The sequence below is a fragment of the Nelumbo lutea genome, chromosome 1 (genome assembly GCF_056320005.1).
Source record: "Nelumbo lutea isolate HS-2025 chromosome 1, American lotus-T2T, whole genome shotgun sequence".
In the NCBI taxonomy this organism is placed as follows: domain Eukaryota; kingdom Viridiplantae; phylum Streptophyta; class Magnoliopsida; order Proteales; family Nelumbonaceae; genus Nelumbo; species Nelumbo lutea.
In genome coordinates, this window is record NC_142684.1 from 173,209,869 (window position 1) to 173,347,227 (window position 137,359).

The 137,359-nt window shown below is 41.4% G+C and overlaps 6 protein-coding genes across 16 annotated transcripts; 4 read left to right on the forward strand and 2 right to left on the reverse strand.

Moving 5' to 3' along the window:
- The first annotated feature begins 12,733 nt into the window (after window positions 1-12,733).
- LOC148879254 (protein NDL2-like) lies at window positions 12,734-37,957 on the forward strand. The gene is made up of 11 exons (XM_088960727.1): window positions 12,734-13,192; window positions 13,321-13,420; window positions 13,567-13,664; window positions 13,776-13,864; window positions 16,671-16,731; window positions 17,197-17,283; window positions 17,783-17,860; window positions 17,943-17,999; window positions 27,823-27,878; window positions 28,806-28,941; window positions 37,342-37,957. Exons 1-11 carry the CDS (start codon window positions 13,133-13,135, stop codon window positions 37,576-37,578), a joined length of 1,059 nt encoding a protein of 352 aa, XP_088816853.1. The 5' UTR covers window positions 12,734-13,132; the 3' UTR covers window positions 37,579-37,957.
- A 2,398-nt stretch (window positions 37,958-40,355) lies between these two features.
- HSP70T-2 (heat-shock protein 70T-2) lies at window positions 40,356-45,777 on the reverse strand. 11 transcript variants are annotated; one of them, XM_088960729.1, is made up of 5 exons: window positions 45,230-45,777; window positions 45,071-45,122; window positions 44,712-44,802; window positions 43,227-43,329; window positions 40,356-42,360 (listed from the first exon to the last, which is right to left on the reverse strand). In XM_088960729.1, the coding sequence occupies exon 5, from the start codon at window positions 42,356-42,358 to the stop codon at window positions 40,631-40,633; it is 1,728 nt and encodes a 575-aa protein (XP_088816855.1). In that variant the 5' UTR covers window positions 42,359-42,360; window positions 43,227-43,329; window positions 44,712-44,802; window positions 45,071-45,122; window positions 45,230-45,777; the 3' UTR covers window positions 40,356-40,630. The 11 variants fall into 11 exon arrangements, with proteins under 11 accessions (XP_088816855.1, XP_088816861.1, XP_088816863.1 ...); XM_088960735.1 differs by having other exon boundaries at window positions 43,227-43,326; window positions 45,230-45,744; XM_088960737.1 differs by lacking the exon at window positions 43,227-43,329 and having other exon boundaries at window positions 45,230-45,731.
- Window positions 45,778-53,604: 7,827 nt separating this feature from the next.
- LOC148879256 (homospermidine oxidase-like) lies at window positions 53,605-68,203 on the forward strand. The gene is made up of 5 exons (XM_088960740.1): window positions 53,605-54,630; window positions 66,504-66,888; window positions 66,971-67,084; window positions 67,179-67,717; window positions 67,821-68,203. Exons 1-5 carry the CDS (start codon window positions 53,831-53,833, stop codon window positions 68,026-68,028), a joined length of 2,046 nt encoding a protein of 681 aa, XP_088816866.1. The 5' UTR covers window positions 53,605-53,830; the 3' UTR covers window positions 68,029-68,203.
- Window positions 68,204-107,885: 39,682 nt separating this feature from the next.
- On the forward strand, window positions 107,886-112,370 carry LOC148879257 (spindle pole body-associated protein). The gene is made up of 3 exons (XM_088960741.1): window positions 107,886-108,624; window positions 109,614-109,755; window positions 112,130-112,370. The coding sequence occupies exons 1-3, from the start codon at window positions 108,341-108,343 to the stop codon at window positions 112,211-112,213; spliced, it is 510 nt and encodes a 169-aa protein (XP_088816867.1). The 5' UTR covers window positions 107,886-108,340; the 3' UTR covers window positions 112,214-112,370.
- A 5,042-nt stretch (window positions 112,371-117,412) lies between these two features.
- LOC148879258 (Haloacid dehalogenase-like hydrolase (HAD) superfamily protein) lies at window positions 117,413-119,972 on the forward strand. The gene is made up of 8 exons (XM_088960742.1): window positions 117,413-117,675; window positions 117,769-117,834; window positions 117,961-118,058; window positions 118,174-118,211; window positions 118,360-118,447; window positions 118,590-118,799; window positions 118,897-118,962; window positions 119,634-119,972. The coding sequence occupies exons 1-8, from the start codon at window positions 117,615-117,617 to the stop codon at window positions 119,805-119,807; spliced, it is 801 nt and encodes a 266-aa protein (XP_088816868.1). The 5' UTR covers window positions 117,413-117,614; the 3' UTR covers window positions 119,808-119,972.
- Window positions 119,973-130,950: 10,978 nt separating this feature from the next.
- LOC148879259 (photosystem I reaction center subunit II, chloroplastic-like) lies at window positions 130,951-132,680 on the reverse strand. The gene is made up of 2 exons (XM_088960746.1): window positions 131,855-132,680; window positions 130,951-131,352 (listed from the first exon to the last, which is right to left on the reverse strand). Exon 1 carries the CDS (start codon window positions 132,511-132,513, stop codon window positions 131,875-131,877), a length of 639 nt encoding a protein of 212 aa, XP_088816872.1. The 5' UTR covers window positions 132,514-132,680; the 3' UTR covers window positions 130,951-131,352; window positions 131,855-131,874.
- Between the last annotated feature and the right edge of the window lie 4,679 nt (window positions 132,681-137,359).

Genomic DNA, 137,359 nt, shown 5'->3' on the forward strand with positions numbered 1-137,359 from the left:
AATGAATCCAATAATCAAATCATAGTTGGCCCAGTTGTTTGGGATGATTACATCAAGGTAAATGTGGCTTATTTGGTACTTTTTAGTTAATATTTAAAAAATTTAGCAATTGGTCATGATGCCATCTACAACGCAGGCCAATCCACTTGCACTGTGTATAAAAGCAGGGTGATGGAGATGTTTGAGGAGATGCAAATAGTTCTGGGAAATGATCAGCCTATAGGTGATAAGGCTATGGCAGGGTTTGAGTCCATGACTGAGTATAATGTTGATGGTGCTGAGGAGGATGACTCAGAGATCAATGATGATGCAATAGCCCCACTGATTGTTGATGAATTCATTTGTGAAGATGGTACTCAATCAGTCTCCAACAACAACCTAGGGTAGCTTCCTCAAGCTAAAAGAAAAGAGTGCATGAATAAAAACCAAAGCCCAATTAGGACTTTATTGATGCAATTGATAGAATGAATATTACAATGCCAAAAATTGCATCTGCACTTACAGCGGAGACTGAGATGGATTTCTTAAACTGTGTATGAAGTGAAGTTATAGACTTGGAAGGGTATGACATCCAGGTCCGGAACACTGTCTTTGGGTACATAGGTGAACATGAGAAGGAAGCAAAGATTTTCCTTGCGAGGGATAAGCCATTTAGGTCTCAAATGGTCATATCCATCATATCTAACATGACTGATTTTGGTGGAATGCAGTAGGACATCTTGGCTTGTTATAAAGTTTAGACAGTGGAACTTAACACTTCTACCCTTTTTTGTTATAACCAAATTAGGTTGATGCATTTGCTGATTAGCCACCATTTCTTTTTTTTTTTTTTGTCAACATAGTGTGTTTGGTTGATAAAACCTATTGGTTGTGAAACTATTACTAACTAGTTGGTGCCAACTATAGTAGCTATTATAACTCTTTAGAACTTACTGTTATAATGATGTTTTTGCCTTACTGATATAATGGAACTTTTTTGTTATAACTCTTTGTTTGTAGTATATCATCATCTGTCTATTGCTTGAAAATGTATATATATATAGTTAATTACATTGTTGATGTTTTATACTCATATCAATTTGTCCTAATGATGAGATGTGTAGGATGAAAAAATCATATTTTGTGTTCAAGGGGAGAAAGCCAGGTGTGTATGACTCATGGACCAAATGTCAAAAGCAAGTTGCTGAGTTTAGTCAAGAAGAAGCTAAAGATGTACTATAAGTATTGTGAAGTAGAGTTGGTTCCAGGGCCATCCATATCAACAATTAGGCCATATCTGATAGGAGGCATCATTGGATTCTTTGCTGGGATTGTGGCATGGGGGTTATTTAATTAGCCAAATCATTTGGAAGATAACAGACTAACTGCAACTCTTAAAGATATATATATATATATATATATATATATATATATATATATATATATATATATATATAGATAGATAGATAGATAGATAGATAGATAGATAGAGAGAGAAAGAGGGATGGTTCAAATGCAATTCAACTAAATACTAGGTGGGTGGGTGTGTGTGTGTGTGTGTGTGTGTGTTATCCCTTTGTTATAGATATGAATTTGTTTTCATCTATTCCTTTTTATCCTTTGTTATCATTATCAAATTACTTATATTTGTTTTGATAGAGTAGGAACATCCCCACAGGGGATCTTTTACAAGATCATGTGATGAAAGATCATATATTTAAATGGCATCATTAAATGTATTAGGCCATTAACAATTCCAGTTCTAGTTCTACATGAAATGGCCATTTCCTACTTTCCTTAACAATGACAAGCTCTGTTAATGTATCAGGCCATTAGTGGTTGAGGAGGATCTGAACCCACAACCACACATGGTGGCACGACAGCAAAGCCTGAACCAAATGAATTCTGGGGTGGAGCCCCAGCTTTATCTACCCATCAATCCATCTTCTTAGGCTGTCATTGATTAGAACTCTGGTCCAAAGATTCAGCATTTGAGGAACAAGCTTTGAGTTATTGTTTTCAGATCTATAAAATCAATATTATAATGAGTTTCATCGAAAACTATCTATATCTATAAAATCCCATTGTTCACACCAGTGTTTGAATTCAAACAGAAACAATCAGTGTTGATTATTGGGTTTATCTGTTTTGTAGAAATTCGACCGTAATTACTTGGCTAGATATATGGAGCAATGCTTATTTGGAGATGGCTGTTTTTCTATTCTGCATACTTGGGAATTGGCCTCTTACTTTTTTGGCATCTTACATGAAGAAGCCATATTTTTTTTTTGTATATTTGCAAATGAATTCATAAGAACGGACAATCCAAATTTCATCGAACCTGGTCTTATGGTTATTTGATCAAAAATTCAACACAGTGGAGAGTAAGTAGTTAGAGCATTTATGTTTTCTCTCATAGATTGCATTGATGTCAACCAAATGCTAGCAAATTTGTATGCACATTTACCTCAATTCCAAAGAAACGAGAAGAGTTCAAAAAACGGACTAAGCTGTGACTGACTTTGCATTCATGAACCGAGATGAGGGCAAAAATGAATGGTACATATTTGCATTGGAAACAAACGCAGTTAGCTGCTAAATGAGCGACCCTATATCCTTCGACGTGGCCCCCAAGTACTGCCACGATTACCACATAAAAGATTCCAAGTGGTTTAGAGTTCAGAGATGAGAGATAAGGGCCCAACCCCGCACGCAGAACCATCACTGAACGGACAAGGGGCCTTGCAACAAGGGTGGCTAATGATCCTTTGTGTGATAGGTCTTCATTGACGAGTTCACATCGCACCTCGGATCAAGACATGCCACGTTGTCACGGGGCTAATCGATGGGGCCCCGTGCGGCGCTCGATTGGGGTCAAGAAAGCCTATAAATGCAAGCAACAACACACAAAAGGAAACAAGAGTGCACACAAATTAGACAAAACGCAACTTGTATTGCATTAATCAGTGGTAAGCACAAGCACACAGTACAGTGTCGAGGGGATCTCGTGCTTAACCTTTACACGCTTATGAGCTCACTCGACTACCTACCTCCCCTCAAAGAGTACGTTAAGCTTTTGGGGGAGTGATAGAATGAAACATCAAAATACTGTACATGCATACTACTATTTACATAATTGCCATTGGCATACCCCCCTTACAAAAATAGTAGATGGACCCAACCCAAAACACTTAGATGGCGTGCTGAAGGTGTGCTGGTGGTGCTGATGGTGGCTGAACCGTCACAGTCTCCCCCACTCAATTCAATCTTCATCCTCGAAGATTCTTCCTCAGGTACTCGTCCAGCTTCACTGCGAACGGAAGGAGGTCTTCTGCAAGCTCCCAGGTGTCTTCTTCTGCAGGTCCCTTCCACTTCACCAGGTACTCCCATTCTGATGTTTGGGAGGATTGGGACAACCTATGGTTGAGGATGGAGTCGAGGAATCGGTTCTTGGGTGGTTGGTAGGATGGGTGTGGGCGTTGACTTTGGTTTCGGGAGGTATCTTGGCTGTCGGCATGGTAGGGTTTAAGTTGGCTTATATGAAAGACATGGTGTACTTTTAGCCAGGAAGGTAGTTTGAGTCTGTAGGCTGAAGCTCCTACTTTGGCTAGGATTTCACAGGGTCCCTCATATTTTCTCACAAGCCTGGGGTGTACTCTTCGAAAGAACCTAAGGCAATGGGTATGGAGTTTTACTAAGGCCAGGTCACCTACTTGGAAGTTCTCGGGTCGTCTACCCAAATCGGCCCATTTCTTCATTCTTCTAGAGGCTTTCTCAAGGGAGGCTTGAGTGATGTCAAGGCATTCTTTCCATTCCCTGGTGAAAGTGAAGGCTCGAGGGCTTCTTCCTTGATGGTCGTTGACGATGCTGTGCGGACATCTTGGTAGTTGGCCGGTGATCACTTCAAAAGGACTTTGATTGGTGGAGGAGTTCTTTTGTGTGTTGACGGAGAACTGTGCAATGTCCAACAATCGAACCCAATTCTTCTGTGTAGCAGATACAAAATGGCGGAGGTACTCTTCAAGGAGGGAGTTCATTCTCTCTGTCTGCCCATCTGACTATGGATGGCTGCTGGTAGAGAAGTTCAAGTTCGAGCCAAGAAGCTTGAATAGCTCTGTCCAGAAAGCACTAGTCAATCAAGGATCTCGATCACTAACAATGTTATGTAGGACTCCCCAATATTTCACCACGTGCTTGAAGAAAATGTATGCCGTGTCTTCAGTTGAAAGGTGCTTTGGTGCTGGGATGAAAGTGACATACTTGGAAAATCTATCAACAACAACAATGATGGATGCATAGTCTCCAACTTTAGGAAGACCGTTGATAAAGTCCATGGAAACACTTTCCCAAGGTTGTGAGGGAGTTGGAAGAGGTTGTAGGAGTCCAAGAGGCTTGGCACGCTCGGGTTTGTCTTGCTGGCAAATCAGGCATGTCCTTGTGTATTCTCGAACATCTTGCTTCATATGAGGCCAATAGTAGGCATGTTGTAGAAGTGCCAAGATACGCTGCCACCTAGGGTGTCCTGCCCATAAGCTGTCATGACATTCGCGTAGGAGTCTTTCTCAAGTCTTCAACTCTCAGTACAAATATCCGCCTTCCCTTTGTCAAAAGAAGGCCTTTTTCAACCCAAAACCGCCTAGTCTTCCCTTCACGAGCCGTTGTCAATAGGATTTGAGCAATAGGGTCCTTCTGGAGTCCTTCCTTGATGCGCTTAGTGAGGTCCAGTCTGATCTGGCTTTGAGAGGGACCTTCACCTGTGGATAGTGTTGCAAGCTCGGCCTTCCTACTAAGTGCATCAACAACCATGTTCATCGGCCCTGGCTTGTACTCTAGAGTCATGTCAAACTCCGCTAAGAAATCTTGCCATCGAGCTTGCTTAGGGCTCAACTTCTTCTGTGACTAAAAGTAACTAATAGCTATGTTGTCAGTCTTGACCACGAACTTGGAGCCAAGCAGGTAGTGTCGCCATGTGCGGAGGTTGTGGACGATGGCTGTCATCTCCTTCTCTTGCACAGTATACCTCCTCTCTGTATCATTCAATTTGCGACTTTCAAAGGCGATGGGATGTCCTTCTTGCATCAAGACCCCACCAATGGCAAAATCAGAAGCATCTGTGTGTAGCTCATACGGCTTGCTTGGATCAGGCAAGTCGATGACAAGTTCTGCTGAGACAGCTCTCTTCAAATCATCAAAAGTTGTTTGGCAACATTCACTCCAGGTCCACATACTAGTCTTCTTCAGTAAGTTGGTGAGGGCAGTGGCTCTTGCTGAGAATCCAGAGATGAATCTTAGATAGTAGTTCACGAGTCCAAGGAAGGAGCGAAGTTTGGTGACCTTGGTGGGCGATGCCCAATCATGAATGTCCTTGACTTTAGCTGGATCCATACTGATTGTGCCTACTCGGATTATATATCCGAGGAAGGCCACCTCTTCTGTGGCAAAAAAATATTTCTCCTTTTTAACAAACAGGTTGTTGTCCCGCAAGACCTGGAAAACAGTACGAAGGTGGTCAACATGTTCCAACAAGGTTCTACTATAAATTACAATATCATCAATTTACACAACAACAAATCAGTCTAGGTAGGGATGAAATATTATGTTCATCAATGTACAAAAGGTGGTTGGAGAATTGGTGAGCCCAAAGGGCATGACACGAAATTCAAAGGACCCATATCGAATAACACAAGCTGTTTTGTGTTCATCTCCTTTGGCTATACGCACTTGATAGTACCCCGACCTCAGGTCTAGCTTGGTGAAGTACTTGGTCCTGTTGAGTTGGTCAAAGAGGTCGACCACCAAAGGTATGGGATATTTGTTCTTGATGGTGAGCTTGTTGAGAGCTCGGTAGTCAATACAGAGCTGACGAGATCCATCATGCTTCTTTTGAAACAGGACTGGTGCTCCAAAAGGGGCCTTAGAAGGCTGAATCACTCCAGCATCCAACAACTCATTCAACTGCTTTCGTAGCTCGGCCAGCTCAGGAGGAGACATTCTGTATGGCGGGCGTGCCGGTGGTTTGGTTCCAGGCTCCAACTCAATCTTGTGATCAACTTCTCTCCTTGGGTAAAGCTTCTTCGGCAATGTGGGAGGCATGACATCCTGGAATTATTTTAGTGCCATTGTAATCGCTGGCGGGGTATGCCCTGTTGGTGGGTCAGGCAGGTCGGAGTCCACCAATGTGGCTAGGTAAATGGCCTCTCCTTTCCGCACTCCATCCTTGAGCTGCAATGCTGAGAGCATCTTGGGGGTGGATGTGGTCTCTGGCACAACTGGAACCATGTAAGGAGCCTGGTCTTTGAATATGCACACTTTGTTGAGGAAGGGCATGAGCACCGCCTTTACTTGAGTTAAGAAGTCCATGCTGAGAACAACCTGAAAATCATCCATGGGCACGACTGAGAGGTCTATCATCCCTTCCCAGTCACCAAGTTGCAAAACCACCCCATGAGCTACACCTTGTATGGGTTTGGCATTAGAGTTCACAGCCTTCAACCATCCGACTTCCTTGGTAGGTGCAAGTTCTACTCGGGATGCCTCCTCCATAGAGATAAAGTTGTCGGTAGCACCTGTATCCACCATGGCTCTTGTGGGCTTACCATTCAGGCGAATGTCTACATACATTAGTCCCTTCATCTTGAACTTCGATGCTCCTTGCGGGCTCGTCTTCTTCTTCATTACATTGAGTCTTCGTAGAGCCCCATTCTTGTCTCCCCTGGTTCCTTCTCCTCCTCGCTATGCTCATCATCACTAAGCTTTGCAAGCAAGGCATTGAGCTTCCCCCGACTAGGACAATCCTTAGTCCAATGTTTTCCCTCACAGATGAAGCATGGTGCCGGAGGTGTTCTCTTCACAAACTGGCCACCCCTGTATCCAGAGTCTCCTTCGGGTCTCCTGTAAAACTTAAAAGTGTTGGGTTTATTTGGCCCAGAGTCTCCCTTGGGCGCGTAGTAAGGTTTCCTATCACCTCCGATCTTCCCTACGCCCTAATATGAATTGGGTTTGGGGCCGTCTTTGCTTGGTCGCCTGTTGTCTACCAGTTGTTCAGCAATGGCCATGGCTGTGGCGAGGTCCTTCACACCTCGTCTCTGGAGTTCAAGCTCGGCCCATTGTTGTAGGCCGTCCATAAAGTTGAAGAGCGGGTCTTTGTCTGACATGTCCGTGATCTCGAGCGATAGTGCGGAGAACTCCTTCACGTACTCATGCAATGAGCCCGTGTGTTTTAGGTTCTTGAGCTTCCGACGGGCTTGGTACTCCACGTTCTATGGATAGAACTGGCGCTTTATTTCACTCTTGAACACGGACCAGGTATTAATGGAGGATAATCCTTGCTCCGCATTGGCACATCTCCTACGCCACCAATAACATAGCAACATTAGTAAGATACATAACAGCAGTACGCACCTTGACCGCCTCCTCAACGAGTTTGGCGGCAGTGAAATATTGTTCCATTAACCATAGGAAGTTGTCAAGCTCTCGGGCATCGCGGGTCCCTGCATATGAGGTAGGCTCGCGGACTTTGATCTTCGGAGGGGCTGGAGCAGCAGGTGTATTGGATGTACTGGCCATTGTTCCATTTTCCATAGGAAGTTGTCAAGCTCCCGGGCATCGCGGGTCCCTGCATATGAGGTAGGCTCGCGGACTTTGATCTTCGGAGGGGCTGGAGCAGCGGGTGTACTGGCTGTATTGGCCATTAGCCTCTTCAGAAGGGTCACTTCGCTCGTCAAGTCTTCGAGTTGGATCTGTAGGCCCTTCACCAGGTCTTCTAGTGGGTTGTCTGGCCTGTTGGAGCTATCACCGGACTGGTCCTCCAATCTTTCCACGACCGATGCTACGGTCTCAAGGTTGAGTTGAAGCTCGTCCACATGGTCACGAGTTTCGCCAACCACTGCTTCACAGCGCATTATGCGCTTGTCCATGGTCGCAAGCTTGTCAACTGACTTGTCACGCTTGCTATGCTTTGAGCTGACGCCTTTGTCTTTGAGAGAGCTACCTCCAGGCTCGTCCTCATCATAAACCCGTGAGATCCCTTCTTGGATCTCCTCTCGCATGTCACGATTCTTCATCGGGCTGGTGTTGTTGCGGGGCACGACAGGGACTCGTTGGTCTTGATAACCCGCTAGTGTCAACAAGGCTTTGATACCAACTGTCACGGGGCTAATCGACGGGGCCCAGTGCGGCGCTCGATTGGGGTCGAGAAAGCCTACAAATGCAAGCAACAACACACAAAAGGAAACAAGAGTGCACACAAATTAGACAAAACGCAACTTGTATTGCATTAATCAGTGGTAAGCACAAGCACACAGTACAGTGTCGAGGGGATCTCGTGCTTAACCTTTACACGCTTATGAGCTCACTCGACTACCTACCTCCCCTCAAAGAATACGTTAAGCTTTTGGGAGAGTGACATAATGAAACATCAAAATACTGTACATGCAGACTATTATTTACATAATTTCCATTGACATACCCCCTTACAAAAAGAGTAGATGGGCCCAACCCAAAACACTTACATGGCGTTGATGGTGGCTGAACCGTCACAACGTGGCAGAGTCAGATTGGAGTAGAAAAAGCACACCGCATGCACGTTAATATGAAGCATGGTGGTCACGTGCCCGACAAGGCCATTTACGTCAAACCATGGAGCATGGTATTGGGGCCTGGGGGTGGAACTGTTGAAGAGCTAAACCATGGTTAAAAGCGGTGGTTGGTGGCCACGTCATGCTCATGCCTACAGGGTACAGACTGCTACAGCTTGGCCATTCCCATACGAGTATACGACCACCTCTCTCCTTGACGGCTGAGCGTTGATCCTGCCTGTGACTGACCGGAATTTGGGTGGTATTCTTGAAGTTTAGCCCTAATTCATGGTCATTTGGTTACCCAAAAAGAAAATAACACCGCAAATTCTGTCTACTAATTATTGTTTGCTTGCTTTGGACTTTGTAGAATATTAATTAATCGCACTGCCAGTGCCAGTGCCGCCACCGACAAGGGTGTTTTCGTCATTCCATCTGTGACAGAAAATCCCTTTCAACTCGTTGATACTCGGTTGGATTGGAAATTGGAATTGCCGGTCCTCACTTTCTGTTTACCTTCCTGTCCTCCCACTCCCACTCAAGAATCCGTAGCTCCTTATCCTCCTCGCTAATTTGACTATTGATTATTGAATAAGAGACGAGCGCGGATGAAATACTAGTCGGGTGAAGAGATAAGATATGATCCCGACCCCATCTAATATCATATTACAAATTCTTTTGAAACGGATTCATGGGTGACCCGACCTTAAATTCAAATTTATCTTGAAATAAATTTCAAAACATATTGGGGATTTAAAGATTTGAACTTCCTCAAGCATTCATCAATACAAAGACCAAGATCTAACTTGACTATTGAATCATTTAAATGATTTGATTATTTTTATTCAGTTTAACATTTAAATTAAAATGATAAATTTAGGTTTTGATTCTAAAAATATGAAACTAACCTTTATACGCTAAGTATTGTTTAACTACCATCAAGAGTATATTGACCTTAAATTCCTAGTATCATTATGATGTTCATTGTTTGTTATGTTATACTCAATGGATGAGAAAGTAGATGAATGGATGAGTATTATTGATTCCTTACATTGAAGTCAGAATGGGATTGGGCGTTCTCATGCATGTTTCACCATCAAAATTGTGGGCAAGTGATATAAACCAATGAAGTGCCTAGTGTTGTTTGTTATTAGTTTGGAAGGAGCTTGCATGCAAAGCCTAAGATGACACAAGTTCTTTTCACTTTTCAACTTGTTGGTTTTTGTTCACTAGTACTGCTATCCTCAATTGGTCCGATCATAGATTTCACTGCTTCTTAGTTTAATGGGTGGGCATGATACTAGCGAAACTTTGGGATTTTTATCAATCAATCAAATTTATTTAAGTTGTATGTATGGCATGCGTGGATAATGATATAACTTAGAGAGACTTATGTCGATGGAGAATGATATAATTTAAAGGTTGTCGCAACAATTTCAACCATGGACATACGTCCAATTACACTCACATACCAAACTTGTTAGATCTATGGATTTTTCTCCTAAAAATAAAAATTCAAAAAATTATAAAACATAGTTTTATAGTTTTAAATGACTTTCATTTTGTTGTAGTAAAGAATGATAAGATGAATCTATTAATGAAATATTAAATTCACTGATTTAATAATGATATTTTTCTTATATTTTTAGAAAAATATGAAATAAAAAAAGTCATTTTTAATATTTTAAATGGTATAAAAGGACTATAAAATTGAAGCAAAGCAATGGTAAACAACTCCAAGCCCACCATCGATTTATAGAAATTTGGCCATTTAGATAGCTGATAAAAAAATTACTTAACTGCGATTAACAATTTTTTGACTAAACTGGAAAATTTTGAAAATTTAGATACTCAATTGACATGTTTTCAGGAAATGAAACGACAAACTCTCCGCATACACATCTCAATGTACATTTTGAAAACATCCCCGAGATCTGCTCCTCACAGGCACATCTTACCATGCATTGGGAGTATCTCTCGTGTATAATAACATATAAATACGAGAGATATTCCAAATGCATGGTGGGATGTTCTAGTGAGTAGGGTTGTTCATGGGTCGGGTTGGGTTGGTTTACTGCAGTTTATCCAACCGACCCGACTTGATTGGGTTACCTGACATAGAAACCGAAACCGACCCAATGTTAAGCAAAACCGACTAGGTCGGTTTTAGTCGGGTTGGGTCGGTTTCGGTTCTAAGTTCATCCCTGTGATAAAATCTTGCTAATTTTAAAAACAGTCATAAATTGAACATCATTTCAGCAATCTCCTATGATAAAACTTAAATGAAAAGTTAATCACAAAAGTTGTTTATTAATCACCATTCACTAATCCAAAGTTTCTTGCAACCATTCAAAAACTAAGTGGCCTAATGGGCTTTGGAACTTCATGTTTAAACTAGGAACTAAGTCGGTTTAGTTCGGGTCGGCTCGATTTTCTTGTGTGAAAACCGAAACCGACCCGAATCATCGGTTTAAGAATTTGCACAACTCGAAATTGACCTGTGCTGATGAAAACCCAGATCACTCGGGTTGGATCGGTTTGGGTTGGTCGGTTTGGTCGGGTTGGGCCTTCTTATGAACAGCCCTACTAGTGAGGCGCCCTGTGTGAGGAGCATATCTGGTCTCCCCTACTTGTCATTGTCATGGGGAGATGTTCCCAATACACAAGTGTATCGTACTGTGGGGTGGCAATTTTTAGGGTGTTTGGTTTCGTGGGCATTTATTCAACAAATGCTACCACATAGGCACCACTTCAGCAGTCCCCCCAACATTGCTCTTTCGTACGCATCGAGAATGACAAAAGTGGATTTCGGTTTTTCTGCACGCCTACTATTTGTGGAAGTTAATTTTTAAAGCTTCTACAAATAGTTAGACATTTTTTCACTGTTATGCTGATGTTGAGCCTATTGACGCATATTTGTCAATGGTTGTAATTATTACCTTTATCTGTTTTTGCAAATAAATAAAATATAAACGTTAAATGAAAAAATGTAAATGGAACCAAACACATACTTTATCTTGTTTTGAAACTATATTCAGCGAACGAAGATCCACAACCTCATGTTAGGGGTGAGTAGAAAAATCGAACCGACTGAAACCGAATAAAAAAATCGGTTAACCGAACTAGTTAGTTTGATGTTTCTAAAAAATTGAAGGTACCAGTTCAGTTTTGATTAACCAATATAAAAAATTGGCAGTTAATCGAACCAACCGATATACATATATTTCTATATGTTATATATTTTATATATATTATAAATTAATAAATATGCATTATATATAAATATATATATTATAAAAATTTAAAACCCAAAAAATTAACGATTAACCAAATCAATCAACCAACCAATTAACCAATAGATTTTGGTTCGGTTTTGATTACCTAATTTTAAAAAAACAATACCACCAATTTGATTATAAAAAATGGCCCATAGAGCATAGTTGGGTGACGGGACCTGCTCCTCACAAAGAGGCGCTTCACTACTCACCGTGCATTGGGAACATCTCCCTTGAATAACAACAAATAAGTATGAAAGATGTTCCCAATGCATAATAAGATATGCGTGTAAAACGCCTGCAAAGCGCCAAGTGTGAGGAGCAGATCCGGTCTCCACGGTTCGATCGAACCGTGAGCACCCCTCCCTCGTGTCACTACGTACTAACCTCTACAACATTCTCCTTTGCTCTATCGTTACCGCTTCTGTTCAACCTCTTGAACGGTGCATTCCTAGATCCTGGTCCATCAAGAACACACTGAGCATTCGATTGGTTTATTATCTAAATAAATGCTATTCATATGCGGATGTTGACGTGTGTAGGTCATGATTGAATTTGATGTGATCGGATATAAAACCAGAAAAGAGAAGGAGAGATATACCACTAACTGATTATATGCCATGAGTAATATAAATAATATATAATATATTTTATAATTTTAAATGTATTTAAATAGAGTCGATGAATGACAAATTTCTTAATTTTTAAATCAAATGAATAGGATTTAAACCTTTTAATTTACAGTTTTTTAAAATATATATAATAAATAATTATTAATTAACATAAATAAAAAGTTGATTAGTGGTAATTAAACAGCCTCGGGTCACGATTCAACCGGCTGGTCCGATCCGATTTTCTAAACACTGGACTTACTTCTACTCGAATGCTGGTGAGTGGTGACGTACAGCTGTGTGATACTGACATCAAATGTCCAAAATTAGCCTCATCAAAAACATTTTCAGAAAAAAAAAATAAACGAATTCCGATGAAGTACGCTCTCTCTCTCTCGACAGTTTAATCGGTCTCAGGCTCTCAGCGGTAGATTTCTGGGCCAGAAAGAATCGTCGATACGTCCATAAACAGATCGCAAGTGCACGTTCCCGTATTGATCTAAAATCGAGGGTGGTTTGACTGTTTTCTGAAGTTTGTGATATACGCAAAAGCAGAGGACGAAAGAGAGAACGAGGAACAAATGACAACCGGAGAATAAGAGGAAGAGGGCGTTTAAGAGTTTTTTTAGTATTTTGTTGGCTAATATTTGATTTTGGCGGATATACATTTTTTCTTTTTTTGTGTAAAGTCATGGGCGATTCAAGCGACTCGGTTTCTATTGATGATGATGTGATACCTCTAGGAGGGAAGGTAACAATTATAATATGGAAATTTTGTTTTAAATTGTAAACGTAGATAGGTTTTTCTCTTCACTCTTCTACAATGCCATTTTCTCATTTTTCTCTGTTTGTTCTTTTAACCATTCTGAGCTTTTGCAGGAATGTTTGGTTGAGACGAGCAAAGGTTCTATTTCTGTTTTCGTCTGTGGTGATCAAGAAAAGCCCGCTTTGGTTACATACCCAGATGTTGCTCTCAATTGTATTCATTCGTTCCCCCTACTTTTGTTAGTTTGGTTTTCAGAATTTGAAATTAGTTTTCGCGCCCGTTGGTTGCAGGGTTTTAATGGGGTTTTGTCTTTCAATCTGTTTTTATTGACTTTCAGTGTTTTGTCTGGGTTTTGACAGATATGTCTTGTTTCCAAGGTCTCTTATTTTGCCCAGATGCAGCTCCTTTGCTGCTTCACAACTTCTGTATTTATCACATAGATGCCCCTGGACACGAGGTTAGTCTTAGCACTTCTCTCTCTGTCAATGTTGTGTACTCATGTACTTATTTGCTCGGTCTGCTGGAATTCTTTTCTTTTTGCCGATTTTAACATTAAGAGTTCGTGCAGTTGGGAGCCGCGGCCATATCTTCAGATGCTCCCTTGCTTTGCGTGGACGACCTAGCGGACCAAGTAGCGGAAGTTCTTGACTTCTTCCGGTGTGTAAACGTTCTCGTTGTTTGCTTCATTGCTTGTTTCGATTCCTATGTTTTTATGTATGTTCTAATGGAATGGGTTGTTCAGGGATCTCTGGGATTTCTCTTTTTCCAATGTTTGATTAATTGCTGTCTATGGTGATTATTATTTGTTTTCATTATTGAGATGGATTACTAATAGTAGTAAGAGTGCTTTCTCGTTTGAGTCTCTCTTGGTGTTGCCATTAATCACAAAATGCTTTGTCAGGATATTTGACATGTTACGCTTTCAACAGCTTTACATCCTGGATCTGCTTGAATGTCTGCTTTAGATGCTTTTTTTTTTTCTCTTCTATCACCAAATACTCAAAATTAGCCATTTCTGTTTTGCTTAGTTAAGCAAACTGGGCTGTGTTATGCTTTATTTGTGTCTGGGTACATCACACCATTATCTGAAAAATAGTAGGATATGCCAAAAACAGGTTTGGTTCAATCTTATTTATTTGGAAACATAATACGCTGCAAGGCCAGCTACCTCTTTCCAGTTTAAGATTTATAGATACTACTTATCAACATCACATTTGTTGCCTAACCAACATTGTCTTGTTTCTTGATCTAACATAACGAGGAAAATTCTACTTGAGAAGTTTCATAAAAAATGTGCATTGGGTCATGTCAATGATTCTTGGACTGAGGCATGAAATATGATATCCTGGGGAATAAGCATGAAATCCAGATTACCTTGTGTCCATATGTAAAACTCCTGTCCAATGAATGTATCCTGAGTAATATGTTTTGACATTTCAGATGAAGTGATTGCTGTTACATCATTATCATCATCGTCATCATCATCATCATCATCATCATCCAAACCTTATCCCAACTATATGGGGTTGGCTACATGGGTTCTATTTTGCCAATCTGTTCTATTTAATGCCATATCCATTGTTAAACTATGAGTGCTTAAATTATGACTGCCGATACATGTACTCAATTAATAACTGTCAGAAACAGGCTTTACAACTGAGAATCTTTTGTCTTAAAATTAATTTAAAGAAAATGCCAATTCAGTTATTGACTGAGGTTTTCCCTTGTTGTTTCTTCTAAGATCAAAAAGTGGCTATTTTAACATAGCTATGTTTTTGGAATAAACAAGTGCTTATCTACTTAATTTAAAGAAAATGTCATTTTTGTTCAATATTCTGAGAGTGTGCACTTTGTATACAAAAAAAAAAATGAAAGCCAAAGTCTAGGTCCATGTCCAGTCTACCCCTCCCAAGAAACTAAGTAACTGGGACTAACATTATGTAATGGCCTTTTATACAAGTGCTCATGGATGTATTTTTCTTCTTCGTAAGAGACTTTTGTCTTAGTTTGGTTTGGTAGGAAATCCTGTTTTGGTTAGGGCTGTAATCAAGTCGAATTCAGATCAGATGCGGCCACATCTGAATCTGATTTGATTATTGATACTTCAAATCTGACATGTTGGATTTGGATTTAAACCAAACCTGCTTTGTTGTTCTTAAAATAAAAAATAATTAAAAATTTTAAATTAATTTTTGGCTGGTATAATAAATTTATATAAATATAAATATTGAATTCATTAATTATAAATTTTATATAATTGTATGTAATATCTATAATACACATTATGTATGTATGCAGAAATTTTGATTGGATCAGATGTTAGATTAGGTTTTGGACTTTTGGGTTCTAGTGACAGCCTTATTTTTGGCATAGTGAATAGCAATATATCCCATCTTGTCAGTATGACCCCTAGATGAGCTTAGAGCCTTTCTAATGACATTATACTCCATATCAACCTTTTGACATTACAGGAACCTCCAATTCATTGTGAATTGGATTTTATATGATCACCCAATTTTTCTTCTTCCTAGGAGCTATTCTTCTCAGGCTGATAAGCGTGAAAACACAGGTTCAGTTCTGAGAAGTCACTTTGTGCAAGAAAAATGTTGAATGTTAGGTCCGCATCCAGTCTACCCCTCCCAAGACTTTGGTCAACCAGGGCCAACACTGGGTAATGGTCCTCTATCTTTCTTCTTCCTATCCAAAATAAACATGTCTCTATGACTTGTGATGGATATTATATTTATTGCACAGACTATCACGATAAATTTTATAGTTATTTCTTGCAGAGGATCTGTGGGAAATGTTCATGTGCATTTGCTCATGTGGTATATAATATATTAATTAATGCTTATTGCCTTTTAATGTACTGATCTGGTAGGCTGGTTTTCTTGCATGGTACATGTTTCCTATTTTTTGTTCTCTTTGTATAACCTATCGCTTTTTGATATAGTAATCTCTTTGTGTGCATATGGGGATTTTCACCTCTGCAGTCTTAAAATTTTGATGTCTTAACTCTTATCTCATTGATAAAAATGATTTTCATGTCTTTCCTACCTTGAACCTATAATTTTCTTAGGCAGAGTTTGGGAGTGCTTATTTGAATAAGTGCTCATGAGTGTTTGGTGAAAAACACTTATTTCAAACAGGGGTAGTATAGGTATTTTCTAAATGATGTGGCAGGCCAGAAAGGAAATAAGCACTTAAAAATAAGTCCACAATTTGGGCTTCTTGAATAAGCGCTTATTCTCAGGAATAAGCACTTATTCGGGCTTATTTCCCAAACACAAATAAGTGCTTATTGGTATATTCCCAGCCCAAAATAAGTGTTTATTTTTAAGCATTCCCAAACTTAACCTTAATGATTAAGAGGGTCATCTTTGGCATGACTTTCTCATGAAACTCAATCTTTGGATAAACTAAAACCTAGTTTTGGTTCCTTCTGGATGGTTCTCTTTATCAGGCTGAAAGAGGCTTTTTGCTTGGGTGTTACTGCTGGAGCTTATATCCTAACACTTTTTGCGGTATGTTCTGCTTTTCATATTGTAGCTGCCCTTTAGTGCTTTGTTTGGTTGCAATAAGATGAATAATTTCCTGAAATTGCTATTTTATGTGTTTGGTTAAAATTGAGGTTACTTATAAAAAGAGCATTTTCTAAAATGCAAGTTTTAGTTATGGTAAATGACATTAATTCTGATTTTCTGTAAGTCATTTTCCAAAAAGAGGTTGGCTATTAGAACTTAGAAGTTTTGTCCTGCAACACTCATATTTCTTAAGAATCTTAATCATTAAAATTTGTTTTCCAAGTCGAACTAAACACCAAAAAAAATTGGCATATGATTTGTTTTCTTATTAAACATCAGTTTTCTAAGACTGATAAAAAAAACATCAGTTTTCTAAGGAAACTATTTTCTTACCTTCATTTTGTGTGCAACCAAACATATGTTACTCCATATTATTAGTGTTGCAAGTTATCTTCTGTGATGCAGATGAAATACAGGGAACGTGTTCTTGGCTTAATCCTTGTTACCCCGCTTTGCAGAGAACCTTCATGGACAGAATGGCTTTGCAACAAGGTTTTATCCCTTTCATCAATTCATTTATACCCATAAAATATGAAGTATAATATGGCACACCAGCTCACCATGAACAATAGGACCTTGCTTCTCTAGCAGCATTTCTTGACTGCACCTGTTTCCTCCCATGCTGCATCCACTAATGACATCTCTTGGATAGGTAACCCAACAAACTGCACAACAGGATATCCTGCCTATCTGATGCACCACTTTTGTAAAGCTGATTAGAATGTGCAATGGTTCTCAGAGATCATTAGTTGGATGGTTGGGGTCATGGGAGATTTGGCCTATTACCAGTTCAATTGGTGGCTTGTTAATGACCCGCCAATGAACCAATACAATGGGTGGTAATGCATGGAGGGAATCAAGGCTGCTTCATCCATGGTGGGTTTGTTGCTACTCCACAATATACTTTCTCGGAAAAAAAGTTTATCCTTGCTTGCTGTGTTAATGTGAAGTTTCATATTTGAAAAGAAAAATAAATATTTGTACCTTGCAGGTAATATTGAACTTACTCTACTTCTATGGTATGTGTGATATGGTGAAAGATTCCCTTCTTCAGCGTTACTTTAGTAAGGTACTTTGACTTCATTTGGATTTTTGGGTTGTTTTTCTGTGTTCCTTTTTTGTATGTTTTGTGATTTTTTATCATGTCTCAGGAAGTAAGGTCTGATCTATATGGTGCAGAATCTGACATAGTACAAGCTTGCCGAAGGGTAAGGAGATTTCCACTACAACCTCTGGTTTTCTTGATGTTAACATTTTTTTGGAGAAATTGTTTAGACCATAGAGCCCAAGATATTGTGCATACAAGATTGTGATAATAGGGACGGGGCTTTAGGTTTCATTCAATCTACTCAAGTGATTATATACCTTTTAGACTTTTTTCCATCCCAAAGTAGTGTCATGCTAGACATTTTTGACCCTTCAGAATTAGTGACTTGTCTGGGTTTTGTAAGGTGGGGATCTGAAGGGATGAGAGATCCATCGTATGGACGCCCAAATCTTGTGGAATAAAGGGGGCGAATTTTAAAAATTTTTCTCTCCCTTCAACTGGGAATCGCATTTCCTATTTAGAAAATCATATTTTCAAGGATCATTCTTGAACCATAAACTGAACCAGATCTGAACCAAAAGGAATAGGAGATACCTGATATGGAGAAATAGTATCTCCAACGAAGGTGTTCACGCCCAAGGAAGGATCCAAAGATTGCTCCCATTGAAGATGGCGCAGTGCAAGATGGAGCAGAATCAGTAGTGTTCTTCTCCAAGAACTTTGTCATTTGCAAAAAACAGCAGGATGGCATGTGAGCACAGTTTCCTATCAATTCTTCATCTAAGAACTGATGTCAAGATCGAATCTTGACTTTTCCCACAACTGGAGATTGAACTGGCAAACAGGGGCGACAAGAAAGAATTCTGCAGGGATGCTTAATTCTTTCTTATGTGATTTCAGCACTAAAGAGGATCTGGAATATCTGTCTAAAAGCTGTCGCTCCCTCTTTTTGATAACCTAAAAGATCAACTCCTAATCCAATTAGGAATTGCTTATCCAAATCATATTTGGATCAACCCTCTCTTTAGGCGATAAAGATAAACTCTTATCTTATCTGCAGATTATGTTAGCTTTCTCCTAATCTCATTAGGAGGTTTCTAGATTTGAATCACATTTAGATCTGGACTCTTTGAGTGGATTTAACCTAATTCATTTCGGAATTCACTCCATAATTAACTAATTAAATAGCCTAGTTCGAAATGGGCTTTAGGCCCATTAAGTTTATGTGTTCACTTAACCTTCTTAATTGCTGCCCAGTTGGGCTTCCTTGTATTGCGTGAGACCCAAGCATTGATCTACACATCAGCCACATGGGTTCGGCCCAGCCTTTGTTATAAGGCCTGACCGAATACACTGTTATGGACAGTGCACCCCTGAAACCCATCAAATGGACTCTATGGGCCCAACACTTACCCTAAGTGGCCCCTTGGCCAAACCACCTTGTAACACCTAGGGACTGTAGGCAGATGCAAGATTAGCCTATCAGGCATTATCCTCAATAGTCTTACACTTAACCTCCCAGCCCATAATGATTATACACTGCCCGACAAGAGAGGACCTCTCCCTCGGCTGCAAGGAACAGTGTTGCACTCTCTACTTTATGGGTCCCGGGAATTAAAACCTTCTTGCAAACATTTTAGAAACCATAATATATATACTTTTATATCTCATATAAAATATATTTTGCAAAACAAGTCTCAACGATTGAAATCGGTTGCCGGCATTCTTGGTTTCCATCAGTGAGAGTGCATCCCCGATCATTACCTTTGTCCGACAAAGGGGCTGATCCTGTCACTACGATCACCCACTCGGATGAATTCTCAAACTGTCCCAACATATCTAGGTTTTGACCCCCAGTAAGGGTCTCACTGATTGGTACATCAAAGACAACCCAATCCAACACCCAGTGCAGTATCATACTCGAGTCTAGGGGTCGGGTGTAACTTTCCAGTTTTGCCCATCAATCTCTAAGGTCCAGGGCAATACCGGAAAACTGGTCCAGTTCATAGATTCAATTAATCCTACACTGTATGTGTCTAGGGTCTCACCCTGGCAGCTGAGACAGGTCACCCCAACCGACTTGGTGGCACCACTGTGTCAGCCTTATCAGGATAGGTCTCCCTAGACCAACCCACTGGCTGTGAACATTCTAAACTAACACAAGTCTCATTAAGTGTTCAATTTAAGGGTATTGCACAGAAACATACTGAGGGAACATGAATCAAATATGCACTTTTATTCATTTACAATAAACTCATAAAGTACATCATTCTGATTGAAGCTAATGGCATACAAAACTGTCTAACAGCTCCCACTTGCACTTAGGTCCAATCAGGTACAAGCCGGAGTCCCATGCTTTCCATGTGTTTCTCAAACACTCTCTGTGATAGTGGCTTCGTCAATGGGTCTGCTACATTTTTTGCTGACACTACCTTCTAAATCAAAACGTCCTCTCTACTAACAATCTTCCGCAGTATGTGGTACTTTCTCTCGATGTGCTTTGACTTCAAGTGGGCTCATGGCTCTTTAGCCTGAGCAATGGCTCCATTGTTGTCACACAACAATGGGATGGGTGATGTGCTGGACGGAACTACTCCCAACTTGTGAACGAACTTTTTCATCCACACGGCTTCTTTGGCAGCCTCACTTGCGACAATGTACTCGGCCTCGGTCGTAGAATCTGTAGTGGACCCCTGTTTGCTACTTTTCCAGCAAACAGCACACGATCCTATCGTGAAAACATCTCCAGATGTAGACTTTCTATCATCTGGATCCGACTGGAAATCGGCATCTGTATACCCTTGGATCTGTAGTGAGCTACCGTCGAATACTAGACAAAACTCTTTTGTCATTCGAAGGTACTTAAGTAGGTTTTTCACAGCAGTTTAGTGCTCCTGTCCTGGGTTGGCTTGTAATCTTCTTACTACACTCACTGCCTGAGCAATGTCAAGACGAGTGCACAACATGACATACATGATGCTCCCTATGGCAGAGGCATAGGGAACGTCTTTCATGCCATCAATCTCCTCAGAAGTCTTGGGAGACATTTTCTTGGAGATAGTGACTTCGTGCCTGAAAGGAACATTTCCTTTTTTGGAGTTTTCCATGCTGTATTTTTTGACTATTTTGTCAATGTAAGCAGATTGTGATAATCCTATTATCCGTTTCGATCTATCTCTATAGAGTCGAAGATCTAGTTTATAGGAGGCTTCTTCAAGATCTTTCATGGAGAATTACTGTGAAAGCCATACTTTTACCGTAGTTAGCATTCCTATATCATTTTCAATGAGTAAAATGTCATCTACATACAGAACCAAGAAGGTAACCTTATCTTCACTGTACTTCCTGTAGACACAGGGTTCATCCGGATTCTGTTTGAAGTCAAACGATTTGACAACAGTCAAAACGGATGTTCCAACTTCTAGAAGTTTGCTTAAGTTCATAAATGGATCTATTAAGTTTACATACCATGTTTTCCTGAACTACAACAATGAAACTTTGCAGCTGCTGCATATAGATATCTTCAGTAAGATCTCTATTCAGGAATGCAGTTTTGACATCCATTTGCCAAATCTCATAATCATGGTATGCTACTACAACTAGCAGGATCCTAATGGATTTAAGCATGGCCACAGGCGAAAATGTTTCCTTATAATCAATGCCCTCTTTCTGAGTGTACCCTTTCGCCACCAGACGAGCTTTGAAGGTCTCAACCCTACCATCGGGGCCCTTCTTCCTCCTATAAATCCATTTGCAACCGATTGCTTTTACCCCAGAGGGTGGATCTACTAGAGTCCAGACTCCATTGGTCTCCATTGAGTCCATCTCTGCTCTCATGGCCTCCACCCACATCTAGGAATCTATGTCCAACATAGCTTCCTCGTAAGTCACGGGATCCTCCTCACTAGTCAAGGTTTCCACTAGGTAACTACCCTAGTCATAACCATAACGGACTGGTGGCCTGGATACCTGAGTGGATCTTATAGGTTGGTCACTACCTGGAACTTGTGGACATCTCCCACTGCTCCTGAGCTCTCCTCATCAAGAACAATTTCCTGACGATGGGTGTCTAGGATGTAATCGGTTTTTAAGAATTGTGCGTTTCGACTACAGAACACTTTCTGCTTACTTGGGTCATAGAATAGGTAATCTACAAGGCCTTTTGGGTGGCCTACAAATAGGCAACGACTGGTCTTGGATTCCAACTTGTCTGCACTCGTTCTTTTAACGTGTGTTGGGCAACCCTAAATTTTCAAGTGTCGGACACTTAGTTTCTTTCCGGTCCAAGGTTCATATGGAGTATTCGGAACCGATTCGGTTGGAACCCGATTCAGCACGTAAATCGTAGTCTCTAATGCGTAACCCCAAAAGGATGTGGGTAACTCTGAGTGTATGAGAAGCGACCAAACCATATCCAATAAGGTCCTATTCCTCATCTCTAAAACACCGTTAAGTTGTGGTGTAGCAGGAGGAGTTAATTGTGATACTATCCCATTTTCTTTTAAGTAGTCCCTGAATTCGTCAGAGAGATACTCACCACCTCGATCTGATCGAAGGGCTTTAATTTCTCTCCCTAATTGTTTCTCGATCTCTTGTCTAAACTCTTTGAACTTTCAAAGGATTTAGACTTGTGTCTCATTAGGTACACGTAACCATATCGTGAAAAATCATCTGTGAAGTTGATGAAATACACATGTTGATTCCGTGTCCTAACACTCAGGGGACCACATACATCAGTATGTATTAGGTGAAGTGTGCCTGTACATCTTTCAGGCTTACCGTTAAATGGCCGTTTCGTCATCTTGCCTTGTAGGCAAGGCTCACAGGTGGGAAGATCTTCAACAGTTAGAAAATCCAAAGGACCATCCTTTACCAACTTTGTGATTCAGTCAACACCGATGTGGCCAAGTCGGTAATGCCACAGACACGTGGGATTAACTGTATCACGGGCTCTCTTCTTGGGGATTTCAACAGACGTAGTTTCGGTTTTGTTAGTTTCTAAAGAAGGATGTAGAACATAGAGACCGTTCTCCAGTTCCCCGTATGCGATGAATCTGTTGTTTCTTTTTATAGTAATCGTATTACTAAAGAAGACAAAATAACCATCTACGCACAGTTTTGAGACAAAAATCAAAATTCTCCTTAAATTTTGTATATAAATACAATCTTTCAGTACAATCGTTCATTCTCTAAAAAATAACTCCACGGTTCCTATGGCCGCGGTTGCAACAATTGCATTAGTCCCCAAGTAGAGTGTGATTTTTCATTCACTCAGCCTTCTGCTTACTTTGAACCCTTGCAGTGAGTTACACGCATGAGTTGAAGCCCCAGAGTCAATACACCAGGACGCAGAAGCTATCAACAGATTGGTTTTTATAACACAAGTTTTGAAATTACCTTTCTTGGATTCCAGGTAGGCAGGACAGTTCATTTTCCAGTGGCTGGTTTTCTTGCAGAAGTGACAGGCATCCGATGCTTTGTCTTTCTTCTTCTTCTTGCCCTTAGTGGCTTTTTTTCTGAGGTTTCTTTGCTTTCCTCTTTCTCTTGCCTGATTTGCTAGCTTCAACAAGCATAGTTACAGGCTCATCATTTTTAATCAGTTTTTCAGATATTTGCAACATATTGTCGTGCTCTTGCAAGCTGACATTCAGCTTGTTCATGTTATAGTTCATGATGAACGGATTAAAGGAAGGAGGCAAAGAATTAAGGATAGCATCTATCTGGGTCGCAAGGTCCATCTCGAATCCAAGAGCCTCCAATTTGTTGATGTATCCCATCATCCGAAGACATTGGTCGTGAACTTGATGGTCCTTGGTCATTTGTGTGGTTATGAACCGGTTTAAAACCTTTTGTTGAGTAGAACGATTCTGCTCTTCATACATCGTCCTGAGACTGTCCAATATGTCATTGGCAAGTTCGATCTGATCGAATTGCCTCTGTATTGGATTGTCTAAGGAGGCAATGATGTAACACCGGGCAAGGGAGTTTTTCTCCCCCCATTCTTGATGGTCTCTCCTTCGGGCCTCAGAAGCTCTATCACCCGGACGCTCCGGGGGTAGGATTCTTTGCTACTTTATCTAACTTTTCAGAAGCTAGGACCAGCATAAGGTTTTTGTACTAGTCGGCATAGTTTGGGCCATTCAACTTGTTGTCATCAAGCAATTTTGCAAATGATTCGTTTGCCATTTTCTGATAAAAGAGCAAACATCAGGCCACAACCTAATTTGATTCATGTTCATTTCATAGATATGGTTTTCAATCTACATTCCATTTTCATTTATTCATCTTTGAGATTTCCCTCCTTTCTCAGTGACGGAGGCTACGGGTTGTCTTTGGAAATGTGGGACATCACATAGGGTGCATGGAGCCAACTGTTTCAGCTGCATAACCCCACCATTTTTCTGTGAAGGATCATATCCACTCATCATATGAGTTTTCCCTTTGGCCTCTGTTAGACAAGGTTCAAAGCCGTTTTCAGGTAAACCTTTCTGTCCAGTGAGTGCTTACCCATTATATTCGTGAACACCAAGGTACCGTGAGAAAGTTCCCATTTTCTGGTGAAACCCCTCCCACATCGGTCTATGACGCCCCTATCATCTTATGAAACACTCAGACAAGCCCAACAGCAAATGGATAGCCCATTTTCTAGTGCATTTCCTCATTACTGAAGAACCGATCCTCATGCTAATGATGGAAGGCCTTTAGAGAGTTCATCATATGAATCTCCCTATCACATGCACTCATATTAGCTGGAGGGTACAGTTAATTACGCCCTAGTTTGATTTAGGTCAAACCAAAGTGGCTCCCACCGACTTTAATAAAGTCAGATTTCGGTGGGCCTAAATTGACTAGGATTCCGCACGTAACCTCTTGATGAGGTGTGGGGCCCACCACCCAGGGAGGTCATCCAATGACCAAAAGGGACACCATGGCAATGATGTGCATTCAACCATGGTGTGCGCAAGAGCCATTGTTGATTGAGCATGGGCCAAGCACTTATGGCCCATGTACGTAGCACATCACACATCTATACATCTCATGCAGGGATAAATTGATCAAATCAATTAATTATCTGTAAGGCCCATTTGAAGCCCATTTTAAATCCATAATATTAACCATTAATATTATCTAGGTATATGGGCCGAATGGTTCAGCCCATATAGCTTTATGTGTTAAGTGGGCTTTTAGCAGTTTTAACTATTTAAAACTGGGCCTTTACAGGTTGGGCCGAATTAACCATTTAATTAAATATCAATCCTCAAGCCCATTAGTGGGAAAATTATGATTGACTTTTAGCCTTAATTAAATCCTAGATTTGGTCCAAACAGTTTGAACCAATCTTGGTTCGAATGGGTCTAGGGTTTGATCTTTAATTAAATCTTTAATTCAAGAAAATAATCTGAAACTAAATACTAAAAATAGAAAATCAAGAATCAGTCAAACATGGCTGTTTGCACAATCCATCCTGCAAAACAGAGGTTAGATCACAGTTTGCAGTTTCATAAACTGCAAATCGCAGATTGTAATTCTCCCATCTGCATCTCCTTTTCTGCGCCGCCATCTTCGATCCAAAAATAAAATAAATAGAAATCCTAATTTCAATTAATAATTACATCATATCGAATACCTATACATTCAGTCTAAAAATAACAATTTTTTTTACAGACCAAATGTAATGAAGCAATCCAAAATTTGCAAAATCGCAGGTTCCCTGCGCAAATCAATATTTCGATCTCCTTTTGTACGAACAACCCATAAATCAAGAAAATCATAAAGAACAGTTCTAAATAATAATCAGATTTATATAAAATTAATTTCAAATTATTCGCCCATTAATTTTGGGAACAAATTTCCCAAAACCCATATCTGTGCAAATTGTGTAGAACGCCTTCTGCCCATTTGCGCAGGTTCAGGTCTGAAACAAATTGGTTCAAGATTTGAACCATGGCTCTGATACCACTGAAGGGATGAGAGATCCATCGTATGGACGCCCAAATCTTTCGGAATAAAGGGGGCGAATTTTAAAAATTTTTCTCTCCCTTCAATTGAGAATCACATTTCCTATTTAGAAAATCATATTTTTAAGGATCATTCTTGAACCATAAACTTAACTAGATTTGAACCAAAATGAGTAGAAGAGGATTATACCTGATACGGAGAAATAGTATCCCCCAATGAAGGTGTTCACGCCCAAGGAAGGATCCAAAGATTGTTCCCATTGAAGATGGCACAGTGCAGGATGGAGCAGAATCATCAGTGTTATTCTCCAAGAACTCTGTCCTTCGCAAGAAACAACAGGTTGGCACGTAAGCACAACTTCCTATCAATTTTTCCTCCAAGAACAGGAAGGCGGCAAGAAAGAATTCTGCAGGGATGCTTAATTCTTCCTTCTGTGATTTCAGCACTAAAGAGGATCTGGAATATCTGTCTAAAAGCTGCCGCTCCCTCCTTTTTGATAACCTAAAAGATCAGCTCCTAATCCAATTAGGAGCTGCTTATAAAAATCATATTTGGATCAACCCTCTCTTTAGGTGATAAGGATAAACCCTCATCTTATCTGCAGATTAGGTTAGCTTTTTCCTAATCCCATTAGGAGGTTTTTCAGATATGGACTCTCTGAGTGGATAGGGTCTTGACCCTATCCTATCTACTAATCCATCTCAGAATTCGCCCCATAATTAACTAATTAAATAGCCTAGTTCGAAATGGGCTTTAGGCCCATTAAGCTTATGTGCTCACTTAACCTTCCTAACCACTGCCTAGTTGGGCTTCCTTGTATGGCGTGGGACCCAAGCATTGATCTACACATCAGCTACATGGGTTCGGCCCAGCCTTTGTTCTGGCCGAATACACTATTATGGACAATGCACCCCCTGAAACCCATCAAATGGGCTTTATGGGCCCAACACTTACCCTAAGTGGTCCTTGGGCCAAACTACCTTGTAACACCTAGGGACTGTGGGTAGATGCAAGATTAGCCTATCAGGCATTATCCTCAATGGTCTTACACTTAACCTCCCAGCCCATAATGATTATACACTGCCCGACAAGAGAGGACCTCTCCCTCGGCTGCAAGGAACAGTGTTGCACTCTCTACTTTATGGGTCCCGGGAATTAAAACCTTCTTGCAAACATTTTAGAAACCATAATATATATACTTTTATATCTCATATAAAATATATTTTGCAAAACAAGTCTCAACGATTGAAATCGGTTGTCGGCATTCTTGGTTTCCATCAGTGAGAGTGCATCCCCGATCATTACCTTTGTCCGACAAAGGGGCTGATCCTGTCACTACGATCACCCACTCGGATGAATTCTCAGACTGTCCCAACATACCTAGGTTTTGACCCCCAGTAAGGGTCTCACTGATTGGTACATCAAAGACAACCCAATCCAACACCCAGTGCAGTATCATACTCGAGTCTAGGGGTCGGGTGTAACTTTCCAGTTTTGCCCATCAATCTCTAAGGTCCAGGGCAATACCGGAAAACTGGTCCAGTTCATAGATTCAATTAATCCTACACTGTATGTGTCTAGGGTCTCACCCTGGCAGCTGAGACAGGTCACCCCAACCGACTTGGTGGCACCACTGTGTCAGCCTTATCAGGATAGGTCTCCCTAGACCAACCCACTGGCTGTGAACATTCTAAACTAACACGAGTCTCATTAAGTGTCCAGTTTAAGAGTATTGCACAGAAACATACTGAGGGAATATGAATCAAATATGCACTTTTATTCATTTACAATAAACTCATAAAGTACATCATTCTGATTGAAGCTAAGGGCATACAAAACTGTCTAACAGGATCATCAAATTGATTCCTAATTTCCCCCTACATGTAAATCATGATCACAGCTGTTCAGTTTTTAGAACCCTTTCAACCATTTTAAAAGACAACCTTGTATTTGTCCTTGAAATCTTTGTCACCTCAAGTACAATTTTAATTGGATCTTTGCACTTTTTGGTTTTGATTGAACAGCTACTGGATGAAAGGCAAAGTTCAAATGTCATGCATTTTCTTCAAGCTATTAATGAGTAAATTCTTGTACCTTTTTACTTGATTACATTGAAGATATACAAGGAGAATCTTCTGTCTAGTTCCTCCTAGAGTTCTTAGTGCCTAGGTTCCATGGGAATTATAGTATGACCCTGATTTAACACATTTTTTCTTTGATGCTTTGGTACCTGACATATTTAACCTCAGTCATGATATGGACATGCCCAAAAATGATATATGTTGGAGTATATAATTCTATATAGTATTCCTTGTAAGTTTTATACTATAAAATTGGTGATGACTCACCATACCTTCAAACAGAATAGAAAAAATATCAGGCATACCATAATGGTTTAATGTAATGTTAAAATATGTGATTGTATACAGGATTACATGGTTAAATTTTATGCTATAAAATTGGTGATTGTCCTCATACCTTAAAATATATTTTATTGGAAGGTGTAAATTAAAAAAAAAATTCAAGGATGAGTAGCACAAGTAATTAATGTAAACAAACTGTCAAGTTAAAAGGATACATCAATTGAACAACAACAACAACAATATAAAGAACATATGTAAACAATCTATTATTGGCAGCTCAAATATTTCAGCTTTCCCCTAGTGCCAAGCATATGCTATCAGCTGTCTAAAGTCAATACCTGGCATTCTTACCACTACAAAATAACATTGCATATACAGGTAGCTAATTAAAATTACATATTTTTGTTAACTAGATTCACAGCAATCATGCGTATAAACCACAGAAAAAAGACAATCGTATTTATTTTTTGATGAATAAAAAAAACAAAAGACATAATAGTTAGCGCATGGTTTCTACTTACCGCTTTTTATGCATAACCTGCTTATTGATTTTGGAAAGAAAATAGAACGGAAGGACATTTTATCTAGCATTGAGTCCATTCCTTTTACCAGTACACCCATAGTAATTAAATGCTTATTTACAGGAGGCATGATCTGACAGAGGACTTGAAGAAGCTGCAATGTAAGAGTCTCATTTTTGTTGGTGAGAGTAGTCCCTTCTATGCTGAGGCTCTCCACATGAGTTCTAAAATGGACAGGAGAAGCAACTCTCTTGTAGAGGTTAGCTTTTACTTCTCTTTCCTTCTTTATTTTCCTTAAAGTAGAGCACTAAGTTTATGTCACAACTAAAGATTTATTACTTAAATTGATCAATTACTATTGCAACTATTTTTGGGATTCAAGTGTATAGCTTGTACTGGCTTGGATTTTCTTTTATACAACTTAACCAAACATTGTCCTAATTATCAGTGTCAAGGTTTTAAAAACCGACCTGGAACCGGAGCCATTCTGGACACCAGTTTCCGAGTCGACGGTTTGAAAAAACGACTTGTTCCAACGAAAAAGATAAAATAAAATAAAAATGGCCAAAACCGTTGGGCGATAGGTCAATTGCATAGGCAGCTAGGTCGCTGACCAATTCAATGGTTTTTGTCCAGAGACTAGGTTTGGGGTAAAATGGAACCGGTTGCCTAGATAGTTCCTGGGCGAAATGGTCTGACCGTCTGGGTCAACAACGGTTCGAAAGCATTGATTAGTGTTTTGCTATTCCACTTATTAAGGGAGATGTGAATCAGTCCTCTAATATCAGGTTTAAAATCAGTGATTAACAGTACAAATCAGATCTGAATGATAGTGCAAGAGCTGTGTATGTCGAAGAGAAGAGGTAAGAGAAGAAGAAGTCGAATTAGTCTTCCTTCTCCTCTAATCCTATTTTTTATTAATCTCTAAAACAAATTGATGATGACAAGTATACCCTTAAGTGGGCGACCAGCTTGGCAGTTACATAAAGAAAATAAAATAAGAACAAATAACAAGCCCATTAAGTGAGGCCCATCAACATAAAATAAAAGATAAAATAAAGGATATCACATAAGAGGCTATTAGGGCCCATTTGGCCCAGTCTCTTTACACTTCCCCTCAAGTTGAGCATAGATATCAATCATGCCCAGCTTGCTTATATAGTGTGTCAATTTCCCCTTGGGAACTCCCTTGGTCAAGATATTAGCCAGTTGCTTTTCTGATGTGATAAATGGTAAACAGACTTCTCCTGAAGAGATTATTTCCCTTATGAAATGCCTATCAACCTCAATGTGCTTAGTTCTGTCATGCTGAACCGGATTTTGTGCAATGTTGATAGCAGTTTGGTTGTCACAATAGAGCATCATTGGTTGCTCGTGGTCCACCCCCAATTCCTCTAGAAGGGATCGTAGCCATAGTAATTCTGATACACCATGAGCGATTGCCCTGTATTCTGCTTCAGCTGAGGATCTAGTAACTACTGATTGTTTCTTACTCCTCTAAGACACAATATTCCCAGCAATCAGAGCACAATAACCAGAGGTGAACCTTCTGTCATCAATACATCCTGCCCAATCTACATCAATAAAGGCTTCCAGCTTCATGTGACCATGCTTAGCAAATAGAATATCTTTCCCTGGAGTACCTTTCAAGTAGCACAGAACCCTTTCTACAGCAGCTAGATGAGTATCTCTAGGAGAATGCATAAACAGATTGAGAACACTTATTGCATAGGAAATATCTGGTCGAGTCATGCAAAGGTATAACAACTTCCCAAGCAGTCTCTTAAACACTCCCTTATCAGACAACAGTGCACCATCTGTGGTAGAAAGCTTATGATTAGGATCAATGGGAGTGGAGATGGGTTTAGCTCCAAGTTTACCAGTGTCAGCAAGAAGATCAAGGACATATTTGCACTGAGATATGAATATACCATCCTTAGATCGAGCAACTTCAATGCCCAAGAAATACCGAAGATCTCCCAAATCTTTAATTTCAAATTCAGAGTGGAGAAATGCTTTTAGTTTATTGGCCTCTTCAATGTCATTACCCGTGGCCACGATATCATCAACATAAACAATCAAGAAGGTCACCAGAGAGTCATTTCTCTTCAAGAATAGTGTATGATCAGATTGTGTTTGAATGTAGCCAAATGAGACAAGAGCAGCCCGAAATCTCTCAAACCAAGCCCGAGGAGATTGTTTGAGATCATAAAGGGATTTGTGTAGTTTACACACCTTGCCTTTCATTTCTTTCCCATACACTCCTGGAGGTGGAGACATATAGACCTCTTCATGCAGATCTCCATTCAATAAAGCATTTTTAACATCAAACTAGTGTAGGGGCTAGTCAAAAGTAGCTGCTAGAGAAAGCAAGATCCTAACTGAAGTCATCTTAGCTACAGGAGCAAAGGTCTCAAGATAGTCAATGCCATACATTTGGGTGTAACCCTTGGCAACCAACCTAGACTTATACCTCTCAACCGAGCCATCAGAGTGATATTTAATGGTAAACTCCCATTTACACTCCACTGGTTCTTTCCCTTCCGGCAAGTCTACAACATCCCAGGTATGGTTCTTATGTAATGCTTCAAGTTCAATCATCATTAGCATCCCTCCATTCAGGTTGAGACAATGCTTCCGGTACAGACCTGGGTATCACATGTGAAGAGACAGAAGCAAGAAAGGAGTAGTAGGAAGGAGAGAGAAGGTTGTAAGATAAATGTTTGGAGATGCAATGGGCTGTACACTTCCGCTTGCCCTTGCGAAGAGTAATAGGAAGGTCAAGGTCAGGGACGGTCGAAGGTGGGTCGATAGAGGGTTGACCTGTTTTCTCAAGAATTGTGGGAGTGGCCAGATGCTCTTTTGAAGGAGTGGAAACAACCTGCATATGTCTGAATCTCCGCTTTTGGTAGCACCTTTGGAGAGTAGGAGCAGAAGCAAGAGGAGGATCAGGGGTGGGTCCAGTGGAAGAGGTGGACACCCCATGATCAGACTCACAAGGGATGAGAGAGGAACAACTGGAGACATAGCAAAGGGTTCATCAGATTTCTCCCCCTCAGGAGGAACACTAAATAAAGGAGTCAACTCTGCAAAGGTGACATCCCAAGATACAAAGCGGGTGCCATGAATTGGATCAAAACAACAATAACCCTTTTGTGTAGAGGCATATCCCAGAAACACACTTATGAGCTTTAGGTTCAAATTTATGCCTTTGGTGACTATGAATATGCACATAACAAGTACTCCCAAATACACAGAGAGGGAGAAAAAAGAGATCCTCATCTGGGAAGAGAAGACTAAAGGGGGTTTTAAAGCCAAGGACCCTAGAGGGCATGCGGTTGATTAGGTAGGTAGCAGTATGAACAACATCTCCCCAAAACCTTACAGGAACATGGGATGCAAATAAAAGGGATCTGGCAACCTCAACTACATGTCTGTTCTTTCTTTCCCCCACCCCGTTTTGTTGTGGAGTGTAGGAACAAGAGCTTTGATGAATAACCCCAAAAGTTTCAAGGTAGGTGGAGAGGGTTTTCTCAAAATACTCCTTAGCATTGTCAGAGCGAAATATTTTGATACGGGTATTAAACTGGGTGATGATGAGTTCATGAAATTTTTTCACAATGATTGGTACTTCATCCTGGGATTTCATGAGATAAACCCAAGTATAGCGAGAATAATCAATAAAAATGATAAAATACATGTAGCCCCCCATGGTTGGCATGTTATATGGCCCCCATACATCAGAGTGAATAGTATGGAAAGGAGAAAGAGATCTTTTATTACTGTTTGAATAGGAATGTCTACAATACTTTGCTAGCTCACATGACTCGCAATGAAGACTAGGTAAAAACACTCCTTTAAACATATCTGGGAACAGATGACTTAAAGCAGAAAAAGACAAATGACCAAACCGAAAATGACATAACAAAATTTTGTTAACAGACTCTGCCACAACTGACTCTAAAGCAACTCCATGAAGTGATCCCAAGGCTTGATCTGGTGTGTCCGGCAAGTATATTCCGTTCGCCTCATGGCCACTCTCAATCGTCCTCTGAGACTGTAGGTCCTGAAAAACACAATGAGTGGGAAAGAAGGTTATGCTGCAGTTCATGGACTTTGTTAAGCTATTAACAGATAAAGGTTTGTGTTAAGCTTAGGAACATGGAGAACAAAAGATAAGAACAAGGTGTCAGAGGTCTTTATATCTCCTTTACCAGAGATTGGGGTAAGTGACCCATCGACCAAGGATATTTTCTCTTTCCCAAAGAGGAGATGGTATGAACAAAAAATGTTAGATAGGCTGGTCATATGGTCTGATGCACCGGATTCTATAATCCAAGGGAGTATATGATTACCTGAAACTGAAGCACGATTTGCTGAGGCATATGTACTTGAGTGAGCAAAAGCCGATGAAGATGATGTACTGTTGGAAGGGTGAGTTGAAGAAACCGTAGCTTCCAGGTGATTTAGGAGCCTCCCATACTTCTCAAAATCCAACTTCATTGCAGCCAATTGCTCAATAGTTGATTTTTCTTCACTTTCCTTACTTCCCCCCTCAGGCACTGTAGCAGCATTATCAGTCTTGGATTTTCCCACTTGGCTGCCCTTCTTAGGGTTATTATTGTTCTTAAATCTATCGGGAAGAAGTTCAGGATGAAGCTTCCAGCAGGTGTTATTTGTATGTTGTGGTTTCCTGCAATATTCACACAATTGCTATCTTTTCTCAGTAGGGCCCTTCGGTTTCATTCCCTCATGTGCAAAATGTTCTGTAGATGGACTCTACAACTGCACCTGCCGCCTACTCTCTTCACTACTTATCATAGCATATGCCTGTGAAAGAGTAATCTCATCCCTGGCCAAAATGTTTTGTATGATAATATCAAACTCAGGGTTGAGTCCAGTGAGAAACTCAAACACCCTATTTCTCTCCACTAGCTTTCTATACATTTCAGCATCCTTTTTACTCTCCCATATCACTGTTTCCATAACATCAATTTTCTGCCATAGGGACTTTAGTATGGAGTAGTAGATTGCCACTCTTCTCCCCCTATCTCAGGTTCTTCACATCACTTTTCAATTTGTATGCTCTGGCTACATTCAGTTTCTATGAATAGGTCTCAGTTACACTGTCCCATATCTCCTTAGCCGAAGACATCCAAAGATAGTGCTGGCTTATATGAGGTTGCATAGAGTTGACTAACCATCCTATAACAATATAGTTCTCTTACATCCATCTTTCAAATTTAGGGTTTGTCTCTTCGGGTTTCACCTTGTTGCCTGTGAGATGCCTGAGTTTTCCTCTACTACAATCATAGATTTTTATAGACTGTGCCCAAGTAAGATAGTTCGTCCCATCTAGCTTAATTGTGGTAACACCTGTCAAAACGGAATCTACTGGAGCAGGTCCAGAAATTGGCACCTGCTTGAACTCACTTCCATATGTCTCCATTAATCAAACGAAAATCAAAGAACAAAAAATTTTGACTATGTGAACTTACTTGAAGTCAAACCAGAACTTGGGTGCTTGAAAAGCTAGGGTTTTGCTCCGTCTAGCAGATGGGCGGGAGAGAGAAGACACTGCCGCACCTACCAGAGTAACCCAAACTCTTCCAAATCTGAACCACCCTCCTTTTGCAATCACAAGACACCTTCCAAGCACAGAGCGTCACACCCAAGCTTCACCTTTCCTGGTAACTCGAAAATCTCTAGTCGGCTAGGGTTTCGGGCAGCAGCAAGACAGCATCACTTCTTGGCAAAATCTAGCCAAAACTAAACTCTCCAAACCCTTCTACCAACTAGGCAAGTGATTCTCTATACTATAGAGAACCTATCTCTCCATACACTCTCTTGATTTTAGAGTGTATAGGAACAAAGAAAAAAAAGAAGAAAGAGGAACTAAACCCGCTCTGATACCAAGATGTGAATCAGTCCTCTAATATCAGGTTTAAAATCAGTGATTAACAATACAAATCAGATCTGAATGATAGTGCAAGAGCTGTGTATGTCGAAGAGAAGAGGTAAGAGAAGAAGAAGCCGAATTAGTCTTCCTTCTCCTCTAACCTTATTTTTTATTAATCTCTAAAACAAATTGATGATGACAAGTATACCCTTAAGTGGGCGGCCAGCTTGGCAGTTACATAAAGAAAATAAAATAAGAACAAATAACAAGCCCATTAAGTGAGGCCCATCAACATAAAATAAAAGATAAAATAAAGGATATCACATGAGAGGCTGTTAGGGCCCATTTGGCCCCATCTTTTTACAAAGGGATAACACTTTTTTAAGTTCTGAATTTGCAACTATTCATATTTTTAGGGCATTCCCGAAGATCCTTTTGATGCATTGACATCCATCGGATCACTTTACAATGATGTATTAGTGGTCTTGTATGGACATGTTTGTTTATATGTGTAATTTCTGCTGCATGGAAGGTGGTATAGCCTATCTGAGCTGTTCATCAGATTGTGGACCCTCTAGACAGTCCATGTTTTAATCCTCAGTCAGCATCAGCTATCATCAACTATATAGTCCTACTGTTGATGTTCTCCCTGGGTTATATTAGTCATGGTTTAATACGTTGTTTCAGTGGAGATACCAGTAATCCAAATGTAGGGAACATGTTGGCAATGTCATAAATGTTTGGAAAAATATTGTAAAAATTATATACATGGTGGACACATTGTGAAATAGGTGAAAATATAGAGTGATTTTATGAAATGATAAAAGAGACATAGGTACACCCTTTTAAAATATTGTATTGTTCCAAACCATCAAAGAAAGTTATTAAAATTAATAAATAAAATAATATGCTGCAAGGTTATCTTGTAAACTCAGAATCAAAACTATATGATAAAGTCAGTTGAAGCAAAATTTGAACCAAATAATCTTTTATACAGACAAAAACTAATATTTAACTTAACATTTGAGAAGAATTTTGAGCAGGCTCAAAGTGGTAATCATCTCCATTAGGTGGGTGGTGGATGCAGTCCGAATGGGGTTTTGCATTCCTTATGTCTCGGGGGGGGGGCGCTTTTGCCTGAAAACCTTCCTTTAATACCATCTCTAGTACTCTGCCTAGTGCCAGTAGTTTTCACTAGGGAATATGTTGATTAGTATTTCATATTGGTACACATGGAAATGGAAAATGCCATGGAAGTGTCAGAAAATATATGAACATTTTAAACCATGTTATTAGTTGTCCAAGTTTTTTTCTTTAAATTTAAAAGTTTTCCATACATATGGACTTCTTTTTGGAGACATGGCTTGGACTTTTGAGCTGAAAATTTCCCAATGAATAAAAGGATGAGTGAGGAGATGAACATCCAGACAATTTCGTCCCTAATCATGTTATGATGTGGCTACTTTCTTGATCATTTAGAGTTTGTATAAATGACTTGACAACCTCTGCACAATGTAAACAGAAGAAAAAGTATGCCATGTTACTTTTGCAGACAGGAGTTGATTTTTGCCTGTGGTGTGACAAACATGATCAACATGCAGGGAGTTTTTTTAGCCACTGCTAATTGTTTCCATCAAGTAGTTTCTTTTTTAGGCAAACTAGCTGTTGAGGCCAAAGGAATTGTGCTTGATAGAACCTCTTTAACTTTTTGGGAGGAGGGATAGAAAAAGAAATAAGTAAAAGGCTTGAGATTGTAAATGGCACTTAGAAGTTAGGGTTGTTTTCATGGAATGGGATTCTAGAGCCAAGGAAGAATCTAAGTTAGGCCATTAGCAATTCTGTTACTATTAGTGACGGTGATTAGCTTTCTGGAGTTATGCCAAGCGAGGAAAAGGATGAGGCAGTGTCATGATTGCATGATGCTTCAGGACGTTTTTGAAGAGTCCATCCATGTTTCTTTTGGGTATTAGAAAGGGCAGGGGTGAGCTAACCTCAATTAATTAACTATTAGGTGTTCTTTCCAGCTTACTTTTTCTTGAGGCTTTTTTCGGTTTTTCCAGCTTAATTTCCTGCATTTTTTAAAGGGATCTCTCTTTTGGTCCCAGCTTTGCATTCTTCATTGTGATGTGCATGTTGCTGGACTTCTCTCTTGATTTTCTTAGGCACCAGAGGCACACTATGAACTCCTTTGGGATTGGCGGCTGTGTGTGTTTTTATATGCTCTCTTTTATCCAGTAATTTTTTTTTCTTTAATAAGTAATATGGTATCCAATGCCAATCCAAGAAAAGGAAGGATGAGCAAATGCAAAGAAAGGCAAATTATATTATTTTATTTTTTGATTAACAACAGAAGCTGATTTATTATAATAATAAATAAGTATACAAAGGGGAGACAAACTATATTATTTACTTGGGATATTTGGATACTGAAGATGGATCTCATCATCATCCTAAGCCTTATTCCAACTATATGGGGTCAGCTACATCAATCCTGGAGTTGGTTCTTTCACCAAGAAATAGAACTGCTCCCAAGTTCCTAAATTATATAGAAGTACCCAGAAACTTTCAGGATGTTCTTGGAATGGATTTTGTCAATTGAATTCAATAGAACCCAGCTGGTAGTGGAATATGATTTCATTTTTGCCCTGAATTCTATGGTGATAAAAACCAAATGATCTAGCCTTTATTACATGTATGTTATATGCAGAAGAGAAGCAGGATTTTATATTCTTGCATTGGAACTGATGACATATTTTGCAGGTTCAAGCCTGTGGATCGTTAGTAACTGAGGAGCACCCCTATGCCATGCTCATCCCTATTGAATTCTTTTTGATGGGTTTCGGATACTATAGGCAGCCCCCTCCATCATCAAGTCGAGGCTCAAATCCTGCTAGGCCCCCCTCCAGCCATTCTTGCATAGCTCCAGAACTCCTGTCTCCAGAGAGTCTGGGCATCAAGCTCAAACCTATTAAGACCCGTGTTGCAATTGAAGTTTGATTGAAAGCGGAGGCCTTTTGTTTCATCTTCATCCAATTACACGTCATTGATTCATATTTTGTATGGGTGGTCAAAACTGACTGCACAAATACGGTCATATTGGGTAAATAATGTTTTTGGAGGATTTTTTATTTCATCCTGTGTATTGCCGAGGGAGATCAGGTGCAGGGATTTGTATTCGAGTGTAAATAGAGAACAAGAACAGTGAAATTTTATCAGAGGTTCTTAAATAAGTTGAGCGAATGCCAGTAGTAATGTTTTTTTTTTTGAAAGCAGGAGGGTGAATCATGTAAGGCTACTATTCATTATATATACACAAACTACCTTGTACCTTCGAGCAATTGAAATAATGGACAAGATCTCTCTCTGGTTCCGGTTCTGGTTCTGTGGACAAATGATTCTAATTATGGTTATTTTTAAAAGATGGAGCTGTGCTGAGGATACAAGTGCGTGAATCAGGCTACATAACCAATAGGGGTGGATTCGAGCCAAGCTGAGCCGAACATTTGAGTATTCGAGCTCAGCTCGGTAGGAAAGGCTCGAGTTCGGGTTTGAGCTTGGTTCAAATTGGAAATATAAGCTCGAGCTTGGTTTGATTACAAAATCCACAGGTTTGAATTCGATTCGGCTCGAGCTCGATAATAAACCAAGCTTATGCTTTCGAAGTTCCAACTCTTAACTGTAGTCTGTAGAGAAGAACCCCAAGTCAGAAATAGAAGAAGAAAAAAAAGAACTCACACAGCCATATCCTTTGGACCTGCTGCTGCCGGTGCTCTTGTCAGTGATGATAACTGCTTTAAGAAGCAGAGAAAGGAAGGTACAAGCTGTTGTTGTTGGATGTCGGTTGTGAAAGCACTGAGAGGAGAAGGAAAACCTGTTTTTCTGCTACTTTTCGTGTATTTTGTAATTGTAGCATAGAGAGAGATCAGAACCAGAGGTGTCGAAACTATGAGAGTTGAGAGCTGAGAACCTGAGACTGGAAGGCTCCTCAGTCTTCCCACTTTCGATAACTAGGTGAGAGCTGAGAGGGTGAAACCGTCGACTGCCGACTGGTGAGAGCTGTGGCCTGTGAGAGCAGAGCTGCAGTCTGCAGAGGAGAACGAAAGTCTGAAAGTCAAGGAAGAGAAAGGGTTTAGCCGCTTAGGTTTTTTGATCAAACAAGATAGAAATATTTTTCTCCCTCTCTAGTCTCAAAAAAGTAGTGTGTAGAGACCATAATATGACTGTGTCCCTATCAATAAAATTTTTCTAAAAAGGTATATATATTAATATAAATATATATACTGATATGCATATATAGAGACTCGTTAGGCTCACTTTAAAATGTTCGGCTCGATTGACAGACGAATCATATATGAGGCTCGTATTCGGCTCAAAGCTCGATATGGGTCGAGCCGAGCCAGGTTTTTCACGAGCCGAACTTGAACGTAAAAAACTCGGTTCGTATCCACCCCTAACCACAAGTGAATATGCCAATGCTGTCGGACCGGTGAATCAGCGACTTGATGACCCAATGAGCTTTCAGGTTCTGGTTATTTAATTGTTATTCAACTTTTCACGAGTAAATGAGCCATGGTTAACCGGTAAAACTGTGACCTGGTAAACTTTATGTTTGTCCATCTGGTATGAGTCTGGACAGAACTTTACAAGAATTATGATCAATAACAACATCGAAGCGTGCAGAAAAAAAGCAGAATCAGGATTTGCAGAAATAACATCAAAGCCTGCCTTCAATCTGTGACAGTTTTACTATTACATGCCTGCCTGTTAATACGCATGAATGAGACCACAAGTGTAATGAGTTGGGATCTGCTGCACGCAAAACTGTGTATCATGGGTTATGTAACCAATCACAATCACGAGTGAATAAGATGGTGTTTTATAACATGGGCCATGGGGTCTACCGTCTACGTGTACAGAACACTGGCATGGTGTCTGTTTTCGCAGCAGATCCAAGCCAAGTGTAATGGGACATCCGTGTAGGCAGAATGACAAGCTGGTTAGGAGGCGTTGGGATCTGCTAAGTCACCCATATCTATTTCTATTGCTGGATTTGCAACAGGAGTTTACCTTCGTTTGTAAATATAGATAACGCCACTCTGTACTTGCACGCTCGAAGGGGAATCCAGCTATTAGGTACCAGCAGACAAAGACACTCTGTACTTGATTACATTGCGCAATTAAAATACACTAATTCACCCATGGTCATTTCATTTTAGCTCTCCATGCCTCCATTTTATTTGATTCTAAGCCCACAAGGCCTCATCTAGAACTAGAAGGGAGACGTTTATAGCTCCAAGAAATGGAAACGAGACAATCTCTTATATCTTTGCCAAAACTGATCCCAAATTGCATTTTCTAAGTACCCATTAATGTCTCCAACCTCCTGATCATGGTTCATGGACCTACTCTCTCAAATGCGGTGGAAAATCAAAACTCACAAGGCATCATTCCCAGTTATTTCCCTAAACTGAGGCATCTGTTAGTTCAATTGAACTCCCAGATTCCAATTAATACAAAAATAAGAAAAACCCCCATTGCAGAGGCACAAAAACTTAGGTTGTGTTGAATATCATTGCATATTTTTTGAAAAATATGTTGTCACATTCACATCACCTAGGTAATCATTTAAGATCTATAGATGAGAATCATGAGATATTACGTAGAATTTAGAAATGCCAGTTTGTATTAAGTAGAAACAGTAATGATATTGATACCAAATTCCAAAATCAACCTTAAATTGGTAAAACATCAAATGCAAGACGAGAGTGGATGACTGATTTAAAAAGCCCACTTATCTAAAGCTCATTTATATTTATAAACATTCTTTATTACACCACATTTACAGGAACACGACATTTACAGGATGACCTGTTCTATGAAAAGACAGCTCTTGTGAAAGACTCGATACAAACAATACTACAATAGAACTCATGCAATCATCTTAGGTGTCTTGATCTTCTCTATGGTGGATTTGTAAGATTTGTTCATAGGAAACTGCGACCATGTAAGACTCAAGCAAGCAAGCAAGCAAGTCGAACCAGCAAACATCCTAGGGGTGCATCCTCTTCTGTATGCTACAGATGTCTAGGGCAGAGCCGTATATCTTCAGCAGAGCTTCTCCACACCATCCATGTCCGTCATCAACTGTTGGCATCCTCACTTCAATATAAGGGGTCAAAGGCTGTTGAGATCTAGGCAAAATAACACCGGCCAAAACTCTCAGCACGTTAGAAGCATCAATGTCCATGCAGACATTAATTTCAACAGACCCTTTGGGTCCTGGAGGAATCCCTGTAACCTTGAAGTAGCCTAATAGATGGTTCTGTTCTATTTTTTCCCCTTCACCTTCATACACAACAATTAAAGCCTCCATTTGATTATCGTGTGCGGTTTTAAAAAGTAGCTCCTTCCTTGCTGGTACTGTAGTATTCCGGTGTATAATGGGTATAAAACTATTGCCATCAGCCTTGACCCCAAGACTCAGTGGGGTAGATTGTATCGTTAACAGGTCTAAACTTCCTAGCGGGTCACTGATACCAGAAGCCACAGCTCCCTCCAGTGCAGCACCACAGACTGCAGCTTCCAATGGATTCATCCCCATGTAAGTATCCGCCCTTTTACATATGCTCAGAACCAACTTCCTTATCATGGGAATGTTTGAACATCCACCAACTAGTATCACATCATTAATATCTTCCACATCTATTTTCGCATCATGCAGGCATTGTAATATAAGGTTCTCACATTTCTCAAACACCTTTCTGTTTACCTCCTCAAGTTCAGCACGGTCTAATGCCCTACAAATTTTTGACCCATTTCCCAAATCAACTTCAATGGGGACAGTAGTTTCGGAGCTTAGTTTGTGGATTGCTTCTTGGGTTGCAATTCGAAACAAACCCAATGATTTGATTTCACCAATGCCACGGTTTGAAAACAAACTGTCAAAATTTGGCATGACATAATGCATCACATTCTGCAGTATATCCTCCCCTCCAACAGCACTGCCTGACAAGGCCTTGATCTGTGAAACTCCTCCAGCCGTAGCAGTTACAGTGACATCACAGTACCCTGCACCCATATTGAAAATAAGTGCAATCTTTTCACTCCCACTCCCCATGTTCTCATGTAAAGTCTGTTGTTGCTGTTGCGCATATAATAGCGCCACAGCTGTTGGTTCAGGCATCAGCCTAAGGACATGTAGACCAGCCATGGCACAAGCTCGCTCAATTCGAGTTAACTGAAATCGACTGAATGACACAGGAACTGTAAGCACAACATTACGTATTGGTCGCTTTAGCTGAATTTCTGCCATGGTTCTTAATTCTACCAGAAATACTGCAAGGACTTCTTCAGGGGTGGTGGATCTCCAAACATTGTTCACTAAAGCTGCAATAAATGGACGAACACCAATGTCTAGAGTTTGTACCAGAAAGGGGAGGGTTTTGCTAGCATGAACTACTGGATCAGTATCCACTCTACCAATCAAGCGTTTCATGTTGAAGATTGCAGAGCCTGAGAATATTTCATGCTCATTGCGAGTAAGTTGGCCACTTATTCCTCCTGAAGGGATCTCATCTTTGAAGGTGACAGAAGAACGCATCATCTTCTGGTTTCTAGTGTTTTTAAGGAGTTCCACCTGGGATCCATTCCATATTGCAACGCTACATTGTGAGGTTCCAATATCGACTCCAATAGCAATTTCGGGGAAAAACGATGTTGCTTTGTCTTCAGCACTTGTTTCACTGTCAGATGCCACGGTATATGCCTGTTCAGCCATTCCTGCATTTTAAAAAGTGATGATAACATATTAATAATCATTTTCAAGATAACAACACAAAGCACCACACCCTTATACTGAGGTCAATTTACAACAAAAACCTTTTTTCCTTTTCTTTATTTTGGGACGGGTACCAGTAATTTGGTCTTGTCTTCTACTTTAAGTGCATACTTGTTTGTACATAAAATTGCTTTGGAAGTTTTCTTTACAACGATGACATACTTGATTTTTATTATACAATCTAAGACATTCTATATACAAGAACTTAAGACTTGACATGTAACTAAATGCAAGTTAATACCATTGCAAACTGAAAAGTAAATATAAAAATTTATTATATCCCAACTCTTAATAATATATGGCCAGAAGGCTAAAGGGAAATTCATGGCATGACACTATAAATTCAAGGTTCAGCTCCCAATTACAATATTTTAGGTGTGCATCCACATAAGTGCATACATAACAGCTCATTAACTCCTAATTGCAAGAGGACTTACGTCTAGCAGAAGCAGACATGGTACATTTGACTGCATTGCTTTAAACAGCCAACAAGCATAACCACTATGATCGGTTAAAAGGATGTCAGATGAAAGCATCTTCCGTTAAGTAGGAAATTTTAGATAGATTAATTTTGACATGGCCCTAGCCAACGCAGGAATATTAGAAAGTACAGGAAGTGAGTGGCATTTTGTTTGCATTCTTAATGATATAAAGTATGCATGCATTTATCATTAAAGAACTATCATCTTGCAAGCCCGTTGTACTAACTTATGGAGAAATTCATTATATACTAGATCTCCTGTATCACAATTTAGTGACATTCTTTGAGGAGTAAAATGCAATGTGCTCTCCTAGTCTTATCTGTTACCTTGGTTTCTTTATTTATGCCTCCTTAGTTTTGAAACCTCTGTAATTGTGCCCTTCTTGTTCCTCGGTTAACTGCTAGTTCCAATGAGAAGATGAGAAGACTTCTGGATCCAAAACAAGAAATATGCATTTCAAATGAAGGGCCACACTCTTAAGTTAAAAACTGACAGAAGAATAGTTTTCTCCTTCATTCAAATATCAACACTCCTGGTCTCATCAAGGTAAAGTTAACATCAAGTCCATGTTTTGAGTTTTGGGCTGTGTACTTGCATAAAAGGACTAACATATTCCTAACAATCCATATATGGTTGCTCTGGAAACTTAGATAACTCAAGTTGGCCGATCAATATACAGATTTCACTTGCTGGTGGGTGCACAAACACCATAAACACAGTGGGAGGGAAATACCAAACTGAATCAAGTATATGCATTAATACAGGCAGATGAATTTATGAAATGGGAATCTTGAAAGAACTTCAATTTGTAGAGTTTAAGAGAAAAATATCATGTATTTCCTCTTTGTCCATTTTTCGATAACCTTGTGTACACTGATGACTCTTTGGAAGTCTCAATCCAAAAGGGTTGTACAATTAAGAAAAAGAAAAAAACTTTAGCAATTTTAAAAGCTATAATGCAAACTGGAACAATACCATAAGAACAAGGAGACAAAGGAAGCAAATTTCGATGGTTGTCCGTTTCGAGAAAGAAACGTCAAATTGCTGATAGGATTCATTTTCCCAACCAACGGAGGTGGGACTGTTGGGAATTTTTTATGCTGTTTGTAAATCAACACACATTCATCAATTGAACAGCAACAATGACAACAATACCCATTAAAATCCACACTCGATCGTGTTAAATAGGGAACAAATCAATTTGTTGTCCTTGTGGCAGTCCCAACCCCTAGATACAGCATATTTTTCTTTGCTGTTACTATTCACATTTCCTCGAAAAGTTATTAGTCCATAACCAACTATTTCCTCACTTGGAGAAGATTAGAAAGATAACTAACTTGCAAAATAAAGACAGAAAAAATGAGAGAACACACGTTTACTCTACAAGAAGCTAAGAAATGCAAACAAATTGAAACATGCCAGGCTCAGTTCCCAAAGTTAAAAAATCCTCTAATGATTGACAGAAAGAGCTTAGATTTAGAACAAGATATACTACGGAACAGACCCACTTCTTAAATTGGTAACTAAGTTCATGAATGTCAGGTGGAATCATCAAAAGAACTATCAAGATTTAGAATGGAAAGCAGTTCGTCTGTAAAAAGAGGTTCCAATACATGGTCAAAGACCGACATTGGGTAACAAATAGCTGAAAATTTACCAGAAAAGGAAGAAAATAGAACCATACCATTATACCAAGGACGAAAAGATGGGGAAGAAAGGATACTTACCTTATTTTATTTACCAGAAAAGGAAGAAAATAGAACCATACCATTATACCAAGGACGAAAAGATGGGGAAGAAAGGATACTTACCTTATTTTGTGAGACTGAAGATGATGATGATGATGATGATGATGGAGAGACAGATTAAGCCGGTGAAAGGAGAAGAGAAACAGAGAGTAGCCTGGGCACGAGAGAGACGAGAATGGATTAAAGAAAAGAAGAAATTGAGAAAGTAATAAAAAAGCCAAGGAGGCAGGGGAATTCCAGAGCGTCCGAGAGGCGTATTTTTTCAGTTAAAATTACAAGAAAACCAAAAAGAAAGAAAACTGAAATTTTGAAACGGTGGTTTCGAGAAGGATCAAGACCGGGAAAAGGGAAGATATAATTTCTATTCGACAAGTAGCAAGGCAAAGGTAACCACGTGTCATGCATCGGGACGGGACTCATGCCTGCCTGGTGCGGTGGTTCGTAGCAGCAGGTCTTCGTGACTTCGCCGTAAGCCTACAATCATAAGGATTATACTCATAATATCAATAAAAATAATATTTTTAATAAAATTTTAAAAATATTTAATTTTTAAAAATAATATTAAATAAAGGCAACAATACCGTTCATCTTCTTTCTCCGTCGTTGCCTCAGACAATGCCTCTACCCACCATCGCCTTCGACGATGGCATTGACATCCACCATTTATGGTGTGTGATGAATGGATTTTTTCGCTGGTGGATGCTTTTGATCAAATGCTTTCGATCAAAAGAAGCAAAGCTACTGGATTGGTAGAAAGAGAAAGGCTGAATCGCTTGCTTTGTAGTCACACAATAAATGGTGTCTGCAATGTTATTTCAAGAGGAGAAGAACAAAGAGGGAAGAGCAGAAAAAATGCAGAGAATTTGGCTTAGGAATGAGGGGTTTTTTAAGAGCATCTGCACCGTCTGGTCTTGTCTATACTTTGGAGCCACCAGTTTTTCAAGGCAGAGAATTTGGCTTAAAAAGGTAGAGAATTTGTCTACACTCAAGAGCCAGCATTGGCATTCACCAATGTCGTCGCTGCCTCTCCCTCCGCCGTTGTCGGAGGTTGGCAGAGATGTGCAGAGGCATTGCCGGAGGTTGTTAGAGGCAGCAGTAGGCAGTGGCGCTGTTGAATGATTTGCAACAAGAAGAAGATGAATATTGTTTTTGCTCTGATATTATTTTTAAAAAATTAATTTATTTTTAAAATTTTATTAAAGATATTATTTTTATTGATATTAGTACTCAAAATTTGCCCTTATCCATTATAATCCCTAACCATAATGGCAATGGCCGATGGATAGCTCCTCGCTCCATAGTCGATAATCTTCCACACAATACACATCATGGGGTAAATTACAGATAGTGTGGGGTAGTAACGCTTAGGCCTCAACTACACTAAAAGTGGATTAATCACTAAAATAGAGATAAAATAGAGAAGGGGTTCCATTGTCAGGTGTGAGAGTGAAAAATAAAAATATTGAACAAATCAGCATTCAATGAGGCAAATATCATACATCTGTTTTGAACATCGCAAACATTATATCAGTTATGACTAAAGAAACAATCCTAGACGAAGGCTGTGTTTGAAAATGATCCAATTGGAGTGTAAATCTCCATTCAGGGTAAATTTACACTCTGATTCATTTTTGTCTGTTTTTGACAATATTACATTTATGAATTAACAAATGATATATCAATGTATATTTACATTGGTAATTAGATGTAAAAATAGGTTAATAAAAAAGAACTAGTGGACTTTTGATAAATAAAAAGACATTTATTTTATTAAAATTCATGTTTACATTCATTACAGATAAAAATCTACTGATGAAATCAGTGAGAAGAAACTGATTGGTAGATAAAAGAAAAGAACAACAAACGTTAATTCTTTGAGCAACTAACGAATCTAGAAAATATCAATATGGCAATCCCAACCCAGAAAAAAAATGATGTCGAGATTAGGTTAGCATCAAAAGTTTCGACAGTATTGGTGCAGCGGGAGCTTCATCACCCGTTCCGCTTACTACCCCCATTCGAATCCCGACAACTCCATAGCAAAATCCAAGGGAATCAAATCGGAAAAACATGAAAATGAAATAAGAAAGAAAGAAAAACGAAATGCGGGGGATGATAATAAAGTTTACTTGGTCGTATTTCGGCCTAAGATTAAGATTGATTACTGTAGTAGGAGAACCAAGAGTTTTTTTCTTTTCGTTTGAAACAAGCTTGTGACCGGGAGATTGACTTTCTGACGGATTCTTGTCATTTCTTCTCAGGCGGCAATGGTTTCTTTCCACGATGAGCAACAATGGTGCATGAGATTTAGCTATTTTTGCTGAGTCAAGTTATTTTGCATCAAACTTAAAATAGTTATTTTTGCTCAAGCGGCAGCAACGATTTCTTCTACCTTCTCTCCATGATGAGCAACATTGGTGCCCAGACCAAATAGAACCCAACTTTTAATTAAGGTTATTTTGGTCTTTTAAAATTTTATGATTTAAAGTTTAGGTATTTAAGTGTCTATTTCTGAAAGTTTAGGTATCAAAGTGTTGTATTTAAAAGTTTAGGATACTTAATACCCAATACCCCAAGTACAGGATACTTATCATTACCATGCCGCGGTACAATTCCAGAGCTGTCATATTTTCTGCTTTGGTGCCCCTGTTTGAGAGGGCTTTCACGCAGCAGCGGCTTATGGTGTTGCATCCAATCCGAACCACCATCGGTGAAGCCGTGTTTGGTAAAAATCTGAAAATTTAACAAAAAGCCTGGATGAGCGGTACATTTGATTTTTCGGTGAAGCTCGATGAAGCTTTTTAAGCTTTTCATTCAGTGCACCCCAATCAACGCATAACATCTCTTTTTGCTTTCAAATTTCATCAATGTAGATGGTGTTTGGAAACAACGGCGCTTTTTGGGATCGAGTTTCAAGAAAACCATTCATGCTTCCAAAATTCATTTTTTTACAAAAAAACGCTTCTGCCATGTAGGCAGTGAACAATACTATGTGGTTTGGTGAGATGATTTTCATCACCGTTTTTTATGTGTGTGCTGATAGGTAAGCACCACATAGGATACACATCAGTCAACCATTTGGGGAAATAGTTCACCGATGCATGAAACGCCAAATTTAGCATTTCATGCATTGGTGGGGTTCTAATTTTCGAGGCATGCTCGATTTTTCAATAATCGCTGAACAAACAATGAGATACATGGGCGTTTGTTGAAACACCTATGTGGATCCGATGTGGCACCGTTTTTTTGAAAAACGGCTACAGTTCCAAACAATATGTATCGATACAGCCCATACTACCACAGTATGGGCCTGAAAGTACAGGCGCAACTCCAGGCTGCCAATACTAAGGGAAAGACCAACTTTTCTATGTTGTGATATCTAGTCTCGGTAGCATACAGGACTTTACTTACATAGTAGATAGGTCGTTGCACTTTGTCTACCTCACGAATGAACTACCTCATTACTCGTGGAGAGGTAGAGTTTTAGCTCGTCTCTAGGTTCCATCCTAGTTAGCAAAGGTGGCGAACTAAGGTACATCAAGCTCATCAAATGCGAGTTGACGCTCTTTAGTTCACTCGAAGTCTTGGTTCTTTTTTATGACCTTGAAGAACGAAAGACATCACCCATCTAACTTGGACATAAACCGGTTTAGAGAGGCTATCCGACCTGTTAGCCTTTGTACCTCTTTTATTATTCTAGGAGGTCGCATATCTAGGATGGCCTGAATTTTGTCTGGATTAACCTTGATACTCGTTGGTTTACTATGTACCCGATGAACTTTCCCAACGTGACATCAAAGATGCACTTATTCGGATTGAGTTTTAGATTAAATTTTCTAAGTATGTTGAAGACATCGGTTAGGTTGACAATTAGAGTTTCATAGGATTTACTCTTCGTGACCATGTTGTCTACGTACACCTCCACTTTGTCACCAATCAAAGGGGCGAAAGTTTTTTTTCACAAGGCACTGATAGGTCACCCCAACATTCTTTAAGCCGAAGGGCATGACCTTGTAACAAAGGTTCAAAATATTGATACACCCGATACGCCGGTAGAGGCATATCGGGCAATATCGGTAGTCTTTTTAGTTTTTTTCAAATTTGGTTCAGAGGGGCCGGTTTAAGGTCCGTCCACCCCTAAACTAGTCAAAACCCTTATACGTATCAATACTTTGAACCTTGCTTGTAATAATAAAGGCCAATCTCAGTCACAAAGGCCATATTCTCTTGGTCGATAGTATCCTTTGGAACTGGTTATAACCGGAGTATGCGTTCATGAAGCTCAATAGCTCAAACCACGAGGCCGCATCTACTCGACGGTCTATCTTGGGGAGTGGAAAGCTATCCTTTGGGCAGGCTTTGTTGATGTTGGTATAGTCGATGCAATCCAGTTTGGATATTTGACCTCCCTTACGAAGTCTGCCACGAGGAGCTCCCCGAACTCTTCGTTTATTATTCTCCACCTCTCCTAGGCAAAGTTCATTTTCCTCTATTTTATTGGTCTAACTAAGGGGTTTACATTCAGTCTATGGGTTATCACAGAGGGGTCTATGCTAGGCATGTCGGCGGCCGATGAAGAAAAAACATATAGGTTATTAATTAAAAGCTTACTAGTTCGGAGTGTAGTGGTTCCTTGAGGCTTGCGTCGATTTGCACTATCTTCGAGGGGTCGATACTTGAGACTGGCACTAGGATTGTGTCTTCCATTGGGTGAGCTCTTTCCTTGTTCTTTGGGGGCGGCTCCTGGTCAACATCGAAATGCTTCCCTTTATGCTTCAATGTCACAATGTAGCACTTCCACGATTTGAGTTGGTCGTCGTGTACTACTCCTATCCCATGGTTGATGGGGAGCTTCATGGCGAGGTGGTATGTTGATAATACTGCTCTAAGGGCATGTAGTTTTGGTCAGCCTAGAATGGTGTTGTATGGTGATGCTGTTGCCAGCACTAGAAAGTCGTGCTGCAACCCCGTCCTTTTTGATGTGGTTCCTGCTTTCATAGATAGGTTGGTTTGACCAAGAGCTTGGGTCACCCCGCCATCGTAACCGACTAGGGGCACATTGACTCAGGCTAGATCTTCCCTCCACAATCTCATTTATTCGAAAGCTCCAAGGAACAAGATGTCTTCTGAGCTGCCGGAATCGTCGAGTACCCTTTTTACCTCGTGATCATGTTAATTATGGTACATGTCGATAGGCTGTCATGTTGTTTCATTTGCAAATTGGTGTTGCGATTGCACTACATTAGCTCTCGGAGACTCTAGGTGCCTACTCCTATGAGAGCCACAGGGGTCTTAACTATGGGGGCAACTTCATTATCCGAAGGTCGTCAACCCGCACGAGAGCCTTGAAAGGCTCTACCCACGAGGGCGATTCCACAGTCCATTGGTTGCCGACACCCATGGGAGCTGCGAAGGGCTTGACCCGTAGAGGCAACCTCGTGATTAGGGATAATGAGGCTTGTTCGGGTTGGTCGTTTTTATTTTTCCCGCTTATAGAAGTTCCTTCGATCCAGGCGCTGCTGCTATTATCCTTGGTTGATGCTATTTGGATTCTAAAGTTGAAGAAAGGTGAGAACTTGGCTTTGTGTAGCAGTTCCCACCAAGGTTTAAAGTATCAGAAACACAAGGTGTATCGGAAAGATAATTTTAAGAGACATATCGATATATGCTTTCAATATGTATGGATACAGACGAAAAATCAAGATACGCATAAATGTGTTAAAAAACTCAAATAAATCCTAAAAATATATTAATAACGACAATTATAAGTTTTATATGATTGTAAATAAGTTATTTAAAAGTAAAAAACTGTAATTTAATGGTCTATATAAAATTCGAGATATCAGGATGCACTTAGTAACTATTGACAAATGAGGGAATAACTAAAATGTGAAAAAACAAAATAAAATAAAATAAAATAAAATAAAATGTATATTAATATACATTAGTTTTAAAATAATCAGTATAGTTTGTCTTAATATTTATTAATACATAAATTTTAATAATTAATTCTAACATTTATTGATAAGCATACACTAAGAAAAAAAGAAAATTTACTTAAAAATAAAAATGCATAAACCTATAGTAACCAAATGGGTGTGGCTTGGTGGTGTACCTCTAGTTGTTAAAAGCCTAATGGCTAAGGTTCAAATCTTGTTATTACTAAGTTCATAGTTTTATACTAACAATACTAATTTAATGCGAAAGAGGGTTATTAATTAATGAAATTAACAAGAAGAGAATTCTAATAACGTGCTTAAATTGAAATTCAAATTTAAAATTATGCATTAAGTACAAGAGTAATTAACTATTAATGAGAGAAATTGCACTTAAATATAGGAGTAAATACAAAATGAATGAGAGGTAATTTGACCCTAAATATAATTTAATGAAATTAATAATGAGAGAGAAGGGGACTTGTGGGCTGTATCGATTTCGGAACTGTATACAGACCAATACATACGAAAAGGAACACTATAGATACTTTCTATACGTTCCGTGTACCGGAACCCCGGAACAATATGTATCAGCCGATATTGTCCATACAACACTTAAAAAATGGGGTGCCTTTATATAGGCATTGGTTGGTGTGAGCTTCACACATCGCGTCCAAGATCCCCGGGAGGATATAACTCACCCATCCGAAGTCCTCAGAGATAGTTTCGCACCCGAACTAGGCTTTTGTGCCTTATCTGGTTGCATCTAGAACGACTAGTATGGGAGCTGACTTCCGGAGCACCCGGGAGTGGTAAAAAACACACAGAGGAAGTCGGCGAACACGTCTCATTGATTGCCACTTGAACCTCAGTCAAGTCAATAAATCCTTTATGGGAGGTCACTCCTCACGCTAAGACCCCTTGGATCGGTACTGACGAGGTACCACAGACCGGCACTGAACAAGGTACTACTAGCCGTTCTCCAGAAATGCCCAAACTATATACGAGGTGCTTGGAGTGGTTCTGAAGTGCGCATCCTTGACTTAGTGCTGAAGTGTCATGCCATATCGTGATGTTAGAAAATACCCCTTTAGAAAACTCAACTTGCCATTTGTCAATAAAAAGGGATCGTTTTCATGCCTGTTACCTAGGCCGCAAAGTGGGACTCTAATTCAATTTCTGAACCAGTGGTTTTGGTCATGTGTTACCTTTTTTTTCCATTTGTTTGAAAATGAGAAAGATATCTTTGTTAAAACACACGTCAGTCCTCCAGAAAACCTCTTTCAATTTCGCAGAAGACAACTTCAATTAAATATATTTTGACTAACTATTATTTTTTAAGCTAAGCTTCATAGTTGATGAGACGTAATAAAATAGCAGCTTGGAGTTCTTTGTTACTTTAAAATGTTTGGATTGCTACTCTGGGAAATAAACAAAAACTGGTCTTACCAGCCTAACTTATATTTATCAACACACCCACTTTGGATGTGTTTGTAATATATATAGCCATGGCTGCTACATCAATAAGGCCATATTAATTTTTCTTAATTATTTTAGTTTCGCCAAAAGAACAAAATCATAAATATTGACAAACACCCCCTTAATATGCTGATCTCATCATGGGTGGTGCCAAGTGCCAACTCAATTACACCATGAACCATATGGCTGTGGCCACTTTCGGTCATCAATTCCACCACGTTGGGTCCCTCCCGCGCGCCTTTAAATGACTCAAGATCAACGTCGACGGAGCTTTTGAGTTGACTCGATCGAGCAGGTGTGGGAGTGGTCTGTTGTTAGCAAAGCAGCCGGCCGGTCATATTCTCTCTCTCTCTCTGATCAGGCTCGTTGGAATTCTGTTGGCGAATTCACAAGTTGGTCGCTGATTACATAAGACTATTGCGCGGTTTTCGCTATCTCGCTCCTTCATTCTCCTCACAGGAAAGAGTGTTTTCAGCTTTACTTGTACTCTCTCTCTCTCAACAAATTACTTTGTCCTTACCTCCGGCCGGAGCATCTCTCTCCTGCACTGATGGATGATCTCTGGTGCAATGAATTGTCTACGGGGCTTTTTCTCAAACAAAGAAAATACATTTATTCTTATTACATGTATTGCAAAGTGACTATGATACATAAACTAGAAAACTTTCAATATCACACTCACATATAACCTAAAAATATAATACTTGGGTTGGTCGTTGTGGCTAATTTTACTTGGCTCAACTTAGAAGGAGTGTAAATACGTGTAAATACAAATCTATACAGTATAAATACATATTTCTATGTATACTCCATACAAACTGAGCCTTAATTGAGAATATATGGGTCCCATTAATCTTAACAAAACCTATGCATATATGGGTCCCGACTCAGGCTTGGAATCGTCATCAGCTAGAATTTTAAAAGATAGCAGCGTTTCTGAATAAGACAAAGTTGGGGTCCTACCTTGTTTTTGTTGGTAGCTTGTAAATAGTGATTAGAGTGAAGGCAACAATGCCGCCCATACGGCCATACTGCTGCAAACCGGCGTCTCTCTTTTTCAGGCTTTGTTTTTACGCCGCTACCTGATTGGTTTTTGTCTGTCATTTGGCCACAACCTTCTAATTATTTTTTCTTTGTGGTTTTTTTGGGTTTAGTGTTGTTGTTCTTCTCAATGAAATCTCTTTTTTCTATTTTCTGTCAAAAAGAAACTTTTAGGCCTTGTTCACATTTCTGGGTAAATGCAGTTATTTGGGTAAAATTTTTATAAGTGTATTTATAAGTGTATTCTAGGAAACACTTAATCCAATAAGTGTATTCTCTTATTTTTCATGTAAATAAGACAATGACTATTTTAGTTATAAAAATTTATTATTAAAAAGGGCATTTTTGTCCCACCAAAGAATACCTAAGAAAATAATTTTTTTTTGATCCCCACATATATTTAAAAAAAGAATATAGAATTCTTAATCAATAAAAACCAAAATCCCATTTACCAACTTTCTCTCCTCTCAAAATCTAAAAAAAGAATACCCCATATTTCTGCACCTCCCTTAGCTAGTATGAAGTTAGCAGTGGATCCGGAGTCTTTAAGAGGCCAAATCCTGAACCCTAAATGATCTAAATTCGGCTTTTCTCAACCGAACCGATCAGACCCAGTCAACACATGACCTTGATCAATGTTTTAATTTTTAACTTACCTCATTATCTATTTATCTATCTATCTCTCTCTCTATATATACTCCTTAAGCGTTGTTTCATCCATCATCCATGGCTATGGCTTCCATCATCCGCACACTCTTTCTCTTATTCTTCTTTCTCTTCTCTGTAGCCTCTCCCTCCACCTCAACCCACCACCACCACCACCACCCACTGGACCCACTCTCACCATCCGAACTCGCCAACGTAAGCGCCATAATCAAAAGATCTAACCCAAGCTCCACCCACAAACTAACCTTCCAGTACATTGGGTTGGACGACCCAGACAAATCAACTGTGATTTCATGGCTATCAAATCAGACCACCACTACTACAACCCCTCCTCGTCGAGCTTTCGTCATCGCTCGCATCGACCAACAAAGCCACGAAATCACAGTCGACTTATCGACCAACTCCATTGTCTCCGATCGAGTCTACACCGGATACGGCTACCCTCTGCTCACTCTCGATGAACAGGCAGAGGCAGATGAGCTGCCGATGAAGTACGCACCATTTCAAGCTTCAATCAGAAAGAGAGGTCTCAAGTTATCAGAAGTTGTGTGCCAGACGTTCTCAGTTGGGTGGTTTGGAGAAAGGAAGCAGGGCAAGAGGCTGTTGAAGATTCTGTGTTTTTACTTGGACGGAACAGTCAATCTTTACATGAGACCTATAGAAGGCATAACAGTTGTGGTTGATCTTGATGAGATGAAGGTGGCCAATTATTACGACAGGTTCACAGTTCCGGTACCGAAAGCTGACGGAACCGAGTACCGAGCCTCGAAGCTGAAGCCGCCCTTTGGTCCATCTCATAACGGCATGTCAGTCGTGCAATCGGACGGACCAGGATTCAAGATTGATGGACATACTATCAGGTCAGTTATTATTAATTTTTTTAAACTTTAATTTCACCACTATCGCTCTGTAGACCGTACAGTGTAGTGTGTTTGGTTGGGCAGAAAACCCAAATTTCAAGAAATTGGTTTCCATGGAAAATGATGTTTTCCTTGCCTTTGGCGGATAGAAACCAGAATTTCCCTTGAAAATCCATTTCCCCCTAACATACTGTTTTCTCAGAAAGCAGAATTGTTCCTGTTTTCAAATCTTGACTATGCTCAGCCACCATTTGAAATTTGAATACATTAATTCCACCTCCGTTCCAATGGGCTGGTTGTTAACTTGGCCAGTGGGTGGCCATGGTGAACAATTCAGCCTTCAATGGGCTAGCTAGTGGGCTTCGGGGCTTGGTTCTTCTCAATTCACGGGGAAGGGGCTGTAATATGATAATCCCAATGAGGCAAAGAGGCAATGACCAGTCGACTAGCCATAAGTGTAAATCTGGATGGATTCTACTCCTAGACTTCTAGATGGACGACAATTTCCTGGGTAATGGCCCATAAGGAGATTCTACACACAAATAAATAGACTAGAAAGTCTAGAATTATCATGTTCACTTTTCACGCTCGCCAAACCTAACTATACTAAGTTACTAACAATTATAAGACGCTTGAATTTTGTTGCACGTAAAAATTAAAATGTGTTGTAAAACTATTATTTTAAAAGAAATATTGAAGCGGAAAATCTATTTTAACAAAAATATTGATTTTGTTAGGGTCCACTTGCCCAGCAAAGCAAAATACTATCCAAAAGTAGACCTAGAAAAAAAAAACGAAAATTACAGATTCAAGTTTTGAGTACTCAGTGCAAAACATTTCCAAACGCAACCTAATTTTATTCATTTCTGCCGGGCCTTAGCCCACCAACACTACCAAATTCATGGTTTTTAAAACCGACTTGGAGATCGAACCGGTCAGGGAATAGTTAGCTCGTTTTGACAAAAAAAAATTAAAAAAATAAAAAATGGTCAAAACCGTTTGAATGGTTTGAATAGTTAATCGCTCACGTCAGCGGTTTGCTGACCAAAATCAACGGTTTTTGAAGAAATTCCAGTTTTGGGGAAAACCGAAACCGGTCACCTAACTGGTTCATAGTTTTTCTGGTCTGACTGTCCAGTCCAGTCCGATTTTGAAAACCATGACCAAATTAGAGGGATATACACCGACAGTATGAGAAACGAGCAAGGTTATGGCTGTTCAGGCTTTGAAAACCATGACCAAATTTAAAGCCACCCACTCATGTGCTTTAGGGAAATTGTCTAAAATTCACCATCACTTTTCACCAACTCTCTTAAATTCACATAACTTTTCAAAATGTCCAAATCTCTCCGTGTTAGCGACATAACAGTAACTTGGCTAATGGACATTGCTAATTTACTATTTTACCCTTTCTTATGCTCGATCCATTTAACAATATCCCAAAATTACCCCGTCATTCTTCAAGCCAAAATCCTAATAGTTTGAACAAAAGAGAACCATTGTCGTTGCTTCTTTCACCATTTGAGAAAGAGAAAACCATTGCCATTTGATGCTGCTTCTTCCCCGTTTGAGAAATAGAAAACTATTGTTATTGATTCTTCCACTGTTTGAGAACATGAAACCCATTGCCACTTATTCTTCCACTATATGAGAATGTGAAAATTGATGGTGCGCAATCCGTCCGGTCCTATCTGTCAACGATCTTGCCTTGGGCTGGAGCAAAAGGTGCCTAAAACGAAGGAGAAAGCGAGTAATCTCTGGGGAAGAACCAGTGAGAATGCTTCGAAGTTCAAGTTAGTATTTCCTCAAAGGCAAGATAAAACCAGATGGCGCAAAGTTATCACACACCTCTCTTCTTGGGGGGAAGGGGGCCTTTTATAACCACTTCGCGCACTCACTCCCAAGCTTCTGTCAGGTCGGGTATGATTACCTCTGCGCTTCTACCAGTTCGGGTGTCATCACCTCTACTAGGGCAGAACCGCCACTGCTCTCTTTGTTGGAGCCGTCTCTATAACTGGAGATGGCGGTGGCAGGTAGCGGTGGTTGGTGGCCGTTGAAGTGTGGCTGTCAAGCGTCAGATCCCAAGTCAGTCAGGTGCGCCGCCTCAGGATACGAACTCCTTTGGTGTCAGGTACGGCACAGTTGTTCAGTTCGGCATCCTGGGGGCGAAGTGTTGGAGTGGTGTGCGAGGTGAAGTCTTGAGTTCGGATAGAGGTGTGGCCCGAACTACCCTGGGGCGGGCCAGTTCGGGTTGTTGCCCTTTGGGTTCGTAAGGCCCGGGGTTAAAGGGAGAGTTTGGGCTCCTTGTGGGGAGTTCGGACTGCTAGTTCCTCCTTTCGGAGCTCGCGCCTTGGGCGTACTGTTGTGCCGAGCTGTTGCCTTTGCCACGTGTTGAGTGGTTATGAGGTCAGGCCAAATCTTCCTTCATCAATTGTCCCCCACTCCTCGCGCAAAGGGGCTTGCCCTGGTGTGGGGAGTTCGCGAGGTGGCGGGTGGATTTGACTCGTACTTCAAACTAGTTTGACTGATAGCGCAAAGTGTGCGTTCGTCAGGATTTTTCCAAGTTTCTCGAGGGCCAAAAAGTCGGGAAACGCGCCAATCTATCTATAAATGTTGACAGACGTGACAACGCACGCTTATTTCAAAATTTAAAATACACGCCGCTGGGAGACGTGACAGTAGGCGTTATTTCAAATTTGAAAAAACGCGTTGTTGCCGCCTTTAGCGCGAGGAGACGTGCACCGGCGCTCTTTCAGTTTCAAAAGACGTGCAACCAGTCACGTCTCGGTCTCAGTAGACGTGCGGTCAGCGCGACTATGGGCAGTTGGATTTTCCTTGATCAGAGCCGTCGATTTTCGGTTACTGTGGGTATAAATAGTTGGGTACCTTAGTCGCTTTTCATTGTCATTCTCCAGCGTTTTGCTTCTTGAGCTCGCGTCCAAGTTTTTAGCTCACATTCAAGTTCCCGTAGTCCGTTTGCTTTTTTCGGGCGAGTACTTTCCTGGAATCATTCTCCTTCCGATGTCTAACTCGGATAGCTCAAACAGTTCTTCGAGGGGGTCAGATGCAGGTTCTACGAACCGAGCTACATCCCCTGACAGTCCTAGTGAACCCGAGGTAGAGCTCGAGGAAGAGTTCAAACCCTTAGGCCGAGTCGCCTCGGGTAGTTTGGCGTCCTCCTCCGTCGAGGTCGGACGTTAGACAAGTTTGGGCCCTCGACCATGACGCCTGAGGGGCTTCACTCCCTTATTACCCAGTTCAACTTGCCTAGGGAGTACACTTACTTTATACCCTCGGGTAATTTCCCTTGGGAACACGGTCCCGATGAGATCGTGATATTCCGGGAGCAACTCGTCGCTGGGTTGCGCCTGCCTTTCCACCCCCTCATTGTCGAGGTTATGAACCACTTCGGCGTTACTGTCCGCCAACTTCACCCGAATTCTATTTGTAACTTGGTGGGGGACAATCTCCCTATTTTGCGAACAGATCTTGCCTTTAGACCTGGAGATCTTTTCTTCCATTCTAATGCTTAAGAAGCAAGCGAGTCCCCTTCCCGGGTGTAGGCGGGCGTATTACCTGTCTCCTCGCCCAGGGTTTAAGCTTTTACACGATCTTCCCAACAAGGTCCCGACGTGGAAACGAGACTACTTCGGGGTGCGAAGTGCATTGGGGTGGCTGTTCCAAACCGGGTGGGGGATGGCTGCCCCTGATGCCGGTGTTATGCTTGATAGGGAGATGGCGAAGGGCCTCCGGGAATGGGCACGGCTTGGGCTAAAATGCCACCATTATCTGACGGAGGCCAAGCTCATCGAGGCCGATCTGAGTTCGGGTAGGTTCCTTATTCAGAGGATTGTCTTTTGTTTTGCTTTCTGGTCTTTCGTTTTCCTGATGCCGAGCTCTTTTTGCAGGTGCGATGGATGCAGAGAGGACTGGTAGTGGGAACCTGTTTCACGTCATGAAGAAGAGGAAGCAAGTCGCCAAATGAACTTGTGCCGAGCTGCCCCGAGATGCGGAGCCCGAGGTACCGGATTACCCGTCAGTGGATCTGCCCAGAAAGCCCGAGATGGCCCCTCCATTACAAGAAGTGACAGGGGCCCCTTACATCGAGGCTACTTATACGGGGCCTCCCGCTTACACTGAGTCTGCTTATACGCGAACTGGGCCTTCAGGCTCAGGAGGTCAAGGCGAGTTCAGGAACGTGTTGTCACCGAACCACGCTCTTCAAAAAAGTAGGGAGACCATTTACCCTTAGGAGGTCACGGCATGGACCGAGCTTCCTTTGAACCAGGTAGCTTGTTGTGCTGCCACTCTTGCCATGGTGGTAAGTCGGCGATTTCTTGTTGGGCTCTTTGCTATTATCTTTCTTGCTATTGTTCTTTTGAACATTTGTTATTTTTCCTTTTGGTAGGTGAATTCTTCTATCCATGCCTTGGTGGCCCAAGCGGAAAGGAGCTCGAGGCGAGCGTGAGCTATTGAAGAGGCTTCCCGCACTGCCGAGGCGGCTTCTCGAGTTGTTGAGGTGGCTTCTCGCATTGCATAGGCCAGACTGGTGAGGTTTCAGAGAGATACCGAGGCCATGGGAGTAGTGGTGAAGCATATGGCGAACCTGAGGCTGGATTTGCAGCATCAGGTTGAATACCTTCAAGAGGATATTAGGGAGATGACAGAGATCTTTTCTCAAGGCACCAAGGATGCCAAGAAGAAGGTCGTCGATGAATATATCGCCTCATCGCTCTTTGATGACTTGATGGTGGGCTTGTACAAAAGGGGCTTTAAACAGAGCCGGTGGATGATCCGGAATACGTACCCTGAGCTCGATATTAGTGCCATAACCACTTCGCGCATTACTCAGGAGATGGCCAACACTGCAGACGGTGAACTAGACTCTGAGGATGAGGCAAGACCTCCGAGTATCGTTGAAGTGCCTTCTGATGGTGAAGAAGTACCATTGTCGAAGTGCCTTTTGAGCGAGGGCTCTGCCCCCCGATTGTTTGCCGCACAAACCTTGATGAGTGTCGCAGAGTATGAGCTCGACTTCGGTAGGTCGCAAGCAACGCAGGTGGGGGAGCGTGTAGGACCGTCGGTACAGCCATTCATCTATTATGACATATTTGGCTGCCTAGCGCTGCACCCTCCTGGCTGCATTGCGGTCCGTAGGGAGGGTTCCATCTAGCAAGAAGCTCGCGAGTGGGTCGATCCAGCTCGGCTCTGCTTCAAAGACGGGAGCGACCTCCTCTGCCCCACCGAGAATGCTAGGCCGAGGTAAGTCCTCTATGTACATGGTTCTCATGGCATTGTGACTGATGCTGGCTAACCGGGACAGGGCGTCAGCCTCAGTGTTCTCTAACCTCGGGATTTGCCATGTGTGACTGGAAGTTGAGCAGAGCCTCCTTTACTTTTGCCAAGTAGGCGATCATAGTTAGCTCGCGTGCTTCGTATTCGCCCGTAACCTGGTTGACCACAAGTTGGGAATCGCTGCAGATAACTATGTGTTTTGCTCTTACCTTTTGCGTTAGGTTCAGCCCGGCTATCAATGCCTCATACTCCGCCTCGCTGTTGGATGCCGCAAACTCAAAGCGTAGTGCGTATTCCAATTTCGTGCCACCCGGGCCGCATAGGACTATTCCATCCCTATTGCCCTGTTGGTTTGAGGAGCCATCTACGTGATGGATCCAAGGCTCCTCATCCCAGTTCGCGCTTGGCCTAACTAGGAGAGATGCTACCCTAGCTGCTACTTCACGGGGTTTGGACTCTATTGGCTTGGGAGCTCCGGGCTCACCCAAACTGGGGATCTCGGGCTCAACCGGCCTAGGGACTTCGAGGCTGAACGTGCACTTGACGATAAAATCTACTAAGGCTTGGGCCTTAATAGCAGTTCGTGGCTTATACTGAAGGTCGTACTCGCTGAGCTCGATGGCCCACTTCGTCAGCCAACCGGAAACCTCGGGCTTGAGTAAGACTTGCCTCAGATGTTTGTTAGTCAAGACGATGACAGTGTGAGCCTGGAAATATGGGCGGACTTTTCGAGCTGCAATTACCAGTGCTTATGCCAGCTTTTCTATTTGCGGGTATCTCGTCTCTGCTCCCTACAGAATTTTACTAACATAATAGATGGGTCGTTGGACCCGATCTACTTCTTTTATTAGTACCGAACTGACCACCTCGTCGCTTGCCGAGAGTTACAGTTCTAAGACCTCACCCTCCTCGGGCCTGGTTAAGATCGGCACACTAGCGAGGTAGTTTTTTAGCTCGTCGAACACGAACTGGCAGTCTCGGGTCCATTCGAACCCTTTGCCTTTGATTGCTTTAAAGAAAGGCAGACAGCGGTCTGCCGACTTGGACATGAAGCGACTCAGAGCGGCTATGCGGCCGTTTAGCCTCTGAACCTCTTTTACTTTTCGGGGTGGTCTCATATCTAGGATGGCCTTTATCTTGTCTGGGTTGGCCTCAATACCGCGCTGGTGGCAATGTACCTTAGGAACTTACCAAGGTGACATCGAAGACACACTTGTTTGGGTTCAGTTTCATGCTAAATTGACGTAGAATTTGGAAGACATAATCTTTGTATTAATTCCTGTGAAAACTGTGTCTTGACGACCATGTCGTCTACATAACATTCTATCTTCGTGCCAATTAAGGGCTGAAATAGCTTATTCACAAGTCGTTGGAAGGTCACTCCAACATTCTTCAGTCCGAAGGGCATGACCTTGTAGCAGTACAGGCTGAACTCGGTTATGAAGGTGATTTTTTCCTCATCGGACTGGTCCATCCTGATTTGGTTGTAGCCTGAGTAGGCGTCCAAGAAGCTTAGCAACTCATGTCTCAAGGTCGCGTCCACTAGGCGGTCAATTCTGGGGAGGGGGAAGCAATCTTTCGGGCAAGCTCGGTTCAGGTCGGTGTAGTCGACGCACATGCGCCAATTGCCGTTTGCCTTTTTTACCAGCACTGGGTTGGCTACCCAGCTCGGGTAATGAACTTCCCTTACGAAGTCTACTGCGAGGAGCTTTTTGACCTCCTCGTCAACCGCCCTCCAACACTCTAGGGCTAAGTTGTGTTTCTTCTGTCTAATGGGTCTAACTACAGGGTCAATATTAAGTTTGTGAGTTATAAGGTTGGGGTCAATACCGGGCATATCAGCCGCGGACCATGCAAAAATATCTAAATTTTGAAGTAAGAAACTCACCAGTTCGGTTCGTAGAGGTTCCTGGACAGAGGCACCGATCTATAGCGTCCGAGCCGGGTCCACAACTGAAGTTGGGATTGCGACCGTTTCCTTTGTGAGCGAAGCTTGTTCCTCGGCCACCTTGGTTTTTCCCTTCAGGGCGGCAACATAGCATTTGCAGGACTCAAGCTGGCCGCCCCGCGCTACCCTCACACCGAAGACTATAGGAAACTTCATTGTCAAGTAGTAGGTGGAGACCACTGCCCGTAGAACATGAGTGATTGGCCACCCTATTATGGCATTGTATGGGGAGGGGGTCACGACTAGCCGACTTCCATAGGTACTGTTATTTTCCCGAGGGGCCTGACTTCCTCTCCGCTGAAGCCCACCAGAGGAGTGTTCGCGGGCTTCAACTCGCTTCTCTACAACTGAAGCTGGTCAAACGCCGACTTGAAGAGAATGTCCGCCGAGCTGCCTAAATCCACAAGTATGCGCCTGACTTCAAAGTCATTGATCCTTAGTTTTATGACAAGCGCATCATCGTGGGGGTAGTGGACCCCTCGCCCATCGCCTTCCGTGAAGAAAATCGGTTCCTTCGTTTTTGGTCTCTTCAGAGGGTTCTGTTCTTCTCGGGCAGCTTCGTGAACTGACGCCCGAGCCGCTGCCAAAGTACAACCTGCTACCACCGAACCTCCCACTATCACGTGGATGGTTTCCCGAACTGGCCTCTCTTCCGGAGGCTGTCTTTGCGACGGTTCGGCTGGCCTGCTACTGGATTCGAGGGCATCCCTTCTGTGCTCCCCTTGCCGACCTGTCTTATTATTTTATTATTATTATTATTATTATTATTATTATTATTATTATTATTATTATTATTATTATTATTATTATTATTGTGCTGTACAAAATTTTTCAAGTACCCGTGACGGATGAGTCCCTCTATCTTGTCCCATAGATTATTTCACTGTTCGGTACTATGACCGTGATCTCTATGGAAACTGCCGTACAAGTTTTTATTTCTCTCGTTTGGGTTCCCTTTTAGGCGAGTTGGCCATTTTACATATGGGGCATCTTTGATCGTCATCAAGATCTCGGTCCGCCTCGTGTTTAAGGGTGTGTAGTCCGTCTGAGCTGCTAAGGGAGCTCAGAACGACTGGGTCGGATTCGTCTCCCGGGTCGGGTTTTTTCTTCTGTCATCTGTGTTGGAGGGCTCACCTTCCCTCTTCCTCTTCTCGATCCTGCTTTCAGTCCTTTGGTCGATCTCTTCCTCTGTTCTCATGAACTTATCCACGAGCTTGAGGAATTCGGCTACGGTCGCGGGCTGGCTAGCTACCATGTGCCATTTGAACTCCTTGTGCGTTACTCCTCTCTTGGCCGCCGCAAGCTGCACTGCGGGGTCCAGTCGCGGTATCTGCAAGCACGCGTCATTGAATCGCTTGATGTAGCCCCAGATGGACTCTCCTTCCCTCTAGACTACTCCGAAGATGCTTTCCTTGGTTCTGGGGCATCGCTTGCTGGTGACGAAGTGTGCGGGGAAGACCTGCACGAATTGGGTCCAGCTTCTTATTGACCCGGGGGTCCAGGTTCCTGTACCAGGTGCGGGCCACCCCCCTGAAGGTGGTGGTGAAGGCCACGCACATGCATGATTCACTGGCCCTTGCTAGGTGCATTTGGGACTGGAAGGCATCGATGTGGTCGTTGGGGTCAAAGGACCCAGCATACTTGTCTAAAGGGGGGAGTTTGAAATCTCTGGGCATGGGGACTGCGAGGAGTTCTGATGAGAGGGGGGAAGGAACTGAGAGAATAGGGCCAGCTTTTACCTCGTCCGAGCTTGTCTCTTCTTTGCCTCGGAGCTCGGGTAGGACACGGGTGGCAGTTCGGTGATTTCATCGGCTTCTTCATTGCTGAGTGGGCATGGTACGGCGCTGCTAGCCTCTGTGTTGCCGAGCTCGATGGGCCCGGACTGTTGGTAGTCCGCTGCTAGGACGCTGAATCGGTTCTCTGTGGGCGGGAGCTCAGACTTGGAGTGCCGAGGTACTGACTTGGCGGGTGAGGTTCCCGACCCGCCAGCGAGCTGCGAGGCGGGGGTGATTTTTCTTTCCCCCCGGCCTGGGGATGAGGCCTGACTCTTGGGGGGGGTTCTGAAGTTGGGAGGCTTCCCATCGGTGATGGCGTCTGCCCTGAGGGGAGGGCTTAACCGGCTTTGGAGTAGGGTGCCGAGGTGGAAGCTATGGTTGGTTCAGAGGCAGTTGGGGGAACTGCTACTAATAGTGATACTGAGAGATGTGGTGCAGTACTTGGTGCTGCTGGAGCTGATGCTGTTGGAACTGTTGCATTTGGGCTTGCATTGCCCGCATGCATTGCATCAAGTCATCAAACTGGTTCTGGCTGGTCGCCAGGGGGACAATAGTTGGTTCGATAAAGGTTGTTTCGACAGGGAGAGGAAGGGGGACGTTCATGGCGGGAAGGTTCACTGGCGCCACTGTTCGTGGCGCATTCAGGCTGTGAACTGTCCGATGCACACCACGGGGACTTGAAGTTGTTCCCTAGGGGCGTTCATCTCCGTGCTACGCTTGACATTGCTGGAAGAAGCCATGAGTGTTGGGGTTTCTTGGAAAAAGGGGGTTATAAGAGTTTTAGAGGGAGGCTTTTAGAAGCGTTTCCCACAGACGACGCCAATTGAAAGTGCACAATCCGGCCGGTCCTACCTGTCAATGATCTCGCCTCGGGCTGGAGCAAAAGGTGCCTGAAACGGAGCAGAACTGCCGTTGCTCTCTTTGTCGGAGCCATCTCTGTAACTGGAGATGGCGGTGGTAGGTGGTGGTGGCAGGTGGCCGTTGAATTACGGCTGTCAATCGTCAGATCCCAAGTCAGTCAGGTGCACCGCCTCAGGATACAGACTCCTTTGGTGTTAGGTACGACACGATTATTTAGTTCGGCATCCTAGGGGCGAAGTGCTGGAGTTGTGTGCGAGGTGAAGTTTTGAGTTCGGATAGAGGTGTGGCCCGAACTGCCCTGGGGCAGGCCAGTTCGGGTTGTTGCCCTTTGTGTTCGTAAGGCCCGGGGTTAAAGGGAGAGTTCGGGCTCCTTGTGGGGAGTTCAGACCGCTGCTTCCTCCTTTCGGAGCTTGGGCCTTGGGCGTACTATTGTGCCGAGCTGTTGCCTTTGCCACGTGTTGAGTGGTTTACGAGGTCGGGCCAAATCTTCCTTCATCAAAAACCATTGCCGTTGCTTTGCCCCCTATCTAAGAACAAGACCGGTCAGAACGAAACCAAGTGTAAGAAAAAAAAATATGATGGTCACCATTGCATCCAACAAACATTGCAGAAAAACTAATAAAATGATAAAAGTTTTACAAAAATTAGCCATTGCATCCAACTAATATTGCAAGATATTTTCAAAAAACTATTTCAGAGAATTAGATAAAAAATTTCAAAAATATTTTTGCATAAATTTGCAGAGCCTTAGATGGGGATTTACATTCCATATTCAAGTTGCAAACAAAATTTATAGTACATATTTACATATTTCAAAACATTAGAAATCTCTAGAACTTCTGATCATAATTTTCGTTCCTTCACAACTTCAAACCGAATATAGGAGCAAGTGAGAGAGGGAAAATGGTGGTGTGTTGGCGGCTAAAATCAATATCTGAGCAAGAGAGGGTGGTGTGGCAGTCGAAATGAAGATTTGAGTGAGAAAAGATGGTGTGACGGTTCGAATTGAAATTTGAGCAAGAGAGAAGTGGAGCGGCGGCCAGAACCAAGATTTGAGCAAGAGAGTGTGGTATAGCAGTTGGAATCGAGATCTGAGTGAGAGAAAGAGAGGGTGGAGAGACGGACAAAATCGAGACTTGAGCCAGAAAAGATGGTGCGATAGTCGGAATCAAGATCTAAGCGAGAGAGAGAGAGAGGAGAAGTGGCTGGAACCGATATTTGAGCGAGAGAGAAAGAGAGAGAGTGGAGAGATGACCGGAATTGAGATCTGAGCGAGAAAAGATGGTGCAGTAGCCGGAATCGAGATTTGAGCGAGCGAGCGAGCGAGAGAGAGAGGGTGGAGTGGCGACTAGAACTGAGATCTGAGTGAGAAAGGATAATGTGACGGCTGGAATCGAGATCTAAGCGAGAAAGGATGGTGCGGCATCCACCTAGTGTTGAGCGATTTAACCAAGAGAGAGGGAGCTGGTTGGTGTGGTGTCTACCTTTTGAAGATTTGTGTGTGAAGAGAAAGAGAAAAACTTGCAACGATTGGAAGAGAAAGAAAGAGACTTGCAATGGCCAAAAGGTCTGGTTGAGAGAGATAGATTGGCACATAGACGCACATAGAGAGAGAAGTTTGGAAGAATCTAATCGTAAATGACACATTTCCCGAACTCGCGAACCAGGAATAGTTTGGTCATAAAAATGTTATTTATGCTGATATAGACAACTGCTGTCAATGACATTAACGGTGAGAAAATAAAAAAATTATTGACAATAGGAATTTAGAACGTTTTAAAAAGTTATTATGAATTTAAGAGAATTCTTGAAAAATGACGATGAATTTTAGATAATTTCCCTGTGCCTTATTTCATGCCAAGATATTCCCGCTGCAAGGGAGGTTATTGGGACGGTGTGAACACGGGATTGCCCAGACCGTAGCCGATCTCCTTACAAATGTATAAGGTTTGGCTGTCTACATATTTTTGAGATTCAGCGTGGAATGTTGACAGGTGGGCCAACTGGGTCTTCCACCTGGGTTTCGACGCCCGAGCGGGTCCAATCATATCATTAGCATCGATCTACGACGTCGACAAGCAGAAATTCCGACGAGTGGTGTACAAGGGATATGTGTCCGAGCTGTTCGTGCCATACATGGATCCAACATTTGAATGGTACTACAAGACCTTCTTTGATGCAGGAGAATTCGGTTTCGGCCTCTGTTCGCTTTCACTCGAGCCCTTTACCGACTGCCCGGCCCATGCCGAATTCATGGACGGGTATTTCGCCGGCCGAGATGGGCAGCCAATAAAGATATCCAATGTTATTTGTGTCTTCCAGCGGTATTCAGGAGATATCATGTGGCGACATACTGAAGCCGGTATCCCAGGGAAAGTGGTAAGTGGTTTATCGATGTCATTTGATAATTGGGAAATGGGAATTGAATGAGGTGGTTTAGTAATTTAGGTTTAATTTGCAGATAAGGGAGGTTCGACCGGAGGTGAACCTAGTGGTTAGGATGGTTTCAACAGTGGGCAACTATGACTATATCATCGACTGGGAGTTCAAGCAAAGTGGCTCCATCAAATTTGGGGTATGTGCTTTTCTTGTTTTCTTTCGGGCTTTGTCTATTCAAATTCAACCACCACTGTTTCTGTTTCTGTTTCTGATGTGTAGTTTGTGCGCAGGTTGGGCTCAGTGGTCTACTAGAAGTGAAGGGAGTGACGTACACTCACAGAGACCAGATAAAAGAGAACGTTTACGGAACGTTGTTGGCAGAGAACACCGTCGGCGTATATCACGATCACTTCGTAACCTATTACCTTGACCTCGATGTTGATGGGGAAGACAACTCATTCGTCCAGGGCAAGTTGAAAACAATGAAGATAACTGACAACAGCTCACCTCGCAAGAGCTACTGGACGGTCGTCAGCGAGACGGCAAGAACTGAATCCGACGCACGGGTTCAGCTGGGTCTGCAGCCGGCCGAGTTTCTGGTGGTTAACCCAAATGAGAAGACCAAGGTGGGGAACCAAGTGGGTTACCGTATTCTTCCCGGGTCGCTGGCAGGACCCCTTCTATCGGATGATGACTATTCACAGATCCGTGCCGGGTTTACGAAATACCAATTATGGGTTACTCCGTATAACAAATCCGAGAAGTGGGCGGGTGGGCTGTATGCGGACCAGAGCCGAGGGGGTGACGGTTTATCCGTTTGGAGCTCCAGGTAATGATGGGATCTTTAATTAAATTGGCAATTGGCATTAATAGATAATTATAATCAAATTTAAAATAATCATTTAAGCACGGTCTCTTGATTGGCATCTCAGGAATAGAGAGATAGAGAACAAGGACATCGTGTTGTGGTACACGTTGGGGTTTCATCATGTGCCATACCAGGAGGATTTTCCGGTAATGCCGACGCTAAGCGGCGGTTTCGAGCTCCGACCAGCCAACTTCTTTGACAACAATCCGGTGCTGAAAGCACAGCCTCCTAAGCGTGTATCATGGCCTAACTGCACTACAACGCATATATAGCTGAATTTGTTTGGTATAGCTTTTATTTATTATATATATATATATATATATATTATTCTTCTTCAAAACTGAGAAAAGTGTTTGATAAATCGTTTATTGACAATTAGGTTTCACTAGGTGATACATCAGCAGTTAACTGAATAAATATTCAATTATTAAGAGAAGTTTCTCCCAATGGTTGGTGTACATATAAATCAAAATCCACTTTTATGAAAATATCAATATATACAGATGAACATAATGAGAAAAATGTTGATTTAGTAATGACATGACGATGTTTTAACAAAATGTCAATGGAACAAAGTACACACTTAAATAATAATTGAGATTTGATTTTTATTTAATAAAATACTCAGTACGCTTGTTTTATATTACTACTAATGGGGACCTATTCGATGCACGAAAAAATCTGAAAGATTGAATAATTTTATTTACTATTAATTAATTAGTAAACTAATAATCAAAATTTATTGTTAATTAATTAACTAAGGCCCAATTTGGTTTGCGGGAATATGGGTCTAGAATCGGAATAGGAATGGGTTAATCCGATTTCAACTGTATGGTTGGGTGGAATCGATATCCCATTCCCATTTCGACAGGAATGGCATTCCCCCATTTGAGGGAGGCCATTCCCTGCCCGTCCATTGAGAATGAAATCCTATCCTGCGGATTCTAATTTCCATTCCCATTCTTGTTTAAACCAAATATGCCATGGGAATTGACCATTCTAGCTCCAACTACGAACCAAACAGATTTGAAATGTATTGAAAGTTATTATTAATATTTAAAATTTTAATAATTGTATTTTTCATTTAATCATTTGTAGTAATAATTATTCATTTAATACAAATAAATATTTTTTAATAAATTTAATTTTATTAATCATTTGTAGTAATTTTAATAGCTGTTATTATTTTTAAATGAAATTTTGATTAACTTTAAATAAATAGAAATAATTATAACGACAATTACAAGTTTTATATGATTGTAAATGAGTTATTTAAAAGTAAAAAACTGTAATTTAATGGTCTATATAAAATTCGAGATATCAGGACGCACTTAGTAACTATTGACAAATGAGGGAATAACTAAAATGTGAAAAAACAAAAAAATAAAAAATAAAATGTATATTGATATACATTAGTATTAAAATAATCAGTATAATTTATCTTAATATTTATTAATACATAAATTTTAATAATTAATTCTAACATTTATTGATAATCATACACTAAAAATAGAGAAAATTTACTTAAAAATAAAAATGCATAAACCTATAGTAACCAAATGTGTGTGGCTTAGTGGCGTACCTCTAGTTGTTAAAAGCCTAATGGCTAAGGTTCAAATCTTGTTATTACTAAGTTTGTAGTTTTATACTAACAAAACTAATTTAATGCGAAAGAGGGTTATTAATTAATGAAATTAATGAGAAGAGAATTCTAATTACGCGCTAAAATTAAAATTCAAATTTAAAATTATGCATTAAGTACAAGAGTAATTAACTAATTAATGAGAGAAATTGCACTTAAATATAAGAATAAATACAAAATGAATGAGAGGTAATTCGATCATAAATATAATTTAATGAAATTAATAATGAGAGAGAAGGGGACTTGTGGGCTGTATCGATTTCGGAACTGTATCGGATATAGACCAATGCATAGGAAAAGGAACACTATAGATACTTTCTATATGTTTCGTGTATTGAAACATTATGTATCAGCCGATACTATCCATATAGCACTTAAGAAAATGAGGTGCCTTTATATAGGCATTGGTTGATGTAAACTTCACGCATTGCATCTAAGATCTCTGGGAGGATGACTCATCCATTCTCCCGAAATGCCCAAACTATGTACGAGATGCTTGGAGTGGTTCTGAACTCCTCCTTGACTTAGTGACATCCACAAATGTTTGTGTAGCGCCGAAGTGTCATGCCATATCGCGATCTTAGAAAATACCCCTTTAGAAAATTCAACTTGTCATTTGTCATAGGGATCGTTTTCATGCCTGCTAGCTAGGCCGCAAAGTGGGACTCTAATTCAATTTCTGAACCAGTGGTTTTGGTCATGTGTTACCTTTTTTTCCATTTGTTTGAAAATGAGAAAGATCTCTTTGTTAAAACACACGTCAGTCCTCCAGAAAACCTTTTTCAATTTCGCAGAAGACAACTTCAATTAAATATATTTTGACTAACTATTATTTTTTAAGCTAAGCTTCATAGTTGATGAGACGTAATAAAATAGCAGCTTGGAGTTCTTTGTTACTTTAAAATGTTTGGATTGCTACTTTGGGAAATAAACAAAAACTGGTCTTACCAGCCTAACTTATATTTATCAACACACCCACTTTGGATGTGTTTGTCATATATATAGCCATGGCTGCTACATCAATAAGGCCATATTAATTTTTCTTGATTATTTTAGTTTCGCCAAAAGAACAAAATCATAAATATTGACAAACACTCCCTTAATGAGCTGATCTCATCATATCAACACACTTACGTTGGACGGTTCAAATGGTTTGACTACCTGGGTCAGTGGTTTACTGACCAAATCAACGATTTTTGGCAAAATAACAGTTCTGGGGTAAAATGGAACAGGTCACCTGACTGCTCCAACCATTCGGTCCGGTCCGATTTTGAAAACCATGGGTAATGCCCCTATCCGATGCCATGTGTTAGGATCTGGTGAGCCGAACAAATATACCCATATCATTTACGGGATTTGGCACCATCTATGTGAACAACTTCTACGTGATTGCGACATTCAAGATGGTTACATATTGTGCATTACTCCCCCTCTAGGCGATTCTTATAAGAAAAGGGACACCGCAACTATAGGTAGGCACATATACTTGAGCTATCACTTAGACTTTAGTGGTGCTCTCTACTCTCTTTGAGCCCTGGACTAACATGAAATGACCCTCTAAGTTCAAGAAGAACCCAAAAGGAGAAACCCAAAAAAGTATTGCAAGTTTCACCCTGTACAGGCCATGATACGGAAGACTTTTACGATCTCAAAGATGAGATTGAGTCCCTCATTAGGGAGGGACATTTAAAAGATTATGTTAGTAGTGAAAATCCAACGTCGTCATGTTGACCCTTGACCCAACCGTCCTCTTGTTGGAGTCATTGAGGTTATTGCAGGAGGCTCGACCTCTGAAGGAGAGACTACCTCGAACCGAAAAGCATATGCCCGACAAATGAACGTTGAGCATGGGGTAGTGAAAAAGCAAAAGCTAGAGGAATTCATCTAGTTCTCAAATGATGACTGATGATGCGCAATCCGGCCAATCCTAGCTGGAAGTGACGAGGCTTCTAGCTGGTGGCGTGCCGAGGTGGTTCTGCCTGAGGTGAATTGTCTTTGAGGCGACACACTTGCTTGGGCCTGGAGCGAGCTCGTTGTTCCAGTTTGCAAATTGGGACGAACTTAACTCGGAGTGTAGCTCGGGAAATCGGCGTGCTCGAGCTCGCCCCATGGCGAGCTGACACTTGCTGAGCTGTCACCTGCGTCGAGTCATGTCCACGTACCGGTCTGCCTATGCCGAGCTGTCGTATATGCTGAGTCACGTACACGTGTCACCTAGTCAGGAGGTTGGGCCAAATCACCCTTCATCAATTGCCCCCCACTCCTCGATCTAGGAGTCTTGCCCTAGCGCGGGGAGTTCATGATATGATGGGTGGATTTGACCCGTAATTCAAACAACCTTGTCAGACCGCGTGAGGTGTACGTGCGGACGTTACGTGATTTATAGATCCCGCGGGTGCCATAAAACGCACTAAACTGCTTTCGGTCTCGGAGGACGTGCAACCATTTTTACTGTGAGCCGTTGGATTGCTTTAATCGGGGCCGTTGTTTTTCGGGCAAAGTGGTTATAAATAGGAGGGCCCCTGGTCTCATTTTTTATACCAACCATCATTGCTTTCGGCTCTGAGATCGTGCCTTCGCCTCGCTTGCTCGAGTTCTCCCCGTTTGCATCGCTCTTTTTAGCCCGTCTTCTTCGGTGAGTCTTTTCTGCCTAATCTAATTATGTTTGGGTATCCGTACGGTGGTGTTCGTTCCCGGGCTGGTAATCAGGGCGAAGCCCCCTCGAGCTCGGGGACCTTTCGAGGGGCAGTCTCTAGAGGCTTGGGAAGCCTCTGGTAACCTGGCTTCCACCTCCCGAAGTCGGGAGCCAAACAGTTTTTGCCCTTCTTCTATGTCGACGGAGAGACTCTGGGCCCTGGTCTTCCAATACAACCTCCCAAGGGAGCTTAGTTACAGCCTTCCGACTAGCGATTATCCTTGGGAGCACGATCATGACGAAATCATGATTTTCGAGGAACAGATCGTGGCTGGTCTTTGCCTTCCTCTACACCCTTTGATAGTAGAGGTCCTCACTCACTTTAACGTTACCATGGACCAGTTGCACCTGAATTCTGATCGGAACTTGGTGGGGACCATTTCTTTGTTTTACGAGTACTGTCTTCCCCTTTCTCTCAATGCCTTTGCCTCCATCCTGTCAATCAAGAACGCTTCCCCTGGAGCTCCTGCAGATAGGCGCTCTTACTATTTTCCCCCCCGTCCCGGCTTCAAGCTTCTCCATGAGTTGCCCAATAGGAACCCCACCTGGAAGCGGGGCTATTTTGTAGTTCGCAATCCCGAGGGGTGGCCCTTTTCGACACACTAGAGGGCCGTCATTTAGGATCCGGGCGTTAGCTTGGATCTGAGGACGCGAGAAACGCTATAGTCCTGGGAAAATATTGGCTTCATCTGCCTGGACTATTTGGCCGAAGACAAGCTCGTGCAGGATGGCCTGAGCCCCGGTAGATTACCTTTAGGTTTTTCCTTCCTTTCTTGGTTTTTGTGAGCTGGGCTAACACCTCTTTGCCTTTTGCATCTGTAGTGTCGAACGTGGATGTGTGTCACCTCTTGTCGAACTCCCAGAGTCCACTGCCACCACCAGGAATTTTCTCTATCCTGTCGCTGATGGGAATGGTCCAAGAATGTCGATTCTCCACTGTGCGAAGGGCCATGGGCTAGTGAGGTACTTCAGGTCGGCAGCGGGTTGGTGATGGATATTGGCGTGCCTCTGGCATTTATCACATTTCTTGATGAGCTCGAGTGCATCTGCTTTCATCGTTGGCCAGTAGTATCCTTGCCGTAGTGCTTTCTGGGCGAGGGTCCTACCCCTCAAGTGTCCACCACACAGCCCTTCATGAGTGTTGCGGAGAACGAGGTCAACTTCTAAGGGTCATAAACAATGCAAGTAGGGGAGCGTGTAGAATCTTCTGTATAGCCAACCGTCTATAATGACGTACTTGGCTGCCTGTCGCTCTACCCTTCTGGCTGCATTGCGATCTGCAGGGAGGGTCCTGTGTAGTAGGTAGCTCGCGAGTGGGTCAATCCATCTCGACTCCGCTTGCATAACAGGAGCTACCTCCTCTGCCCTCCCAAGAATGCTAGGCCGAGGCAAGTTCTCTATAAACACGACCCTCATGGAATTGTTTCTTGTGCTGGCTAACCGGGATAATGCATCGGCCTCAGTATTCTTAGATCTTGGAATTTTCCCGATGAAGTACGATTGGAATCCGTGTAGAACCTCCTTGGCCTTGTCAAGGTAGGCGGCCATGGTGGGGTCGCAAGCTTCATAATCGCCAGTTACCTAGTAAACCATGAGCTGCGAGTCGCTGCAGATGATGAGTTCGAAGGGGTTTCATTACTATTGCTCCGATCTAGAGGGTCCTGGTCAGGTCTTTCTTTGAAGTCGGGATGGAGACTGTCTCCTCGATCGGTGTGGCTCGTTCTTCAGGGTATTCCATGGGCCGCTTGAGCTCAATACCTTCCATAAGCTCGGCTTTCCCTTTGAGGGCCACCACGTAGCACCTTCGGGATTCGAGTTGATCACCTCGGGCTACTCCTATGCCGAAGTCCGTGGGGAACTTCATTGTCAGGTAGTAGGTAGACACCACGGCATGAAGTGCATGGGTGATGGGCCTTCCTATAAGGGCATTGTATGGGGAAGGCGTGGCTTCCACCAGGAAGGTGTGCTCAAATCTTGCGACGCTGGGTCATGTCCCGATCTCTATAGGCAATGAGATTCGGCCGAGGGGCCTAACTTCCTCTCCACTGAAGCCCACTAGAGAGGTGCTCGTGGGCTGGAGGTCATTGTCCCAGAGCTGTAACTTGTCAAAGGTGCTTCTGAACAATATATCGGTCGAGCTTCCTGAATCTCCCAAGACACGTCTGACCTTGAAGTCACTGATCTTTATCCTTATGACCAATGCGTCGTCATGGGGGTACTGGACTCCTCGTGCATCGTCCTTGGTGAAAGATATGGAGTCTGTAGGCCATGGGTGCTTCAGCGGGTTCTGTTCTTCATGCTCCAGTTCGCGGACCGAGGTCCTCCCTGGCACCGAGGTGCAGCCCACGACGATGGATCCACCGGTAATTGTGTTTATCACCCCACGGTTTGGTCTTTCTTCGGGTAGTTCTTGCTGCTCGGCTCACCTATTACTAGACTCGGGGGCGTTTCTCCTCTGCTCTCTCTGCTGATTTGCTTGGATTTTATTACATTTTTTCTACAAAATCCTTCAAGTACTCGTGACGAATGAGTTCCTCAATCTCGTCGTGGAGACTTCTACAGTTTTTGGTACTATGACCGTGGTCTTTATGGAAATGGCAATATACATTCTTATTCCTGGTGGCGGGGTCCCCCTTCATCCGGGGTGGGCACCTTACAAATGGTGCATCTTTAATTGTCATTAAAATTTCCCCTCACCTCGCGTTGAGAGGGGTGTAGTTCCTCCTCTCGACTGGAGGAGCTCGGGGGTGCCAACTTGACTTGTCTCCTCTGGCTGGGGACTTGCTCTTCTTCCTCTTACCGCTTTTGTGGTGTGCCTTGTCGTCGTCTCTCCTCCTCTTCTCCGTTAGGGCTCCGGTCTTCTGGTTCATTTCCTCTTTAGTCTCTATGAACTGGTCAGCAAGGTTGAGGAAGGCGGTGATGTCCTTGGGCTTGTTCGCTACCACATGCCACTTGAACTCCCGGTGAGTGATTCCTCTTTTGGCCGCGGTGAGTCTCACCATGGGGTCCAAGTTCGGGATCGAGAGGCAGGTGTCGTTGAAGCGCTTGATGTAGCTCCGGATGGACTCTCCTTCTTTTTGGACAATGCTGAGAAGGCTTCTCTGCGACCTCGGACACTTCTTGCTAGTGATGAAGTGCGAGGTGAACGCTTGCATGAATTGTGCCCAGCTCCAGATTGTCCCGGATGGGAGATTTCTATACCATGTGTGCGCTACTCCTCTGAAGGTCATGGAGAAGGTGATACACATGCAGGCTTCGCTAGCTCCGATGAGGTGCATTTGGGACTGAAAGGAGTCCACATTGTCATTCGGATTGAACGACCCATCGCCCTTGTCCAGAGTGGGAATTTTAAAGCCTTTCGGCATGAGATTCGTTAGGAGGTCAGGAGAGATGGGAGATGGCACCGAAAGGAGGGGCGTGGCCTTTGTGACTCCTGGGTCCGCTCCCACCTTACCTTCGGGCTACTCCGGCTGGTCGAGTTCCGTGAGCTGTTCAGGGATTAGTGCACGACGGGCTTTGGGACGCCACCTCCGCTGCCTTTTGGCTGAGTTCGCGCTAGTGCTGGTTGTTTCAGTGTTGCCAGGTCGGGCCTTGGCTTGGTGTGAGTCTGACTGGAACCAGCTTTTGCAAGCTGAAGGATTTTGACCAGAGTTTGTTGCCAAGACTTCGAACCGATTTCCCGTCAACGAGGCTTCCGGTTGCATGTGCTGGGATGGACTGGCCTTGGTGGGGCGGACTTGCCTTATTGCTGCGAGGCGGCGGGGGCTGTTGGTCCTCTCCTGCTGTGGGACGAGGCCTGGGAGGTCTCCCCTCTGCGGGGAGGTTGGCTACTTCGGTGGCGATCGAACGACTACTGGTTCAGCGGTGTTATGGGGCACTGTGGTTGGGCTGGCTGCTGTCTCTGTTGCAGCACTGGGAACTATTGCTGGTAGAAGTGACACAAGACTTGGTGGTATTGCTAAAGTTGTTGGACCTGCTGCATTTGGGCTTGCGTGACTCGTACGCAGTGCACTAAGTCACCAAGCTGGCTCTGCTCCACCGTGGGGGGGGGGGACTATGGCGGGTTCAACGAAGGTGGTGTTCACCGCAAAAGGGAGTGGGGAGTTCACTAAGCACGCCGCCGCCAGGTGGGAGACATGGGCACAACCTTCTGAATTGGTAGGTGTTGCACCGTTAGACGAGGGATGCAGGAGCAGTCTGACAGGTACGACTTTGTCAGATGAGAAGCTTCCCATAGAACATCGAGCCGCCCCGTAGCGAGCTACCTTGTGACGAGCTACTGGTGGCGTGCCGAAGTGGTTCTGCCTCAGGTGAGTTGTCTTCGAGGCGGCCCACTTGCTTGGGCCTGGAGCGAGCTCATTGTTCTAGTTCGCGAACTGGAATGAACTTAACTCAGAGTGAAGCTCGGGACATCAGCGTGCTTGAGCTCGCCCCGTGGCAAGCTGACACTTGCTGAGCTGTCACCTGCGTCGAGTCATGTCATACCGGTCCGCCTATGCCGAGCTGTCATATATGTTGAGTCATGTACACGTGTCACCTAGTCAGGAGGTCGGGCCAAATCACCCTTCATCAATGACCTTAGAGGGGTATTTGTGCCCTACGATGACATAGTGGTTTCAATGATAATCACTAATTATGAAGTAAGAAGAATCTTCATAGATAATGGTTCTTCAACCAACATTTTGTTCTATGAGGCATTCGAGAAGATGTAGGTAACACCAGGCCGACTGCAACATATTGACGTGCCCCTAGTTAGATTCTCTAGAGCAGTTGTAAGACCGAAAGGAAGAATAGCCCTACTTATCACTATAGGATGAAATCTCGGCACGTCAACCAGATGACTAAGTTCTTGGTTGTGAAGGTTGGTTAACTTTACAATGCCATCGTTGATAGGTCGACCCTTCATGTGCTCGAGGCTGTCATCTCTTCTTATCATCTTGCCATGAAATTCCCTACAGAGCATGGCACAGGGCTGGTGAGGGGTAATCAACAAGCTATTAGATAGTGCTATGTGGCAGCACTAAAATGGCAAGAACAAAGAAGCCCTGCCAGTGGAAGGGCTCAATCTCAGGGATGAACCCTCTAGCTGAGGTCACTCAGTTGAGGACCTCATCTTGGTTCCCCAAGACGAGGTCGAGCTCGGAAAGACAGTACAAGTTGGGCCAATCCTCCATCAAGACCCACTTTCCGAACTGATAAGTTTCCTTAAATCCAATGTTGACGTATTTGCTTAGTCTTCCACTGATATGCTAGGAATTGAGCATTCGCTCTTGACTCACAGGTTGAGCGTGGACCCAAGCTGTAAGCTGGTTCATCAAAAGAAGAACTTTGCACCAGAGTGTTGGAAAGCTATTGGAGAGGAGGTGGACAAGTTACTCAATGTCGGCTCCAATAGAGAGGTACACTATCTTAAATGGCTATCTAATGTGGTCATGGTTAAAAAAGCTATGGGAAATGGAAAATATGCATTGACTTCACAAATCTCAACAAGGCCTGTCCCAAAGATAGCTTTCCTTTATCAAGAATAGATCACCTGGTCAACGCCACCACATGAGTTCTATGGGCGCCTTTTCAGGCTACAATCAAATATGAATGCACCCTGGCGATGAGGGGAAGATGTCATTCATTACTGAACACGACACCTACTGGTAAACAACTTTTTAAAGAACAGATCGACCAAAACATTGAAGCTTATTCGACGACATGGTTGTGAAGAGCCTTAGAAAAAACCAACGCATTGCTGACCTTAACAAAACTTTTGGAGTGTTAAGAAAGTACAACACGAAGTTGAACCCCACAAAGTGCAACTTCGAGGTCACCTTGGGAAAATTCCTCGTCTTTGTAATAATTCAATAGGGCATAGAGGCCAATCCTGAAAAAATACAAGCCATTTTGGACATGGAGCCTTCATGGTCGACCATAGAAACTCAGAAGCTCATTGGCCGAACTGTAGCCCTCAACTGATTCATGTGTAAGTCAGCCGATAGGTATTTACCTTTATTTAAGGCCATCAAGAAGCTAAAAGACTTTTAATGGATAGAAGATTACCAAAAAGCCTTCGATGTGTTGAAAGCATACTTGGCCTCACCGCCATTGCTCACTCGACCTAATTCGAGAGAGACCTTATTCTTGTATATTTCGGTTGGGGACAAGGCAATCGGTTCAGTACTGGTCCAAGAAGATGAATGGTTGCAGAGGCCAGTTTACTACATTAACAAGGTCCTCCATGACACTGAAACCAGATACCTAGAAGTGGAAAAGATAACCTTCGCACTAGTGATTTCGGCCAAAAAGTTGAGGCCTTATTTCCAAGCCTCTGAAGAAAATCTTGTTGAAGTCGGAAACCTTGGGTCGGCTAACCAAATGGACAATTGAACTATCAGAGTTTGACATACATTCTCTACCAAGGTCTACAATAAAGGCACAAGTCCTAACGGACTTTTTGGTTAAGTGCACCTTCAATCACAATGGTGTCATCGAGCAGGAAGAGGCTTGACCATCTTGGACTTTGCATATGGGCGGGCCCTCTAACACTAGAGGAGTGGAGTTGGCCTCATCATCTTAACTCTAGGTAACAACAAATTGGAGTATGCACTGATTCAGTTTCCTTGCTTCAAACAATGAAGTCGAGTACGAAGCCTTGCTTGTCGGTCTCCTGCTAGCTAAGGATCTCAGAGTTGAGCACATTGAATTTTTTAGCGACTCGTAGTTGATTGTGAATCAAGTGAATGGGGAATACGAGGCCAAAGAACTCAACATGACCAAGTACCTGAATAAAGTCCAGGACTTAGTCTAGCAGTTCCAACACTTCACTCTACATCATGTACCTCAAGTCGAGAACTCCCAGGTTGATGCCCTCTCCTAGTTGGCCAGCTCCTTAGGGTCGGCTCTCGACCACATAGTAAATATAGAAAATCTGGTACAACCTAGAATGGAAGAGAAACATGTGTCTTGTTCAAGCCGAGCCCTACTGGATGGATCCTATACTCACATATTTACAGTATGGGCAACTACCCCAAGACAAAAATAAAGCTTAGATGGTCAAACGATAGTCATCACGATGTGTCATACTTGAGGACAAATTGTATAGAAGATCCTTTACCTTACCCTTACCCTACCTCAGATGCCTACGCCAAGATGAGGGAGAGTATGTACTAAGAAATCCATGAAGGCCTCTATGGCAATAATCTAGGGGTTAGGACCCTTGCACAAAAGGCACTCAAACAAGGGTACTTCTGGCCATCCATTCAAAAGGATGCCATTCAGTTGGTTTAAAAATGTAATGGATGCCAATGACACTCAAACATTCCTCATAAACCTACCACAACCCTCTCGGTCCTCAGCAGCCTTTGGCCCTTTATAAAATGGGGGATGGACATCCTCGAACCTTTTCCTCTAGCTATGAGAAATAGAAGGCACCTAATAGTGGCGGCTGATTATTTCACAGAATGGGAAGAAGCTGAAGCCTTGGCAACCATTACAACATGGATAATTCAAAGCTTCTTCTGGAAGAATATCGTTTGTTGCTTCGACATTTCACACATGCTCGTCACTGGCAATGGCCGCCAATTTGACGACTCCAAGTTCAGAGAATGGTATGGAAGCTTGGGTGTAAGGTAGCAATACACCTCGTTTTGTTATCTTCAAACTAATAGATTGCTTGAGGTCACCAATAGAACCATCTTCGATGGCTTGAAAGCAAAGATTGGACAGAGCTAAAGGTCTTTGGGAAGAAGAGCTGTCTAGTGTACTATGGGCATATCGAACAATGCCTCGGATGGCCATTGGAGAAACTCCTTTCAACCCAACATATGGAGCAGAAGCTATAATTCTAGTAGAGATTGGCTAGCCAATGTTTTGAACAGAAGCGTATAATGAAGTCGAGAACAATGAAGGGTTGAGAAACAACCTTGACTTGCTGGAAGGTGTTCGAGAACAAGCTCAAATCAGGGTCACCACCTACCAACAAAGGGTAGCAAGATATAACTCTCAGGTTAGGGAGCGCCATTTCAAATAAGGATACCTCGTCCTCAAGAAAGTCATTCTCCTTGAGCATGGCATTGGGAAACTCGGCCCAAATTGGGAAGGGCCATATAGAATCAAGCAAGTGGTGGGACTTGGTACCTTTTAGTTGGAATATTTAAGTGGAAGACCGGTACCTCATACAAGGAATTCGGAGAACCTCCATATGTACTACAAGTGAATTAAAGTGTACATTGAAATGAGTTTATGAATGGAAAAGTGCAAGTTCCTCTCTGTTTGCTTAATTGATCCTAGTGTATAAACTCTCTTGCCTCCTCAGTTGTCAGAATCCCTTGATTGACGGTCCGCAACATACAACCTTATACTTGGTTATACGTCTAGCAGGCCTCAACCCAGAGCATCCAACCTCACACAAGTTAGACGCCAAACATACCCCTTCTAGCTAGGAGGGAGCCCATGGGACATTGACACTACTCGTACTAAGTGACTCGTAGTTAACGACCATAGTATTAAAGCACCAAGGTGAAACACCTCGGCCAAAAGAAAAAGGGGCTACTTGCTTAGTTAAGCATAAAGAACAAACATGCATTAAATGGCGAAGGCATTTTTTACAAGACCATTCGCCTGAAGAGTAGTGTCATCGCCCTCTCAACCGTCTCCATGACCTCCACTAACCATTGGGCATCAAGGAAAGGGCCCAGTTGATTGATGCCAAAGTGGGGGAAGACTTTTAACACCTAGATTTTACAATCCTCAAAACCCTCCAAGTAGGTGCGGAAGGCGAAGCGGGCCAAATCTCTCTTGTGATCATCTAAGGCTTTATAGTCAGCTACGGCTTAAGAAGAGGATTCCTTGAGTTGATGTTTTAATGAGCTAATAGAAGAATTTAACTCCCTCACCAACTCCTTCACCGAGATCTTGACCTTGGCCTTCTTGCACTATTTGTGTTCTTCGCGGATTTTTCCCTCGACTGCCTCTCACCTTGACTGTGCCTCAGTCATCTGACGCTTGAGTTGGTTGATCTTCTCCTATGATTGGCATAGTTGTTGAATCAAGACCTCCACCTTGTCATAGAGGCCGACAGAGCAGGAGACCATTTATAGAAAGAAAAGTACAAGTTAGTAGGGAACCAAGAAGATATATAACAAATGACGAAGTTCAAAATGGTACCTCGGCTACTTTATCCAATAGGCTGTCCTAGATAGAATTAACAAAATATTGGGTATAGGATTGATGATTGTTGAGAAGCACCATCCCTACGGCAAGTTGCCGGCTGATGCCTGCTGTTGATAAGGAATCCACTTCCCTGAAATTCCATGTTGGCCGGTAGACCCAATGCGCAGCCAAAGGCTCATGATCCTAAGGATCAGAGGAGCACGTTGCATCAGGATGAAACCCACCAAAAGTCTCCTCGGCTCGATTATCCCTCACTTGAAGCTTTTTGGAGGCATGTGGATCATGAGCACCTTCAATTGGAAACTTCTGCATAGCAACCTTCTTCCTGGTCGCCTCGGTCTCATCCCTCATCTTGGTCGTTCCCTCCTCCTGTTGCCTTTGAGGGATACTCTTGGCCCCTCCTTTTTCGTGTTCCTCTTCTCTACGACTGCCTCGGCTAGTAGTATGGCCTTCATGTTACCCCCCATCTCTGCAAAAATGCACTAGAAAAATGTCAGAAAGACTACATCAAGGCTGGGCCAAAGCCATAGTTAGCAAGTAACATGCGTGTCCATACCGAGGGGGGTAGGACTAAGGCCAACCATCACCAGGGCTTCCTCCCTCACCAAAGGTTCAACATCAATCATTCCACCCAGCCGAAGCCGATTCATCAGGCCTTCTCCTCGTTATTGCTATGTGGCGCGATCCTCTCGGCCACCGTATTTGGCTCCCCTAGCTGATTAGGAAGGACCATCCCTCAGGACAACTGATAAAGAAGAATTTCTTATTCCAATTGTGAATGGAAGATGGGTCGTCCACTACTTTTCCCTATTGGCATTGGAAGTACCACAACCCTTCGCCATCGGGGTGTTTTCTCAAAGCAGACAGGGCATGAATTATGTTCACTATTATGGAGACCCCTCAGGGATGAGCCATCACCAAGACAGTCACAGTCGTCCTAACATTGGGAGCAAGTTGGTTAAGGGTCAGCTTGTGATGGTTTAGTAACTTGGGGATCAAAGGGTGCAAGGGAAAACAAAACCTAAAATAAAAATAATGCTTGTGGACGCACACCTCGCCCTCGGGGCAATGCCACGACCGCTCACCAACATAGGGGACTCTAATCCTATAGTCCCCCAGAATGAAATACTTATCAAATAAGACCCCGATATGATCTTTGACGAGAATGCTCTCTAGGTCAGAGCGAGGATAATGCTCCAGCCTAAGACCTCGGACCTCGGCCTTGGCCGCCTCCTTTGATGTCAACCCTTCCATCTTCAAAGTTTCTACGATCATTGGAAGCGACAGTGCATTCCCTAGGGCATCTCCCTTCGGAGACCTAGCAGGCTGATGCAGAAGGATGCAATCCCTCAGCCTCATTGACCCAATGCTCTCATCATTGGAGTGGGTACTTTATTGATCATGCTCAGCCCTATGAGAGGTGACCCTCTCTTGAAGGACCTTCACACTAGATGCCCAAGAGGTGCCCTCAGAGCTGCTATTGTCACTACCACTACTACTTGAAGTAGGGGAGCTACTCGGATCACTCTAGTTGGGAAGAGAATAGGCCACATAGCCAGAATCAGAAGTTGACATTGCGGAAGATGGGGCCTTACCAAAGCAAGAGTTGGTTGGAAAAAAGGACTAGGAAAAAGTTTAATGGGAGCTAATGTGGTCTAGGGAAACTTCAAGCAAGCACGTTGTGGAAAATGAGTGAACCTCTCCCATCTTCCTCCTCCTTTTAAAGGAAAATGAATAACAGAGATTCACTCCATCTGACGGCTATAAGCGAACTGCCTCACCTTCCCGTGCTGAAAGCCTCCATGTGGCATCGACCTTGAAAGACGAAATGGCGCTAAGGTCCGAAGCTGGTTTTCCCATCATCTCTGGCTCAACACACGCCAAACTGATGACTATTCAGACATCCATCTTGAACACGGTCTTTGAGCAATAGATGCTAGGCAACAAATTTTTGATTAATAAATCCAATGTCCATCCCGGATACAAATGTTAATATCAAGGAAGGAGAATTCATATGAGACATGGTGACTCAGTCACGACCACCTCGATCAGTTCCATTCGCAGTCTGTGAACAATAAAGCTCTGCAAGACTATCAACTACCCACATTGGCCGAGGCCAATGCCTCAACATGAATCACTTGGGGCCACGACCTCAACCTCGAGAGTGGGGGGAAGGGCAAGTGATATGGGTATATTTGGTCGGCTCACTAGATCCTTGCACATGGCATTGGTTAGGTGTATATTAACTAGCAATTGTTTCCTAAGGGCACTCGGGTAATTCCCACCCTTAGTGATTGGAAGAACACCTAATGTGGGCGCACGTTCTAGGCACTTTTACTCCTGGGCCAATGACATGAATTCGTGGTTGGCCGATGCCTCTCCAGATCCCCTATGTGACTGCGATATACGGATGGTTACGCATCGTGCATTACTCCCCCTCTGGGTGACTCCTACTATAAAAGGGACACTGTGACTAGAGGTAGGCACACATACTTGAGCTATCACTTATACTCTTGTGGTGATCTCTACTCTTTGAGCCCTCGGCTAACTTGACTGTTAGAGTCCTCGCCCTTGGGAACACTCATGGGGCCTCCAACGTCTTTTCGCTCTTAATAGGTGGGATCATCGGCCTTCGAACCTCGAAAATTGCTCCACTATCCTTAGCTCCATATTTGATAGCATTACCCACAGATAATAGTTTAATTACTAAGTAATTATTTAAACTTTTCTTGAAAGCCAATAACTTATTTAACTTTAGGGGTTGATAAAATTTAAATAATTAAGTAACTCAGAAAATTTTGTTTAGGAGTGGATAAAGTGATTAATGCAACCATAAAACTTAACCAAATTGAAAGTTAGGCAACTATAACATTTTATTAATGTAAACTCTATAGGGGAGGTTTAAGTAATTTGTCCATTATTTAAAAGTTTTTTAAAGCCTAACCAATATAAAGTTAAATAAATTTAATATAAGTTAACTATAAAAATAATTGCCCATAAATACTATTTTAATTAATAATTAATTAAAGTTTAGGGGATGATAGTTAAGTAGCTCAGTAAATAATTAATTTATTTCCTTTATCAACTAAAATGCTAAATTTATAAATTAAGTGAATTGATTAAAATAATAAAATAATTAATTTTCTTAATGGAATTATTTTAATTTTCTTTGCAAGTCTTTAAATGCAGTTTTTTGAATTTAAATAAAATATTTTTTCATTTAATTAAGGATGAATTAAATTACCAATTTTACAACATGAAATATCAAACTTTGATATCATATGAGAAGTGTAGGGCATGAATAGATAGTTTATTTTTTATTTTATCTCTTTCTTATCTTTTTGCGAACGATTTAAATGGATTTAGATCCTTACAACAATGGATTTAGATCTTCAGGATACCTGCCACATGGCAAGTTATGGGGTCCTACACCATAACAACTTTTCTCATGGCCCGATTGCTGAAGTTGTGGGTATTCGTTTGGTTTGTGTTAATATCATGTTTGCTCTGAATTCTTTCTAAATTTTTACAATAAAACTCATAGAATGCTTTTTCTGACCAGAGTATGCCGATTGTCTAATTAATGGATTTTTGTTTTGTTTTGTGTTTCCTATCATTTTGGACCTTTTTGCAAAACTGGTGGGCTGGGTCTGGTCTAAACTTTATGTTAGATGCGGGTTTAATTTTAGAAAGTGTTGGATTGAACCTCGAGCAAAAGGGTCAAATCCATATCCTTCTTCACCCATAAGTAGGAATTGGGTCTATGTTATAGGTTGATGCCGGGCCTTAAAAGTCAGTTTGCATATTTCGAGATGCAGATAAATGGGCTGCCAATGGAAATTCTTTCATTTGAGATGTGGATTGATCCTAGTCGGTAATTGAGAAGTGGGTAGAATGTGAAAGTCTTCCATATGGCTTTGGTTTTAGTTAAACTATTTAACTAAAATTTGGAAACTGGAACCTAATTTGGAAACTCAAAATTCCTTTTCGATTCCAAGTTTTTGCTTGGAAGCTAATGGGACGGTCTCCTAAGAGAGGCCGGATCTCTTGCCCACAACTTTCTGCCCACATCCCTACCCACGCCATAAATTTTGGACACATGTCCACTAGTATGTGCCTCTTCTTCACACCGTGCAGAATAGCATGTGAGTTCAATGGGATGTAATGGGACAGACATTAAGTTCATTCGGTCAGAACTCACCCATTGACCCAATCAAAGTTTTAACCTAAAAATAATTAACCTTTCCCCTTCCCAAGAACCCTAATAGTCTCGTTCTCTCCATTCCATTCTCCACAATGTACTATTCCAGGAAACTTCACCGACATCTGGCAATCGGAAACTAACAACCAGCGATGTGTTCACCGACATCTTATTCTCTTCGTACTCCATCAGTTAACCTTCTTCTTCTATTCTCCATAACATCCTGTTCCAAGAGATTTCACCAACATAAAAAATCCGACATCTGACATCTAACATCCGACATCTGACATCTAACATCCGACATCTGACAACCGGCAACCGGTGAGAAGAACCTGATTGGAAGAACTATAAGAAAATAATGCTCAATTTTTTCTTCTATTGGTTGAGGTTACTTAACCACCGCTGTATCGGTGAACACATCCTCGGTTGCCAGCTGCCAGATGTTGGTGAAGTCTCTTAGAATAGGACGTTATGGAGAATAAAAGAAGAAGGTTAACTGATGGAGTACGGAGAGAATAAGATGCTGCTGAGCACATTGTTGGTTGCTAGTTGGATGCCAATGAAGTTTCTTGGAACAATATGTTGTGGAGAATGGAATGGAGAGAAGGAGACTATTAGGGTTCTTGGGAAGGGGTAAGATTAATTATTTTTAGGTTAAAGAATTAATTGGGTTAATGGGCAACTTCTGACAGAATGTCCATCCCATTACATTCCATTGAATTCACAGGCAATTCTGCACATGTTAAGAAGAGACACGTATTAGTGGACATGTGTCTAAAATTTATGGCATGGGTAAGGACATGGGTAGGAAGTTGTGGGCAAGAGATCCAGCCTCCTCCTAACAAAAGACAAAGTGTATAGCAATAGAGATGGCAATTTTACCTATTTGGTTAGGAGTAATTTTGGTGTTTCCCTATTGTTTTGTCTTTCTTCAACAGTTCAACCTTCGCACAACTGGTGACCGCGCAGGCACCATCACCACCGTAGCACGGAGGAACTACCAACCGCCGTAGCACAGAGGTGCGGCTCAGTATGCAATCTTCTTCAGTTCAGTCTTCGTTTTTGAGACTTCTCACTTTCTTAGTCCGCAATCTTCCTTCGATTTTCACAGCGGTGTGGCTCTTAGATTTTTCTTCCTTTCTTATTCTCCATTCATCTGCCGACCACCGGGCGTCACCGCCGCCGTAGCAGCAGAGTTATTCTCACTATGTTTCTCGATAGTTAGTACTTTCATTGTCCATTCGTTTCCACATTACAGTTTGGTTTTTTCTTATCAATTTATCATGTTGGTTTTTCCATATCATGTTGATTACATCCTAATACTAGTATACTACACACGGCGATGGATGGAATCGAAGGGAATTTATTTCCCATTTGGAGGACGCTGATTACTGATCATCGGCTCTATAACCATCGCCAATTTTTTGATAAAAATTTACCTAAACTTTCTGGTTTTGTTTTGTTTATTTAATTTTTCTTGAACTCTTTGAAAGTTTTGAAGATGCAGTATGAATCAAATGGTCTTACAGTTTAAAGCCATCTTTGAAAGCTCTACAGCCAAAACTTTGATTTCCTCTTCAAACTTTTGGAAGTTGGAATTGGATACAGTCATCGGGGCGGGGAAATGTTGGGGATTACCCGTCCCCAGATCATTGGTTGTGGGGCGGGTACATGTCAGGGATTCCCCATCCCTGACGAGACTGGGGATGGGGGTTGAATCTTGACCCCAATATCGGGGACGGGTGTGGGGATTTTAGCTACGGTGTGGGGACGGGGCGGGGGTACCCCGCCCCATACCCGCCCCGTTGCCATCCCTATATAGCAATCACTTACAGATGACCAAACATGTTGCATTTGCAATCAAGAGACAAAATCTCTTTCATCTCCTGTTTAAATGTCCAAGAGCTATTTGTGTTGCTCAGATTGGGTTAAACACAGACATCATATATGGAGCCAAAGACCATGTTCGAGGTTATTTCTGAATGGATGACAAGGCTTCAAAGATTGGTGGGCGAAGAGCAGACCCAGATCAGCCTAGCCAAATTTTGTAAAATCTTATACTTCATTTGAGAAGCCCGAAACAAAAAAAAAAAAAAAAAGAAAAAAAAATTTGAACAAATCCAGCCAGACCGGTTAGCTGTGCTAAATAAAGCCCCATTGAAATACATCTATACAAATATTCAATCTGAGTCATCACCTCACACTTAGGCATCAACATCTGAACCGACTCTCTCTCTCTCCCTTACTGATGGTTCTTTTAATCCAATAACAGGTCTTGCAAGACAAGAGTTCATCATCTGATCACCTTTCAGAGAAGTCATCAGGGCAAAAGGTCACCCGTGTTGGGCCGCTGGACTCTCCACATCTACTGTCTTAAAAATACAAAAAAATAGCTGTGTTTTCTGATAGCAGTAATCTAGTTAGTTATGTAAAGAATGATAATAGGACAAAAAAACTGGATCGAGCAACTTCATAAAGGCCATATCCGACACCTATTATCATATTGACAGGAACTCTAACACCATAGCAGCCCATGTTTTTGCATACGTTGCATGTAAGGGCCAGGTGATCTTAAACTTCAATCCTGCTTCATCATGTCATGTAAATCTTCGAAATTATGAATGAAGTATTTTTCCTTTAAAAAAAAAAAAATTAAGGGTCAAGTGGATAAAATGGATCCCCTTCCAGACAACAAAGTTAAGATTAATTTTGCTCTGCACGTATGATAACTATAGGAAGAACAATTGGCAGAGATGATAGAAGCTGTGAAGCCCACATTCTTGTGAAGCAAATACGATCAAACAACGTCATCGCTCATCATCACGGGGTGATTCCAAAGTCACTATATAAGCGCTCCAAAACAAATCAGTGACCACGTGGAGATGCAATAGTTTAATTACCTTATAGAGTATGCTCATAAGCTCAGCTCGCAGAGAAGGCAATCAGGCAATCGACTGGATTGCCAATTGGGCTCTTCGTCAAGTATCCCCTAGGGAGGGAGGTTCTTCTGTGGGATCTAAACTATATCCTCTTAATGGACCTTTTCGGAGGCCCATTTGTTAGGTTCCTTTGCATAAAAAAGGGTTTTTTTTTTTTTTTTTGGGTGGGGGGAAATGTCTACTGTTTGGTTTGCCATTTTTTTCGAAGAATGTTTTCTCAGACCATGCATTGAAAATCAAGAAAAATCGTGGTATTAGAAAACACTCTTTTCGATGTTTTCCATTTTTTCTACTATTACTAGCAATAGTATGCTGACATGGCACTAAAAAATGTTTATGTGGCAGCAACAACAATGGTACCAAATAAAAAACCTGAGAAAATGCTTCTTATTTTAGGGGGTATTTGGTAGGCATTGCGTTGCATTAATGTATTTTGGATTGATCGGTACAAATTTGTAAGAGATTTTTCTACCTGATCAATACAAATGTTTTGAAAACATTTTGGGTTGATAAGTACAAATTGTTTTTTTTTTTTTTACCTAAAAGGTTAAACTTGGTATTTCAACCATATATATCAGTTCACAAATTCTAGATAGCTAATAAATTTAAAAGTCATATAGCTTATGTTCATAAAAGCACGACAATGACAGAAATAATCTTTCATGCGAAGTTTTAAAAATTCCGGAATGGTTCATCCCAATCTTCAATCATCAATTATTTGGATGGGAATTGAATTACCTAATTTAATTTTTTCTAGTGGTTTACTTAGTATGGTTGAAACAGATTTGGGCTTCATGGGTATGGTCAGATGGGCCAATTGGGTCTTCCATTTGGGCTTCGACGCTTGAGTAGGTGTGGTCATATCTCTAGCATCGATCAACGACCTTGAAAAGAATCAATATCGACGAATGTTGCACAAAGGATACCTCTCGGATCTGTTTGTGCCATACATGCATGGATCCAACATTTGAATGGTACCAACTACAAGACCTTCCTTGATGCAGGCGACTTCGGTGTGGGACTTTGTGCAGTTTCACTGGAGCCCTTCACCGACTGCCCGGCCAACGCGGAATTCATGGACGTGTATTACGCTCGGCAAGAGCCAAGAGGGGCAGCCTATAAAGGTCTCCAATGCTCTTTTTGTGTTCCAACGTTAACGTTAGGTAGGAGATGCAAGGTGGGGAACTGTTGGAAGTTACACTATAGTAGAAGAAATGAGTATAAAATCAATTATAGGACAGAAAGAACTTTTCCCCTAAGTTTGTGTATGAAAATGGATATGCCAACAACAATGATAACATGTAAATAATTCAGCCAATTAACAAGAAAACAAATAACAATCACCACATAATAGTACATCAGAATTTTTATGTGAAAAACCTCAAAATCGGGGGAAAACCATGGGACCTATGGTCTGTAAAAGTCTTCCACTAATTAAAAAATTAATGGGTACAAAAGTCATCTATAGTTGCAACTAGAAGCTTACAAACATCGATAAAATAATCATTGGCTCACAAGAACAATATTAACATCACCAAATGTAAGGTGAATACAACACAAAGGATTAGATCTCACCAAGTTGCTGTAAATCTGAATTGAGAAGTAGAGAAAGGAAGAAGGATCACCAAGTCTGAATTGGAGTGGGATCGGGCTTGAAAGACACCTCCAAACTTGATCTTGAATGGAATAAGAGCCAACTTCTTCTTCTTCTTCACAAAACTCAAAGAACCAGAAAAAAACCTTTTCGGTTCTATGTTTTTTTTCTTCATTTTTCTCTGTCGGGTTGGTTACGAATTTGATGCAAAAAAAAAAAAAAAACTGAAAGTGGAAGCATTATTTCTACTATATGACTCCTTTTTTGGGAGCCAATAAAGGTGGGGTGGAACCCTCATATGGGTTGAACCCACACCCAACAATTCTCCCCCTCCAACTCATATGGGGAGTTTCACCAAGCCTACAACTTCTTTGCAGAATTCAAATTTGTCTTTAGGCAAGAACTTTGTTAACATGTCTATACCATTCTCATTAGTATGAATCTTCTCAATGTTCAACAACTTCATATCCAACACATCCCGAATCTAGTGGTACCTTACATCAATGTGTTTGGATCTTGAGTGGAAAGGATTTTTAGAGAGATGGATTGCACTTTGACTATCACAATGAAAAGCATATCTTTCTTGCTTCATACCCAATTCTTGTAAGAACTTCAACCATATGATCTCCTTACAAGCTTCTGTAGCTGCAATGTATTCAACATCTGTAGTAGATAATGCAACACACTTTTGAAGTTTGGGTTGCCATGAAATTGTTCCCCCTGCAAAAGTCATTAAATATCTCAAAGTGGACTTTTGTGAATCAACATCGCCAGCCATGTCTGCATCAATGTACCCATCCAACATGACTTTACCATTCCCGAAGCATAAGCATATTTGAGAAGTACCTCTGAGATACTTGAATATCCATTTTACTGCTGTCTAATATTCTTTGCCGGGGTTAGAGAGAAATCGACTAACTATACTGACGAAAGATTATTTGACCAAACCTATGAAACGGTGACACGTAGGCGCCGACTTAGCATGAGCGACAGCGTAGCGTTGAAGCCCGGAGCAACCAAGTGACGGGCCCACGAAGCAGTCCGCTATGTTACAGCTCACGAGGGGAGGAGTCCGCCACGAGGCAAACTCCGGGTTCCCTGTGCTATCTTTGAAGAGATACTCCGAGGCAACTGTAGCTTGCGAACTAAAGTTATTAGCTCGCCCGAGCTCCCTAGCAGACAAGTCATTCCGAGGACCTTCACTAAGGGTAATCCTGGAGTGTTCCAAGCTCACCACGAGATAGCTCGCGAATGAGCCGCACTAGTGCCCTCCAAGAAGCTTCCAACTGACAGACCGTACCGGTCAGACTGCGCCATATGATCTACTAACGGCACAGTCCCAGTCCTTTCGACAGTCTGCATCCACATCTCTCAACAGGCAAAGGCATGCTAGCCACTTTGGAAACGTGTCACTTACCCAGGCGAAGCGTACACCACAACGGCCACCTGCGCAGCCCTGGCAGGTAACGGCTGTGGCAGGAGCCCAGTGGCGGTTATGCCCGACCTAATGTGAGTGTCCCTATAAAAGCTCCCAGGACAGAAGGGAATCTTCTTCTTGAATCTCTGACCTCTTGAACATAGTGGTAATGCGCTATCCTCACTCTTAGCCTTCATTCTCCTTTTGCTTCTTGCACACAATACTAACTTAAGCATCGGAGCGTTCCCGCTGGGAAACCCCTTGGGAGTTCTTCCTCTTTCCTCTCGTCTCAGGTATCTCTCAGGAGCCACATGAGCGCCAACTAGGAGTGACCGGATTTTGCTACATCATTTGGCGTCGTCTGTGGGAAATGCTTCAAAAGGCCTTTCTCTCTAAACTTTTTCAGTTCTTTTCTTCCTCGAAACAATCCAACGCTCATGGCTTCCTCTAGCAACGTCAGACGAAGCACGGAAATGGACAACTCCAAGGAACAACCCCAACATCCTACTGTCTGTATCGGACAGTTCACCGTCCCCCTCTCAGCAGATGAAATCCCCAGCTTGAATGTGCCTCTCATAGTGGCACCTGTCGTCGCCCCACTCCTTGCTACAGTCGGAGCGACATTCATCGAACCTTCGGTCGTGGTTCCAGCGGCCAGCTCAAACCAACTAGAAGACGTGATGCAGTGCATGCGGGCCATGCAGGCCCAAATGCAACAGTTCCAGTAACTTCAGCTCTATCAACAACACGTATTGCACTAGGTCTCCCAGTATCAATATCAGCAGCAGTTCCTCCAGCTGCCTCAACCTCAACTTCAGCAGCCGCAGTTCCTGCCTCAGCACCCAGCCTTGCAACAAGCTAAGTCTCGCCACCAGGACGAGCGCCCCTCTGGCCAAGGAGAGGTCCCCCAAAACCTCCCAAAAAGCAAGGCCTCCCCCGCAGTAGACGAGAGAGATCGGCTACCCCGATCTCACCGCGGGTGGACAGGTTAGGAGGACCCCAGCTTGCCAGGTCTACGTCACCTTGGCAGTCGAAGTTTGAAACCCCGCTCCTTGAGAACTGGTTCGAGGTCCTAACAACAAACTCCAAGCAGGACCCCTCTGTCCGCAGCCATCACCAACAAATCAGGCTACTTCCTGCACAAACCATTTCGGACAACGTAAAGGTGAGCATTACGAACGCCGAGCCCACAAAAAAGCAGAGGCGCCGCCGCTAAGCTCGCCGATCTATCACCCGCGATTTGCCCAAGCTCATGGGAAAAGAAGAAGTAAGCTCGGCTGAAGTCAAAGCTCCCCTCCTCTCGGTTCCATCCCCCCTATGTTCCAAACTCATGGCAGTCCCAATGCCCAAAGACTTCAAACTCCCCCCTCTTGACAAGTATGACAGGTCGTTTGACCCAAATGATCACGTAGATGCCTTTCAGCCACAGATGCACCTGGCACGAGCCAGTGAGTCTTGTATGTGCGTGGCCTTCTCCACTACTTTTAGGGGAGCAGCCCGCACGTGGTATCGGAACTTGGTACATGGGTCGATAAGAAGTTGGGCGCAGTTCGCACAAACCTTCACGTTCCACTTCGTCACCAGCAAACGGTACCCGCGAACTGAAGAAAGCCTCCTCAGCATAGTGCAAAGAGAAGGAGAGTTCATCCGGGGCTATATCAAGTGGTTCAACGATATTTGTATGCAGATACCGCGCCTGGACTCCACCGTATGCCTTTGCAGCAACCAAGAAAGGCGTGACACACAAAGAGTTCAAATGACACATGGTCGTCAACCAACCAGTAACCATAACCGAGTTTTTGAAGCTTGCGGACAGGTTCATAGCCACCGAAGAGGAGATCAACCAAAAGGGCGAGCTTTCCAGTCAAGGGGACAGCTGAAAGAAAAAGGACACAGCTCGGGGGGGCAAGGTCGGGTCAGTTTCCTCGACCCCCTGTAGCGGACCGAGCTAATTACACCGCACTGAACGCGAAATGGGCTGAAATTCTGATGGCGATCAAGGACGCCCCGTACGTGAAGTGGCCACCCCGTCTGAGGGGGAATCCCAATGAAAGAAATAAGAACCTGTATTGCAATTTCCACAGAGATCACGGTCACGGTACCAAGAGTTGTAAAAACCTCCGCGATGAGATAGAGGAGCTCATCCGTCGCGGGTATCTAAGAAACTTTGTACAGAATAATAATAATAATAGTAATAAAACAGGTCGGCAAGGGAAGCATGGTAAGGATGCCCCCGAGTCTAGTAGTAGGTCGGTCGAACAATTGCAGAGGCAGCCTTTGGAGGAGAGGCCAGTCCGAGGGACCATCAACATGATAGTGGGAGGTTTGATCATTGCGGGTTGCACTTCGGCAGCAGCTTGTGCATCGGTTCGCGAAGCCACCCGGGAGGAGCAAAACCCCCCAAAGCGGCCGAGGACAGAAGAGCCAATTTTCTTCACAGAAGATGATGCGCAAGGGGTTCACAACCCCCACGACTATGCGCTCGTAATAAAGCTAAGAATCAACGACTTCGAGGCCAGGCGCATACTCGTCGACTTAGGCAGCTCGGCCGACATCCTCTTCAAAGCTGTATTTTACCAGCTACAGTTGTAGAGAGGTGACATGAAGCCCGCAGACATTCCTTTGGTAGGCTTCAGCGGAGAGGAAGTTCGGCCCCTTGGGAAAATAATAGTACCTGTGGAAGTCGGCACGTGGCCTTGTATGGTCAGACTCAAGCATGACTTATTGGTGGTTGCGACTCCCTCCCCCTACAATGCCATAGTAGGTCGACCGATCACCCATGTCCTACGTGCGGTGGTCTCCACTTACCATTTGGCTATGAAGTTCCCAACTAACTTCGGTGTGGGAGTAGTGCGGGGCGACCAGTTCGAGTCCCATAAGTACTATGTCGCCGCCCTGAAGGGAAAAACCAAGGTGGCTGATGACCTCGAGCTAGAGCGGCCTATGGAGCAAGGTGAAGAATGAGCCGTACCAACAGAAGAAACAGTCATGGTTCCGACCTCAGTAGCAGACCCAACTCGAATGCTTCAGATCGGCACTTCCATCCAGGAACCTCTACGATCAGAACTGGTAAGTTTCTTACTTCAAAATTTAGATATTTTTGCATGGTCTGCGGTAGAGATGCCCGGTATAGACCCCGATCTCATAACTCACAAGCTAAACACTGATCCTGTAGTTAGGCCCGTTAGACAGAAGATGTGCAACCTAGCCTCGGAGCAGTGGAAAGCGGTCGATGAGGAGGTCGAAGAGCTCCTCGCAGCTGACTTCATAAGAGAAGTCCACTACACGAGTTGGGTAGCCAACCCCGTCCTGGTAAAGAAGGCCAATGACAAGTGGCGCATGTGCGTTGACTACACCGACCTGAACCGGGCTTGCCCAAAAGATTGCTTCCCACTCCCCATAATTGACCGATTGGTGGACGCAACCTTAGGGCACGAGTTGCTAAGTTTCTTGGATGCCTATTCGGGCTATAACCAGATCAAGATGGATCCGGTGGACGAAGAAAAGACTACCTTCATCACGGAATTCGGCCTATACTGTTACAAGGTTATGCCCTTCGGGTTGAAAAACGCAGGGGCGACCTTTCAAAGGCTTGTAAATAAGTTATTTGCGCCGTTAATCGGTAGAAAAATAGAATGCTATGTAGACGACATTGTCGTCAAAACTCAATTCTCACATGAATTAATACAAGATTTGCATTATGTTTTTGAAATTTTGCATAAGTTTAATGAGACTGAACCCAAACAAGCGTGTGTTTGGTGTGACCTCGGGCAAGTTCCTAGGATACATCGTTAACCGGTGGGGCATCGAAGCCAACCCGGATAAAGTTAAGGCCATTTTAGATATGAGACCACCCCGGAAGCTGAAGGAGGTTTAGAGGTTGAATGGCCACATAGCCGCCCTGAGCCGCTTCATGTCTAAATCGACGGACTGCTGTCTACCGTTCTTTAAGGCAATTAAGAGCAAAGGGTTCGAATGGACCCAAGATTGCCAGCTTGCGTTCGACGAGCTCAAGAAATACCTCGCTAGTGTGCCGACCTTAACCCGACCTGAGGAGGGTGATGTTTTAGAACTGTACCTCTCGGCAAGCGACAAAGTGGTTAGTCCGGTACTAATAAAGAAAGTAGTTCGGGTCCAACGACCCATCTATTATGTTAGTAAAGTATTGTAGGGAGCAGAAACGAGATACCCGGAGATGGAAAAGCTAGCATACGCATTGATAATCACAGCTCGGAAGCTCCGCCCGTACTTCCAAGCTCATACTATTATCGTCCTCACCGACAAACCTCTGAGGCAAGTGTTGCTTAAACCCAAGGTCTCTGGTCGGTTGACGAAGTGGGCCGTTGAGCTCAGCGAGTACGACCTCCAGTACAAGCTGCGAACTGCCATTAAGGCCCAAGCCTTAACAGATTTTATAGCCTAATGTACATTCAGCTCTGAAGTTCCCAGGCCGGTTGATCACGAGGCTCCCAGCTCGGATGAGCCCGAAGCTCCCAGGCTGATCGAGTCTGAACCCCGTGAAGTAGCAGCCAGTGTGGCATCTCTCCTAGCTCGGCCAATCACGAGCTGGGATGAGGAGCCCTGGATCCATCACATAGATGGCTCCTCAAACGAACAGGGCAGCGGAGCTGGAATAGTTCTACACGACCCAAGCGGCACGTGATGTGTAGTTCATTGTGACACTAGCAAGTGCACTAGCCACTCAAGTAATAGAGTAGTGAATAGAGTATCGTTCCCACGAGGACTTATGTAGCAACTACCAGTAATAAATCAATCTACTATTATCTGATCAGCCAAAATGTAAAACTAATGAAAATCTGAAATTCTAACTACAAAGCTATTTCTAACACATTGGACCAAACACCTTGTATGCAAGTGAGGAAACAAGCTAAAGATGCATAGAAAAATAAATTCAGCAACTAGTTTTCTAGGCAATTCGAGTAGAATAGGATTCAGCCTTGGTTTGGTGAAATTCCAAAGCAATGAACAGCCTCTCTCGAGCGCATGTTCAATCTATGCATGAGTGATGGTCCTTATATCTCTATCAAGGATCTAATCACCATGCATGCATTCATATCTAGCAATTCTAGGGCTTCGTTTCAGCTGGATGATCATCAACTCAGCTGAATGAACACCAACTGAATTGTGCAAGTTATCTCTAACCTTGCACTCAATTTGGCTCTTGATTGGTAGATCTGAAATCTTAGAGTCTTTCTCAAGCACTCTAGGAATTCCAAGAAAGAGGAACAATTCGGCCAGACTGAATTAAAGCTACCTGAATTCTTTCTCAAGTAATTCAGGTATTACAAGTTCATGATCTGAAATCACAGATCTGATTTCATAGAATAGCAGTTTGGATCTCACTATTTCATGATCTGAATTTATAGATCCATTGGAAAATAGCAATTTAGACCTTGTAAATTCATGATCTAAAATTTCAGATCTGAGATTTCAAAATAGCAGTTCGGCCAACAATCCACAATTGATATTCCAAACAAGAAACTTCAAGATTGAAGCTACTTTACTCGAATGAACTTAGAAAACAAATTACAGAATTTAATTTGCATAATACATGCTTTGATTACAGCAAGAAAGGAAAATTTGATGGCGAAATTACATAAATCTTAGCTGAATTCGGTTACCAATTTGTGTAGAAATCAAGTGAGGATGAAACCTTGATCTCCAATTGCTTTCTCCCTCTTCGAATTCAACTTCTTCTTCTCTTGAAGCTGCTTGTTCCTCCTCTCTTCTCTTCTCTTGCGCCTATCTCTCTCTCTTCTTCTCTCTTAGAACAAGAGCTCAAGGAGAGTTTGAAATCAGATGTTGGACCCCTTTTCCCTTGGCTCTCTTATCCTTTTATAGCCTTCTCCTCAGCCCCTTTCCTCCTCTAGAAAGTTCTCCCATCTAGAAAGTTCTACAATGCGGTTCCAGATAATTTGGGCTCGATTTTTTACCCCGACTCTTCCGTGTCTATCAAAACTCAAAACATGAAAGTTCTAGAACTTTTCTTTATCTTTCCAACTCATCTTGAATCATCTCAATCGGAATCTGGATGAGAGAGTTTTTCCCGAATTACTATTCGGTGCCAAAATTGTCCAGAATTACCCAATTAGCCTTGTTTTTTCACTTAATGCCTCCTTTCTCTCTTCTAGAAAGTTTCCCACCTTTAGGCTCCTTGGGCTACACTTTGGACTGCTCTTTATCTGCAAATGGGCCTCTTCATTGCTGGGCCGAATAGGTTCCATTGGAGAGCTTCGGTTGTGCTCTCTCTTTGGGAGTGCAGCATGGGCTGCATGGGCCGAATGGCCCTCCTTTGACCTCTCGGCTGGGCCTTGCTCCCAACTGGACTATATCACCTTATATTTGGCCTCCTTTAGCATAATTTTATGCTCTTTTTCCCTAGACTTGTCCTCTTTGACAATTTCCTGAAATTAAGCTAAATTGGAGTAAGAATTAACACAAATCAACATCAAAACCATGCATAAACACCAGAATTTATATGTAAATTGTGCACACATCAGCACAAAACTGGAATATGTGCTACGCTTCGAGTTCGCGACGTCTAACAATGAAGCAGAGTATGAGGCATTGATAGCTGGACTAGCCTAGCCAGAGAAGTAAAAGCAAAGTACATTGTTATTTGCAGCGACTCCCAGCTTGTGGTTAACCAGGTCACCGGCGAGTATGAAGCTCGCGAGCCAACCATGATTGCCTACTTGACCAAGGTTAGAGAGGCCCTGCTCGACTTCCAGTCACACTTCATCAGACAGATCCCTAGGTTGGAGAACGCTGAGGCTGACGCCCTATCCAAGTTAGCCAGTACTAGCAACATCACCATGAGAACCGTGTACATAGAGAACTTGTCTCGGCCTAGCATTCTCAAGGGGGCAGAGGAGGTCACTCCTGTCATTCAAGCAGAGCCGAATTGGATTGACACGCTAGTGAGCTTCTTGCTACATGGGACCCTCCCTGCAGATCGCAATGCGGCCAGAAGGGTGCAGCGCCAGGCAACCAAATACGTCATGATAGACGAGCGGCTGTATAGGAGATCCTACACGCTCCCCTATCTGCGTTGCTTGCGGCCTACCGAAACCGAACTCGTACTCCACGACACTCATGAGGGGTTGTGCGGCAGGCACTTGGGGGGAAGGGCCCTTGCCTAGAAAGTGCTTCGACAAGGGTATTATTGGCCAACAATGAAGGCAGACGCCATTGAACTCGTTAGAAAATGCGACAAATGTCAGAGACATGCCAATATCCACCACCAACCCGCTGTTGACCTCAAGTATCTCACCAGTCCGTGGCCCTTTGCACAATGGGGCATCGATCTACTTAGGCCATTCCCGCCAGCAATGGGTGGAAGGAAGTTCTTAGTGGTAGCAATGGACTATTTTACCAAGTGGGTAGAAGTCGAACCCCTCGTAACGATCACGACCCGAAATGTTCAAAACTTCTTTTGGAAAAACATTGTATGCCGCTTCGGATTACCTGGGGTATTGATTTTTGACAACGACAAACAGTTCGAAGACATCAAATTCCAAGACTGGTGCCAAGACATGGGAATCCGATAGAACTTTACTTCCGTCACACACCCTCAAGCAAACGGTTAGGTAGAAGTAATGAACAAAGCCATCCTCCGTGGATTAAAGGCACCGTTGGACCGAGCTAAAGGATTGTGGGCAGATGAACTACCCAGTATTCTGTGGGCATACTGCACCACAGAGAAGACTGCCACGGGAGAAACACCCTTCAATCTCACCTACGACACTGAAATAGTAATCCTTGCAGAGATTGAAGTGCCCACGCTGCGACTAGAAGCATACAGTGATCAGACGAACGAAGATGAGATACGTACCACCTCGATCTACTCGAAGAAGTAAGGGACCTCGCGTACATCAGAACCGCAGCCTACCAGCAGAGAGTAGCTCGGTACTATAATGCTAGGATCAAGAGGCGGAACCTCCGCGTTGGCGACCTGGTCCTTTGTAAAGTTATGGTACCTGAGCCCGGCGCTGACAAGCTTGCGTCCAACTGGGAAGGTCCCTACCGAGTGAAGCGAATGCTCGGGGAAGGAACGTACGAGCTCGAAACCCTTGAAGGGAAACAAGTACCTCGGGCATGGCATATCGTCAACTTGAGAAAATACTACCTGTAACAACCGAGTAGGCCATGGGTCGCTCCTAGAGCCTAAGGGCCAAAATCCTGAGCCAACACGACCTCAGCGCTATAAGACCTAGTCGCCTCTACGGCATGGGCAAACTACTGAGTAGACCATGAGTCACTCCCGGAGCCTAAGGGGCAAAATGCTGAGCTAACACGACCTCGCGCTATAAGACCTAGTCGCCTCTACGGCATGGGCAAACTACTGAGTAGACAATGAGTCACTCCTGGAGCCTAAGGGTCAAAATGCTGAGCTAACACGACCTCGGCGCTATAAGACCCAGTTGCCTCCATGGCATGGGCAAATTTCAAGGGCAGACTATAAGTCACCCCCTCAGCCTAAGGGCCAAAACACTAAGCTAACAAAGACCTCGGCATCAAGAAAGACTTAGCCACTTTAGTGGCGAAGGCAAAGTATGAAATATCAAAGGCGTAAGCAGCTCGGATTTAAACCTTACAAAGCATAACTCGTCTCAATACTTTGGTTGAACTGAGGAATAACCAACCAATGCATAGTTCAGACATACATGGTAATCACTTCGCGGTATACCATAGAGATGCCTTAAACGTTAAAGGGCAGATGGGATAACGACTACCTAAAGGTCCTACTTCGGGCATGTAGCTCTAAAAGCTCAAATAATGAGATTGCTTTAGCAAAAATAAAGATAGTTCATCATATTCAAAAGAAGGAATGAACTTTCAATGTCACTTCAAAAAAAAAAAAAAAGAAAAGAAAGAAGAAAAATAACAAGTGTGATAACCGAGCTAAACAGCTCGGGAAAAGTTTGACTATCACAGGGCACAACTACCCAACCAAAGACTTGTGAAAGACCGGGTTTACGGCACTTGGAAGCCACCAGAAGCCCAGAGAAACACCGCCTCAAGGATCCACTTCTTCATCCTCTAGGGAGTCGGGCTCCTCTTCCTCTGCTTGGTCCGTCGTCTCAGGAGACAGACCCTTCATGGTAATGCCATCGAGGTTGAGTCCGGAGAACTTCTTTCAAACCAGCCATCGGCAAAGCTTAAACCCCGAGTGGTACGAACCCGAACTATACTCCGTCTGGAGGTCCTAAAATTCCTGGGAGTCTTTAAAATTCCAGACCGCTTTCTCTCGCTCAGCCTCCACCATCTTATCAAAGTTTCGAGTCCGATTTAGAAGAGTGGACTCCAAGTCCCGCACTTGCTGCCTGAGGAGCTCCCTCTCTACCGCCACTCTCAATGATTCCTCCCTATAACGTGTGCTCTCTTCAGAAAGTCGGGCGATTTGAGCCTCCTGGTCGTGGACGAGCAGCTCCTGAGACTCGCTCCCCTTGCGGGTGTGATGGAGCTCGCCCCGGATCCGATCGAGCTCGCCCTGGAGCTTATGGTTGGCAGCCTGCTGGTCGAGGGCGTCGACGTGATGGATGCACGTCTGGAGAGCCATGGCATGGATGGCGGAATTCACCTGCTGACGGAAAAGAAAATCGGAGAACAGCGGAAAAGGGAAAAACAAGAGAGAAAAAGGGAAAAAGTCACTTACCACCATGCAATGGGCAGAGGCGAACGCGGAGAGGTCCCCGGGCTCCATGTTTTCCCACTAAGCGATCTCGTCATTAGTTATCACCTTCCGACTCCTCCGGCGAGCCACCAAATAATAATTTACTCCTTCCCAGTTTCCCACTGGGAACCGGGGGTAAGGATGGGGCTGAAGGGGATTACATACAGGGAGCCTCCCCCGGCTAAAGGAGCTCGTTTCCCCTAGGGTTAATCCCACTAGCCCCCTCAGGTGGGGGCATCGGATCCTCGGGCAGAGGAGAGGGTAGAACCAGCTCGGTAGACCCGAACTCAGTACTTCCCGAAGGGGGTCCAGTCGAGGTGCGTCCTCTTCTCATGTTACCTCTGGCTGCTCGAGAGAAGGCGACGCAAATCGGCACTGGACATGATGGCTGCCAAAAGACCACAAGATATTAGTCCGACAAGAAACAAAACACATGTGTACACAATATTGTCACAAGGCACTATGCGACCTAAAAGGCCCACCTACCCGGGCTCAAGCCTGCCTGCACGAGCTTCTCCTCGGTCAAGTAGTTTGAGGAAAGGAAGCCTACCGACGCACAAGACAGCATCGTTTTCCGAATTTCAGGGTCCAGCTCGGCCCCGGGGTCCTAAATGGCACCCCTCCAAGCAATGGGGAAGGGCCACCCCTCGGGGTTACGGACCACAAAGTAATCCCACTTCCAGGCGGGAATCTTATTCGGCATCTCGTACAAGAGCTTATAGCCGCGGCGAGGAGAGAGGTAATAAAATCGCCTCTCTGGAGGAACCTGAGGAGCAGCGTTCTTTATACAAAGGATAGAGACAAAAATATCAAGGTCCAAAGGAAGGCAGTACTCGTAACACAGGGATATAGTCCCAACCATGTTTCGAATGGCGTTGGGATGAAGCTGCTCAATGGTGACGTTGAAGTGATTTAACACCTCCACTATCAAGGGGTGCAGGGGGAGACGCAAGCTAGCCTCGAGTTGTTCCTGAAAGACTACTATGTCATTGGAACCATGCTCACAAGGGAAGTTGCCAATAGGGAGGCTATAAACCAGGTCCCCAGGGAGGCGAAAGTAGAGGATTAGAGACCTGAGTCTCTCCACTGTCATTAAGGAAGGGCCAAATGTATCAGGCTCCCTCCCCCTAGAAGTAGACGCCATGTCGCTAGAGGCCTCCCGAGCCTTTGGGATCTGTTCCCAGGCTCCCCCCGAGCTCGAGGGAGCATCATCATCCTGGCTATCGAGCTTGTGATAGGTATGGTATGGGTACCCAGACATGGATGATAGCGATTGGGACTCACTAGAGTAGACGGAACGGAGCAGACTGAGGAACTCGGGTAGACTAGGTGAAGTGCGCGACCTCAGAATCCAAAGACATCAAGATGGCATGGGAGAAAATAGGGCTTGAGGGGGCCCCCTATTTATAGTCTCCACCCTTTCAAATTGATGGCCCGGATCAAAGCAGATCCAATGGTCCGCGGGCGCCCTAACCGCACACCTTCTGAAAACTGAAGGCGATTGGCAGCACGTCTTCCATAATTAAGGTAGTCACAGCCGCACGATGTTCGGGGTTAAAGGCCACCTCAGCACATTTTCGGAATCCGAAATGTCAGGAAAGTCAGAAAATCTCTTGATTCCCGCAAATGCATTTAATGAGGGCAGTCAATCAAGTTTGAATTTTGGTCAAATTAGTCCATTGCACTTCATAAACTCCCCGCGCTAAGGCGGTACTCTTAGCTCGAGGAGTGGGGGGCAATTGACGAAGGATGATTTGACCCAACCTATGAAACGGTGACACGTAGACGCCGACTTAGCATGAGCGACAGCCTAGCGTTGAAGCCCAGAGCGACCAAGTGACGGGTCCACGAAGCAGTCCGCTACGTTACAGCTCACGAGGGGAGGAGTCCACTGCAAGGCAAACTCCAAGTTCCCCGTGCTATCTTTGAAGAGATACTCCGAGGCAACTATAGCTTGCGAGCTAAAGTTATTAGCTCGCCCGAGCTCCCTAGCAGACAAGTCATTCTGAGGACCAATTTCACTAAGGGTAATCCTGGAGTGTTCCAAGCTTGCCATGAGATAGCTCGCGAACAAGCCGCACTAGCACCCTCCAGGAAGCTTCCGACTGACAGACCGTACCGGTCAGACTGCACCATATCCTCTACTGACGGTGCAGTCTCAGTCCTTTCGACAGTCTGCATCCACGTCTCTCGACAGGCAAAGGCATGTCTTCCACTTTGGAAATGTGTCACTCACCTGGGCGAAGCGTACACCACAACAGCCAATTGTGCAGCCCTGGTAGGTAACGGCTGTGGTAGGAGCCTAGTGGTGGTTATGCCCGACCTAATGTGAGTGTCCCTATAAAAGCCCTCAGGATAGAAGGGAAACTTTTTCTTGAATCTCTGACCTCTTGAACATAGTGGTAACGCGCTATCTTCACTCTTAGCCTTCGTTTTCTTTTTACTTCTTGCACACATTACTAACTTAAGCATCGGAGAGTTCCCGCCGGGAAACCCCTCGGGAGTTCTTCCTCTTTCCTCTCATCTCAGGTACCTCTCAGGAGCCACGCGAGCGCCAGCTAGGAAGGCATTCTTTAATCTGCACACCAAATGTTTTTTGCTTATTTCCTTGAATCCCTCTGGTTGCTCCATATAGATTTCTTCTTCCAAATCACCATGAAGGAAGACGTTCTTCACATCAAGCTGTTCAACTTCCAAATTTAGACTTGCAATTATTCCAAGCACAACTCGAACAGAAGACATTTTCACCACAGGAGAGAATATTTCTTCAAAGTCGACACCCTTTTTTTGACTGAAACCCTTCACAACCAGCATTTCTTTGTATTTTAGTTGTGAGACACTCTCATCAGATTTCAATTTATAAATCCATTTATTTTTTAGTGCCCTTTTCCCCTTTGGTAATTTCACCAAATCATAGGTGTGATTCTCATGCAAGGATTTTAATTCCTCTTGCACTGCTTTTAGCCACTCATCTTTCTTGTCATGTGACATAGCCTCTTGATAAGCCTCTAGCTCTCCCCCATTTGTCAACCTCACATACTCATGTGGAGGATACCTAGTGGAAGGTCTTCTCTCTCTAGTTGATATTCTAAGCTGAACTTGTGGTGAAGGAACTGAAGGTACCTGTTTATTCTGCACTTCCTCTGTATTTTCATTTACAGGAGTTTCATCACTAACTATATCATCCTGTTCATTTGGTACAGCTCCCCCATGATCACCATCCAAGTTAATTGGAACATCAACAGAGAATTTTGGCTTCTCAATTTTTTCTATATCTTCAATTGTTTGATCCTTAAGAAATACAACATGTCTGCTTCTGATCACTTTCTTGTCAACTAGATCCCATAACCTGTACCCAAACTCTTTGTGCCCATAGCCTAAGAAGATGCACTGTTTAGACTTGTCATCAAGCTTGGATCTTTCATCTCTAGCAATATGAACAAATGTCCTGCAGCCAAACACTTTCAAATGACTATATGATATGGATTTCCTTGTCCAAACTCCTTCAGGAGTATCTCCATTCGAAGGAACTAAAGGAGAAATGTTGATGAGGTCAACTGTAGTTTTCATAGCCTCACCCCAAAAGGATTTAGGTAACTTAGTATGAGAGAGTATGCATCTGATTCTATCATTAATTGTTTTGTTCATTCTCTCTGCTACTCTATTGTGTTGAGGAGTTTTAGGAACACTTTTATCAAGTCTGATACCATGGATCCTACAATATTTTTCAAAATGACCTCTATATTCACCACCATTATCTGCTCGGATGCACTTCAACTTATTCCATGTTTCTCTCTCAACCTTGGCATGAAAATACTTGAAAACATCCAACACCTGATCCTTAGATTTCAAGGCAAATGTCCACACTTTTTTGGAGTGGACATCAATAAATGCCATAAAATATAATGCACCACTAAGAGATCTATCTTTCATGTAACAAACATCAGTGTGAACTAAATCTAAAACATGAGGCTTTCTAGATGGAGGAAATTTATGAAATGCAACTCTACTCTGTTTGCCAGATAAGCAATGTACACATGTTTCAAGAGGCATAACTTTTACATTAGGAAGAAGATTTTCTCTGAAAAGTATTTGAAGCCCTTTTCCACTCAAATGTCCAAGCCTCTGGTGCCAAAGCTTAATGGATGAATCATGAATTGCATTCACCTATCCTTTGCTCAACCTTGCTTGCATCACATAAATGGTATCGTACTTCTTTCCATTTGCCACAATGAGTGAACCCCGATTGAGCTTCCATTTTCCATCACTGAACGTGTTTGCATAACCTTCATCATCTAACCTGCCAATGAAAATCAAATTTAGGCGGATATCAGGAACATGTCTAATATTCTTCAAAATTAATTTGCAACCAGTATTGCTATCTAGACAAATGTCTCCCATGCCAACAATCTTGGATGCACCAGCATTCCCCATATGAACATGTCCAAAATCACCTATAGTGTAAGTTGTGAAAAGTTCACCATGGGGAGTAACATGAAAAGAAGCACCCGAATCTATGACCCAATAACTGTCTGGGTATGCAAAGTTGGCATAATTATCCTCACAAACAATAACAACATCACCCTCGGCTGCAACAACTGTAGTATCCTTTTCTTCTTTCTTGCCTTCACCTTTCCCTTTGGCTTTTTCTCTTTTTCATACTCTACATTCATTTTTGTAATGTTCTGGTTTATTATAGTGATGACAAATGATATTTTTCTTGGACCTGGACCTTCCTCTGGATTTATTATATTTGTTACGGGGACCTCTGCTTTTACCTCTTCCCTCTCTTTCTTTCTTTTCTATCACAAGAGCTTGAGATTCTGAGTAAGTCCCTTGTTCTTTCCTCCTGGACTCTTCATTCAACAAAGGATCTTTGACTGTGTCAATGGTTACTATACCATTAGGGGCTGAATTACTGACTGAAACCACTAAGGTTTCCCAACTGTCAGGCAAGGAACTAAGTAACAACAAGGTTTGCACTTCATCATCCAGATTCAATTTCATAGAAGTCAATTGATTTATCAAAGCTTGAAAATCACTCAAATGTTCAGACATATTAGTCCCATATTTATATCTCAAGTGTGCTAGTTTTCTAATCAAGGCAGCCCTATTTAAACCCGTTTTCCTTTCATACATAAACTAATTTTTTTCCATAAAACATCAGCCCTAGTTTCTTGTGCAACATGGTGAAAAATACAGTGGTCGATCCACTGCCAGATTTGGCCTATGGTTTTCCTATGCATGATTCCCCATTCATCACTTGACTTGTCACTTGGCTTTACTTCATCACCTCTTATGGGTAAGTACAAATCTTTACAATAAAGAATGTCCATTCTGGGTTTCCAAATGGCATAATTCAATAAAGTCAATTTTGTCATAACACCCGAGGATTCCTCCATTTGTATCAACACAAACAATTAATTTCAGCCAATGTGGTTCTGATACCACTGTTGGGTAAGTTACACTATAGTAGAAGAAATGAGTATAAAACAAATCTCAGGACAACAAGAACTTTTGCCCTAAGTTTGTGTGTGAAAATGGGTATGCCAACAACAATAATAACAAGCAAACAATTCAGCAAAGTAACAGAAAAACAGATAACAATCACCACACAATAGCACACCAGAATTTTTACGTGGAAAGCCCACGGGACCTATGGTCCGTAAAAGTCTTTCACTAATTCAGAAATTTTTGGATACAAAAGTCTTCTATAGTTGCAATTAGAGGCTTACAAACATCAATAAAATAATCATTAGATCACAAGAGCAACATTAACATCACCAAATGCAAGGTGGATACAACACAAACAGTGATTTAGATCTCACCAAGTTGCTGCAAATCTGAACTAAAAAATAGATAAAGGAAGAAGAATCACCAAATCTGAACTGGAGTGGGGTTCTTAACTCCAGGACTTAATATCATCAAGAACGGACCGGACCCACAACCAACGGATAGTCATCTTCTTCTACAGATGATGACTATCGACAAATGCTTAGTGCCTTCACGAAGTACGCTCTATGGGTCACTCCCCATAACAAATCTGAGCAATGGAGCGGCTGGGTTATCACTTATATGCAGATGGATCAGAGCCGAGGGGACGATACCTTGCCCATTTGGAGCCGGAGGTATCTATTATGACCAACTATCTGTTGATTAGACAGTCTCCCCGGTAGGCTGTAGCTCCAACGTACGTAATTTCTGGCACATCATATGTTTTCAGGACGACATTAACCAAAATCTTTTGGGACTGGGAATTGCAGGAACAGGCCAATTGAGAACAGAGACGACATCGTGCCGTGGTACACATTGGGCTTTCATCATGTCCCTTGCCAGGAAGACTTTCCGGTGATGCCGACGCTAAGAGGCGGATTTGAAATCCGACCGGCCAATTTCTTTGACAGCAATCCGGTGCTGAAAACAAAACCTCCCATGTATGTAATATGGTCCAACGGCACAACAAGATGATGCTAGCCTGCTAGGAGGAGCTCAACTCAAAGCATTTTCCTCATGGGCTGGCCTTGTATTATTGCCTTCTTATCCTGTAGAATTGCCCACAAAAAATTATATGGTCTATATATATAATGGTCAATAAATTTGATTTGAGGACCGAGTAAGAAAGCAATAAAAAGTTAGGTGGATAACTGGATACGCATTTTACTATAGTTGCGTTGCACCGGGTTGCAAGAGGAAGATGTGACGTGTGGGGGTCTTTTTTACGCCAACCATCTTGCCACGTGGAACATTCGTTAATTATTTATACTCGTTATCCCGCTAGCAGTAGCAGAGTAGCAGACCGCTCCCATATAATAAGCATTAAGCACCCTGCACCCTATGGGCTATGGCTAGTCAGCCTAGTCTGGGCTGGGGTCTAACCGCGTTTCAACATGCTGTGGAAGCCCATATTAGGCTCATCCCCACTCCAAGTCTCCAACCCTGGGCCGGACCGCGTTGGTGCCTTGCTTCTAGTCGCCCGGGGGATGTCGTCGAGGCGAGGGCCGAGGAATACAGATGAGCGTTTTTCATATCCAAAATTCCCGTGAAACAAAACATTACACGTATAGATTCAGTGTCACAGGCGCTCAAGATGAGAATCTCCTGTGGGGCCACATGTTACCTGGACGGTGAGAGATAGGCTCTTGGATAGTTGGATCAGGATAATAGATTGCGATTCGATCTTCATCTTTGCTTCGGCGTTGGCGAGACTCGAGATTGAGAGAAAACGATATTTCAGTTGGAAATGGGAACTCTGTCATTCTTCTCCATTCATGTTTCTTCTCTACTACGACATCATCATTGCTCATCAAAAACCCATATCGTCAATCTTGTTTTCTCGCCAAAAATCTCTTCAATCAAGCTTACTCCAAAAGATTTCTGTAACCAAGTCACAGTTGCTCGATGCAATCGAAATGACTTGAACGAGTCTAGGTTCGTGGATGAAAACGGCGTGGTTGAGGACATGGATGGTTATATGAACTACCTTTCTCTTGAGTATGACTCTGTTTGGGACACCAAGCCATCATGGTAAGCGTTTTCTTTGATAGATTTTCTACTTCTGTTACAGTGTTACTCTCTATTGGGCATTTGGAGTTCTACTGTTCTACTTCTGGTGGCATTCGATTGAATTTGCCTTATTATCAGACATTGGGATTGTTGGTTTATGGCTTTGTACACTTGCAATTCTGAATAATGCTCAGTTTTTTTCCAATGTTGAAATGACAGAGCATTTTTCAATTGACTTTGCCTTATTATCAGAAATTGGGCTTGTTGGCTTTGTGCACTTGCAATTCTGAATAGTGCTCAGGTTTTTTCCAATGTTGAAATGGCAGAACATTTTTCGATTGACTTTGCCTTATTATCAGAAATTGGGCTTGCTGGCTTTGTACACTTGCAATTCTGAATAGTGCTCAGTTATTTTTCCATTGTTGAAATGCAGAACATTTTCGATTCGAAATGTTTTAACCATTTCCCCGCCCCTTTTACATGTAAACAACAACAACCTAAAGATTTGTTTCCACTCTTTCTGCCCTGTAAGAGGGTGTTAGGTATCCCTATTTCTGCCAAAAATAAAAAATAAAAAATGGAGGCCTTATTTATACTTGTGTCTTTTCATGATTTAAAAATCTGAATTCCATGTTTAAGCTACATTTATGTATTCATCTTTACAATTCAGCATTTGGAGCAGTCTTAGATAGTTAGATGGCCATGTATTGGAATTAAATTACTAGTAAAAATTGAACTAAAGTGATGTAAAGTCGCAAGCAAAGTAAAAAATATTAATGCATAAAGTGAGTTCTTTTGGCTTGAAGGTGGAGAACTCTAAATAGTTGCTTCAAAAAATGCATATGGTTTACTGCTAAATCTTAATCTGAATTTGTTTTGTTAAAATTTAGCATAAGGTCTGTTTGACTGGGAATATCTATGCATAGCTCACAAGGTTGCATACAAGAAATTGCAGTATTTACATTTGTGTTTCCATTCCATTTACATCCACCCTTCCATTTTCTTGCTAGGTGTCAGCCGTGGACAATAATGCTTACTGGACTATTGGTTATTACTTTTAGCTGGCTAATCTTACACTCTCTTCCAGTCACCATTGTGGTTCTATCCCTGATTTGTGTGTGGTGGTATCTCTTTCTCTATGCATATCCCAAGGTTTGAATGTCATCCACTTGTCTGACACTTCAATTTCCTCCTTGTATGAGCATCTCATTAACAATCATATAATGTCCTCAATACAGCTCAGATCAGTTATTTGATATATTAGTCAAGTTAAATCCAATGGAGAAACCTAAAGGATGGTGCTCTGGTGAAGCACCTTCTCTCACACTGGCCTGGAGAAGTTAAATAGTAACAGTGAAGTATGGAAAAATTGGTTGATTTCCACAGCATCTGTTGTTTGTTTATCATAGTGTTCCTTTTTTTATCCATCTTTGTTTGTCAGCTTGTAGTAGTTATGATCTATTGTTCACTAGACTTTACCGGTGGATGTTGGAAGGAAAGGAATAACCGTAATGAATTTTCTGTAATATGGTATCAGAGTGCACATGAGGTTAATATCTAGAAACAAAATGTGGTTCATTCAATCCAGGATAGTGTTGTAAAAATTGGTTAAATGAACAGAGTGCACCATGAATCTGAGTGGAGCCTCCAGAGGAACAACCATAGAAAGAAGGCTTGCCAATGATGTTTATTACCAACGCAATAATGTGCCACAAAGTACTTTTGTTTCCTTCACTAGGTACAGATTGGGCAATGGAAATAAAATAAAATTTTGGACTGATCTCTGGTGGGGAAACAATCCCCTATCAGTTTCCTTCCCTTCCCTGTTTTCTTTTGTAAGAGATAAAAATGCCCTGGTCTCCTCAACCATCCTTTTGGAAAAAAACCAAGCTTCATATAATTTTAACTTCCGTAGAGACTTAACAGATTCTGAAATCTCAGACATTTTCTGCCTCCTCTCCATGATCTCAGAAGGCTTCCTCACTCTCTCATCTCAAGACAAGCTAATTTGGTGCCTCACTCCCTCAGGCCAGTTCTCCTCCAATTCCTACTTTCAAAAGCTAATAGAGAACCCCCCCCCCCCAGCCTTCTGGACAAAAGGATTTGTCTCTCCTTTGCTCCACCCAAAGCGGCCTTCTTCGTTTTGGAGGCAGCCTGTGGCAAGCTGAACACCTGTGACATCTTACAGAAGAAATCCTTGGGAAAGAGATATATCTCCCCCCATGTTTGTTTCATGTGCTTTGAGAATGGAGAGTCAATTAGTCACTTATTAATCAACTGCAGCTTTTCCAGAAAATATATGGCAATTTTTTCTGGATGCATCTCTAGGTGGAAGCTATGGCTGGACTCCTCCAGACTCAGTCACTGATTTTGTTACCCAGTGGGTCAAACCAAAGATGGGGAAAGGAGGAAAGCTCTTTTGGGAAGCAGTAATTCATGCTGTGATGTGGGGAATCAAGGAAGAAAGGAATATAAAAATCTTTGAGGATAGCTTCTCCTCCTTGGATAGTGTTCGTGACAAGATCTTATCTAAAACTTCTTGGATGCTGGTCCACCAGCTCTTCGATGGGTGAACAGTGGGGATTTACAAAGAAACTGGCTGCAAGTCCTGTAGGGACTGTGACTACTTTTTACAGTTTGATGGCAGCTTTAGAAGGTCGCTGCAGCCTCCATCAGCAGCTGGAATAGGGGGTACTGTGAGAAACTCTACAGGAGATGTCTTGTGGGCCTTTAGTGGCCCAGTCCAAGCTGCAGATGCCTCAGAAGCTGAAGTCAGATCCCTTATAGAAGGTTTAATAGTTGCTATGAACAACCATTTCAGTCCATTAGCAGTAGAAGGAGACTCAAGAGTTACAAACAAGTGGGAAAAAGATTCGGATGAGGGTCCATGGAAGCTAGCTCACCTCCTTGCAGAAATCCATGAGCTGTCTTCTTTGCTGAACTGCTCCTTTAGATGGGTTCCCCAGGAGATCAATAGAACAGCAGATGCCTTAGCAAAGCAAGGATTGGGAAGGGATTTTTTGTATAGTGCTAACTCTTTGCCATCTTAGTTTGATACAGGCTTTTCCTTTTATGTTTTTTAGGCCTGTTTGTACATCCCTGCCCCCCTTTTTGAATATAAGTTATCCTTCTCTTCAAAAACAATAATGTGCCATAGTGAACTTGGGGATTATGATAAATTGAAATTTTGAGATGTGATGAAATGTCTGTGCCTGTGGTTTTGTTGTGTGGTTGGTTTTGTTTTTGAAAGCAAAAACAAAACCAACCATACTGTTGAAACACCCCCTTAAAGTTCCAATTAGATTGATTTGACAAGATGATATGTATGACACCAACCCAAGGCTGCTGAATGGTCCACTTATATGATTAGTAATAATATTTGGCTGTTCTTAACTCAAATGTATAAGATGGATGCTCTGAAAGATACATTTTGGGCAACTGGTTGATGGTAGGAGTAGAACTGGTTTATACAATGCACCAGATAAGGCAGAAGTGTATGCTGTTAACTTGCATTTCTGCTTTACAGGCATATTCTGACATGATTGCTGAGCGAAGGGAGAAAGTTCGAAGTGGTGTTGAGGACACGTTTGGTCTAAGAAAGAGCCAATGATCAATAGAAGGGTTGTCATCTTGGTTTCCTTTCTGTAAATTCCATCAAAACAAATTCCTGGTGAACAATATAAGTATTTCAACCATGTATTTACTTTCTGAATCTATTTCTAAAAACTGTCTAATTTTACTTCTTAATTAAGGGAATGGTATAAGAATGAGAGTGTCCACTTAACATCTATAGAAGAAATAATTATAAACATTTGCAAAAGGCTGTCCACAAAATAATTATAACAGCTATTACCAAGAATAACAATGTTGCATGGGCATGGGCATGAAGATGCCAGCTACCTTACTGGTAAGGTCTCTGGCCAGTTGCAGCTCCTGTTGTGCAGCACATTAAAAAAATGGGCACGGACATGGGAATCAGAATCCAATGCATGTCTGATAGTTGTCTTGACTTGGCAAGAAGAAAAAACAAGGATTAATGGATACATCTATAGGAAAAATATAAAGTACTAAGTATTCATTTGGGAAAATGGCATTCATTGTGTAAATGTCATTCTTGAAGTGTCTAATCTATGTAGTATCGGAATATGATGCATGTCTGATGTGGATACTTCATCCACTTAGGAGAGTCCATGCAACAATGTAGAATGTTAAATTTCAACAGAAGTATGTAGAGCTAAGGTTAGGAATCACTAATGAAATCAGGGATAGGAACTGAAATTGAATACAGCGTTAACAATTAAACGTGATAGGATTTCAAGAATTGAAAATATAAGAACTCTAATATGATACTGATGTTAAACTTCATTCTGTTCAACCGTCTTCTCTCACTATCTGGTAACATATCATGTACTTTGCTCTATGCTTCACCTCGAACACCAAAAACGTAATCCGTGGTAACCATGGGTTACAAAAATGATGTATGGTCCATGATAACCAAAGGCATTCATTTATTTTATGGACTCTTTTATTCCTTTTGCCTAAAATGCCAGCTGCATCACTCTAGAATGCATATTCTTAGAAGAGCAGTTGGTGCTGAGATTTGAATCATTTGCATCATTCACTGTAAGGAACGCAATGATGAAATTGCTTGTTGCAGCCCATATTGCTGAAATCTGTTTGTCTCAGTTAATGTTTCTTGTAAAATTCCAAACCATTTCTTTGAACTTCTATTAATTTACTAAGATCTGAATTTGATTCTTATGATCAATATCATTATTTTTGCAAATAAATTAAACTGAAAACATATTTAGTTATTGGATAAAAATTGAAGTATTGATCAGTTAAATCTACGGTTTTGTATTTTACCTTTTCTAACTGATGTCATATACCCTTAGTCTTCATCAGCATTTTTTCTCTAAATTATATTCCTCAGTGTTGAGTCTGTTGACTAGTGGTTCATTTTCTTGCTTGTTTCGGTAAAGATGTCTATCATTTTTATATTCTTTACTCAATCATGATGTCTTGCATGACTAAAACTCATTCTGTGGAAGAGGGAAATTCTCTAGTTTTGTGATTCGGATATTTAGGGTTCTAGACTGCGTTTGAGGTTATCTATTTATTTGGTGGCACATAGTTTCATATCTGTGTTTATGATCGTGATATCATCAGAAGGCACTGATTATGTACATTATCAACCTATGGACCATTGCTCTGCCCTTTAATCATTAATGATGAATATTTATTTCTTATTTTGTGGGAAAAGAAGAAAGAAAACACAAACAGGAAACACTCAGTAACCCTAACCATTAAATAAACATATCATTTTCTAAATAATATCATCCCTGTATTTTAACCATTAACAATGGTTGAAACGGGTATATACTAAATAAAAACCCAATTTGAAAATGAATAGACAAAAAAAGAGGCAGCCCACCAATGCGGGGTCTGGGGAGTGCCAGATATACACAGCCTTACCCCTGCACATACAGAGAGCCTGTTTTCAAGATTTGAACCATGGTCACCCAGGTCGCAATGGAGCAACCCAACTGTTGCACCAAGGCCCACCCTCACCATGAATGGACAAATATGTCTAAATAAACTGGGCGCTACTTTTCAATAAAATATGCTGCTTGATAGCCTTCTCAATATCGGTTACTGATTGCAGTTTGTATCTCTGCTTATGGTTACCCCAATTCTCCTTGGAGAGGTCAGGGGTACATTATGAAGGCAATCAATAGTAATTTGAGAATCTCCTAATCAAAATAATAATATTATTTTGTCAAGATGATCAGAATAATAATATTAATATTGTAAATATAATGAATTAAAAGTCTGATAGGGATTTTTATTATGAGTTTACACAGTTGGGAACAGTGGCAGGTGGGGCAATCCATCACAATTAAAGGGGCGGGGGTAGCATAAGTGAGGGGACAATACATTTAGAAAACCAATAAAAATTTTTGAGGGGGAGTATACCATAAATTTTCCAAAATATATATAAATTGGTTATTAAGACAAAACAAAACCGAAGAAACATGTTATTTGGTTGTGTATTGATGGAGGATGATTTGACCCGACCCCTTGAGACGATGACACGTGGACATGACTCAGCACGAGCAACAGCTCAGCACCACAGCCTGACCGCGACTAAGTAACTAGCCCACAGGGCAGCTCGCTACACCATAGCTCATTATAGGGGGAGCTCGCTACAACGCGAGCTTGAGGTCCCCTGAGATATTGAAAGGGAATACTCCAAGACAAGTCTATCCTAGCTCGCGAGCTAGGATAACCAGCTCGTTCCAACACTTAGGCAGAAAAACTGCCCCAAAGACAACCTTGAGAAGGGTCACCTCAAAGTACCCCTAGGAGCTCGCTACAAAGTAGCTCGCGACAGGATAACTCACTACAAGGTAATTTGCGACTAAGCGACACGATGCTTTCAAGAAGCTTCTATCTGACAAGACCGTACCCGTCAGACTGCGCCACGTCTCCTGATCGACAGCGTAGTTCCTGCCAATTCAAAAGACTGCACCCACGTCTCTCGACAGATGGTGGCATGCCTGTCCTCCCAGGACGTTTCACTCACCCGATTGGGTAGTACCATCCAACAGTTACCTACGCGGCCTTGGTAGATAATGGCTACGACAGAAGCCCAGTGGCGGTTACACCCGATTTGACAAGAACGCCTATATAAGAGTTTCCTAGTTGAAGGAAATGACTATCTCTCTCGAACATCTAAGATCTTATCTTGAACTTACTTGCTCTCGAGCTAACTCAGTGATCTAGTACGATCTACACTCTTAGCCTTTTTTATACTTTTCACTATTTTCTCCCGGGCAAGTCCCCCAGGAATTCTTCACCGTCTTTTTCTTAGGTGTCGTCCGTTATCAGATAGGAGCCAGTCAGCAGGTAGTTAGGAGTGCCCGGATTACGCAACATCATGTATGAGTGTTTATGTTTTCAAAATTGAAACAAAAAATATGTTCTTGAAGTTTTTGGTTAAAAGAATATTTTTCATAAATCGTAAGATGCTTTTACTCCAAAATTTGTTTTTGCCTTTAAAGGCATAATTTCAATGATTGCAAAAATAAGATTTCCCTTTTGAAATAAATTCAATTTATTTTTCTAGAACAGAAATAACAACGGCCATTTCATAAAAAACTAACACATTTTTGTTGATTTGATAGTTACTGTTTTTATAAAAACAAAATCATTCACATTGACAAATACTTCCTTTTTTTATAAGGAAAAGATAAAACAATATACAAAGTAGGATAGATATCAAACTAACACGAGAGAGAGAGAGAACAGAACACAGAACTCAATTGTTGCTTGTGAGATGAGCGGCAACACTTGATCCCCCTTTACCTCCACCTTGTGAAAGCAGGATTTAATACCAAGTTTCCACTATAATCAGCAGGAGACATTACCAACTAGCCAGTTGGCACTTCACAAAGTATGAACTGCTATTGCTTGACCTTTTAAGTAAAGTTAGCAAAGCATTACAGTCGTGTACTATTAAGTATTAAAGCCTTATTTGATTCACGGGAATAGGAGTCTGAAATTGGAATTGGAATGAGTTATTTCTATTTTAACTATTTGGTTGGGTAGAATTAAAATCCCATTTTCATTTCTATTGGAATAATATTCCCGCATTTATGAAAATGGCCATTCTCTACCTCTCCCTTCGGAATGACATTGTAGACAATAAAAACTAATGTATGGCTGAAATGCATTTTGTGAGACAAATTGGGTCGCTTTGTGTGCATAGCTGAATAGATTGCAGATGAAAACAAACTTGGATGAGACTAGGCTCGGACTTTTGTCTTCTTTGGGTTGGTTGGAAATGGATATCAATCTCTACTTCTGGTTTCTGTCTAAGCGACTTGTCATTTATTTAAAAAAAGCTAAAAGCTAGTGTGTGCTGGCATCTGTCATCTCTATTTATATTATGTTATTTGATCGATTTGATGGATTTATGGCCAATTATTGGCTATTGTTGGTGAACTATATTCCTTCCAATATGACAACAATTAAAACATCTAAAATTGTATTCACACCCACCATTTAAGTAATGGGTTTTGGACCCGAACAAGGCATACAAAGCTTAGTATGATTTCAAAGGGTCGGATCGAATCGGATATGTCAAGATCCAAGTTTGATTTATTAATACTCACAATCTTATTGGAATTTAATTTAATTTAACAAAAATATCAAAATATTATATGTAAAATAAATTAAAAATAACTTGTGCAAAATTTAAACCTATGAATCTTTACTCTTTACCCAAAATACAATACTGAAACAAAATTTACCACTATATATAATATTATATATATTCAAATCGAATTTATTTGATTCGGATTCGGACAATGAAACCAATTTTATCACTAGATATTCCAACCAGGTGTTGCCCATCATCGCATACGTAAATTTGATGGCAAGGACGCGTCTCAATCTGACGGTCCGGATCTACAAACAAAAAAAAAAAAAGGAAAAAACAACTGGAAAGTGGGAAAACATTTTTCATGCGTCAGACGGACGTGTCCAATTTGGATTAGACTGGACCGCAAGAGGACAAAACAAAACGGAAAAAACAAAATGTGCTCATGTGCTAAATAAGGGAAATTCTAGTCATTTTACCTCATTGATGAGATGAGCATACGTGTTTCGGGATCTAACCGTTGGATATGAGAGGACTCACCAACTGTCTGTAATCTGGATAACTATTGTTAGATGAGGACGATGGAGTGTGGGCCCCTCATCCGTTTGTGAAGGCAAACACATAAAGTTGATATCGTTCCTTCCCTCTCTCTCCCTCGTAGCGTCTCCACGCTCTAAATAATCTATAAATAGAACTTCTCTCAAACACTTTCCAGGGGCTCAGCCTAGAAATTTCTTATTCACAGTGGGTTGCCTGGTTGGTTGGTTCATCTTCTTCTCCTCCTCCTTCCTACTTTTCTCTTCGGCGAGGCAGTTCGTTCATCTTTTGCTGCTCTTCAATCCTGATAATGGAGCTATGCAGCAATCCTCCTCGAGAATCCACTTCTCCTTTCGATTGCCTTCTTTTCGGTATCTCATCCTCTTCATGATTCATCCTTAATTGATTGATTCACTATTCTTGAGTGGATGATTAATTGATTATTTCTGATTTAATAATTGCAGATCTCGACGACACTTTGTACTCGTCGAAGGTGGGAATCGGTGAAGCGTGCAAGAGAAACATAGAAGGTAAATGCATAAAACACATAGAATATAACCAGTTTCCAGCTAAAATGAGTCGCTAAACTTAATTTCAGAAATTAAAGAATCAGTAAAGGCCTGATCAGTGGTCGTTCATCATTGAACCATATACAGAGTTCCTTGTGAAGAAATGCGGATTTCCAGAGGACAAAGCATCCAGTTTACGAGTTGAGCTTTTTAAAACTTACGGGAGCTCTCTTGCTGGCTTGAGAGTAACTACTTTAAACTAATCATTCAAAAGCAAATCATTTAAATTGTTTTTTTCTGCATTTTTCATTTTCTCTATGCCTATTTTTCTGGTAAATTAATTTATCTATTGTATTGCAGGCTTTAGGCTATGATATCGACGCCGATGACTATCACGGGTGAGAAACCTAAAAGACTGCAAAGCTGAACAAATAGTCTCACCTTTTCTTAATTTCTCTCCATTGAAGAAGAGAATTAATTTCGACAAGTCTAATTTGTTAAGAGGTTTGGTGTTGCGTTACTGATATCCATATTTTTTCTTACTAGTTTCGTGCACGGAAGGTTGCCTTATGAGACCATTAAACCAGATCCTCAACTACGAAATCTTTTGCGGACCATCAACCAAAGAAAGATAGTAAGATTAAAAATATTCAAGTGCCTCTTGTAAATCTCAATTTTTAAGTTTACAATTCGACTTCAATTTCCTCTTAATATTAGATATTAAGCAGTCTCCGTCTTCTCTTTAATTATTATTATTATTATTATTATTTTTGCAGATTTTTACCAATTCGGATAGGAACCACGCGATTAAAGTGTTGGACAGGCTAGGATTACAAGACTGCTTCGATCAAATAATCTGTTTCGAGACTCTTAACCCAAACCTTTCGAAATCCAGTCGTCCCGACGAGTTTCCCGTTGTTTTGAAGCCATCCATCAACGCCATGAAAATCGCAATCGATGTTGCACATGTAGATCCCCGTCGTACGGTACGCCACCTCATTTTTTGCATTTGAGGCTTACTTATTTTATATTTGCGTGATATTTTTTATCCTGAAACGCGTATTATTTGGCAATCTTTCCCAGCTATTTCTCGACGACAACGAACGGAATATTGCCGCCGGGAAAGTCGTGGGACTCCGCACTGTCTTGGTAAATTTTCAACTCTTTTCTGCGTGTGTGGGGGCGTGCGCCTTACGCGGCTTTGTCTCCTCTGTGAAAGACTGGGATACTGGATAGTCATAGCTTCACGGAGGAGGAAAAGCCTCATATCGGACGGTGGATAAAAAAGCCACGCGCCGCTTATACGGACTGTACGATCGCATTAGGAATTCTACGTGGACTGAACTCAAAATCTCAAATTGCCCCTCACAACAGAAACCTAAACTAGTTCTCAGAGCCACCTATCAGAATTCAGAACTTCAAAAGCGAGATTCTGGTTTGTGAAACTTCGTGCGACACATCCAGTTTGCGTTGATAAAGGAATCAGCGTGGTCAGTCATAAGTCCTAATCACCTGATACAGAGATTGTGTTCTGTATCAGTATCCTGTATTTCTATGATAGATCGCGTACACATCGTTGGGTTTACGCCTCCAAAGCTAAGGATGGAAGATCCAGTTGTTTGGAAATTGTGATCTTTGATATTTATATATATATATATTTGTTCTTGCTGTTATGCATTTACAATTTAGGCTATGTTTGTTTTGTAGGGAGCTTTTCCTTACCTTTTCCTTACCTTTTCCTTCAATCCAAACATAACCTTAAAGTTTATTAATAAGTAGTTAACAATTCAACTAATGGCATTGATATCCTGGTCGTGAAGATTGGGAAGCAAGTAAAAAGCAAAGAAGCTGGTTATGTGGCGGAGAGCGTAGTCCATCTGCCGCAAGTGGTTCCAGAAATATGGTTCAGTCGAACGGACGGTAAAGATCAAGAGATCAGCAGCAGCAGGAGCGAGATGGATTCGGTTCTCAAAGCGACGACTGTTGGTGCATAGCTGAAGTTTAGTTTATAGCCCACGACCCTGTACATATCGGATCGTATAATCCGATTATTCTGTGGCTCTTGTGTACTTGTGGAAAAGATCGAATGATCGATGCATGTAAATGGGTTGTACAAATAATGACAATTCAAAAAAAATGTAGAAAATAAATTCCACATACACCTCACGCATGGCTGGTTGGGAACGACGTAGCCTTTGGTTGTTGGCCTATTGGGTCGGTTAGTTGGTTGATTGTTATGCCTATTGACAGATGAGTGTTACGTGTTTGATAAAGATGAACACCAACCAACAGCCAGAAGTTTCTAGAGACCACAACGATCTCACAGGCATATTTTCATGGGAGATGTTCCCAATACACAGAAGGGGTATGTCTGAAAGGTCGGAATGAGGTGTGATCAGTGAAAAGCAGATCCACCAATTCAAGTTTCTATTACTTGATGTTACTCTAAGCACTCTGATTAATTTTAGTCAAATTAAGTGAAGGTCTTGGTCCCCCTAAAGCAGCACTAATTAAGGACCATTACATCATTGTCTGCCTTTACAAAAACAAAACAAAGATGCTATATATAATTTTATTTAGTTCATGATGTAAATGAATAAGCGAACAAGTTCATTGACCTTGATGAGATGAGATGGAGGAAAATATATATTAAAAGACAGAAGAATATTGATTGATATGAACTATTAATTAGATGTAGACGGTAGTGTTAGTAGTAAGGTTTTGTTATGGGCTTAATGGTGCAGAAACCGGGGATACAATTGGATGTTCACTTCCATTTTAGTGCAAAACGAGTCATTCATAATTTCATATGGGAAAACCGCTTTCCGGTGACGTGTCATTCTTTTTGTGTGTGCGTGTCTCTCTCTCAATGGCCGTCACGAAGTGGATTATGGGTAAGGGGAAGATTGAAAAGGGATAATAATTAAATGATATACTACACCTGCATGAACATTGAATTATAGGCCTCCAACTCCAACCCTTCTGCTGAAACAACTCACCATTTTCAACTGTAATAATGACATGGAACCATGCTCGCATGTATCGTAAGTGGAGCCCTAATAATATCAATATCTCCATGGTATAATTGATTATTTTAATTTTATATTCTAATATTAACTATTCGTGGAAAATCTGCTTGTTTTATTTCATTTATGCTGAATGTCAGATCTGAAAAATCTTCTAACATGTACGATTCAAGCATTCAGCCATATCATCTAACAAAAATCAGACCGTTCTTATCCTACTACCATTAGTACTCAAGTCTAAATCTATTGGGAACCAGCTATGGTAGATCGATCTCCTCTCTCTAGGGGTGGACGAATGGGCATTCTTGAGCTCCTTATAGAGAGGTAGGCGTGTTGAGAGAGTGAGATGTTTTCATACCGAAGATCCCAAGTCCCAACTAGAGATGAAAAACTTTTCTTTACCTAGGATTTGTAATCTCTATTCCAGTCTCTTCTCTCCAATGTATGATCAAAGAGTTCTAACAACACATTTGTAATTGTTATTAAGTTCTTGAAAATTATTATATAGCGATTTCATGCAAAGTTAATAGTAGTTTTGCCCTTTATGGTACAATGTTAAAGTTTGACTGAGAAACCACACATAGCGTGAATCAATTGCTATCAAATCGGATTTATCCAAGAGATTTAGGGGGCATTCTTTTTCTGGATTTTGAAAGGGGGGAAGTTGGTGAATAAGATTTTGATTCCCATAACCAAAAAACCCATATTATTTTTTCAGATTTATGTAGGGGACAGGGAAAGTTTATTTACCTAGGTATCTCTTACCCGGGTAAGTGATACCCATCTCCTAGGTGGGTAAATAACTTTCCCACTTGGGGGGAAAGTTGGCAACACTTGAATGGGACAAAAATACCCCTTTTAATATTGTATTTTTATGGATAAAATGGTCATTGCCTTAGGTGTCGTTTGGTTGCACTTTTAGAGGTCTGAATCTGAAAATGCTACTTTTCAGACCTCACCCCTTGTTTGGTTGTACCTCTTAAATTGGGTCTGAAACTGATATTCAGATCTGAAAATCATAGACCTTGGGCCGATTCTTAATGCGCTCAGAAGCGTTTAGAGCCGGCCCAACGTCCAAAATATCCTTACAATTTTTCATAAAGGACCCGAGTTACCCCTAAACCTAGAAAACCTAAACATTCAACCTCTCTTTCTCTCTCTCTCTCTCTCTCTCTCCACCCTATCTTCCTGCCATCGCCACTGCAATTGTTACGGCTTTCTCTCTCTCCCCATGTCTTCTCTCTCTCGCTCTCTCGCTCTCGCCCTTTCTCTCGCTCTCTGTCTCTCTCTCTTAGCCCTGTCTTCCCGCCACCGTTGCTGCAAATTGTAGCGGGGACTCTCTCTCTCTCTCTCTCTCTCTCTCTCTCTCTCTCTCTCTCTCTCTCTTCACCCTGTATTCCTACCATCGTCGTTGCAACTTGCAGCGGCGGATCTCTCTCTCTCTTCGCCTTGTATTCCCGCCATTGTAGCTGCAACTTGCAATGGCCACCGCCACTCTCTTCTCTCTCTCCCCTAACGGTGGCTCTCTCCCTCTCCCCCTATCTTCTCTCTCTCTCGCTCTCTCCCTTGGCCTATCTTCTCTCTCCCTCCCTCTCTCTCTCTCTCTCCCTTCCTTGTTTTTCCACCACTGCCACTACCACCGCCGTTGCAACAAGCAATAGTGGTGGTTTGGTGAATAATAATAATGCTTTTATTAATTATTAATTACAAATTATTTTTATTAATTATTTTAATATTTTTATTAAACATTAATTATTTTTATTAAATTTACTTGTGTTATTTATTAATTATTAATTATTTTTAATAACTAGTAATTTTTAATTATTTCATTAATTTTTAAAAATTATTTTAATTTTTATTTGTGTAAATTATTAATTATTTTAATATTTTTATAATCATAATTATTTTTAAATTCTAATTCGTTTCATTTATTAATTAATAGTTATAAATTTACTATTTTTATTTGTATTGTTTCAATTTTATTTTAAGGTTGAAAATTAATTTTTATGAGAATGTAAATTGAATTCAACATTTCCAAATTGTATGTTTTAGGGGTAAAATAGTAAAATCAGTAAATTTCAGATGTCAAAGGGTTGATCCAACACAAACAAACTTATGGATTCAGATCCTCTAAAAAGTAGAAAAGCAACTATGCATCTTTTCATATTTTAGACACATTTAATATCTTTTTAACTTTTCAAATCTAAATTTTCAGATTTATCAAATGCCACTTTACTTACATGGGAAATAAAAGAACATAGGTAAATGCAATTACTCAGATAAGTCTTTCCTGGGAAACACTTACTTGGGTAAATGCATTTACCCGGGTAAGTAACTTACCGAAAAGCGAATGGACCTTAATGTCACAGGGTGTCAATGGACCGGACCCCATCCAGTCCAAAATCAATTTGGACGGATTAGACAAACCAAGAGGACATATTGGATTGGACCACTCTGATCTAAAATATTTATTAGATTGGACTGAACCTGGTTCATCCGTAATAAATTTATATTGGATGCAGTTGGATTAAACTAATATCCAGTCCATTGATCTAAGATAAGAATATAGGTGTCAACGAATCGGGTTTGGGTTGAAATCAATCTAACTTAAAACGAATTTGAACAGATCGGACAATCCAAACATCAAATTGGACCGATTCAAAATAGTCCAAAATATTCATCGGATTGGATTGGATTGGATTGGAATGGACCTGGTCCATTTGTAATGGACTCACATTGGACTAGATCGGATTGGACCAAATCCAATCCAATTGACACCCCTAATTGAGTGCCTTCACACGTCACTCGAAGAGAAGAGAAGAGAAGAGGAAGAAGAGAAATCAGGCCATAAAAGGGCCTCTATGAAATGAAGAGATAAGAAAGTGATTCCTTAGTAAGAGACACGGCCAACCCCTACTCTAAGTCCAAGTCTCGCCAGATGTGTTCCATCCACCTTCATTTATAAAGTGAGGAGAAAATGAAATTAAATAATACTTTTAAAATAAAATGTGATGTCATGATCGTAATGAGTTCTTAGAAGAGTAAGAAATAGATAAAAGATCATTTCAACACATGTTTTCATACAATATCTAATGCATGTCCCATTGTGGGTAGACCTGTTTATGGGCCGACCCGGCCCGACCCGACCCTCGGACAGGCTTGAAAATGCTTATAGGCATGTGGGCTTAAATTTGGGTCAAAAAATCCAACCCGCAATAAATTCGAACCGGGCTCGGGTTTTGTCAAAATATCCTAGCCCGAGCCTGACCCGACCCGACCTGATATTGTACTTAGAATTAGTTATGTGATTATGTCCATTTGAATAAATTTTTTGATTTAAGAATGTAAAATTGTGTTTTAAAATATAAAAGAAAGGGAAAAATACCATCTTGTAGGCCCATTATTCATTTAAATAGAAAAAAAATATTATCTGAATTTTTAATTCTAATTTGAATTAGGAAATTGTTTTTTTTTCAATTAGGTCGGGCTTCGGGCTCGGGTTCGGATTTCGGGCTTTTTACCGGGGTCGGATTTACTTTCTCTCCTGTTTTAAAAATCTGTTGGGTTTTCATTGGATGGTTTGAGAACTTCCTCCATTAAATAAATGAGTAGGTGTTCAAACCTGGGAAGTTGAAAATTAGGACTGCTCTTGTAATTAATTAAAACTTACAAGTTTGTTTCTTTTCAAGAAATTGCCTTTAAAATGACTGTCCTTTGAAAATTAAGCAGGATTTGCAGAGAATGGTAGATAGCTTGCAAGAGAGAATTTCGCAAGGCATCCTGTCCTATTTCTTCCCTGAGTTATGGTTTATATAGTTTTATTTGAAAATTTAAAGAGTAATGAAGGGTAAAAATGTCTTTAAATGTATTCTACCAAATATAAAGGCATTTTCTTCCAACAGGTAGAGGTTTAAATCCTATAAAATATTGGAGGGAAGCTACAAGTATTTATCACAATCCTCAGGGGAGGTTTAGTCTTTTACCCTTAAACTTATATAGAGTTCTAATCTCATCGATATTCCTCTATCAGTCCTAGTCAAACTAGGATCCCTTGCTGAAGTCTTAATTCAAATCATCTTCTTGGAAATTTCACCCTCTTCATGTTTGGAGGTTGTAGTTCCCTTGTTTAACATTCATAGAATTATAGAATTACTAGTGGGGACCCGTGCGATGCACGGGATTTATTAAGCGAAAGCTAAATAATAGAAATGGTTATTTATTAAAATATCCCTTATAGTTTCATGGATTTACTAAAATCTATCATATAGTTAAAATTTTACTCAAACACCACTTATAATTTGCAATGGATTTAATCAATCTTCCATTAGATGATAATGGAAAATGATAGTGTTGACCCGAATGTTCATTTAAATAAATTTAATAAAAAAATAAATAAAAGTATCATTTTTGCTCTTTGTAAGACACGTGCAACCATTCTATTGGCTATATTTGGTTAATTTTGTTTTCTGTACAAAACGGTGTTAAGGGTATTATTGATTTAAAAAATCATGGGCTAATGGCAAAACAAACACTCCTTAATGAAATGTTGATTAAGTAAATAAGTTGTAAAATATATAGAATGTTTTAATAAAATGAAAACTATAAGGTAGGTTTAAGTAAATATGTAAAACTATAAGATGTGTTCTAGTAAATGACCCTGATAGAACCATAAGAGTATACAATTGTTTTATATTTTCAACTTTTTAAATAATTAATAATTATTCATATTTTATATACTACTTTTAATAATTTTTTTATAATACAAAAATAACAATAATTAATTTTAGTTAGGTTTATTCATCAAACTAATGAAACCAACCAGCCCGATCAACTCGACCCGAGTTGGTTGGTTTTATAGTATTTTAGGTCGGCTTTGGTTAAAAAATTTCTCAACTCGATCAAGTTGGATCAATTTCACTTTGGCCATTTGTAAACCAACCAAAATCGAATGATATAGCCATGGATACATACATATATATATATATATATATATATATATATATATATATATATATATATATATATATATATATTAAATATGATTTTTAATATGGGAAGTGGGAAATTTCCCATATTTCTTAGTCTAAAATGTTTTATATCATAAATCTAATTTTAAATTTATTTTTTAATAATTGCACTATAATTTTTTTAAATTTAATTTAATTTTTAAGTTTAAATCTTTTGAATTGATTGACCAAAACAAAAAATTGACCCAAACCAATACAACTTGAGTGGGTCGGTTTTACAAAAGATTAATCCATTTTAGCTAACCAACTACCCAACCTGACCAGGTCAATTTGGTTGGCCAAATAGCCCTCCGACCAAACCGAACCAATTTATGAATACTCATAATTTTAGTTAAATTAATAGTCTCATCTCTGATAAAGAACAATAGTTTAATCTCCAATAATTATTAAAAATTTATAGCAAAAATACACAATTATTGAAAATATATTTGATGGAGGGTGATTTGCCCCCACCTATGAAACGATGACACATGGACACTGAATCAACACGAACGATAACTCAGCGTCGCAACGTGGTACGACCAAGTGACGAGCCTGCAAAGTAGCTCGCGAAAGGATTTCGCCGCGACGCGAACCCCAAGCTCCCCTTGCTACCTTTGATGAGATACTCCGAGGTAACCTTAGCTCGCGAGCTAAAGTTATTAGCTCGTCCGAGCTCCCAAGCAGACAAGTCATTCCGATGACCAATTCCACTAAGGGTAATCCTGGAGTATTCCAAGCTCACTACAAAACAACTTGCGAATGAGCCACACGAGCGCCCTCCAAGAAGCTTCTGACTGACATTGCGAATGAGCCACACGAGCGCCCTCCAAGAAGCTTCTGACTGACAGACCGTACAGGTCAGACTGCGCCATATCCCTTACTGACGGCGCAGTCCTAGTCCTTTCGGCAGTCTGCGTTCACGTCTCTCAGCAGGCAAAGGCGTGCCTGCCACTTTGGGAACGTGTCACTCACCTAGGTGAGACGTACGCCACAACGACCACCTGCGTAGCCCTGGCAGGTAACGGCTGTGGCAGAAGCCCAATGGCGGTTATGCCCGACCTGATGTGAGTGTCCCTATAAAAGCCCTCAGGGCAAAAGAGAAACTTCTTTTGGAGACCTCTAATCTTTCAAGTATAGTGAGAACGCGCTATCTGCACTCTTAGCCTTCATCTCCTTCTTGCTTCTCCTTCATAGTACTAACTTAAGCATCAGAGTATCTCCACTGAATAAACCCCCTGGGGATTCTTCTTCTTCCTCATCTCAGGTACCTTCTAGGAGCTACGTGAGTGCCAGTTAGGAGTGACCGGATCGTGCTACATCAATATTGATAATGAAAAAAATACAATAAGTAAAAGAAATATATTAACTTAATTAATAAATAGTATAATCTCTAATAAATATTAATCAAAAAGTTATAACAAAAATACAATAAATACAATGAGTATAATAAATTAAATTTAAAAATTTTAGTAATAGTAGTTTAATGTCCAATAGTTATTAAAAATTTTCTATTAAATAACAAAACAAAATAAATTTATACATAATCATTGAAAATACATTTATCATAAAAATAATAAATAAATACTAAAATACAATAAATATTAATTTTAGTATATACAATTATGTAATAAATACAGATTAAGAGTTTAAAATTATTATTAATAAATATTAAAATTTTTTGAAAGTTATTTTCTCAAATTATTACTTGATATAATTGAAATTAGTTATTTACAATATTATATAAAAATATTAAATTATTATTAATTTCAATATTATGTTATAATTATTTTTCTACTTTTTAGAAATTTTATAAATTTATTACATAGTTTCTTTATTTTAACTATTTAAAATCTAGTTATGTTCATTATTTTGTTATTTAAAATACCCAGTTATTTAAATACTTAAATAATATGTAAAATATTTAAATTTTAAAATATTAGTTATTTATGGAATTTAATTATACATAAAATCCTAATTTACACTATTATTACATAATTTAATTATTATTTTTGTAATATATTAAATTATTATTAATTTCAATATTATGTCATAATTATTTTTCTGCTTTAAAGAAATTTTTTAAATTTATTACATAATTTCGTTATTTTAACTATTTAAAGTCTAGTTATGATAAATATCTAGTTATTTAAATATTTAAATCATCTATAAAATATTAATTTTTTTTTTAATTTTATTTATTTAAAGCTATTACATATTATTAAATATTTTAAAAGAATTTAAATTGATGATTTGGAAAAACATAAATTAAATTGTTAGTACAAAATTTCGTGATATGTTTTGTAAAGATATAAAATTATTTATTAGATAATTTCGTTATTTTAACTATTAAAAATATAGTTATGATAAACATTTAGTTATTTAAATATATAAATAATCTATAAAATATTTAATTTTTTTTGTTATTTGAATTTTATTTATTTAAAGCTATTACATATTATTAAATATTTGAAAAGCATTTAAATTGATAATCCAGAAAAACATAATTTAAATTGTTTGTACATAATTTCGTGATCTATTTTATAAAAATATAAAATTATTATTTTTGTTTTTTAATAAATATTTTAAACTTATTATATAATTTTGTTAGAATATTTAAATAATTCTTAAATTTTTTAATACAAACTTTCTTTAGATAGATATAGATAAAATGTAGAGAGATGATAAATAAGAATTAGATATAATTTAGGTGAAACTCTCTACTAAATTAAAGATAATTGTGAAGATAAATAAAAATTAAAGATAATTTAAAAGATAAATAAAAATTAGAGATTATGAAAAAAGTGGGAGAGGTAGTATGCCAATCTTATTAGAACATCTTCCAATGATAATACCAGAAATAATGATGTCATCAATCATCATTGAGGGATATTCACAATGAAAAGCGAGAATGTGCTGTGGGACGTTGTGGGGGCAATCTGGTGGGGGCTGATTTGAAGCCAGTTCTGCTTATTATTACACCCGGTCCTGATTTTGGGAACGATGTGAAAGTGAAAATACCCTTAAATATCGAAGTAAATTTGAAATCTTGTTAGAATTTACTTCAATCTTCGGGTGAAAAACTACTTCGATTTTAACGATGTAGATATTCACGCCCATTTCCATCGATGGAAATAGGTGAAAGGTTTACCTTCATCTTCAACCTACGACGACGGCGAAGGAGGCAATGAACTCCCTCCCTCCCAACTATTCTCTCCTGCCACCGACCTCTTTCCCTCTGGTAATCTCCTCTCTCATCCTCTCACTCTCATATCTCTCTGTTACAACCATCGCTCGTCTCCTCCTTCCTAATCTCGTATCTACCTGCCACCGCCGCTGCAACTCTTGGCAGCGGTGGTTCGGTGATCTCTTTCTCTCTCTATCAATCGCTCAATCTATCGTTCGTCGTCCCTCACATCTCAACCTAACCTCGAAGGCGGCGTCAGATAAAGCCAATCTACTCACATTTATTGCATCCTCATCGTCTTCCTTTATATGATAGTGATTCTCCTCAGGTTTCCTCTTCATTTTCTCCCTCATATACGACACTGTTGGTCAATTTCTTCATCCCCTGTTTTCCACTCGAGCTACAGCAGCGGTGATTTCTGGTGAGGTATCACCATATTCTCAAATCCCATTTATACTCTGACATCTACCTCCAAGAACAAACGTTCCGAATGCAGGAATACTCCCCTATTGCAACATCCCACATCAGGCTGATATATAGTTCAGAGACGATGATGGGGTTTTGTAGAGCCATTGTCTGTGAAATTTTTGGCCAACGACAAATGCGGTAACATATTCATCGTACCTCTTTCTTTTGTCTTTTATATATTGTTATCCGTTTTGTTCAAGTATCTTTTTGTGCTTGTTGTGAGTGGTTTAAATATCAGAGATAGGCTCTGTTTTGCTAATTTCTGGTTTGATTAAACATGTGGTTTTAGTTTCTGGTTCAGTTGCATCGAATAGGACGATTTGGGATTAAGGGAGTTGTATAGTTTAGTCATTCGGGACTGAGATAAGAGGTTTAAAATCTGTTGTGTTATTTGATGCAACTGGGATGTGAGAATGCTTGTTTACATCGTTGTAAGTTTCCAAATGCCGGCGAAAATGCACTAATGTTTTACATAGTTGTTGCCAAACAAGATGGGAGGAAATCAAACATACAAAAGTAAACCGGTTTGTATTTTTTGAAACCGGTAGAATGGTAATTTACCCCCTAAAAATTTGCATTTACATCATTTCCAAACACAGCCTTAAGGATTATAATGCTTTTACATGGTTGGAAAACTTCGATTATTATTTTTTTTTTCTCACTTGGTCCTATATGACTGAGCTTAGTTGCATGGTTCAACCCGAGTCTTGGTTTTTGACAAGTAATCCATATTAAAATATTATAAGTATGATAATGATAAATCAATAAAATAGGAGGGATACGTAAAAGTAATAAACACTAGAAGAAATTTCAGAACTGATGAGAAAATATCATCAAATTGTTCGTCTTTTCTAAAATTTCAACTTTCAACATCTTAGAATTTATATTGTTAACACATCAAATACAAGTTGACTCATTGACTGGGTAAACTCAGAAAACTTGGTTGAAGTCAGCCAAACCGGGTGAACCTACTCTTGGATGATTTTTATCCTCCTGGTTAGCCATGACTCTTGACCAGGTAGGCATTTTCTTTTTTTACTTGAATCAGCGAGTCATCTCAGTCAAGTGTAAAATATTGGGTTCCGATTGGGCCTGGTCTCCCTGCTTACAGAATTAACATTTCTCATTTTATTACATAAACTCCCATTACATAATAGGAACCCAAGAGAAAGAACAATCCTAGAATGAGTTCCGTTTTGAGAAAATCAACTTATCTCAAAGGAAGCATGCAAAGATGCGCCATGAATCATGGCACTGAATCACCTAGCATTAGCAACCACAACTGCAATAATGTAGTGTGTTGACCCTCTTGCAATTGATCCATTATAACAATGTATGTTCTGATATACTTCCTTTGTGGAAACTAATTAATTAGCTTAAACAACTTCTGGTACATTATGCTGTTCTGTTATTGAGTTACCTCAGAACATGGAATATCCAAGATAGAGGATGGAGGATCAAATCAATATGAATCCAAGCAAAACAATCAGCAGTTACCACAGTACAAACTAGAAACTTTAGACTTGAAAATTTTCAGTATGGGGAGGCAACTCAGCCAATTTTTCCATATCTCACTAAATTCTGGTACAAGTGTGACTCTGAGTTGTGAATATGAATCACCATAACCCCATTGGCTTTCTTTGAGTTGAGACATTTACCTCAAATCACAATTGCTGCTCACATTTGGGAATTAACAGGCAACCTACTGAAAGGGGAATGCAATCGAATGGATAGAGTGTGGTGTTAGTAAAGAATCACCGTCTCATTTGTTGCCTGTGCGTATCCTTGTGTGTGGCATGATAATGTTTGGATCTGGAATATGCCTCAAACATTGTCTGGTTGCTCTCATTTTCTGCAATGAAAACGACCAGGCAATCTTAGAGGGGTTGATCAAATAACCCAATGAACGAACATATGCACACACCTAAACACACCAACTGCTGTTTGGTATACAGACTTCATGTATCTTAACTATCTCAAGTACCCCAAGTCAGAAATAGCAACATGGGCACATAAATGGAGTAAGCTTGTTGATGATTTGGGGGTACAGAGGACAACCATGTTGATGACTCGGGGAAAACTTTAACCCTACATAAAGTTTTAACTTTCTTTTATCTTTTATATCTTCGACTTTTGGCTTCTTGTGATTTGTCTATCTACATTTGTAATTTCATATCAATAAAACCCCAAAAGAAAAAACGGGCCTGAGTAATCAACTAGATGGAGAAATTAAGAAAATTACACAATTACACAATACTTATGCTAGCTATGTTTTCACTGAAGATTGTGATCAGAAGTAAAATACAAAGGTACACAAAACAAGAGTAAATAATCACATATTCTCAAATACTCACTAAGCACCCCTCGCCTCACTTCACAAGTCATACACTTGCTTGCCGGTGAACTTGACCTCGATGGGGCTGACGTTCTTTCCGATTGATCGGAAGTTCTGCCCAACTCCTTGACGGCCGGGGTTCACCTTCTCGGGGTAGACTCCGTCCTTGGGGTGAAGATATTGGACCTCTCCATTAGGGAAGACCCTGTAGAATTGGTACTTGATCTTGTACTTGGACCTCAGTCTAGTTCCAAGGGCCAAGCACTGCTCCTTCCTAGCCAATTTGAGCAAATTTGGGCCCTGCCTCATTATGGCTGCACCTCCGGTGGGCATCTCAAATATCTGCTCCTTGGGGGAGTCCCATGTAATCACATAAAACTCTTCGACTTGTGCCTTGCGTAACAATCCACCGGTGCTTCCGCCGAAGATCGGAGACGGTGTGTTGGGGTCCAACTCAGGTGGGGTGAAACCCACAGGAGCCTCTGCTGGAGGGGCCTCAGTCTTCCCATCTGCGGCTGAAGCCCTGATAGTTCGATGTGCCAGAGACAGGTTGAGAGGCCTAGGACTGAGGAACGACAACGACGACGATGATGGTTTCCACGGAACAAGGGCACGGTTGCCTGAATTTGGAGTAGAGAGGGTTGGGGTGAAGAGACCAGCTTGGGTTGCCATGGCCATGGAAGTGGTAATGAGGGGAGATAGTAGTGGTACTGCTACTTGTTTGGGATCGTTGGGGAGAGAGAGAGAGAGAGAGAGAGAGAGGGAGGAAGGTAGAGAGAAGGGTTATGTGCGGAGTATGGAATTTTGGGTGGGTGGTGGGGAATTGGGTATGGATAAGGTGATATGGGTTGGACCAATGAGAAGTTATGATTTTGATACGTAGTCTTTCCCACACCTTGTTTTCTTCTGACTCCATATCTATTTTTTGGTCGAGAAAAAAGGATCTATTATCTATATGTCTAGCTGTCACATGACGCTCAAAGTAGGGGTGCAACCGACCCGTGGGCCTTTTTTTTTAACCGAACCGGTACTGTCGGTTTTTGAAAAACTGATAATCGAAATCGAACCGATCCCAATTGGTTAACTAATTAATTGTTGGTTTGATTTGTCGGTTCTTTGTTTTTTTTTTATAATATATATTATAAAAATATATATAAACATATAATTAAAAATTACAAATACATAAACTATTATATTTTAAATAATAAATAATATATTATATATTATAAATTTATATTTATATATAATACATATTTATTAATTTATAATATATAGAAATATATATATACTGGTCGATTTGGTTAACCGTCGGTTTTCTATATTGGTTAACTGAAATCGAACGGTAGTTTCGATTTTTTTAAACATTGAACCAACCGATTCAATTAACTGATTTTTTAGTTCGGTTTTAGTCGGTTTTCTCAGCCGGTTTGGTTTTTTGGTTTTTTTGCTCACCCCTAGCCCAAGGCACATTCCACTATGCATTGAGAACATCTCCCGTACTTATGTACTTATGTATTATTATTAGGGGTTTCCACTATTTGGTTAATCGAATTATGGGCAAGTTTTGCAAACTGAATTGGTATTATCGCTTTTTCCATTTCTTCAAATCGAAAATGAACTGGTACCACTAGTTAACTAGTTCGTCGGTTTCAGTTTTTGACTGGTTTAGTTCTTCAATTTTTCAGTTTTTTTATATTTACAATATATATTATATAAATATATTTATAATATTATATTATAAATAATAATTGATATATAATATATTATAAATATTATAAAAATATATAACATATTTATTAATAGATTATTATAAATATAATATATGTATATATATATAATGAAATATATATTTATATATAATATATAGAAAATATGTGACATATATTAAAAATATATATAAAATATACATATAAATATATATACCGGTTGATTCAATTAACTACCAATTTTTTGTAGGTTAAACGAAAACCAAAATAGTCCTTCGGTTTTTCAAAAATACCAAACCAACCGGTTTAGTTAATCGCTTTTTCCGATTCAATTCGTTTTTCGGTTTTTTCATGGACACCCCTAGTTATTATTTACGGGAGATGTTCCCAATGCATGGTGGGATGTGCCTATGAGGTCATTGAGAGGTGTCCTGTGTGAGGAGCAAATCCCAATTTAGTTGCCCAGCTTTACTATATCTACATGCCCATTGCAAGAATTGGGATCCTCTCCTCACAAGCGTGCCTCAGACATGTCTCATAGCCACATCCCACCCTATATTGGGAACATCTCCCATGAATAATAAATACAAGTATGGGAATTGTTCCCGATGTGCGACCAGAACATGTTGTGAGGTCAGTGTGAGGCGTGTTATGTGAGTAGATCCAAACTCCCATTGCACTGCCCAAGTGCCCAGTCACAGACCATAGGTTGTGGCTACTTACGAATGGTCACTTAGTTTTTGCTCTATATTTTAAAACAATCAGGCCCTCGTGCGATGTACAGAGTTGGACTTAAAACATATTGTACTATGGAGCTACACAACCTAAGGGTAGGGATAGAAATTTTCTCCATCTCCGCCAAATACCTAGCCTCCTCGATTGGGTGGGGATAGGGATGGAAATTGCCCTAGTGGGGACAGGGTGGGGATGGGATTAATAGGAATACTTGATTGGAGACGGGGAGTGAATTCCACACCCTGCCCCGACCCTGATTATATATTAAATATATGTGTATATATTATATTAAACATATAATATTATTTATGTTATTTATAATATTATTTATCTTATATATTTCAAAATGTATTTAAAATATTATTTGCATTTTAATTTTTTCTTTATATTAAATAAATACATTTCTAAAAACAAACTTTTAATTAAAAAATTCAAACATTCAGGTTCTCGATGGGAAATCCCTCTTCATTGAGGATTGGGGATGCAAGCTAAAATTTTTGATGGGGATTAATTTAAAACTTGAGGTCGGGATGGGGAGTATGATCCCTACCCGAACCCACCCATAGACATTCCTATCCTGGGAGTCATCCCCTAAACCCCTAACAAACCCAAGTATCCAATACTTGGGTGAGTTGGAAGTTTTATAATTTTACTTTCACTAAATTACCAAAATCACTAATTATTGCTAAAAAATTATAGTAAATATCAAAATTATTGAAAATATAAAAAATAAATATATATTTTTTGAAATTATTTTTTTACTAAAAATTATTGATAATTTTTAATTATTAAATTATTTAATAATTATTAATTTTTAGTAGTTATTGATTTCAAAACTAGGGTGGTACTTAGGTATTTTTTCAGCCTGTCAAATGCGGGCTGACATTCTTTGGTCCACACGAGGTCTTTGTTTTCCTTTATTGCCTTAAAGAAGGGTAGGCACCAACCCACCAATTTATACAGAAACCAGTTGAGGGCAACTACCCAGTCAATTAGTCTTTGTACTTCCTTAACTTTCTGAGGTGGTCGCATATCTAGTATGGCTTAATTTTATCTAGGTTGGCTTCAATACTGCATTGGTTTACTATGTAGCCAAGGAATTTGACCAATGTGACCCCGAAGAAACACTTGTTCGAGTTGAGCTTCATGTTGTTTTTTTTTTTTTTAATTTGACAAACGCAATTTAAATCATCAATTAAAGAATTTGAAATTTGACTTTTCATGACCATGTCATTAACATAACATTCAATTTTATTCTCAATTAATGGTTCAAAAATTTTGTTTACAAGTCGTTGGAAAGTTGCTCTAGCGTTTTTCATTCCGAAGGGCATCACTTTATAACAGTACAGCCATAGCTTGGTTACAAAGGTGGTATTGTCCTGCTTAGCTACGTCCAGTCTAATCTGGTTGTAGCTAGAGTAAGCATCCATGAAGCTCAGCAACTCATGCCCCGAGGTCGTATCTACCAAGCGATCTATCCGGGGAAGTGGGAAGCAATATTTTAGACAAGCTCTGTTGAGGTCAGTGTAATCAACGCACATGCGCCACTTGTCATTGGCCTTCTTCACGAGCATGGGATTTGCCACCCAACTTAGGTAATGGACCTCTTCAACAAAGTCCGCTACAAGGAGTTTCCCGACCTCCTTGTCTACTACCCTCCACCGGTCTGGGGCAAGGTTTCTTTTTCTTTTTCTAACTGGCCTAACTAAGGGGTCCACATTAAGTTTATGATTAATTAAGTTAGGTCAATACTGGGCATTTCTGCTATGGACCAAGCAAAAGCATCTAAATTGTCGTGTAAAAAACTTAGTAGTTGCAACTAGAGAGGTTCATTTAGTAGAGCACCGATCTGGAGGGTCTTCGTCGGCTCGGCTTCGAAGACCAATACATGGATTGTTTCCTCCATCGGGGTAGCTCGCTCCTCGGTATGTTCAAGTGGGGGCTCTAGTTTGACATCTTCTACCAAATTTTCCTTACCCTTTAACACTGCTACATAGCACTTGTGTGATTCCAGTTGATCACCTTGTACTACCCCCACTCTGTAGCTCGTCGAAAATTTCATCGACAAGTAATAGGTCGACATGAAAGCTCAAAGGGCGTGCAAAATGGGCCGACCTAAAATTGTGTTGTAGGAGGATGAAGTTGCGACCACGAGGAAGTTGTGATCGAAGCGCACTAAATTGGGTCACATTCCTTCTGCAACTAGCACTGTGATTCGATCGAGGGGCCTAACCACCTCGCCACTGAGTCCCACTAGAGGTGTATCTACCGTCTCCATCCCGCTTCGCTGCAACTGCAACTTGTCGAAGGATTCCAAAAACAAGACATCGGTTGAACTTCCTGACTCCACCAGTATTCGCTTCATCTCGAAGTCATTAATCACGAGCTTGACAACCAAGGCATCATTGTGCCGATATTGAATCCCATGTGCGTCGTCTTCGGTGAAATAAATGGGCTCTTTAAGCCAATGTCGCTTTGGTGGGTTCTTCGTTTCTTGCTTCAACTCTCGGACCGAGGTCTTCCCTGCTACCATGGTACACCCCGCAACAATGGATCCACTGGTGATCATGTTAATCACCCCGCGGATCGGCCTGTCTTCAGGTGGTTGTGGTTGCCGAGGTGACAGGTCATTTCTCTTGCTCGGTTTTGGGGCTTTTCTTCTTTGATCGGTCTGTTGGTATGTCGTCTCTCTATTACTATGCTGAATATATTTCTTCAGATATCTGCGATGGATCAAGTCTTTGATTTCCTCCTTGAGGTTTCTGCAATTTTTTGTACTATGCCTGATGTCCCGATGGAAGTGGCAGTAGAGATTCAGATTCCTTTTCGTCGGATCTTCTCGCATCGTTGGTGGCCACCTGACATTAAGGTTGGAATCATTGATTGCCATCAAAATTTCACCCCGCTTCGCATTGAGGGGGTGTAAGTGGTCCTTCCAACCGGTGGGGCTCCAAATTGCTGACTTGACCCAGCACCCTGAGGTGGCGACTTACTCCTCTTGTGCGGGGACTTGCTCCTCCTCGATGACTTGCTTTTCTGCCACTAATGCATGCTACTACTGGTCTGCTCATTTTCTCTTTTCC

Coding starts and splice junctions, on each gene's coding strand:
- LOC148879259 (XM_088960746.1), bottom strand. CDS start 132,513: ATGGCCATGGCAACCCAAGCTGGTCTCTTCACCCCAACCCTCTCTACT.
- LOC148879257 (XM_088960741.1), top strand. CDS start 108,341: ATGGGAACTCTGTCATTCTTCTCCATTCATGTTTCTTCTCTACTACGA. Junction 108,625..109,613: donor TGGGACACCAAGCCATCATG/GTAAGCGTTTTC, acceptor TTTTCTTGCTAG/GTGTCAGCCGTGGACAATAA. Junction 109,756..112,129: donor TTCTCTATGCATATCCCAAG/GTTTGAATGTCA, acceptor TCTGCTTTACAG/GCATATTCTGACATGATTGC.
- HSP70T-2 (XM_088960729.1), bottom strand. CDS start 42,358: ATGGCTGAACAGGCATATACCGTGGCATCTGACAGTGAAACAAGTGCT.
- LOC148879256 (XM_088960740.1), top strand. CDS start 53,831: ATGGCTATGGCTTCCATCATCCGCACACTCTTTCTCTTATTCTTCTTT. Junction 54,631..66,503: donor ATTGATGGACATACTATCAG/GTCAGTTATTAT, acceptor GAATGTTGACAG/GTGGGCCAACTGGGTCTTCC. Junction 67,718..67,820: donor TTATCCGTTTGGAGCTCCAG/GTAATGATGGGA, acceptor TTGGCATCTCAG/GAATAGAGAGATAGAGAACA.
- LOC148879254 (XM_088960727.1), top strand. CDS start 13,133: ATGGGCGATTCAAGCGACTCGGTTTCTATTGATGATGATGTGATACCT. Junction 17,284..17,782: donor CAGAATGGCTTTGCAACAAG/GTTTTATCCCTT, acceptor TGTACCTTGCAG/GTAATATTGAACTTACTCTA. Junction 27,879..28,805: donor TTTCTTCAAGCTATTAATGA/GTAAATTCTTGT, acceptor GCTTATTTACAG/GAGGCATGATCTGACAGAGG.
- LOC148879258 (XM_088960742.1), top strand. CDS start 117,615: ATGGAGCTATGCAGCAATCCTCCTCGAGAATCCACTTCTCCTTTCGAT. Junction 118,212..118,359: donor GACGCCGATGACTATCACGG/GTGAGAAACCTA, acceptor TTTTCTTACTAG/TTTCGTGCACGGAAGGTTGC. Junction 118,448..118,589: donor CCATCAACCAAAGAAAGATA/GTAAGATTAAAA, acceptor TTATTTTTGCAG/ATTTTTACCAATTCGGATAG.